The sequence below is a fragment of the Amblyomma americanum genome, chromosome 2 (assembly GCF_052857255.1).
Source record: "Amblyomma americanum isolate KBUSLIRL-KWMA chromosome 2, ASM5285725v1, whole genome shotgun sequence".
Classification (NCBI taxonomy): domain Eukaryota; kingdom Metazoa; phylum Arthropoda; class Arachnida; order Ixodida; family Ixodidae; genus Amblyomma; species Amblyomma americanum.
The window spans coordinates 109,717,703-109,861,881 of NC_135498.1; the positions used below are offsets into that span (position 1 = coordinate 109,717,703).

The window sequence follows — 144,179 nt, forward strand, 5'->3', positions numbered from 1 at the left end:
CCCTCTACGACAGCTTTAACTTTTTTTATTTCTTTAGTGCCTTCCCCCGGTGCGGTGCCGGCTTTCCGCCATAGTGAGGCCCTTATGCAGTGGGTTAAAATAAAACATTATTGAGGCCACATTGAGATCAAACGGCTCGCTAAAATGTAGCATTTGGGGTTAATAATAGTAATCACTAACTTCACGAGTCTGGCGTGAAATATTCCTGTGCGGTTTCTGTTTTAGTTCTGTATTGCTTGCAATCCACCCATAACTGATTGTCTGTCTGTCCGATGCCTGCTTCTAGCATGGGGGCACTTTGGTCACGTGATGTTGTGACGCCATCACTAGCTGCCCACCGTGGCAGTTCAATTTAACGGTTAGTCGCGAGAGATTCCTCAGGAAAAATATAGGTCTCACATACCCCACCGATGGCAGCACCAGCCATCGCAGGGCAGTGGAGCGTAGCTTAACAGCTGCACCTTTGCACCTGGAGCGGAATCAAGACTCCCAGGTATCTGTGAATGTAAAGAATGACCAATTCTACCGCAGTACAAGTCTAAAATGATGCAATAACAGGAAAACTTACATCATAAGTTTTATCAACCAAAGTAAGAATGTTAAGGCCAAGCAACAGCATAGAAAGTCAGAACAAGCAATGCCAAACACTACTAACGATGCTAGCGGACGATAATTCATGGTGAAGCCCAAGCGAAACCTCCCGTGATTTTTTTGCTTGCACGCCTACGCCTTACTCAAACGCTGAGTGTCAATTACCTACTATGCTAGAAATTTGATTCATAAAATCAGGCACACAGTTACACGGTCACGGGTCTTACCAGAGACAGAAATAAACCAAGAGTTGTTGATGAAATTTTACGAGCAGTACAACTTTTTCTCAATCGTACAATGCAAGGCGGAGCGAGGCATGACTCAGACCAAGGTGGTTATGGGGCTGCTTTCTTTTCATGGTAAGGCTATAGCGGTCGCCCTTGCCCACCACATTGCGGCACCGTTTTTCCTATACCGCATATACAGAGAAAATAGAATATAGAACGAAGATATGGCTGTACTGAACAACTCAAAGCATGAATAAAAAAATTCCACACCAACGCCGCCAACAGGCTTTGATTCAACAGTGGAACTTTGAAAGATCATTGTTTGCGCGGACGCCAATTCCGTGAAACCTCACTGAGCGGAAATTTAACTTCGTTCTGGCAAAGAAGGCCTAGAACTTGGGAATTCAGCGGCCTTACTAGGTATAGTTTCTACTTGTTTTACTCTACACTTTGATCATCCGACATACTTGGGGCTGATAATGAAAATGTTCGCTGCACTACCATGGTTACCGTTGCACTGGCAGGCACACGCACGACCCCGCCAGTGGCCCCTTGTTATCGCATGGTACAGGGTGTTTTACCGAATACTTTACATAAATAAAAAAAGGTTTTTAGTTAGAAGAGAGCTGTTTCGGTGGTGTAGTACATCATGACGACGGAGAAGGCGTGCTGCACCCGCATTTAGTCTTCACCTTTGTCATTTTTCGCAAGCATTGAAAGGACACAAAGATAGAACAGACAGGACGAGCGCTACTTTCAACTGTTTATTTCATGAAACCGCAAATGCTTTATACAGTGGTCAAAGGCCACTATGACACGGCAGACGACTGTACGTACGCGATAAAGAGAGCAGGTGCCGAGAATAAGAGAAACCAGAAATCGTGTGCTAGATTACCTTCATACATTGAGAAATGCGAGTTCTTTTTTGAGAATGAAATGAAAGGAACGCTCAAACAAGTGCTTCCCACTGGTGCTATTTTCTGTCCTTCGATAATCTCTCGGGTAAATTGATCACAATTGTGTCCGATAATATGACACTGATTTCACAATGGAGCACACTTCCGGCACTCACTGCAGTGAATCGTTAGGTTGCTTGCGTTTATACAACCCGGCTGTTCGAAGGGAACTCAGAAAACTCTATATATTCTAAAAATTTGGAGAAGGTTATGGGCTTAACCTACCCGTCTTTTACGACCTCAAGACAGTGTTTTTAATTTCTTGAGAGCATTTGCGCATGTTCGTTGCAGAGAATATATTTCTCACGTTTACCAAGCAATTCTCATGTAGCTCGGTCCCTGTGGCGGCTACTCGCGGAATTTCTTGCCAAACAGCCTGAAGTTTATTCCGGCTTTTTTTTTCGCTCATGTCTCAACCAGAAGAGCAAAGCCGTAGTTTGAGGCAGAACCTACGATTAAGAGGCTTGAAGTCGCGTTTTATTTCTGTCTCCATGAAACAAATCTCTTTATCTTATTGGAACAAAAAAATAGCTATATTTTCATCATTTGTGATGTCAGCAAATGCAGCCTGTTTTCTTTTATGTAAAGGAGCAAATTGTCCTCTAAGTACCAGCTGCTGAAGTGGAAGACGGTTTATTTCTCACCGTTCAAATCTCCGAAAAGCATCAGAAAGCTTCCCGTGTCGAAAGTAGACCTACCCTTTTATCGTGATACTGCACTCTAAACAGGAATTGTCACATAAGGAAGTAAAAAGGGAGTGAGCTGTCTTCTCCCTTTTATAAAAGAGAGTGCACTAGAAAACATCTCACGGCCTTTTTACTCCTTTCTGTTTAGAGCGATGGTCCAAAAGCTCCGAGTTGTTATACGCTTACTTCAATTTGAAAACGGTAAAACTGATTTAGATTTGTTATTCATAATTCCGCAATACGTGTTTCTTTATGGAAGACATAATATATCGATATACGCAAAAAAAATATTGATTTCATTTTCTTCCAAAAACTTCACTACAAACTCGAAATGTTTCTACCTCAGGGGCCCAATGTTCTCAGTAATTGGGCACCTGCAGTTTTAGGAACGAGTTCGCTACCGCCTTTCTCCAGCTCTATATTAAAACTTGACGTCACTACTACGAAACTGTTACAAAAAAAAGGGTGAGTTTTTATATTGTGTTATCCGCTATGTTCCCCAAATCACGCTAAAAGAGTTAATAAATAAAATGTCTTTATTAGAAGAAAAGTTCCAATCGACTCTTTATGCGAACACAGCAGTGTTCATTTCCGTGCCCTATTGAAAGGTGCGCCCTACAGACGTGCTTCATTGGAAGTTGTTTTTTCGAGATTGACTAAGCGAAAGTGAGCAAACTCGACTCTCAACACTGCTAACAGAAAAGGTTGCCACAGCAGCAATAAACGCTTTCAAAAGCCAGGAACGTCAAGGGCGTACATTGAATGAGCAGACCCCGCTGAGCGAGAGAGAAAAGCGAGAGACTGAGCGAGAGAAAAAGAGCTCAGCGGAGAGAGAACTCTACAGATTGCTTCGCACTGGGCGCCGACTGAAGAACGTGCCTCACTCGTGCGCTGATTGCTGGTTAGGAAACCTTGCCCAAGTCGAGCGCCGTATGCCGAGAGAAGCAAAATAATGTAGAGGTTGTTGCTTTCGTCCACGTCACGTAGAGTGTGCTTGAACGCTACGACGGACTCTAAACGCGCCTGTCTCCCGGGCGCATGCCTTTTTTGAAGCGTTGCGCTGCTCCCAGCTCCACGTGTCAAGACAAGTAACGAAAGGGCCCGGGAACCGCTGTCTTTAAGTTAACGGTGAGTTAAGCTTGACGATACAACTAACGGTTTTACACAGTACTTCAGACTCCCCTTAGTATTTACACCATCTGGCTAATTTACAGAATGTGCCAGCGCGCTTAGTGCAGTATTAGATCTGAGGGATTAGCTAGGTTGGTCATTGGGCTTCGTCAGATTAAACTAAATAGTTTTTCCCTTTTAAACTGTAGACAACCAACAAACGGCAAACGTAACTTCCGAATTATTTTAATCTCTATGAGTGGGAATTCCTCGGCCTCTCCGGTGAGATAACCTCAATTACATTGACATTTAGAACGATATTTTGAAACCACTCGGAGTTGAATTACTCGGTAGTAGACCTGAAAAAAAAATTGATTGCCATGTTTATTCATATTATGCGCATTGAATGTGAGACCTTACGGTATATGGGGGTTTAATGTCCCAAAGCTACTCACTATGACGGACGCTGTAGTGAAGGGCTCGGGAAATTTTAACCACCGTGAGTTCATTATTGTGCACTGACATCGACCAGTAGGCGGACCTCTAGAATTTCGCCTCTATGGAAATGCGACTGCCGCGGCCGAGCTCGATCCCGCATCTTTCGGGCGAGCAGCTGAGTGTCAACCGCTGAGCCACCACGGCGGCTGAACATCAAAACGGCGGCTGAAAGTTCAGTAGAAGACCAGGGCTCAGGACCAGTTGGTAATGCATTTAAACGAAGAAATAGCGCTATGAAACACAGACACAGGAAGAAATGACACACACGAGCGAGTCAAGCTGTCTATTGAGTTGAAGTTATCACTGATGTTTTGCAAAGAAGGCAACACAGAATGGGCAGAACATCACAGAAACCCTTAAAATATTTAGGTGGTCATATTTTAGCTACTGCAACAGATTTGTAGAGGGGCTCCTTGTGAGTATTCGAGTCAAATTTAAAAGCTCACTGAGCGAATATATTTGTAAACACATTGATTATTTTCATTTGTGAACGTAATCTGTAACCGTAATTTACAGATATATAGTTTTTAAATTGTTGGTCGCAGAGTTAATAGTTAACAACCGATTAGGTCGACACCTTACCACGCTAGTCCCTCGACGACGTCAAGAATGGGGCAATCAGTGTCAGCCTTTTGATTGCGGCCAACTGCCTACGGGCTCTGGGTGGGATGGGGCTAGATGAGGCGTGAAGGGGTAGAGTCCGGAGCGGTTTTCTTTAACTTTTTGTCTTTGGCTTTCATATGTATTGGTTGAGCGGGGCTAAGGGCAGCATCATTTTTAACATATCGATATCTTCGGGGTTTGAACTAGCTTAAATGTTTTCTATGGGGTGGTTACGAGTGATGGAGAACCGACCGTTCGTACGGTTTTCCTAACCCAAATAAATATCATTATATAGTCCCTTTCGCATTCGGAAAACAGAACCTGTGAGCTAGCAGTACAATGCTCCTAAGAATAGCAAACATTTTCTGACACTATAAATATTATATAATATCTCATGTGTGCGGCATTTGTGCCGCAGTTAATTAGCCTTTGCAGAGCCGTATTCCTTTATCTCCGCGCCTAAATATGATATTTGTTTCGCAAATAATATGGAAACAGCTATTCAGGCTTGAAGGCAGGCAGAAATTTTTGTCCCTTGTTTTAGTGAGGACATAATTTGGTATGCGGGCCATCGACGCAAATATTTGAAGGAATTCTGAATAAAAACCTCCAAATGTCCACAAAGCACGAGAGTTTCACTCGTAGGATATGATTGCTCTAGGATAAAGTAATTATCGCGTTTTATTTTCAGCGGCTGACTGTATTTTCGCTGTTCTGAGATCATCTGCCGGTCAGCGCTTAGGGCGTGACTGCCTAAGAGCTGGCAGGCATGCTGTCAAGCCAACGCTATGCAGCGTCGTAGGCAAGCTGGCTTTGCAGTGCGTACGGAGTGCAGGAATTCCCACGCGGTTGTTCCTCTGTAAGGCGCCAGATGGCGCTACTGGTACTATTTCTCCAGAACTTTTCTTTTTACGTTCGCCATCGCGTACGTCGACGGATATTTCAAATTAAATATAACAGAACCGGGCAAATAGTCAACAAAAGTATACAGCCACTAGATGCAGGCAGAGAATCTTGAAGCGTGCCGAACGAAATGGTCTCTACGAAAAAGTAAAAACACGTCAGACGTGTTCAGTTTCATGTGGTCTGTGCTGGTGATGATAGTAGGCTACTACGGGTGAGGTTGACCTGTAAGGTTCACGTCACATGCCGTGCCGCGGGAGGTTTCTCAATTTTCCGCTATGTGTGGTGGTTTAAGAAACATCCATTTAAATAATGAACACATGCTCATTTATGTTTCAAAACAGTGCTGTTTTGGTAATTTTCAATGCCACAGCTATAATGTGGGCCAGAAATCTGCGTGGCAAATTTTTTGTGCATTATACGTCCAGGGAGGACCACACCTGAAATTAAAATCTGCCTGACGGGAGTTCATTCACAGTAGAACTGGACATTTCAGGCATTGTGATATAAGTAAGGTTCTCGTTTCTGCTAGTAGGTTCCCGCATCAGTGTTTTCAGTGTGCGAAGACTTCACCGAAAGGTATATGTGTAATGTTTATTAAGCATCGCGCAGGACCCAAAAAAAAACACGTTTAAAATTTTCGCCTTTCTTTCAGATTTTTCCTTCTCTAATGGCAATATGCTTCGAAGGTATATTTCGCCTTTTGGAGCAGCATTCCTTTGTCACTTAGCCTCCTAGGTTGCGTAATCATTTTTAAATTTCTCTCTATTTATAGATTTTCTTCCAAGGAGTAAAACAACTGTCTCCCCGCTTCAAAAAAAAAAACATGCTCCCATTTCTTGGCGTAAATCCTTTTTGACAAAGGAACTATCCACATTGTTTTGCTTCCCTGCATCGTGAAAATGTAGCTGTAGTTGTAGGGTTCCAAACCGCTACATTGACCTGCACTATGCAACCGCAGAAGCTCTGAAGTACCCCGCCTAGTCCACGAAAAGACGTTTAGAGTGCATAAAGAGGGCGAATATATAGAGAAAGTAAGTATTTGGCTCGATTAGTAGATGTTTTTTAGAATACTTAGTAAATGGCGAAGAGTAAAATCAACAAAAATATACAAATTTCGTTCTCGGGAGCATTGAAACTTTTGTGCTCAGGTCGTTGCTTATCCTGAAAACATCAAAATGCCATTCAAATGCACCCTTACTGGCAGCATTAATATAGAGGGTGCTGTTCCATATCGCCCAGATTTGATCCCCTCAAACCTTCAACGTCCTGCGCCTCGAATGCGGCGATAATGAGCCCGCTATTCTTCAGAGGCCACCTGCTTGCACGAGCTGTCTTGATTGTCGTGAGCTCACGGAGGCGAGCTTCGAGGCCTTCTTAATTTTCTGCATCATTTAATAGTTATCGCCAGTGAACTTCCTCGACTCTTCCGAGCGGGATTAACAGCCGAGTCAAACAAAACTATGGGGACACTTCATTAGATTACGTGTGTGGAATGAGATGCACTAAAACAGCGAATTTTATGACAGACTGCAACGACCATTTTTTTTTCGCCTTAAGAGTGCTGTTTGCATCAACGCAGGTGGATAGATGGGGCGAGGAAGGCTTGGGAGTATTTTTATTTATTTATTTATTGAAGAAATACTGCAGTTCCTAAATGGGCCCTAGCAGGAGGGGCGAAAAAAATACAGCATTTTGAATATCAATTCATCGCGCGAAACATAAGTAAGTACAATACACTAAGACAGGTTCAACTCTTACAAAACACGAAAAACGACTATGAGGTAGCCGACAACAATTTGTCAATGGAATCAATGTACGTGATGACATCAGAAGGAAGCTTGTTCTTTTCCTCGATAGTGCGTGGATAAAAAGAATATTTAAAGGCATTAATTTTAGTTTGATACGGCGTTAAAGAATGTGCATACTGATGTCTTGTGGGACGAGTTGCAAGGGGTGCAAGGTTAACATCGGAACTCAAGGCGAGTTTGTTGTTTTTCAGCAGAAATAGAAATTTTAGTCCCTGGCTTTTTCTACTTATTTGCAGTAGTGGGATTGCATTTTCTTCCATTAAAATGGAAGGAGAGTCAGATGTGCGATATTTAGAAAAGATGAACCGCACGGCTTTCCGCTGTGCAGCCTCCAATCCCTCAATATTCTTTTTGGTATAAGGGTCCCAGAGTGTGCAAGCATACTCCAGTTTGGGTCTTATGAGGCTGTAGTATGCTAACTGCTTTATCCTGGAAGGAACGTTCTTAAGTTTGTGGCGAAGAAGTCCAAGTTTTCTGTAGGAGGATGAGCATTGGCAATGTGACTGTTCCAACTTAGATTACTATGGTAACACCGAGGTATTTATATTCCTTAACTTCTATAAGAGGATGCGATGGTTGGTGGCACATCTTATGACTTAGTGACGTCTTAATTCTGTCGCCCAATAAGAAAAATTTATGGTGGACCAAAGCACGCCGGTTCCACAGCTAATTTTATGATAGACGAAATTTGTCTGCTTCTATGGCAAAAGCTCCTGATAAATTGTTGTCCGATGCTTTCCTGAAATTTAAAATGGAGGTTCCGTAAAAATGATTGCCTCTTTTAAAGGAATGCGCAGAGGTGCTGTCTGAATAATCAAAGCTCCTTAAATCACAATGCGGAGGGATGCCATAAAAATTATGAGCACTCCATAAGATAATTAGGCAACATTCATTTCTTTTAGCTGCAGATGTTTCGTATTTTCTTGTTTTTTATTCCCAGGCTTCTACAGAGGACGATGACGGGCTATGACTCAGACCCGCAGGGTACAATGCATGCATAGAAATAAATTTATCTGTATTCCCCAGACACTGTAACGAACGTACGTTATTCATATGTATTCAACTGTGGTTGCTACCACCTTCAATGTAAAAAAAAATGCTCCGCTTTACACAGAAACCCGCTGGTAATGCGCTGCCGGAGAGTTTTCCGCAACATGAGCTACGGACTAAATGCCAGAAACAGAGACTCCGTATGACCACTGTCACATTCTTGGAAACGGAATGTTACGCTATGCTATGCACGAGAAGGAAATCGTTTTTTCGCAACGAATGCTTCGGCTGTGTTCTTATTAAAGGTTCCGCAATGTGTATGCATACTTTCTCCGTTCACTCGGAAATTATTTCATCTAGATCGGAAATTATCTGTGTAGTAATTATGTGCTTTATGCAGTACATGCACGTGCGTCTTCGTAAAGCGCCTGTCCACAACGTTCACTGCAGATATAGCCGTCCAGGTGGCGAAGAAATAAGTATTATGTACAAGACTTTCCTTTACGCATGTTATGTATTACATACGTACAAAGAATGCAGCTTAGAATGAAAGAGTGGTGTTTGTGTCAATACAAGTGCATACGTTTTATTTTCATGACAAAGTACACACATTGTACCTGTGCGCTTTGCTGTCGGATCCTTTTGAAGAGCATTAAAAAAATCCTGAACTAGTAATCGCACAACACCAAATTTAAATTTCACAAATACATTTGAACCATTCGCTATAGAACAATCGGCTTTCGTAGAAGCTTGCAAAAGAACCAAACCGTTATGGTTCATTGCCCAAAATTTATTTCTCATAAGAGTAAACAGCAAAAACCACAGGTCCAGAAAGGAGCAGGCAAAATGCGCTTGCCCGGGCGGCACTGTGTGGATGAAAATCTTTATGGTTGTCTGTCATTTTGTGCAAATAGAAAGTAGCTCAGGATGGTTGCCAAATACAATTCAATGCAGATGCCTTTCAGTACATAGTATTTAAAGCATAATTTAACGAGCAAGGAACACTGGTAACATCTGAAAAAGGCCGGACACTTGCCCACAAGCATGAGGATGATTGTTAATTTTTATGGCGCATGGGCGTCTGAGGCGAAAGAGCGCCATGGCACAAGGTATTTCCTTCATCTCAACGTGGGGCCAAAGACCCATTTCCCAAACATTTCACCCTAAAGAAGCCGAGAACCAGGCCAGGGGAAAGCTTGTACCCATTTTATCACTGGTGGGTACCTTACACTTGCCCACAAGAAATCAGGAAGCACACGTTCACCAAACCTTATGCTTTCACTCACAGTTTCCATTATCACAGCATGTACAAGAAAATATACTAATATTTGATGTCAGTGAAAATGCAGTCACAGGTACGGGTTGCAGCTCACTAAGTTATTCCAATATCTCTGCAGCGTGCCTCACGATGATCGGATGCTCAAGTTTCCAGAAAGTGCTATTCGCAGAAATTTAACTGAAGGCCGTTGCCATGTGAACCTTTTCAAAAATATGACCCAGAAATAATAAGTGTCCTCATGTCTCTTATGCAAAAGAAGGATGAAGATATTAGCCTTTCTGCTTCTTCATCAGCTTTGATACGTTTTTACTGGTACTGCTTCGCGCAGCTTCATTGTCCTTCTTGGCATTTTGTGAAATATTTCCATATTTCACAAAAGCAAACTGTTGGCACTAATGGAGAAGCAAGAAGACCCAGGTCCAAGGCCTTCCTTTGTGACACTCAAGGAAGGCTCGCTTTTTAGGGTCACGATTACGAAGAGGTCCATGTGGCAACAAGCTTTGAGATAACAAACTTTGTGGCAACAAACATTGAATTCTGCAAGGGCTCCGTGTTCTGAAGCCTAAGAATTTCTCATGAGGTGCCCTGTATATGTATCAGAACACCTCAGTGAGCAGTTACCTGGCCCTGTTAACGCACTGTCACTTGACATCAAGGGTATGTACTTTTTTTCGTCACATGCTGCAATGATGTATATGTCAAGTGAAAGCGTAAAAGGCCATGCGCAGCTGTTACCTTTCCTTCTTGCTCGTTGAGTTCTACAGTGAGTACTACATAATGACAGACGGTGTCTGCATCGACTCGTGTTTAACACACGTCCTGTGCGACCTCAGTATTGCATGACATGACAAGCAACTCCATACCACCCTTCATGCGCCAAGTATCATCAGGGTCAGTGTGTTCTGTCAGCTTCATGGTCCTGTGGTTTGTGCTGTGTTTTCTACTCTTAAATTATTTACTGCTTTCATTCTCCACTCCATGATGCCTGAATATGCTACACTGGGATGCTGTACGCGTCGTGCAGTAACCTGGCCATTTTTTTTTCATACCTCGGAGGCACTCAACTAGCAAGCCATGCTTACTGTATTCAGCAGATAAGTGTACATGTGAGAAACATCATTAATAACCATTTCTCACAGTGGTATCTCGTGCAAGAATATCTAAATGCTACTCAATTTTTTCTTAAGTTTTAAGATACACTCATAGATTAAAATTATAATTTGGCTACATAAGCGGAAGCACAGCAACAAGGTACTCACCAATTATCTCAAGCACTCTGCGCAAGTTCTCTTGCCATCATGCATACAGCCCACTGTCCACGTCTTCATCATGCCGTGGCACTCCAGCATTTCGCTAGTAAAACTTTCATCTAAAAGAATGAATAATTTTGTTTATTTGGTCATCTTTAATTTTACAATACACTATGTACTTCTCATTGTACGGCGCCTGACTAAATGATACCAATTCTCATGACGCTTTGAATTTTGTCATTTACGGTCGCCAAATTTGGTGTAATCATTATGTGCTTGGAAATTCTGATTGAAAAATATCTGACAAATTATTATTTTAAAAAATCTGGTGCAAGGAAGAAGGAAGATAGCCATATAACCTGGACGAATGATTTCAGTTGCATGCAAGCAACAGCTCTCTTGCGCAAAAATATAAAATTTCGCGGGTTTCACCTATCCGAAAGGAATTTAATGCTGCAAAAGTTTAACTCTGTGAAAGAAAATTCAACCTTCTGTTCCGCATAAAGGAAAGAAATTTCCTCTTGTTTTTTTTCCCAAGCCTCTGCAAGTACACAATTCAGTTAATCTACTCAGCAAGTACTTGAATCTATGAGCACGAGACAGGGACGAGAAAGGAGATAAAACAGGCGCTGACTCGCAACTGAAGTTTATTGAAGTGAACAGGAAGTATATAGAAAAGCCAAACAACACCACAAAACGCACAATTACACATAAGCTACATCACATATTAAGTAAAAGTCCGCCCTTAACATTCGTCTCATCTAGAAAGTCCAACTCGATAGGTGTTAACTTATATATATATGGACAGCACACTCACACATTTGTCTCCGGGTCATAGATGTACCTAGCCTCGATAATTTTCCGCTCCGAACGTATCGCCAAAATGCTTGTTACCGAAAGGAATGGCTAGCTGCCTTCACATCCCTTGCAATGTAGAGATAAGTTAGAACACCTACCAATATCGAAGCACCTGTTGTGCTCTCGTAGTCTTACATAGATGCACCTTCCAGTTTCACCAACAAAAACCCGACCACATGATAATGGTATCTGACACACCCCATACACTTTACAAGACACACATACGTTGTCATATTCCACTCAACACACGTGCTTTTTTCGAAAGAAATTTTCAAAATTAACAATTTTACAGATTGTAGACAACTTATTAGAGGCCGAGAACATCATTTTCACGTCATACTTTCTGGCCACATTTTTCATATTTCGCGACAATCTATGTATGTATAGTAACAGAGTCGGTATTTTGGCATATCATTGGCTGTCCCTGGCCTGATCCTGCCGTTCTCTGCGAAGGGGTTTCAGCTTTAACATGCTAAAGGGAAGAATGGCGCGGCATCAAGTAACGAGGACAGCAGGACAACACACTCAAACACAAGTTAGAACCTTGGAGCGCATAGAGGATCCAAGAGCACGTGCTTGACATTCAGCGTTGACAGTGAAGAAAACGAGAAAACACGGATTGGAACATTCAAGATTGAACGAGCGCGATCCTTGCCTGCCAATGCTGAATGTCAAGCACGCGATCTTGGATTTTGTATCAGCTCCAAGGGTTGCACCAGTTCCGAGGTAGCCTACGTGGACGCGCCAGCGTACTCGTCGGGCTACTGCATGGTTTTCGTTGTCGCTAATCTCACGCCCGACTAATCACAGGATCCGTCACCACAGACACATCGGAAATTGCAGAGGAAGCGGCCATTGCACTCGCTCTTGCCTCCACCTCTGCCACCAAAATTGTCTCCGACTCAAAATCCGCCCTATCCAATTTCGCCAAAGGCCTGATATCCCGCACCACGGCTCGGCTTCTACGATTCTGGCACCCCACCCGCCCCATACCCCTTTTCTGGACCCCGGCTAACGCAGGCCTCCCGGGTTACGAGGAGGTCCACTCCCTCGACCAAGGTCTCACTTTCCGGGCCGGAGTTGGACCTTCTCCGCCATCCCGAGAGCGTCTGCTTACGTTCAAAGATATTCTACCCTACTGCCGAGATACCCGGCGCGTTTACGCACCGCCGGCTCCCTCCCTAACCTTAATCGAGGCCTCCCACTGGCGCCGACTCCAGACCCGAACTGCTCCCGACCCTATTCTACTTCATGCCCGCTACCCCGATCAATTCCTTTCTTCTTGTAAGCTCTGCGGGAAACCGGGAGACTTCCTTCATGTCCTCCTCACATGTCCCGCCTTCCCACACCCTCCATCCCCCACCACGGCGGAGTCATACTGGGAGACTCTCCTGGCCAGCTCCGCTGCTGCTGACCAGCGCCGGATAATTACCGACGCACTGAAGCGGATAGCCCTCCTAGGGCTGTCCTTTGTCCTGTAAGGGCAGCCACCTAAGGGTTGCCTCGTGCAATGTTAGGGGTTTGCCCCCTCGGTATTTGGCAATAAATGTTTACACCACCACCACCAAGGCTGGTACGTGTGCGTGGGTGTGCTCTCCTGCGGCCCTCGTTACTTGACGCTGCACCATTCTTACGTTTAGCATGCCTGAACAACTTGCGCAATCTTATATGCTCAGCTTTAACAATTTATCACACGCTCCTGTAGTAGCCTGGTTGGGAAATCATGTTTTCGTTAGCCTTAAAACTGCTCTTGGAAACCAGTTGTCATGCTGGGAAAGGATGCTTCATCAATACCGAGCCTATGCTAGACGACGCAATGCTATCTTTCAAAACCGGAGAATGGTTCGACCAATAGTCAAGTAGCTGCTTAACACTCCTGAGTGAATATTGCCAGCACGCATGGCGTGTGCAGAACATCAAGGTAAGGTTCAGAAACCGCAGCTAGTTTTGTTCGGACGTTTTTTTCCAAGGTAAACTTAAGACAAAGGCCTTTCTCCTTAAACAACTTCGCAATATGCACATAAGCCTTTTTAATAAAGCCAGGGGTGATGATCAGGATTTGGTTTGGCCCTCAGGTACCGATTGAAGATATTCTCCAAAACACAAATTTACCGCAATATTTTAAGTGCAAAGAGATAAAGCTTTTTCTAGCTCATTATTTTAAATGCAAGAGTTTTTTGCACGTCGTCGGTATATCATTTTTTTCTTGCATTGCTGCTTTGTTGTGCACTGAGTCGGGAGTGCTAGAGCCGATTACAGCCATGACCGTCATCAGCACTCACACAAAATTGCGGAGGTGACTGCTTTTATTCGGGCTGACAAAATCAAAATGTTCGAGGATAACTTATTCTGGTGTTGTTCAAATATTTTCAGACTCAGCCGGAAAATGCAGCGCAAGACGCCCAGGTACAAGATTATAGATGGAGTACCAAGGTGCTGGAGCATAAATCCAGATATCCTCAGAGAAAACTTGAAATTCAGAGCTGGAGAGGGTGACGTTGTGCTGTCTGCCTTTCCCAAGAGTGGGACACACTGGGTGCAGTTCATCATTCAGCTTATTCTGCGGGAGGGCGAACCCATCACGACGCAAGAAGAACTTGGCAAAGAATGGCGCTTCTTAGAGTACGTTAATATTAAGGAATGGAAATCGGCTCTGCCCCTGAGAAGCTTTTCGACACACTTGCCATTAAATAAGAGCATAATGACCGAAAAAGGAAAGTACGTCTACATAGCCCGCAATCCCTGGGATGTGTGTGTATCCTTCTACAAGATGGCGAGCAACCTCAGTTTCTACGAGTTCCAGGATGGGACATTCGATGACTTTGTGGATGTGTTCGTGAGCGGAAATTTTGGTTACGGGGATTACTTTGAACACGTGGCCACTGGATACGCACTGCGAGAAGAGCCGGATGTTTTCTTTATAACTTACGAGGAACTGAAGAACTCCACTCGAGAGGTGGTGTTAAGGCTGGCATACTTCTTGGGGGAACGATTTGGAAAGGCCTTAGAAGAGGATAAAAAGCTACTCGAAGATCTGCTGCATCGCTCGAGCCCCGAATACATGCGAAGCGTGGCGGTCGTCGACTTTTCTGATAATAAACTTCGCAAATGGCGAGATTCGCTTTTGCTAGAGCAGCCAAACTGCAAGGAAGGTTACGAGGGGGACCGAAACCGATACGCCCTTGTAAGAACCGCCAAGGTAGGAGGCTGGAAAGACTTCTTCACACCGGGACTTCTGCGACGAATGGAGTCCAGGATTCGCGAATCCGAGAAATCGTCATCTTTCATGAACCTGTGGCAGGACATCAGAGCTGACACCATGCGAATGGCTTTCAGCGGGTGCTAAAAAAAGCACATGAGCAATGCCCGAAGGAAATGCAACACAGAGAAAAGCAGTTCCAATCTTTAGAAGGGTCCAGAAGTTGGCTTCACGGTTTATCTTCCACAATTAAACCGAATTGACTCCCCTTCAAACTTATGTAGCTTGCAAACCTTCCCAGTTTTTAAATAAGGATCAAACATGTCAGGCTGAAATTAGTGTTTTTATTATAAAAATGAAATAAAAACCAACAAGGCCAAGAATTTTGATAATCTTACTAATGAAAACTCTCGACACCGCCATAGCATGCGTATTCCGCCTCCAGTAGACCGTAACGATGCATTTCAGTATAGTTTCTTTCATAGAACCATGAAGGAATGGAACGTGCTTCTCCTGATTCTCTCAGAGGTTTCTTGAATAATTTAGACTGTGTTATATATTCCGGAAGTTCAGTTCAGTAACCAATTTGCTCTTTTCACTTGTTTGTCTGTGTTTAGCATTCTCCTTCAAATATCTATAAGAGCGCTTCAGTTGCGCAATTGTTTTTACTTTTTTGAGTCTGCGTGTGGCATAAAGTTCTGTATGGATTACATAGATTGTTGCTGTTCTGTGTATTCAGTGTTTACTCATACGTGTAGCCGTATGCCTTTTTTATCCAGTGCGACCAGTTCGCATGCTTTGCGCGTTACCCTTATTTGTTTTGTTGTAAATGCTTTTTTTCCGGTTTCCACTGTCCACTGCTGTAATGGCCTTTCAACAGAGCAGACAGTATTAATAACAAAAAAAAATTGGCGGTATTTTACCTCTGGTTAACCTCTGGATAGCTACAGCTGGCCGAGTGTGGCTTGGTCAAGTGGCCAAATACGTGACGAACCACGTGATCAGCCACGGCGCCGCGCTGCCGGCAGCTGCTCCGCACCACGCGACCAAACACGTGACAGCGCCGTGGCGCAGCCACGCTGAAGGCTCGAAATGCTACCGTAATGTAGCTGTCGCTACAAAAGGCGGAGAGGAGGTTTCCTCTTCATGGTCCCGGACAGCGAGCCGCTTGAGATAATCCTGGATGAGTTTTTTACTGTTTGGATCTGCACAAAACACGGGCCAATGGCCCCTCGTGGGTATGTGCCATCGTATTTGAGGCAAACCACAACAACAACAACGACAGTGCATTTGCAGCGCTAGGTGTTGCCATTTAGTAGCTAAACGCGCACATGCAGCATAGTGCGGAGAGTCCTCTAACACCTGAGCGTGGAAGCAGTGTGAAAGTTCACGTCTAATTTTCACGCGGTCAACCGACCACATTCCCGCAGAAGTTGCTGCTAATGTAAATTATGAGCAGTTACGCGGAGCTAACCGATAGATCAGATGCTATTCAACGTTCAGATAACCAACTGTATTTTATTTCTGTTTTTTGGACGTTTACCGCTCCCCCTGTGTAATGCTACTAGCCCTAAGGGGTAATGTAAATAAATAAATAAATAAATAAATTACTCTTGGAGGTAGAGTGAGACACATTTTTCGCTTTGTAGAATGTCCTTAAAAAATTGCCACAATGATGTTTTTTTTGGCACCATGAAGAATAAAATAAAATGGTGCTTATTATTCTAAATTAAACGTTCGCTTTGATAACCATGCTACATCATTACCTCAAATGCGGTTTTCCGGAAGAAGCAAACAAACAGTATAACCTGTCAATCAGCTCTTGTTTGAAGGCGCCGCGTAGCGAATTCATTTCAGAATCTCGAGGTTCCAATGTACAGAGCTGCTCGCACAGAAGAGAAATCAACAGCAGCGTAGCTCATCAAATCACGTGAAAGAATGATTGTCAAAAAGGGCTTCACTGCTTTATTTTCTTTTTTAAAATGAGATCATTTGTGTAGTCTTCCTGTAAGTTTCGCTAAGGTGGACCGTAGAAAACAGAACTCAAGAAGGGAGTGTCAAGTATGGAGAAGCGCATATATCATATTCCCACAAGACACACAAGCCATGAATATGTTTTCGCGGAGCATATCTGGAACCAGTAAACATTGTCGATAGGGATAGCCGTCACTCATGCATGCATATAAATTCCAACTAGCGGAAAACTAGAGGAAATGCCCCTGAAAAGTTTTCAATGGTCATATGAAATGCAACAGATCTGTAGAGATTGTCTTTGCGAGTGCTAGAGTCATAGAAATAAAGCTCTGCGTGAATCTATAGTTTACTAACGGGTTTTAAAAATTGCCGCTCGCAGCCGATTAGGGCAACACCACGTCGCGCGTTTTCAGCCACCCCCTAGCCATTGACGTCCGTGGGGCTCTCTGGTCGAGCCTTTTCATTGGCCACGCCCCAATGACGTCATGTGCCATTTTCGGAACTATTCATCTAAACCTGATCACTAATGTTTCTCGCCATGGAATTTTAATTACTCATTATTGTTTTCGAAAGGGCACATATACGAAGGTAAGAATTCAGCACGTTACTTGAAAACAATGCAACACACTTCCACCGGAGGGAAAAATCCGTCTGCGCACCTTTTCCCGCCAACTACTGCCCCCCGCTTCACTTCCTGCAGTTAGCGCTCCTTTGTTTCTGGTTCGAAATGAACCCTAATTGCTGTGTGGTTGGTTGTAAAGCCAAGGATAGGTGAGGTATCACAACTAGGCATCGTGCGCCAAGAGGACACAACCGAGCAGGTTGGGTACAACACATCGGGCTGTCAACATCAGACAATCGCCGAAATCTAAGGGTTTGCGGCTTCCACTTTTCCCCTGACGCGTACACCTATAATCCCAGCTTTGTGCAGCCATCTGGCGTCGAGATGAAGCAGCTGCGCCTCAAATCCGACGCAGTGCCGACGCGGTTTCTCCCCCGAATGGCAAGTTTCTTAGTTATGGCGATTTGCGCACAGACGTGCAACTATTGTTTCCTCGCGACCGCTTTGCACATGTGTCACATAGAGAGCTCAGAAATTGTACCCAAGCGGGTTTTTTCCAGTCTAGGAATTTTGCATGCAGTCAAGGGTGAATGAGCCGCACCCATTTTTTGCAACCGCGTACCTCGTGCACATTTTCTACATGGAACTGCTCTTAGGATGTATTGGCAGCAGTTAATTACTGAGTTTCACGGCTGATACCACACGAGCACAAAAAATTAGCTGAAAATATATAAAACTTGCTGGCGCCCTGGCGTACGATATCAAAAAAGAACTCAGAGCGCGGATTTTCCTCTTCACTCCAAAGTCGCCGTATCGCTGGCGCGTTCTGAAAGTGCATGGCGCAGAAAAGAAAAACAATTGAATGACGCAATATGAACATGGCAGCACGAACATACAGTGACACAAATAACGCGATCGCAACGAATAGCAGGAATTGGGCAACTTGATGACACAGTGCACTTATAATACAGAGCACCCAACAGAAAATGTCGCTTCAGAATCTGCCTGCGTGCGTTTATTGCAGTCTACTTTTGACGCTTAACCACTACAACATGCTTAGTTCTTTGCCATGTTTTAACCTCTCTATACATGTCATTTGTCAAGTGCACTGTGTCGTCAAGCCTTGGTGTGATTGTTACGATCGCGCTATTTTCGTTTCATTCTTCACTATGCACTTTTATATCGCGAAAATACAGAAAATGAGAAGTGCCATTTTTTTGTGGGTGTGCGTTGATTACACAAAATTTTCTTTCCTGCCAGGGTGAGTCATCTAAACCTGGACAGGTTAGCACTGCGACCAGTTTGCAGGCATTCATGGATTATGTACATCCTCAGCAGTAAGCTGTACTGAACAGCACTGCACTATGTGCAGCATAAGATGACTATTTCTGGAGCATAAGACATGAGACTCAGTAAAGCAACTATTTGTCTTCATGTTGTACTTTCACGCAGCTGTGTGTTGAGACTTCACTTGGATGTGCTAGAAGTGGTCTGTATGCAGTAGCTCTTCATACAGAGTCGAGTGTATTTTTGAAGTTAAAACAACAGTTCTTTAAAGTAGTTTGTTTTGTCCTGTGAATGATGCAAGGAATATAGAGTGCACTGCCACATCAAGAAAATAAAACTTCAGAAAATATGCCAAAAGTAGTAGCTGCATTAACATGCAGCTTTAAAGTGCAATGTAAGTTGATGTGTTGGCAAATAGAACCGAGCAGTCTGTTGTCAATCATTGTTGTTGTCTCTTGTTTGTTCTGCTAATATGCCTTTGAATGCCGACTTGGGAGTTTTATTGCGAATGTCTTAACCTCTAGAGGATACTAGGGGCACGAGAAAAAATATACAGTAGTGCTGTGTGTGCATATTTTTTAGCCAGATTAGAATTTTCTGACTTTTCAGTTCACTCTATAGTGTACTTGACACCAGAAGCATGAGAAATAAATATGTAACGTTCAATATTTTCGTGACAATCCTTATCTTGGAAGCCGCACAGGAATGCCTCGCAGCTGCTGGCTGGTATAGTGTGGCAACGCAGACTTGGGAACACCAGTCAGTTGGTAAGTGGTCTCTGAGAAAGCTAAAGTGTTGAAAAAATGTATTTTGCTTTTAAAATACAACTTACAATTAAAGATAGGATAGAAACTGCTTACAGCGACAAGTTGATTTGTCCGCTGCTAACTATAGGTAATTTTTTCAGCTACGCAGGTGAGCCTTGGGGTGAAATCTCTGGTTTCTGTAAAGGTGCAGACAGAGAAGGCTACCACGAAATAAGCAGGAATACACGCCAACCAAGAGGCTAAAGCGCATATAGATGAGAGAGCACACCCAGCTGCAGCAATATCTGATCCGCTACCACCACTGCCTGAAAGTTTCAAACTCTTCGTGGCTCAACACCCATCCCAATGGAAGTGGATGAGTCCTACTGCACTGAAAACGACCAGGACCAGCTAATGGCAGAAAAAGACGTCAGCTGTGTGCTTTATTCTGACGACCGCTTCTGTAGAAGCAGTCGTCATCGTATTCATACCACTGCTCTGAATGCACCGCCTTGTTTAAAGAGAACCTAAAATGAATTTGACGGCCAGATTTCAATACAAAAAAGAAATTGTAGGGTTGTGTTTGTGAGTGTTTCAGTCAATTTTCATAGCTCTGGAATGAAACTAATTTACAAATGATTTTTGAAAAGCACAGCCATACCTATCACTTTGCTATTTTGATTCGCACAAATATTGGACCAAGCTGTGATTGCCGTTAAGAATATTCAGCTTGGTCATAAAGAAATATTTGCACACCCCTAGTGTGTAGTTACCTTGCAATGGTATCTTATCTTTCCTGTTAAAAGGAGGAAAAAATTGCATGTCAACTCTGTACTTCCACAGCAGCTTTGTTTAGCACACCTTTTTATCGCCACATTATGATGCAAACATTTACTGCTGCCACTTACTGGCACAAAAGTAACAATTGCACGCTATCAATCGCCGATATCAGTGCTCTTTTTATCCTGTGACCATCAAGGAGTGGGTGAGTGTCACTGAGGCTAGCCTCCACGAGGAACTAAAGTTCCTCGTGTTTGATGGCTGCGTGCGGCAGCTACTTGAGACCTGCGCGGTGTGCGGCAGCACAAGAAGTGTTCAGTTTAGCGTGGTGGGGAGCTTTCTCACTCTGAAGGAAAAATGCTCACTGCAGCACTTCTTCATCTAAAAAAGCCAACAACTGGTCGCAGACAAAGCAGCAGGCAACATCCTCCTGGCTGCAGGCATATTGTTTTCTGGCTCCGAGGTAGCCTCAGGGATTCGGTTCCTGCAGTTCATCGGAGTACAAGGCATCACGCAGAGGACATATTACAAATATCAACGTGCATACTTGTTTCCTGATCTAAATGAGGTTTGTAAGTAATGATGTCTCACTATAAGTAAAATTACGTGTGATTCACGTCTACCCCTTGATGTATCCTTCCATAATTAGAACTGGAAAAATGCAGAGCTGTGCCACTAGTGTGGCACATACGTTGCAAATGGCTTTGCATTTAGATTTAACTACATCCTGTAGTATTGAAGTAATCGGCATTTTTGTACTGTACAGATTGCCCAGAAAGTGTGCCGAGAGATAATTCAAGGGTAATGGAGTACCTGAAGAAACACTGCGAGGTGGAACTGTACCTTATGATAATATGCTTTAGTGCAAATGCAGTACTTTGTAGTGTGTAGCATATAAAGTGTACATAATATTTTCAAAAGTTTCAATAAAAGCAGGCAGAGCTTGCCGCTAGCATTGTCGGCATGAAAATAAACCTCGCAGGACATGGGCGTTGCGACTCTCCAGGTTACAGCGCCAAGTATATGACCTGCAGTGTGCTAGCTGTACAGGAAGGAGCAGTACACACTGCACAAGTTCACGTTTGCGAGGTAAGCATAGAATGTGTGGCATAATTATTTTGTCACCAATTTTATAACACTTTCTCTACTGCTTACCTCTACCTGAACAGTTTCTAGAATTACCGAGTAGTGCCTCGATGAAAAAACAAGGCGTGATGAAGTGCTTGGCTGCAGTTGAAGAAATGGGACTCAGCATTAGTTCTCTGATTACATCCAGCATTCAAAATTCTTGCACTCGGTTGGGAGCATGTTACACAACACACAAGACATTGCCACTAAGAAAAATGTGTTTTGCCACACTGTTGCCAACACTTATAAGTGGCACACCGAGTGCTGTCTGTCTTTATTCTAGTAACATATGTATTAGTATCAGATTCCTGATTGCATTTTTCATGAAGTGTTAGTCACAAAGCACTAATATAGCGCATCCAGATTACTGGCTATTGTGATAACACGAATAAAAGCAGTGGAAAGGATGCATTGTGAGAAGCACAGGATGACTCTCGTTTGCTTAACACACTATGAAGTCATTAGCATTTACACCGCTGGCGGCTTCATCGCTGGAGGGTTCCATATGACGAATGTTTCCCGAAAAACAAGAAACATGATTCAGTAGAGCGGAGGTTTCGGCCACTTGGTACATGTTGACAGAAATAAAAATAGCGGAAAGAGCACGTACACAGCAAGGAATATATTTTTCGACTGCTGCTTACTGCGTCTACTTTCTACCGCTGTCTATTCAAATGGCGCTACTTTCCACTCTAATGACATAAATGTTAGCACTGAGGTTGCAATGTCATCATTACAAACTTCTAAGCCACTCAACTCTGCTCTTTTAACGTTTTCAAAGAACCAATGCACAGGAATTCATTTTTTTCTTAGACCGGCACTCTGCTATAAGGCGGTACTGCAGGACAAGCAGGCCATATATCAAGCATTTGTTCGATGTCTGGCATATTGGCAAGGAAGGAACCATATTGCCTCCTCTGCCTGACAGGCTTACAGGTATCTCTTTCTTCCTGCAATGTAGGTCAAAGAAGAAACTAATTGTTGCTGGCTGCGAGCACCCGGCTCAAGGAACATGGATCCAATGCATCACCAGCCATCTCTATTGGCTAGCTGGGGCGGCAAATGGTGGCGAAGACCTTGTGATCAGCATGCGGATGACCTTGCTTAATCACATATGCAACAAGCATACGGGTCACGACAGCCCTTACAAAGAGCGTCTACATGAGCCACTTGGGGACTGGCAATGGCTGAAACCAAGTGTGGGGCAGTTGAAACTGTGTAGGCAATGCTCGTACACCATTTTCAATAGTGATTATATAAGCTATTAGAATAAAATGGCGAACAACCAATTATCAACAATCTAATTCTAGCAACACCAGCATTCTTGGAGTTGAAAAAATTGTGGACAACCTGCTGCTGCGTGACATGCGCCAAATCTCTCCAATGCTTTCGAAGAAGGGATGTAAAAAAGTACATAAATTGAAATTGAAATGGAGATTGAACTTTATTCCGTCGAGGCAGAAAGGGACTCGAACAAAAGTGAAAACATATCACTTGACGTGGTTTGAGCCCCTATTTACAAGGCATACAGCAGTTGCACATTTACATGTATAGCAGCATAGTCACGAGGAGATACAAACATAGAAAGTGAGTCAAGACCTACTTGTCTCAAAAGAAAAAAATTGCATTTTACACAACAATAATATATCCCCATCACATCAAGACCAGCAGAATACACCTGAGAAAAGAAAAACATCATTATACAATTATAGCGAGCATAACCATCACTCTTGTTGTGTAAAAAAATTCTTCAGAGTTTGGGTGCTAACACTTCGGATATTAATATCATGTTTATGGAGATCATTTAACAAAGTTGGAAGTGAATATTCGAACATTTGACGGCTAATGGTTGTGCGTATGAATAAAATTTTCCAAATTTCAGGTGACTGCGATGTTGATCTACCTTCTCTTAAACTTAGATTTGATATGGTTTGAATGAGGTCCTCATTGTTTTGGACATCCTGTTTATATCTTTTGGCTAAAATATAAGAGTAAAGCCGATGCACAGAAAGTACTTTGAATTGCGTAAACAGGCTTCTAGTGTGTGCATAAGGATCTGCCCCTGCGATAAGGCGAACTGCTTTTTTTTGTAGCATGTGAATCTGTTGTAAATTTGTAAATGTGGTGCTTCCCCATACCAGAAAACAATAGTTTACATGTGACTGAAACAATGCATTGAACAAAAGTAACTTAATTGGGGTCGGTAGAAAATATTTGAATTTCGCTAGTAAGCCGACGCTTTTGGCAATTCAGGAAACAATATTGTTAACGTGAGTGTCCCATAACATGTGTTTATGAAAATGTACGCCAAGTATTTTTATTGTATCCACGACTTCTATTGCGGCGTCACCGAAGGTTAAATTAATACGTTGCGCTGATGACTGCCTTGGAGTGAAGATAACGACTTTTGTTTTCTTGCTGTTAATCTGCAGCGAATTTGCGACACTCCAAGAATGTAAATAATTAAGAGAGTTCCTAATATTATTTTCCAGGGAGTCATAACTATTGCCTCGAAACAACAAAGTAGCGTCATCAGCATAGATTACAAATTTTGCTGCTGTAGGGATCCTTGTGATATCATTGATGTAGAAATTAAATAACAAGGGCCCCAGGATGCTCCCATGAGGTACGCCTGCATTAATTGTTTTGTAGGTTGACATGTAGTTTCCGATTGTTACACATTGCTTCCGTTTTTGCATGTATGACGTTATTAGTTGTAGTGCAGTTCCTCGTATGCCATACAATTCTAATTTTTTTAGTAGTGTTGTGTGGTGCAGGCAGTCGAATGCCTTCGAAAAATCAATATACAGGCCAGCAGCTATTTCTCTTTCTTCAAATGCTTTGAGGATTATTTCTTCTTGCGCTAAAAGAGCAGTCTCGGTAGAACGGCCTTTACGAAAGCCAAACTGAGAGGTACTGATAAGATTAAACTTATTGGAGAACTTTGTTATTCGGAGATGTATTATCTTTTCTAAGCCTTTTGAAAAAACCGGCAAAATAGAATTCGGGCGGTAGTTAGATAAAGAATTTTTGTCACCGGATTTAAACACAGCAATAACTTTAGATAACTGCATTCTGTCAGGGAAGACGCCTGTTGAGAGGGCAAGATTATATACGTGATTGAGTTGTGGTAAAATTAGGTCAAGAGCATATTTAACTGGGGTTATTTGAATATTATCTATGTCAATGGCATGGCTGTTACTAAGTGAAACAAACACTGTGTAGATTTCACTTTCAGAAGTTGGATCTAAAAAAAGTGTGTTAGGGTTCCTGACTACAGCATTCGTCGCTAAAGGGCAAGAACTTGAGAGCGAGCAAGAATTCGAAACCACGTTTATGAAAAAATGGTTAAAGGCTTCAGCTAATTCTTTATCACGTAGTACATCATTGTTTATTGTTATTTCGGTGGGGCCTTTGTTTTGGGGAAAACGGTTTAACAGTTCATTTAAATTTTTCCATATTATTTGGGTATTTCTGTTGCTACCAGGTTCGAAAATATTGTACAGGTAATTACGTTTTGCATTTCTTAGCAGTGCGTTTGTTTTGTTCCTGTGTTGCTTAAATTTCTTCCAGTCATTTGGCTCAAGGGTAGTCAGGAACTTTTTATATAGTTTTCCTTTCTTTTTTATCATTGCTAGGCACTCATTTGTAATTCAAGGCTTGCGAGACCTCGTAGCTTTCTTAATGAGAACCACCGGGAAAGACTGATAGTAGGCGAAAGTAAAGAGCCTCAGAAATTCGTTGTAGGCTTCATTTGCCGAGTTTAGTCGTTAAACAGGATTCCAGTTTAGCTCCATTAATTTCCCCCGAAAATTGTCTAACGTTCTTTTGTTAATGTTCTGCTTTTTAAACCGAACATCATGTTTGGTATCAGAGTTCATTACGGGTAGCCTAGTGAACATAAAAATGGGTAGGTGATCGCTTATGGTTTCAGCGCAAACGCCTGCTAAAGTCTCATGGGTTGGAAGATTTGTTATAAAGAGGTCGATCAATGTGCTCGTGCTTATCGTTATGCGGGTTGCCGTGTCTATTAAATTGTAGAACCCATTTGAAGTGAGTATAGTTTGGAAGTGACGTTGCACTGGTGATTGGCTTAACAAATCAATAATAAAGTCCCCTCCCAATACCAGTGTCAGACCATTTTCATTTGTATAACAAAGGAGCCTTTCTAAGCAAGAAAAGAAACTACTTATATTGCCATCAGGAGGGCGGTAAATGACAGCAAAAAAGTGTTTAGAACTAAGAGCAGCTAAGCATTCAATGTGTTCATTGACAAAAGAGAACTCTTCATGCAAGTTGCAATTCAGGCTCTTCTTCACGTTTAGCAGTACACCACCTCCTCTCTTATTGTATCTGTTTAAGAAATAGGTGCTGTAGTTCCTGTCCACCATGACATCACTGTCGCAGCAATACAAAGTTTCTGTCAACATAATTATGTCAAAACTAAATGTGAATTTTTCTAGAAGGACGTGCAACTGATCCTCTTTGTTCAGTGCAGATCTAATATTCAAATGGAAGCATTTCAAGCCGTTTATTGCTTCTGAATGAAAAATGTTATTGATATCCAGCGGCAGTAATGCCATTTTGGACAAAAGAGTCGACACTATACAGTTTTAGGTGTGCATTAGACAATCAACTGAATGTCCCGTTCGCTTCGAACATTAATGACATTCGAGGTTTCATCTCTGTGAGCAAAAATCCTTCCGTCCCTGGTCCACACAAACTTTCATTTACATTCCTCCTTCCTTGCACCAGTGATTCCCAACAGTTTCTTCATTACGGGACATAAGTGCTCATTTACATAAATGGGACTCTCCTCGTTGTTCTCCTCCAGGTTTTTCATTGAAAGCCTTGTTTTCTTTGCTTTGAGAAGCAAGGAATCCCTCTTTGATCTGGTCTTAAATTGTACCACAATGTTATGAGACGACTCGTTGCGAGTCTTCGTCCAGTGGCACACTTCAATGTCATCTGGTGTGACTTGTTCTTCCAAGGCATTTCCAATTAGACTGACGATCTTCATCAAGTCTTCACTATCCTCCTTTTTCACTCCTTTTATTTCAACATTTCGATTTCATGAGTATTGCTCACTCGCTGTTATTCTTATTTCGTGCTCCTCAAGTTGTTTTTTTGCCTTGTTACTCTCATCTAGAAGTGTTTTATTTGCTTCTTTCAGCGCTTCATTTTCTCTTTCGAGCTGCTCATTCTTACTTTTAGCATCTTCGTACTCTTTGTTAACGAAGTCCTAACTATCCTTCATTTCTCTCAATTCATGCCTTAAATCGCGTTCAATCTTGCTCTTAAACTCTTTCATTTCCCTTTTAAGTTCTTCCTTAAACTCTTCCCATGCTTTAGAAGCCATAGCTTGAACAGCAGTTCAGTGACACGAATAGGCGACACAGGAAAAAGTTGGAACAGTTGGCAGCAGCAAGGCAATTGAGAGGGAAGAAAATGTATTAAAAAAGTAAGGCTGAAATGCTAACCTGTAGCAATAAGCAAAGAGCGCTTAGATGTTGTCCCTTGTTGCCCGCTGCTGCCAAGTGATCCGGGTCCAAGCGGCGCTAAGTTTATATAGGCGGCGAGCTGCTCCTGGCGGTAGTCGATTGCAGAGGGGGTGGTGCCGTGGTGAAGGCGCGTTGTAGCTTCTGACTGTGCGTTGCACGTGTAGATGACTCAAGGCACGGCCAGACTGCGTTGTTTCCTCGGGCTATCTGTAGCAATAAGCAAAGAGCGCTTAGATGTTGTCCCTTGTTGCCCGCTGCTGCCAAGTGATCCGGGTCCAAGCGGCGCTCAGTTTATATAGGCGGCGAGCTGCTCCTGGCGGTAGTCGATTGCAGAGGGGGTGGTGCCGTGGTGAAGGCGCGTTGTAGCTTCAGACTGTGCGTTGCACGTGTAGATGACTCAAGGCACGGCCAGACTGCGTTGTTTCCTCGGGTTATCTGTAGCAATAAGCAAAGAGCGCTTAGATGTTGTCCCTTGTTGCCCGCTGCTGCCAGTAAAGAGCAGCCAGTAAATAAATGTCACACTGCCTCTTTCGTCCTTCAGGACATGCCTTGCAGTGCTACACTTCAACGAAAATGCTTCAAGATAACAAGCTTTCATCCAATCTGGCGAGGAAGCCTGGAAAGTGACGACGTAAAAGGAGGGGCGAGGTTACGTCCCTGTGATCCAAGTCAAGGTGGAGCCAAGCTAGGGTACGTAAACCCAACTATGAAAACCGACCTCTAGACAGCGCAAATATGCTGATGCGCAGTGCAGTACTTCCTACTAGTATGCCCTAATGCATCAACAGGCACTATTCAAAAGACAAATGTACCACCAGCAACAAATAAAGTGTAAACAGGACCGCTAAACATGAAGAGTAAAATGAGATCTCAGGTGGGGGAAGAAAAATACTAGCTAGGATAAATTAATTCCCTTCAAAGGAGCCAAGATGGCCGTTTAGAAGCGTTAATCAATTTTGCCTTTATTTCCTCTGCAAGAGCCCATGTTTGCATTTTTGTGCTGGTTCTGTTCTCTTGTTTGCGTTTCATTTTTTTGCCGACAGTACAACTTCTCTGGTAATAAATATTCCAGTATAGGAGCGAATTTTATGTAAAACCATTACTTGCTAAATAATATTATGGCATAGTATATATAGGTGCCGGATTTGTATGTAAGATAGCACTGATTCCTTATTTTTGTGCAGGCTTTCTTGACACACTACTGAAGGACACTCTTGAGCGCCCACATAGCTCATACAAAGAAAGCTTCCTCCAAAAACCATAAGTCACACCTCATCACATGTTGGCTGCGTATGAGAGGCCGGATAAAGCGGATCTGATAGCCCCTAAAAAAAGTCGCTATGCAAAGCCATTCCAAGTGCTTTGAGCAATGGATGTTGCCGCAGCCTGACAACAACAAAGTTGTCAGGATTCTTGGATTGTGTGCATATTGCAGACGCTTTGTAGGGATTTTCTCATGCATCGACAAAGCTATGGCGCACCTCACAAAGGCTGATATACCATTCAATTGGGAGATGGTGCAAATGGGAGCCTTTATAGAACATAAAAGTTGTTTACAGTGTCTCCAGTCCTTGGAAATTGTCACAACAATGCCGAGACAGAAATGCATGCCGATGCAAGCAGCGTGGGCTTAGCCACTGTGCACGTCTATGAAAAGGATGGACTGGAGTAAGTCGCAGGTTACACAAGCCATTCAAGCCGAAGCAAACTTCTCGACATCTGAGAAATGTGATTCGCCATCCTCTGGGCTACATCGGAATTCCCCATACCTGTATGGTTGACGGTTCAAGTTTGACAGCGATAACGATGCACTGCGCTGGCTTGCCAATTTGAGGGGTCCCTCCGGCTGTCTCTCTTGACTGAGACTGCATCTAAGAGTTTAATGTCACCGCAGTGTACATGTCAGTAGAGTGGACGGTGGGGCCAGTTGGTACATATTGGCTAAAATAAAAATAGTGGAATGGGCACGGACATAGCAAGGAACATATTTTTTCACTGTTCCTTAGTGCGTCGGGTTTTTCTGCTGTTTATTCAAATGTGCAACTTTCCACTGTAATGATATGAATGTTAGCACTGAGGTTGCAATGTAAGCACTCCGTTGCTGACTGGCTGTCAAAAGCCCGTCAGAATGCTTTCAAAAGACAGTGACTTCGCAGGACGATTAAGCACAAATGATTTTACATGACAGCAGGGCTCATACCCGGAGATTCAGTGCCTACTCGAGTACCTCTTGAAGTTCTCTTCATACCCCAGAGGATTCAAATGTGGATAGGCCTTCTTTCGTCTTCACAATAGCATCCTCGTGAAGGCGAACTTGGCGCCCAACATGACTGTCTGTCTTCTTGTCGCCCCCGCGAACTTTCGTGAGGAAATTGTACAGACATTGCTAGATTAACCGACAGCTCGCCACCTCGGTATTTCTCGCACCCTCTATTAAATGTAGGACAAATGTTATTGGCCCCGTTTGTTCACTGACGTTGTACACAACGTAAAGAGTTTCCATGACTACCAACGCCGAAAAATGCCACCAACAAGGCCTGCGCGACTTCTACATGCCATTCGATCACTGAGACCTTTCCAGCAGATCGGCAGGGACTTACTTGCCTCTTCTTTATGTTGGTATCTGGCAGCAAGCGGATAACGGTAGAAATCCACTACTTGATTCATTGCACTGAAGTTAAAACCCTGCCCCGTGCGAGCGCCATAGAATATGCTAAATTATTTGTTGAAAACATCCTGCTTCCTCACGGTGCACCTAAAGTTCTCATTATGAACAGAGGAACTGCGTTTACAGCTGAGCTTATAAATTCTGAAATACAACAGAACGAGCGGCCAGTTACTGTGCACCAGTTACAAGTTACTGCGCACCACATAAAACCTACCCATACGTGCAAGGTGCCAAGCTCGCGAGGCTTCTTTTAAAACATTCTAATGAACCACTAAATGATGGCGGCAAAAACTATCTATATGAGAAGAACCACTCCAAGAGCTTTACCCCTTTGCTCCACTCTCTCTGAATTAATCAAAATCAATAAAAGAAGTCTCCTGTCAGCAAGATCAAGACATTTGACAGTCTCTACGGATAGTCAATCAGGCATTTCACAAGCAGCAGTGCCAGCGTAGGATCTGCTTTCCATTACTGAAGAGGTGTTTATAGCACCACAAATGCATCACTTGGTTCCTCTAAAGTCGAAATAAGTATCTCCAAGAAATTAATGGGATGTGCCGAAACAGGTCTGCGATTTATGTCATCTCGCTCGTACTCATCCCTTCAAAATTACATTCAAGGTGGGCGCACACGGACAGCAGTTTTCTTTGATATTAAGGCCTCTTTTAAATCAGTTTTTCACCATGTGATCCTCGCAGGCGTGGCCAGCCTTGGCCTCAGAAGAAAGCTATGAAGTGGACTTGAAACTAAAAAGAGCAGAAAACTTTTTCAAGCAGTGGAAAAGGGCGTAGCTCGGGCAGCTGCACTTGGCCCTCTTCTGTGCAATATTAAGCTGATGCACATAACACAAAACCTGCTGCAGGCAGTACGCATCACGATTTATGCAGACTATATGGGCATCTGGAACTCATCAAGTTCGCACAGTATTACCAAGCAACGGCTTCAGATAAATAGAGAGAGAGAGAGAAAGAGAAGTGGCAGAGGAAAGGCAGAGACGTTAACCACAAAAATGCTACGGTTGGCTGCCCTGCACTGGGGGAGAGGGATGGAGGGCGTAAACGAATAAGGAGAAGCAGAGAAATGCGGTCCATATCAAGCACTATAGGCAATGACACAAGCAGTGTAATACCTCTGTCACACGGGTCTTCTTCACGGCCTTTACCGTAAAGTTTTCTTAATGTACTAAAGGAGGAAAACCGAAAAGGAGCAGCGGCGCTGCTACACGGCAAATACAAAGGAGCTAGAACGCGGCCTCCGTGAATGCCAAAAGTCACCGCTGTGTGTGAAGCGGCGCTAGTAACATTATGAAATTAAAGCAGACTGTAGGACTTCAGCTAAGAGGATAAGAGTGCTTTCGTGTTTGAAAAAGTAGCTATCCCGAAATTAAACGAGCGTTCTGACGGTGAGAAGCAGATATTTGGAAACGAAAGTTTCTTTTTTTTCATCTTTCCTGGTCCGACCACGGTAGGCGCACTTTTCCGTTCGGCTCCTCGTTGTGTGCGAGAAGCGTGCTTCGTTTCTATGTCCTTGTGCGTATTTCAAAGAAATTAGGTTGTGCCTGGTTAGCGTGCTGCCGTAATCATGAGCGACGAACCGCAAGACGTTAGAACGAATTGTGTAATTGCCATGAAGAGCAAACGAAGAAAAACAGCAAAGCGAGAAGCGCAAGCACGTGTGTGTCGATGTGGCTGCTGAAATGCGTTCAAGTCCTTTCTTAGCAGTGTAGATGTCTTAAGTCATCCTCCTCTACAGTTAAGTGCACAGTAACTCAAAATTAACCATTAAGTAAGATAAATTAGATATTTTTTTACATTTTCAAAACTAAATATTGCGTCAATTGTTTATTCTTTGAGCTCGCAAGCTGCCGCTGCCATCTTGGTTGCTCCTTTAAGCATTTTTAAGGCCGCTGACGGCCGCCTTTGAGGCTACGGACCTTTTTCGCAAAGGTCTCGACGCTTTGCCGTGTAGATGCGCGTCAGGCGCCTTTGAAGCAAAGGACCTTAATTCCTAAGGCCTGACACGTGCCCGTGTAACAGGGGCATAAGTCGCAGGGCTGCCGCAGCTGTAGCGTGCACACATTGATGGCTTCCGACTGCTGCGAAATGAGTAGAACAGACCGGGGGCCTTCCATCACAAGGCAGCGCAGACGTTTCAGTGTCCAGAAAGGCTGCTTGCCGTTGTGGCTAGTAATGTTGATGACAACGTAACCATCGGACTTCTCGGAAGGATGAGCCTGAAGGATGCGTTATGGACAGCTGCATTGGAAAGCTATTCTACAGCTGCAAGCACAAAATTCAACAAATCCAGCATCTGCAGTGCATTCTGTGCAGGTGGCATGTGCGTGCTGGAAAGCAGCACACGCATGGCATTCACGATTGGCTTCAGCATTGCAATCACCTGCTCGTCTTCGACCTAATCCGGTTTCTGACCTACTACCCAACTAGCAGTAGCCTCAACACACTGGGCGTGCGGTGACTGTTCTATCAATCAGGATGTGCAGTTCTTCGGGTGCGATGGCCAAGTCACTTGCCTGTCCCGGTCTTGGACCGGAGTTGTGACTTGTGCTTGATCAGCAATAGGCTCGGGACTCTGAGTAAGCAATACATGCTTGGTCACTACGGCTGTGTGTAGCTCAGGCAGGCATGGCCAAGGCGCGTCTGTGGCAACGTCTGTGCCTCGTCAGTTATATTGCTCCCAATCCTTAAGGTAGTACGTGGAGGGGAGATGAAAAGTTGCGGAAATTCTTGGGCGAGCCTTTCCAATGCTCGATACACATTTAGAAAGTCTCTAACAAGGACGACAACGTCATCGCATCTTAGCGGCAGCTTTTCTGTGTCTGGAATTGTCTTTTGTCATTTGTTTGAGTATCGTCCTTTTCCTTTTCAGGTGAGGACAATTTTTTGAGGCAGCGTAATGAGGGCCGCGGCAATTGGCACACGTAAGGACTGTTGCCCGGCAAGAATCGCCGCTGCGTGGCTAAGTACACCGTGGGCAGACGATTTGGAAATTGCACACACTACTCACGGGTCCTATCTTCAAGTATTGCCGGCACTGGAGAGGCTTCGGGACGAATGGCCTAACTCAGAGAGTGTCTTCAGATAGCGTTACTGAACTTGTCCGTGTACCAGGATCCCCAAGGTCTGCTTCGGCTTTCACCAGAAAACAACAGTGTCTCTACGGCTTTTACAAAGAAACCAATGACCACATATATCCTCAACCTAGGCGGACAGCCACTACATGATATTTGTGGTCTAAGCGATTCCAAGAAACTATGCACATCCATCTCTGACATGTTCTCCAAGAGATTCCTATAAGATGTCCACCTAACTCGCAGTAACTCTGGCTTTGGCTTAGATGTGCTGTTACTGCGCTTCCCTACTATTATTCAGCCACAGAAATTAATAGCTCTGACCTTTCCTTACTGGACACCCTTGTCTCTAAATATAAAGCAGTTTGTTTCAGGAGTGAATGCGAAGAGCCGCGCACCACAGGAACACTTTTGAAAGCTACTTTCGCCTGCATAGCCAAGAAAATGTTCTCAGCACACCGACGTCCTCACCGACGGTTCAACTACTCGAGACTTTTTACCTGATCCCTTTACGTGCTCTCAACAAGCCAAGTGAAGTGCTTTCTTGTCGGCTCCAGAGGAAGACAACTGCTATGACAGCACAGCTCTATGTCAATACAGATGCGGATTCCTATATCCTGTGCTGAACCCCCTGCCAATGGGTACATTTACCAACTGAAAAGAACATCTACAAATCACTTCCAGCATTGTGAAAAAAACAGGGATTAGCCCAGTCCTCGAAATATGGTATATACATCACTTGGCTATTGCAGCCGGCCACTGCTTAACATTTCAGTGGATGCCACCTTACCGTGGAATTCTGGGGAATGAAAAAGCAGACGAAGCGGTCTGCAAAGCCCTGCAACACCGGGAAGACATCCGTAAAGAAACTATTCGTATTGTAACGACTAAGGTGTGCCAATGAGGTAGCAACAGTACTATCGCTAAGCGCGCGCTGCTGGCTGGCTTTACGATAACCGCCGACGGCCAGAACACTCTTCAATGCCTGGTTCTCTCAGGGCTTCTAAACCCTTTTTCATGTGGTGGAGGTTGCTCCTGATTCCGCCCTGGAGCTGCGCAGCGGCACTGTAACATCCGAAATGCCAAAAACGCCCCCCTGGCTCCCCAGCCATCGCCTGCTCCGCTTGTCTTCTCCGGCGCGCCTCGACAACGGGACCCGGCCGTCTTCAGTGAGCTCGGTGACACTAAAGTCGAGGACTAGTTAGCTTCGTACGAGCGGGTCAGCACGCAAAACCACTGGGATGACGCCGTGAAACTTAACGTCATCTTTTACCGGACTGATGTCGCAAATCTCTGGTTCCGCAACGACGAAGCGAATATCCCCACATGGTTCACATTCAAGTCTAGTTTCACAGAGGTATTTGGCCGTCCTGACGTACGCAAACTCCGCGCCGAAAAGCGCATACGAGAGCGGGCTCAGCAGCCCGGCGAGACATTTACTACCTATATTGAGGACGTAATGGATCTTTCCAAGAGTGTGAACAGTGACATGTCGGAGGCTGATAAGATAAAATATATTTTAGAGGTATTGATGAAGATGCGTTTGTAGCAGCAGCAGCAGCGGCCTTACGTAGCACGAGCAGCACCATCTGTTGAAGATGATGGCGCCGAAGTGCGGTCGAATTGAGCTCGCTTCTCGTGCCGGCGTTGCGAGCCGTTCGGCTCGCCGCCATCAGACGTTCTAGTACTTCAGCTAGTCAATCCATCATTTCCTTCATAGTGCCAGCCTCATACGAATTGGCGGAACAAACTGGTAACTCCGGACGCGATTCGAACACCCGCCCCCACCATGGCCCACAACGTCTCCGTCATTCCCGGTGAAAGGCCCTCCACTGCAGTCTCTGCGCTGTCCCTTCGCCTTCCTCAGTCCTCGCCGGCCGATCCTCAAGTCTGGCTCGCTCAAGTCAACAACCAGTTCACTAATGTCCGCATCACCATTTCAGGCGCACAAGTTTCATCATGGCGCTGCGTCGCTATCACTTGAGATTGCCGCCGAAGTCAGCGACCTCCTCATAGCTCTGTCAACCTCGGCCCTGTTTGACACGTTCGCTGCTAAGCTCATCAAGCGAACAGCCGTCTCGGAACATCGCCGCCTGCAGCAGCTCATCTCCGAAGAACAGGGGTACCGCAAACCAACACAGTTGCTGCGGTGGCTCCAGCAGCTCTTTGGCGGCAAGGCTGCCACCATCAATCAAGCCTTCCTGCTTGAGTTTTTTCTTCAGCGCTTGCCGGCGTCGGTCCACCTGGTGCTTGTGCCTGCCCAGGGTGTTGTCTTTGGAGAAGCTCGCTGAGCTGGCGAATTCCGTCATGAACGTTGCCTACTCCACAATTTCTCTCGGCGCAGTATCCTAGCCTCCAACCTCTTCGTCATCTCTTCCCTCCCGCTTGGACCTTCAGAGCCTCCGTGACGACTTCCACGCCCAGATCACATGTCTCTCCGACCAAATCGCCGCACTGTCTACCTCTGGCTCTCTTTCGCCTTCCCGTTGCCAGGCCTCACCTTGCCGACGTAGTGCTACCCCACCTCTCCAAACGAGCGAGTGCTGGTATCACCGCACCTTTGGTGAATCAGCGCGTCGGTGTACCCCTCTCTGTCTCTCCTAGGGAAACTTCCCACGACCCCACTAGAAGCGGTAAGTGGTGTCACTACGCAGAACAGCCGTTTATTCTTCATTCGCGACCACATCTCGGGCCTTCGTTTTCTCGTGGACACCGAAGCAGAGGTGAGCGTCCTCGCCTGCAGCATTACATCGTCCCGTTGTCGCCGTACTGGCCTATCGCTACAAGCCGCAAATCTCACTCCCATCGCTATGTACAGAGAACATGCTCTCACAGTCAGTTTTGGCCTCCGACGTATGTTACGATGGATTTTTCTTGTCTCGGATGTACGTTACCCAATCCTCAAAGCTGATTTCCTGCGCCACTACAATCTGCTGCTCAACATGTAGAACAAGTGTGTCGTAGACGGCACGACGAAGCTCTCTGTTCAGGGCCTCCGTCTTCGAGAACCGCTTGCCTGTATACCCAGCCCACACCAGTCGGCCTACGAGATCCTCCTGGATGCATACCTTTCTCTGCTCCGTCCATCGAACTTCTTGCTGCCCGTCAAACACCGGGTCACGCATCACATAGCGAACACTGACCCACCCACGCACGCTCGAGCCCGTCGCTTTGCTCCAGATTGTTTACAGAACTCCCACAACGAGTTCGAACACAAGCTGGAGCTCGGCATTATCCGACCTTCGTCTAGCCTATGGGCGTTCCCTCTACACAGGGTGCGGAAAAAAATCCCCAGGATACTGGCGCCTTTGTGGTGATTACCGCGCCCTCAACAACGCTACCGTTCCGGACCGTCATCTCTTACCTCACATCGTGGATTTTGCCGCCGCTCTGCATGGCGCTACATTTTTCTCTAAAATCAATCCGCTCAAGGTCTACCACCAAGTCTTTGTAGAACCATTCTATGAACCGAAAACTGCAATCATCACACCATTTGGCCTCTTCGAATACCTCCGCATGCCATTTGGCCTCCATAACTCTGGCCAGACATTTCAACACTTCGTGGACACAATTGCAATGGGTCTACCTTTGGGCATGCCCTACAACGATGGTCTCCTCGTATTCATCCGCGATATGGAGCAACACCTCTGGCAGCTTTTACAACGTCTCTGATCATCAACACAGCAAAAAGTGAATTCGGCAAGTCGGAGCTCGACTTCCTTGGCCACCGTGTCAACACCTCTGGCATCAAGCATCTCCCATCAAAATTCCAGCACATTCAAGACTTTTTTCAGAATGCCTCTACCCGCAAGCACCGTGAATTTCTCGGCCTTATCGATTTTTATCGCCGTTCCATCGCTTACCGTGCTGCAGTCATCAAAGCACCGACGGACATGCTTCAAAGCATGAAAACAAACTCCGCACAACTGACATAGTCTTCAGCTGCTCTGGATTCTTTCCAGGCCGCCAAAGCGAAACTATCCGACCTCGCTCTCCTTACACATCCGTGCCCTTATCGACCCCTGCATTTCATGACCGACGCCTCCAACTCCGGCGTTGGAGCCGTGCTCCACCATCTCGTGGATGGTTCTTGGAGCCCTCTATCTTTTTTCTCTCGCAAGTTTTCAGCTGCCGATAGCCGCTACAATAATTTCGGCTGTGAACTCCGCGCCATGCACATGTCCGTGCGGCATTACAAGCACCTCCTTGAAGGTCGGCAATTCCACATCGTCACCGAACACAAAACACTTATTTTTGCCATCAAATACGGGAGAGGTAAATTCTCGCTCCGTGAAATTCGTCACCTTGCGTATGTGGCGGAATTCATGACCGTAATCAGACATGTGCAAGGTCTTGACAATGCCCCGGCGGATGCTCTGTCACATGCTACATATTCCATCGCCTCTGCTGCTCCATCCCTAACATCGCCTTTGCCGCCCTCGCAAAAGCGCAGCAACATGACTCGCAAGTTATGGACCTTTCGAAGAACCCTCGTTCGCTGGTTTTCTGTGAAATTCTTCTCCTTTTGTGCTCCGTCCCTACCATCTGCGACACTTCGGCCGGCACTCCGCGCCCTTTGGTACCCTCGTCATTTCGTCGTCTTTTCTTCGACGCCCTCCACGGCCTGTCCTATCTCAGAATTTGCGCTACGCACCATCTTCTCACAAAACGTTTTGTCTGGCCCGGCATCACCAACGACGTGCGCGCCAGGGCCCGTGCCTGCCTGGCCAGCACTCTAAAACTCAGCGACACTCGACCTCTTCCTTCGGCTCGTTCCCTCCGGCATCTGCCCGTTTTGACAACGTCCACATCGATAACCTGGGCCCCTGGCAACATTCCGCTGGACAATCATATCTTCTTACTTGCATCGATTGGTTCACTAGCAGGCCCGAAGCGTTCCCTCTGCCTGACGCCACCATTGACACCATCGCCAGAGCCTTACTCGTGGCTTGATCTCCCGGTAAGGGGTTCCCTCGACCATGACCACTGATCGTGGCGCCCAGTTTGAATCTTTAATCTTTAATAACCTTATGTCTTTACTTGGAACTTCCAGAATTGGAACTACTTCTTACCATCCCATCGCCAACAGTATGATCGAACGGTTTCATCGTTCGCTAAGAACAGCCCTCAAAGCCCAAATCGACAACACCCACTGGACTGCCTCTCTACCACTGGTTCTGCTCAGCCTCCGTGCTACGCTGAAACAAGGTGTTCGCTGCACTCCGGCAGAACTTTTCTTCGGCTCACCCCTGCGTCTACATGGTGAATATTTCGAATCTAACGATTCGTCTAGAAGTCCCGACCCTACCGATTACGTGACGCAGCTCCGCTAATTTCACCGCAATCTCAGGTCGCCACATCTCCACCGCCAGTTTCGACCATCTTAACATGATGCATCCGAACTAGCGACTTGCGCGCACGTCTTTATTAGCCGAGACTGTCCGCAAGTCGCTTCAGCGCCTCGACGACGGCCCCTTCCGTGAACTGGAAAGAACATCGAAGTTCTCCGTCGTCGACATTCATGGGCGCACTGACACCATTTCTCTGACACCATGTCTCTCCTAATGCTGCCGACTTCTACGGGTGACGGAGCTTATCAAGTGGTCATTGCGAACCGCTTATTTTCGTGACCCACGGTTTTGTGAGACAAAAGGTGAAATAAACATGACGACTTGACTTAGCCACACCCGGCCGGCTGCCCTCCTCTGCCATCTCTCCCTGCCACTCCCCAAAAGCGGAAAGTATTGTTCCAGCTACCAGTTTCACCAGACTCTTTCCTTAACAATGGGGGTAGGGGGGGGGGTGCTAATGTAGCAGCAGCCGCGGCCTTACGCAGCAGGAGCAGCACCAGCCGTCGAAGGTGATGACACGAAGTGCGGCCGAATTGAGCTCGCTTCTCGTGCCGTCACGTGCCGTTCGGCTCCCCGCTATCAGACGTTCTAACACTTCAGCCATTAAATCCATAACTTCTTTCATCGTGCCGGCCTCATACTGATTGGCGCAAGATGTTCCAAATGCATCCGGTCAAGCAGCCGGCCACCATGGCCTCCGTAATCAGCTTGTGCCAGAGCTACGACGAGCTGCGCAAGCAACGCGCCCTCACTCGCTTACCGGACAGCATGCCGAGGTCCTGTCCGCTGATGCCATGATCGCAGGAGGGCTGCAGCTCAGGCACGATATTCATCAGTTCATCAGAGAAGAGACCACACTTTAGCTAGCGTTCATCCCTGAAGTTCGGAACCCCCTACAAGCGCTGACTCCCACCTTTCAGCACACGATCCGAGCACAGATCGCGGAGGCCCTGACACCCCTGCCTCAGCATCCTATGGCCGCCCCTCTGACGTACGCGCCGTTGTGGCCAGACCACCATCCCATCCCTTGGGCCCTTTTGAAGACGGCGCTCAAGCGCCGCTGCCTTCAACGCCCCCCCCCATTCTACCCCCGTTTTCTCGGATCGGGCTCGGGTGGCACCAGCGTCGCCTCCTTTAGCGCTGGCAGTCCCTCCCTGCGGTCGTCTGTGGCGTACTCGCGACAACAGGCCCATTTTCTTCGGCTGCGTTTCTCCGGCCATGTTGCCGGCCACTGCCGCACTCGTCCTGCCGCCATCTGCGTATGCGTATGGGTCTTACGCGTAGCCACATCCCGTACAAGCGGACCCCCCTGCTTCCTGCCTACTACGCCGACCGCCAGACTGCAAGACTGCCACCTCTCGCCGCTCTTCTTCTCCACGGCGCAGTTCCATATACTCTATGCGCCATCGCACCAGCCCTTCCGCTGCGGAAAACTAATGAGCGCAGTTCCCAGGGAAAGAGCTGCGCCTACTGTGAACTCTCCAAGGCCTCTGATCTCACCAACAAATGTTATGTTTTTGTCGAAGGTGTTCCAACTTGTGCTCTCGTGGACACTGGGGCTGCTGCCTGAATTTTGGACGCGAAATGTTGCCGAAAACTGAAGTTATCGCGCCTTTTTCTGGAGTTTCTCTTTGCACTGCTACTGTCGAATATGTTGAGCCTCTCGCAACATGAACAGCACGAGTCGTTATTCAAGACTTCTACATAATTCATTCCTCATCCTCTCATCTCGCTCCCATGACGTAATTCTAGGATGGCACTCTCTTTTCGAGCATTCCACCGTCCTCGATTGCGCCTGCACTGAAGTTACCTTCTCTGCAATGCGCAACGCCTTACCGGCCGAACCATCTCCTGAGTATCCGGCCAAAGTACATCTGTTTCACGATGTCGAGCTCCCTGCAGTCTCCTCCTATACCTGGGGAGGGAAACAAAGGAAGAAAAAAGAAAGAAAGGGGCAACGAAATCAGTGTTTCATGTCTCCATTGACTACTGTGATAGGGAGACAGATGGCGCACACAAAGTTTATAATCGAGAATTCAACTATGAGTTCCTAAGGAACTTCATGAGCGCCTTCCCCGCTTACCTTTGTTGTCGAGGTTTTGTCCTAGACCCCAAAACCCTTGCTTCTGTAAGAGAACCAAGAGGCGAAGTGCAGCAGCCCGTACGGCACGCTCTTCCTTAAAACGAGGGAAGTCACGAAGTAGGTGCCTGATCGTTTCATCACATCCGCTGCTCACAAGTTGGAGAGTCTACTACTGCGATGAAATAGGAAGAGGTGTTCTGAAACACCACTCCGAGCCACAGGTGGCACAACAGCGCAGCGTTAACAGTTAAGATGAACAAATAATAAAAGGAACTCTTATTTCTTCAAGAAGCTAGAGGGAAAATGCCAAAACATGCAAAAGGACCCCAAAACATCAGCCAACTGATCCCTTCGGGATAGGCCTCAGAACAAAAAAAACGGTAAAAACAATGGGTACCGCAGTTGGAAAGCGTATATTTAAATACAAGTAGTGTAATGCCCATGTGCCATTCCCGCCTGTCGGGGGTCGGTCACACAATCTACGGGTCTTGCTAAAGCGAGGACAACTGAGCCAACAAGTCGGTAACCCTGCATAACATTACTGCTCTTTGCCTGAAGGCGAAACTGATGGTCCCATCTCCACTGGCTTTTAGAAGAGCTGCTGTCGGTCCGCGATGTCGAGGCTTTACTCCGCTCGCCTTGCTTCTGCGGGCCGCTGCTGCTTCGGCTCTCCCGTTGTCTGCTTCTCTTCCCGGCCTCTATGCTGGCAGTGCTGTGACGGGTCGAGGCCTCAGAATTCTTGGGCGTCTAAGCTGGCGGTCAGCTTGCTATGGTCCCTGAGGTATGGCTTCGCTGACTGTAGACCAGCGTGATATTGCGTCCATTCGCTTCGCCCGTATCTGCTCGACCTTTTTTTTGTTGTCCCTTTTGCCTCCGCCAAGTCTCACGGGGAATTCTCTCTCTCTCTCGGGTAATCATCGCCCTATAATTTTTAACCGTCGCTGCTCATGCAGCTGACCAAGGGCACCCGCCAAATTCCTAGGAACCCGCGGCCGTTACCAGAGGAAGGCCGAAGGCTTTTTTAGGAATGTGTCAAAAGGGATCAGGTGTCCCTCGGAGGGCAGCGCTTCCCTGGTGTCAGTGTCTCGCCTCCTTTGCCGGCAGCCCGTCTGGTGGGAGCCTCCGGCCTCCCCCTCGACCTCCAGCGGTTACGCAGCCTGTCTTGTAAGCTGCTAGTAAGGCCGCCTGTCGGCCTGCACACAGAAACGCACTTACGCGCCCGTCTGCGCGCACCTGTGGGGGGTGGGGGCAGCGCACAACAGGCTGCAGGGAAGTGTTCGATTGCGCGGTGCACCGCGCGCGGCCTCTCGTCTTAATCTGTCAGGCTGTCTCTGAACGTCTGTTTTCCGTAGCGCCCGCCACATTCGCATTGCACATCACCGTCTTCGTCGACATGTCTAGGTAGAGAACTTTGAATACAGGCAAAATGTATTTGACACTAGTCGGAGGAGTGAGTCCTTTTCAGCAATGCCTGGGCCTCCCGTATGCAGCCCTTTAAAACACCCTATTGTTATAGAAAATTTTTCTAAGAAAACTTGGTGGCCACGTCACTTTCACAACCGGCAGTACGTTGCGAAGATCGAAACTCAATCTTTAAGCAATAGTCACAGTGCGAGTACAGCAAAACCGCTAAACATCGTCCGCGCGCTCAATTGGCACCTGTTGCACGATACGGCACAATGTCGTTGGACCCTCAGTCCACCCCAGGCAGAGGAGTAAATTTCACACGGCGGGCAACTCTTCCTTTCACGTAAATCTGCAGCTAAAGAAAAGTCACGAGAACAAATAAAGAAAACGCTCTTCCTCATTCTCTTTTTTGTCAAGACCTGGCTATTAGCATGCAAAAAATGATCATATCAGCTCGTATGAATATGCTAGATTCCCAAAACGTGTTACAAAGTTTATGGGTGATTATGGAGGGTATATAGGCGTCCCGCAACATTTTAGGGCGTAGTCGTCGGTTGGAAGAGGTATCCTCGAAGCGAGAGTCTCATCTTGATTGGCGAGCTCAAACAATACCTCCGGTGTGACGCTCTGCAAACCATTTTCTGAGACATCGGGTGGCGGAGACCGAGAATTTCCCGTCAGCGTGGTCGGGCCGAACTTCCTAGAACACTGGCGGAGGCTTTGGCACATCTGGCATGACAGAGCCTATTAACATAGACTATCTTCTCATCCCAGAAGTCATGTGGCGGATGCAAGCGGTCATGTTGAATAAGCTCTCCACAATTCAATATGGACCGACCCACTGTAGCGACAGCTTCCTCGCGAGCCATTTTGATGGGACCTGAGCGCTCTGATACTCTATCACCTGCCTTGATATCAACCTCCTTGTCAGCATTTTGTAGAAGCCTTACTCGTGACTCTGCGGCCAACCGTAAGACCCCTCTTGCCGTCTTCCGTCTTGACGACTTCCGTCTTCCGTCTTGATGACTACCGAGCTCAGCCCGGTAGTCGTGTCGGGTGCCATAGTTGCCTTTCGGTTCCTCATATGCGGCCCTGGGAAGCGCTGGTTACCTCCCGCAAAATAGAATGAAGGCGCTTTCCCGTGCTCCATCGTGCACGGCAGAATCGTATGCTGATTTTGCGAACGGCAGTGGAAGATCCCAATCACGCTGATCTCTGCGCATGTAGTGAGAAAGGATCTTAATCAGCTTTTGGTTTAACCTCTCGACGGCCCCGTTGCATTAAGAACAGTTTGCATCAGCTTTCTGGTTAAATTAGTTCCTTGGTCGGTGAGTAGCTGTGACGGAATTCCTTGACGCAATACCACCCCTTCGACAAATGTCCTCGCAACAGTCTTAGTCTTTTGGTTCTCCAGAGCGAACGTTTCGGCATACCGGATCAGGAGATCCACAAATACGAGAATGTAGCGCTTGCCGGAAGTTGTGCCCGGCAAAGGCCCTATGATATCAATGGCAGTCCTCTCGAATGGTCTGTGTACGTCCTGAAAAACCTGCAGTGGAGCGGGTCTTCTTCCTTTCGGGATTTTTGGAAGCATGCAGGATTCGCAGTTTCCACAATACTGAGTAATGTCCTTCCTCATGCCAGACCAGAAATACCCTTTGCTGATCATCTGACAGGTTTTTCAGAAGCCTAGGTGGACCGCGCTGCGTATATCGTGATGCAGCCAGAGGATTTCCCCTCTCGTAGAGGACGGAACAACGCTCCGACCCGTGTCATGTGCCCTCTCCTTGAACTTTAGAATACCTTGCTGATCCAGACGATATCGGCCAGCTTCGTTTCCCTCAGAGTTCTCACACCTGTTTACATTTTACTAATTTACGGGTCCCTCCTGTGCTCATCGTGTAGATGGGACCCCTCCATCGAGGGGAAAAACTCTGTTACGCGAGTTACACCAGAGCGCCTGAGGACGTCAGCGTTATGATTTGTCTTCCCCGGGCAATGAAGGACTTCAAAGCTACCTTTCCAGAGCAGCAGGTTCCAGCGAGGCAGTCTAGAGTTCTGGTCTCGACCATTCATTAGCTAATTCAGCGGTTGTCAGCGATAATTTTGAAAGGGCGTCCGAAGAGGTAGCAACGAAAGTGGCGCACTCCCCACACCACTGCTAGGCATTCTTGTCCGGTTGAACTGTAATTCTGCTCAGCCGCGTTAAGCTGTCTATTTATGTAAGCTACCGGATGTTCCTCGCTGTCATGCATCTGTGACAGGACAGCGCCTAGAGCATGCTTAGATGCATCAGTGGCTAGTACGAACGGCTGGCTGAAATCTGGGAAGCGAAGAACAGGCGCTTCCACAACTTTGTCCTTTAGTTGCCGAAGAGCGCTCTCAGCGTGAGAACGACACAGAAAATGTTTGCTCGTTAGTGCTGTCAGTGGCTTGGCTACTGTAGCGAAATTGAGAATGCGACGTCTATTCTACTTGGCAAGACCAAGGACTGGCGGACTTCGGTTTCGCTCTCTGGTCCCGGAAAACTCACACACTGAACTTCTCTGGATCAGGCCGGACAGCTGTGGCCAAAACAACACGTTCTAGGTGCCTAACCTGTGGTTCCAAGGCCGGAAACTTGGCTGGTTTCATCTTAAGGCCCGCCTCGCTAATAATACTGAACACCTGCACATCGCACAAGTGGCTCTCAAAGAATTTGCTGTAAATAATGTAATCGAGGTGCATATGATAAAGCTTGCCTAGTAGGCCTGCTAGTACGACGTCAGCCGCTCTCTGCCATGCTGCCGCACTATTTACGAGTCCCATCGGCATACGGTTCCGTTCATAGTGCCCGAAAGGAGTGTTGCAAGGTGTTTTTTCTTTGTCATGGGTATCCATCTCTATCTGCCAGTATACATTCGCCATGCCCACAGCAGTGAAATACTTCGCTTTCGCTAGCTGCGACAGGGAAAGCTCACTCATCGCCGGAAGCACCGAAGCCTCGGTCAGCGTGGCGGGTATGCTCCCTTCGGGCTTACCGCACGCGTGTTCCTGTACCGCCGGCCTATCGCGCACCCAGTTATCGATTGGGATATAAGCTCCGCCTACCCGAATCATGCCCTGGCTGAACAGCCTGTTGATCCATTAGTCTCTTAATGTGTCTTGTCTGATGATGCCGGCTACAGGAAGGACGACACTGTCGTCGAACATCAAAAAACTGCTAATGAACACGTGACTGCCAAGTGCCAAAGGTACGCGGTAAGCGCTGAACGTACCTTTGCAATCTCCGGTGATGTCGATAAGGGTCATCTGGCTCTTTCATCTTTAGAACACCTTCTCCTAGTTTGAGTTTATATCTGTCAGTGCGCTGCGCTTTAACAGGCTGACTTTGGAACCTGTGTCCACGAGACACTTCACAGGCTCGGCTGATATTGCCCCTACTGTGGCGACGAACGTTTTGGAGCTTAGCAAGAGCCCCACTCGTAACGCGCTCCACTTGTCACAACCGGAGTTCCGTCGCGAACCAGGAGGGGGACCCTACATTAGTGGTCAGTTTGAGGAATCTGGGGCAAACCGATCCTCAAAAGGAAAAAAACCGCGAACAATTTCATCTAGAGAAGGCGTTCTTTTCCGATCATAGAAAGTGTGTCCCGGCCAAGTGATCGAGCAAGCAGTGGTACCGAAGTGCTTGCACACTGACGTCCTCACTCTGTCGCATGAGAGTGCACTCTCCGACCATCAGGGCATAAGAAAATCTACAGCTAGGGTACTCTGATTTTTATTAGACCGGAGTCCGGGCTGACAGCCAAATATTTGCCAGGTCTTGTAATGCGAGCCAACGCGCCGTGCCAAAGGAAAAGAAGAGCATCGCTCCACTTGGCTGATCACCTCTGACTTCTACACGACTAGAACGAGTGGCAGTAAACATTTTTGGGCGTTCATCCCCATCCTCTTGTTAAAGGATGCGCTACCGGAAGGGAAACAGGAATGGAAGTGGAACAATATTTTTCTCTACGGACAAACCTTCAGGATCTAAACCGATTATCAGTAGCTCAAGTATTAGTCCAGACGAAACATTTAAACAACCTCGTGTTCCAATGGAGCTTCGTGCTCCAGAAGTATTTGTTCCACGCTGAGCATAGTAAATGATTCACAAATGTTGGCGTGGATTATTTGAGCCAGCCATGAAGTTGGAGGCGTTAATTTAGGCACAACACGAGTCTGATATAGTGCATAAGGTTTTGAGCGGTTTTCGCCCGCCTGCTTTGTTGACGGCTTTGTGTACTTCTTTTGTATGTAAACTGCGTGTCAAGCGCATGTGGCGTGAACCGTGGACCAGTGTGACCCAGCTGGTGGTTTGTGCTGTATGTGTGTGTTAGCGTGGTGTGCCTTGTGGGGTGTGCCTTGTGTGGTGAAATGGCTCCAGCACGTCAAAGACCCATCAACCATGAAAAGTGTGCCGCCGTTCTTGTAGTTTTTCTCCTGGAAAAAATTCTTCGCGGGGGGCTTATGTGAGGCACCGGCGCCACAGCGCTGCTGGCGAGGACACTTGTGACGAAAATATGAGGAGGAGAGGTGAGATGCGGCTTAGAGCGCGTGCTGGGGCAGAAAAAGAGGAACGGTTGGCGACGGATGCGAACGAGAGCTGCTGATTCCTCGGGTTCCAAGGCTATGTCCTTAGCCTCAGAAGTCCGGGCTGCCAGACCTAGACAGGCCGCTGTTGACAGCCTGAGCCATGAGACCAGGCGCAGCTGCTTTCTGCTCTTCCCGTGGCCGGCAGCCACTGAACGCGGGCCGCCTCCATCGCCCCGCTACTTCCCCGGGCTACCTGACCTGAGGGCCGCGCCTGCGTTCCACAGGTGAGGCGGATGCTTACGGCAGCGTTGAGGCTTGTTCTGTAGACCACCATCTATGCGACGCTTCTATCATGGCATTGAGTGGAGACCACTGACTGCGCTGACCCCCACCTCACCTCCTCTCCTGGCGCACCATCTACCATGCTCTACTTGGGCCGAACATTGAACGCTAAGTGAACCTTTCCTTTTTTTCCTCAAGTTTTTCGTTGTCTTACGCGAGTGTTTTGATTTGTTTGCTTTCCTGTTCGCGTGTTTGTGAATCCTTTCCTCTCAAGACTAAGAGTTTTTCTGCCTGGTCTATTTCTTCTGCCGTTGAACGGGCGATAATCTTAACGTGCAGTTTTTCCCCTCAAAATCACGAAGACCGTTAATAAATTGAGAGAGAAGCTGTTCATTTAGGATCTTGCGTCGTGCTCTTTTCTTCGACGTGTCCTCGCCATCAACGTCCCTCATGGTCTCCGCCCCGAGTCTCTTCAAACGGCTCTCAAAAGAGCGTGCATCTTCACCAAAGTTCTAGCGCGCGTTCAAGAACTTTTTAATTTTCATGCTCACCTGTTCGTTGTCGGAACACTTCAATGCGAGCGCTTTGAAAGATTTGTATGTGGCAGCGTAGCCACCTCCTCATCCCTCCATGCGAAATCCTGAGCCACCACCACCATTTTGCACGGCGCCATTCCAATCGTATGTCTTTCCTCCCATGTTCACCAGCTTTTCTGAAATTTGCAGAAAGTCCCTGATTTTGGGACGCATGTCATCCCCTGTGAACGTCGCAATCATACCACCCAGCATTAGTGCACTAGCTCCTAACGTTCCGTCGTGAGAATTCTGTGATTGCGGTAGCGACATACTGGCCCTCTTTCCACGGGCGCAAGGTTGAATGTCTCGCACCACTTCTGCAAAATCCCACCGCTGCCACCACTTTTGACGTTCCCGCCTGTCGGGTGTCTGTCACACAATCTACCAAGCCGACCAAGGGCACCCGCGAAATTCATAAGAAACCGCGGCCGTTATGACGGGAAACCCGATGGCCTCGTTAGGGATGTGCCGAAGGGGATCAGGTGCCCCTAGGATGGCACCGCTTCCCTGGAGTCAGTGTCTCACCTCCTCTGCCGGCAGCCCGTCTGGTGCCAGCTGCCGGCCTCCCTCGTCACCTCGGGCCGTTATGCCGTCTGCCGTGTCCGCTGCCAGTAAGGCCGCCTGTCGGCCTGCACACAAGAGCACGAACGTGGCCATCTAGGTCGATAAATTTGAAGACAGGCAAAATATTTGGCACTTGTTGGTGGAGTGAGTTTTTTTTAGCAGCGCGTGGGCCTGCCGTCAACAGCCCTTCACAACCAGCAGATACAGAGAGGCAGTTTACAATAAAAGAAAGGTGGAAGGCTCAGGAGTGACAGCCGCAAGAGGCAGCACATGGGCAGTGGCCGAGACTGCGGCTAAAATAAAGCTGTTTGAGAGGCTGAACTAATGTGCCTACACTTTGAAAACAACTAAGAGGTGCCAGTCAGTGCCACTCTGAAATAAGAATAGCGATACAATGCAAGTGTAGCTGCACTAGGCTGGAAAGTCAAATTCATTTTCCAGCTCACCAAGCAAAAGGACAAGAGTTGCAGTCTGATCAGTGCTACGCCTGCATTACCTTTGCTAGAACGCACGTCTGCTCTGCCGGGTTCTGTTATCCATACACAGCAATTAGTGTCAATAAACAAACCCACACAGACTATTTACGTTGCATCATTATAAGCACTCACATGATAACAATGGTCTATCTACATTATAGTCTTAGTCTTCTCCTGTTTTCTCCTTTTCTGCATGAGCCGCTGCGTATTATTTTGAGCGTCCTCTTTTCAGTAATGTGCTGCATTGTAAGCGAGGTTCAGCAGGCGGATATAACAAATGGTTGTGGAGCTGTAATGAGCACAGGTATTTAATGCATGCACTAAGAATACCAAGTAGAGTCACAAGGAAACTGTTCCGCACAAAGAGAACAAAAATGAGCACTGTAAGCATATGTGAGAGTGGACAAGAGCACGCATGAGGGAGGGAGGCCACTCACATGTGATGAAATGTTTGGGTGGCTTATATGTCCGTGCAACACCAGTCAATTTATCAGGTGAGCAGTCGTCAGTACGTTTAACTCGAATGACGAAAAGCGTGGCCGGGAGCGGCTTGGGCTGACGCCAGCGCCGCGAAGTGTCGCGCGCTGTCGCTAAGATACTATCTCGGTATGCTTGCGTAGGCTGACGATAGCTGGAGCACAGCTCGATTTGACTACTCACCTTGTTCTTTCGTTTGTGTCTAGCCAGCGGGGTGAGTGCGCTCACTTGACTCTTTCGCAACCTTTATCTATTGGCCGCCGCTCACGCGGGCGCCGAAAAAACGTTCCGATTTGCTTATCTCCAAAAAGCGCTGTCCTATAGAATATGAGAAATGAAAACCAACAGTGCCACCGCAATTGAAAATTTATTGTCCAATCTTTACAAACGCCACAAACCCACGTGTGCTATGCTTTTTTGAATCTTCATTTTTTTTATCACCAGCTTTGAGGCCGACCTCTAAAAGCGCTCGAGCGCTCTGAAGCCACGCCACTTCAAAGCTTTTTGGAGATAAGCAAATCGCAACATGTTTTCTGCGCCCGCGTGAGCCACGGCCAGTAGAGAGAAGTGAAACAGTTAAGTAAGCCCACTCACCCAACCGGCTAGATATAATTGAAAGAACAAGGTGAGTTGTGAAATCAAGCTGAGCTCCAGCGGTCGTCAACCACCGCAAGCATACCGAGATATTATCCCAGCAACAGCGCGCAACACTTCGCGGCGCTGGCGTCAGTCCAAGCCGCTCCCCGCCATGCTTTCCGTCATTCGTGTTAAGCGTGCTGACTGCGCAGAATAACACGGACTAGAAGGGCACAGGACGGGCGCAGACTCGAGACTGGGTTTATTCAGAAAAACAACGCATACTTATACCTTCCACACCGCCATCTCAGTCACCAAGAGCAAACCAGAAATTCTGTTTTCTGTCGGATTGATACCTTGATAAGACTTTATCATGCCCGAAATTTAAGTCAGATAAAAGATATGTACGCACATTTGGTTGCGCACTTCCGTAAGTGGAGAGAATGCGTGGCTATTTTGGCTGAGACTAGGAATCTAGGTAAGATTGCAGACAGAACTGCGCGTGTTAGCTTGGAAGCTTACTATTATAAGAGATATGGCTACACTTGCATAAGCACTGCCTCATTAAAACTTCTTGCAGCAGAGGTAGGCTTTTTACAAGCAGCCAATGTTTGATTTTTTGTATGTCTTGAGGCTTACATAGGCTAGCTGCTACCTTTCTAGATTGCTCGCTCTCCTCGTTTTCACCTCTGTTGCTCATGTTATTTAAGGCGTGCCTTCCTTCAATAAAATTCTGTTAGTCAACGCTTGTGTCTTGTCCTTTCTTCTTTTGTGGCTGTATGCTTTTGCGCTACTCCTTTTCCTTGGTACTACGCAGCCTACGGAAAACTCACTTGAATGTGCCGGTGCTGCCTATGTTGTTTCTGCAAAATTCTATGAAATCATTATAACAGAGAAGCATATGCCGATACAAACCTCGCCCCAGAGTGGCATCTTTATTGGTGATATGTTTAGGCTTGCCCCCCCCCCCCCCCATCTAGTGCTTTGTTACGTAGGCTGCTTTTACCTACCTAAACTTCTACTTTTACATAACTAAACTGGTTTTAAGCTAGATTTGAAACTATTTCCTTATGAGTACTATAACGTTCATGGTCAGTTTCCGAACATTGTTCCTGCTCGTCTCCAAGTTCCGCGGCAAACACGAAATATTTTGCAATGCTTTATAGACATCAAATGTATTTCCTTGAACGCTAACACGAAACAGAAGCCTGACGAAGTAAATGGCTTGATTTAGGGCTCGTGGAATACCATTTCATGTTTGGCCACCATAAAAGAAAAGGTCATTGGCACGCATTATATTCGCAGGGTGCGAGACACACGTGGTAAAGCGGTCGGCATACAGCGAAGCAACAGTTACCTCGGATTAAAGCGGTGGGAGCCTGAACCCTGTGAAGCTTGACGAGGGGCAGTGGCAACGAATCCGGGCGACGACGCAGGCGGGCAGCACTACCCTGTTGCCTATTCCCAGCCTGCCCCAAATCCAGTTGGTAAACAGGCGGCACGCGACGAAGCGGTTTTGCCTGAAAATAACAAGTGTTACAGCGAGTCACAATCGGCGCACCTGTCATACGACGCTTCCACACTGCTGTAGTTGACCTAGGTGAAACACTGCCTATTTGTTCACATCATCGTCATGCATTGCGTTGTCTTCGTTTTCCTCCCCCAGAGCTGTGTACACAGCTCGCAGTACTTGCGGCACGCAGCATACGCTCGCGAAGGTGGGGTGGCCGGTGATGCAGCCGTCGCACTGCTCATTCACCACCTGTGGCACGCTGCGGCAACAAAGCTGCTCGTCGATCGTCGGCATGCTCTCACAGCAGCCGCCACTGCACCTGCGAAGGCGCCGAGGCAGACATGAAATGTGATATCATGAAAGAAGTAAACTCATGTGCCTTGCCTCGTAGACTAGAAGTCCGCTCGTCACAGAAAGCACCATGGAACGCTGTCGTCTTCGCTGCCACCGGGGGAATCTGGTGAGCCCGCCGACGAGTCGCTGTTGTCGTCGAACTATGGGTCTCCAAATGGCGCGAACTCGTATGGCCCGAAACCCATCGCGGCGGCAGCTTTACGCAGCCGCTGTTCGAGCTCCGGGTCCTTGGCAAAATGGCAGACTGCGTTGATGTGCTTACCAGAGCGGCCGTGGAAATACTGGCTCACCACCGGAAGTAGGCATGCCGAGCCGACCGACGTGACGATTTCATAGGCGGGCCCAGTGGGGCATAGTCCCGCGATTTTTTTGTTTTTTAGACGTAGTTTCGACGGCCATGAGTTGAGGGGAGTTAAGGGTTGAAAGGAGGAACATCATTTTTAATCGCCAATATCTTCGGTGTTAATGAGGCTGGCGTAAAAATTTGTTGCGGTGCGGTGACGTGTGGTGGAACACCGACAGTTGGTGCGCTTTTCGTAAGGTTGGTATTTATCTTTTCCCGGCCCCTTTAATATTTGATTTAAGATCTAGCGTCCAGCCAGCCATGTGACTGAACGAAACGCGCAGTGGACCCGATAAGGAGAATCAACATGATCTTAGTGCAACCGTAAGTAAACGTTTGTGCATTCGAGATGGTAGTAGCGAGTGAACAATCTGGTTTAAATAATAGAGGAAAAATGAAATAGGTAAAGAATGCCTCTAGGAAAACTTCCCGACGCATGTTTATGACCGCGGTAAATATTGTAACGAAGACAGGACCGGCACAGATCACGGTCTCAGCGAAGTCCAGCGCACAGCAGGGAACTCACAAGATGGCTGTCCGAACCACACACAGACTTCGTCTTTGTCCACCGGCACACGCACACTTCGTCTTCATCGTCGGCGCGCTCCCATGAGCACGCGCCATTACCCCCTCCATCAAGGCGGCGGCCCGACGCCGGAAACGAACACGGACAGCAAAGGTAATGTTCGGTATAGACGGCGGACGGCAGAGAATACAGAGAGCTGTTAAGCTGGTAAAGCAGCGGGTTGCAGCCTGTCATGGTAGGGCTTCATGCGCACCACGTGGACAGTCTCGGTCGGATGGCGCCGACGTGGTGAGGAGGTCGTGTCACGCGGAAAAACTTCGTATGTGACATCACGTATACGACGAACCACCTCGTACGGACCGAAGTAGCGTCGGAGGAGCTTTTAGGAGAGTCCGCGGCGGCGCACAGGTGTCCATACCCATACAGAGTCGCCGGGCTCGTACCGAACGCATCGGTGTCGGAGGTTGTAGCGACCAGCGTCGAGTTCTTGTTGATGTCGAATCCGGCACCTTGCGAGTTGGCGGGCTTCTTCAGCCCGCTGGATGAATGTGTCAACGTCAGCGTAGGGGCCGATGTCTCCGTCGTTGTGAGCAGCGGGTAGCATAGCATCCAGCATGGTAGTGACACACCGTCCGTAGACCAGCTGAAAAGGTGTAAGACGGGTAGTCTCCTGTTCTGCCGTATTGTAGGCGAAGGTTGCATAAGGAAGAACTTCGTCCCACGTACGATGCTCAACGTCGACATACATAGCAAGCATATCTGCAAGCGTCCGGTTGAGGCGTTCAATCAAGCCGTTTGTTTGGGGATGATAGGCTGTTGTCTTCCGGTGACTGGTGTGGGTGAGTTCGAAGAGAGATTGCATCAATGCCGCCGTAAAGGCGGTTCCACGGTCCGTGATGACGACTGATGGCGCACCGTGACGCAAGACGATTGATGACATAAAAACTGAGCCACTTCTGCAGCACTAGCGTGGGGGAGCGCCTGTGTCTCGTCGTACCGCGTTAAGTAGTCCGTCACCACAACAATCTATTTGTTCCCAGAGGAAGACAATGGGAATGGGCCCAGCAAGTCCATGCCCACTTGTTGGAAAGGTGTTGTAGGCGGTGAGATGGGCTGGAGAAGCCCTGCGGGTTTAACTGGTGGTGTCTTTCGTCGCTGGCAGTCACGGCAGGTCCTCACATATTGCTGGACTGATGAGAGCAACTTTGGCCAGTAATACTTCGCACGAATGCGGGCATACGTCCGCGTAACACCCTAATGGCCAGCCGATGGCTCGTCGTGGCAGGCGTGCAAGATTTCTGGACGGAGTTCGGATGGCACAACCAGAAGAAAGGTTTCCGTGTTATGGGCGAAGTTCCTCTTGTAAAGGACGCCATCTCGGAGACTAGGAACCCAAACCTCGAACGAAAAGCCGCGGAACAGCGACGTTAAGGCCCTCCAGATGCTCGATGAGCGGACGCAACTCTGAATCAGCCCGTTGACGCCGGGCCATATCGGACGACGTGACGAGAGCAAAAAACGGGAAGTCGTCCTCCGTTTCGGCCGGAGCAACGTCGGCAGATGCACGTGACAAACAATCGGCGTCATTGTGCTTACGGCCGGACTTGTACACTACCGTGATGTCGTATTCCTGGGGGCGAAGGCTCCATCTCGCAAGCCGTCCCGAAGGGTCTGAGATTGGCTAGCCAGCATAACGAATGATGGTCACTGACAGCTCGAAACGGGCGACCATAGAGATATGGTCGGAACTTGCTAATCGCCCACACTACCGCAAGGCATTCCTTCTCTGTGGTAGAGTAGTTTGCCTCTGCTTTCGAGAGGGAGCGGCTGGCGTACGCTATGACTTTCTCGTTGCCATCCTGCCACTGAACGAGAATATCGCCGAGACCAACATTGCTGGCGTCAGTATGAATTTCAGTGCCAGCTCGTTCATCAAAATGGGCGAGTATTGGGACAGTTTGTAGGCGGCTGCGTAGCTCGTTGAAGGCAGATTCCTGATCATCATGCCACACAAAAGATACATTGTCTCTAGTAAGCATTTTAAGGGGCTCGGCAATTGTGGAAAAGTTTTCAACGAAACGTCTGTAATAGGCATAGAGGCCCAGAAACCTACGAACGGATTTTTTGTCGGTTGGGCGCGGGAACTGTGCCACAGCGGCAGTCTTCTCCGGGTCAGGACGGACTCCGTCAGCGCTTATCACGTGACCAAGAAAACTGAGCTCTTCGAAACCAAAGTGACACTTTTGTGGCTTTATCGTCAACTGTGCCGAACGGAGCGCCTGTAACACCATTCGCAGCCGGTTGAGGTGTTCCTCGAAGCTAGGAGCAAAAATGACAACATCATCAAGGTACACTAGGCATGTCTGCCATTTCAGCCCAGAAAGAACGGTGTCCATCATGCGTTGGAAGGTTGCTGGCGCAGAACAGAGTCCAAAGGGTAGCACTTTGAATTCATAAAGGCCGTCAGGTGTCACGAACGCTGTCTTCTCTCTGTCCCTTTCGTCCACTTCGATCTGCCAGTAGCCATTCTTAAGGTCGAGTGAAGAAAAATATTTAGCGTCACGCAGTCGATCCAAGGCGTCGTCGATACGTGGAAGGGGGTAAACGTCACGTTTCGTGACACAATTCAACTTCTGATAATCGACGCAGAATCGCAAGGTGTTATCTTTTTTCTTCACCAATACCACAGGCGAAGCCCAGGGGCTCGTGGACGGCTGGACTACGTCGTCTGCAAGCATTTCTTGCACTTGGGATCGTATAGCCTCCGGTTCCACCGCCGACACTCTGTACGGGTGTTGGGATATGGGGCTAGTCTCCTCGTTGACGATGATGCGGTGTTTGGCTATCGGGGTGCGCCCTACCTTTGATGTGGCGAAGCACTCAGCGAAATCGTGAAGGAGCTCTAACAAGCGCTGCTTCTGACCCACCGACAAGCCGGGATTAATGTCCACGGTAGACAGAACGGCTGCTGCATCGCGTCCGTCCGGCGACGGTAGCTCCAGAGCACATATTTCTGCGGGCTCAACGAAGTCGGTAACGTATGCGACGGCCGTTCCTTTCACAATAGGCTGGAACTCTGTTCCGAAGTTGGTGATCAAGAGTGTCGCAGAGCGATCCCGTAAGCGAACAAGCCCTCTTGCAGCGCAGATTCCTTTCTCGAGTAGAAGGCTGACGTTTCTCTCTGCCATAACGTCTCGATCACCGGGCGAGTCACTTTTCACGGGGACCATCATGCTGCACTGCGGAGGCACCGTCACGTCATCAGCAGCAATACGCAGGGCGGGTATCCTGGAGTCGTCTGGGTCGGCTATTTCAATTGCTTGCGTCGGCGAAAACGTCACGCGCGGCTCTTGTAAATTGATAACGGCGCCGTTAGCTTGTAAAAAGTCCAGGCCGAGAATGACATCGCGCGAACAGTGAGGTAGGACAACAGTCACACACGTAAACAAATCCGTCGATTGTAACTCTCCCCGTACACCGGCCAACAGGGTGCCCACCAGCTGTGCGAATCTGAGGCCCAGTCCACGCGGTTAAAACTTTCCTCAGTTCTTTTGCTAGCTCGTTGCTCATAACCGAATAGTCCGCTCCCGTATCAACCAATGCCGTAACTGCTAAATCGTCGATATCGACCGGTAAGTCCGAAGCTGCACATCCTTTGTGATCGTCACGTGTCCTCGTTTGATAGCCGTCGTCTGGTCGGGAACGCGATGGAGGATTTTCGGCTGTTCGCTCGTCAGCGGCCTTACCTCCGCAGGCCGCTGGGTCTAGTTTCCCCGGCGAGGACTCGGTGAGCGGCTGAAACGGCTTGTCGAAGGACGGGGACTCGGCGAAAGATAGCGGGTAGAGGTTGGTGGGCGGTAGTCAGGGCGAGGGAAATCAGTGTGTGATCCCGGCGCGTTGACAGGTGCTCCTCAATTTCGCGGTGCCGTTCGCCATTGGGCGGACAGGGGACTCGCGGATGAAATCCGCGAATTCCAGCTCGACAATAAGCGCACCACCGCAAGATATGGCCAGCCTCACCGCAGTGGTAGCAAAGGGGCCGCTGGTCAGGTGCCCGCCACACGTCCGTCTTCCGCAGTCTGGCCTCGGGCAACACAGGGACAGGCGGGGGCCGCGGCTGGAAAGCAGATGCAGATGGGCTTGTGCTCCAAGGGGCGAGGTCGCAGTTCTGTCGGAGTACCGACGCGTACGTCTGGCGCGGGGGCGTCGGTGTAAGGGCAGCAGGGGCAACAGGTTCAGGGACCACCTGCTGCACTTCCTCTCGGATAATTTGTGCTAACGATGGGCACTGCGGCTGCGACTGGGCAGAGAGGCGCATTTTGTGCAGCTCTTCTTTGACGATAGATCGAACCAGCTCCCGAAGGGTGTCAGCGGAGTCGCTGGAGGCTGGCGCAAAGTCGGCAGTTGATACGGTGTTCACGGCGCAATTGTAATAGCGGCCGCGTTGTTGTAGGGTCTTTTCGACGGTAGTGGCCTCCGATAGAAACTCCGAAGTGGTGTTAGGTGGGTTTCGCACAAGCCCAGCAAACAGTTCTTCTTTTATCCCGCGCATCAGGTGGCGCACTTTCTTGTCCTCGGCCATGTTTGGATCCGCCCTTCTGAACAGTCGTGTCATGTCCTCATAATACATTGCGACGCTCTCATTGGGTCGCTGGTTCCTTGACTGCAGCGCCGAGTCAGCTCGTTCCCGACGGTCCGTGTTGACGTAGGTCGCCAGCAACTGGCTACGGAACCGTTCCCAAGAAGGAAACGTTGTCTCGTGGTTCTCGTACCATGTTCGCGCCGACTCGTCAAGAGCGAAGTAAACATTGTGCAGCTTCCGCTCCGCATTCCAGCCGTTGTACCTGGCAACGCGCTCGAACTGGTCAAGCCAGTCCTCCGCGTCCTCAAACACTTCGCCATGGAAGGTCGGCGGCGTTCGCGGCTGGAGGACCAGGAAATGAGCAGCTGAGTTCCCGTTGTCAGCCATAGCTGCCGCGTCTCCGTTGCTAGCCATAGGTGCCGCGTCAGTCCTGCGCGTCGCAGCTGGAGCCCTGGTCCTAGGGGATAACGGACCGTACTCTGGTGACTGACCTTGGATTCGGCGGCTCGTACTGCGATGAATCGGAGTCAAATCCGTGTTCATAGAGAGCCTTCGGGGCACGTAGATGTTGAAAAGTACCCAGCATCTCCACCAAAAATGTAACGAAGACAGGACCGGCACAGATCACGGACTCAGCGAAGTCCAGCGCACAGCAGGGAACTCACAAGATGGCTGTCCGAACCACACACACACTTTGTCTTTGTCCACCGGCACACGCACACTTCGTCTTCATCGTCGGCGCGCTCCCATGAGCACGCGCCAATATTACTCGCTCACAATGCGATGTTTTTTTATTGTTAGCAAATATCTAAATAAACAAAAGTAGAAATTGCTGCGCACGGAAGCTTCAAGAGAAGAGAAAAATACGAATTCAGCAACTATCATAACTGATAACACGTGTCCATGCCTGACACGCAGCTATTGTGGCGTGTTGCCAGCGAGATGTCATAAAAGGCAGCCACCAGTAACTTGAAGCAATCTGAGTGTACCACAATATGCATGCGCATACCGCCAGGCTCACGGTTAACTAGCGAGCTCAGGAAGCGCTGACTTCCAGCATTGTTTGGTTTATGAAGATTAACGTCCAAAAGCTACTCAGTGTATGAGGGACGCATCACAAATATCGGTCCTTTCGCTATACTCTGTTAATTCCTGGGACGCTTAGGTAGTTTCACTCATCCCGAGATTTTTTAGTTGTGCTCCATCTATAGCAAAACAGCTGAAAAATTCAGATTTTTTAAATTCTTCTTTTAATTTTCTCAGTTACGTCATAGATTTTTGATATGTGTCATCTGAAATGGATGTACAGTAACTGCCGTGTGTGCGTCCAGTTTGAACGCCACCAGGGCAGTACTGTAAACACCTTAACCTTTTCGATTGAAGAGACAAAAGTGGGGAATCAAGGGTTCGTTATGGCATTCATATAAAGTAACCGAAACTAAGAAAAGCATAGGGGCCTGTTTCATGTTGCTTCACTTTTTGCGCTGCTTATCAACGTTAAATAAGTAATTTAGACACTGTGAATGAAAGCTGATTAGAAGCTCATAATCATTATCCGCCTGACTGCGCCCACCGCATGGCAAAGGCATCTCATCTCCTATATGTCTCTGCAAATAACCCGGTCCTCTGCCACTTGCGGCTGGTGTAATCAAAAACCACGACCTCCGTATGTCACGCACGGTGCTCTACCAACAGAGCATTGGTACCGACTGCCCTATCTGCTTCTTTAGGAGACATTAAAATGCGTGTAGCCTGTTGAAAATTCCAACAAGATTTATGTTGGAAATCTTGTTGGACTCTTTTGAAACCACGATGGGCGCGTTCGAAGCACATTGGTGACGTTAGAAATAATGCTGAGTTTGATGGAGGGACGCTGGGTAGTACGGTGATGGCGGCTAGAACACATGGTGGCTGTGCTGGAGAGATTGGTGGGCACATGGCAGAGGCGGTGGAGGCAGTGGGAGCTTATGTAGGAGACGACGGTGGGAAAAGTGGGCTCATTGGGCAGATGTTGGTCGTAGAGTGGCTAGATGGAAAGAGAGTTGGGTGGGTATGCTAGCCGGTAGCCTGTGTGCTGAACGATACTGCTCTGTACTTGCGTGTAAATAAATGCAATTGTGCAGCGAAAAATGGTTCGAATGATATTTCAATGACTTAAAGCATAGTCTGTGAAGTTCCCGGTCACTTAAGTATACAGGCATCCAATCAGCGTTCTGACGGCGTGCGTGGTTAAAGTAAGCACCCTGAACGCCTCAGAATCGTGCCCCTTCTAATTATGCACCACAACCCGCAAATGTGACATGAACACTCAAGTGCGTCGCTTGGAATGACATACTATGCTAGCGTCGCTGAGCGCTCGCCTTCGTTGCACGCTGCGGTGGCAGACGATACCGACTGGGCTTCAGCTAGCAGCTTGCAGAGGCAGCACTCAGCAGATGTAACGCCAGTGAGAGCCACGCGCTCGAGCGTACGTGTTAAATTTTGCGGGTGGCGGTATATTTGATTTCATTTGACTTATTTCCGTCAAAGCGGCAGGGGCTCGTACAAAAGTGAAAAAGTAGTTCACTTGATGAGGTTCAAGCCCCTGTCTACAAGGCATACAGCTATTGTACAAAATATTTACATATATAGTGCTTAATTTCTCGGACAAATTTACATCAAAAATAGATGTAAAATACCACTGCATGAACTCAACCTAACTCATACAGGAAGACGAAGACGTTGTTCGATCGCCTGTCGCCTCAGCTCTGTTTATTTACCTAATTTTCCCTAATTTCCCTAGTTTTACTTGAATATTAGAGGACGGCAGCATAATCAAGGCGGTACTGTCCCTACGGGAAGAGTACGGCTGCTCCAGCGCCAGCAAGCCTAAAGGAACCACGCCATTCAAATGAGGCTGGCTCGGAAGAGGCGGCAATGGCTTCCCAGGCTGTGGAGCGACCAGAACATGGACACGACCACCCGTCCAGGAAGACCTCATCGTTAGTGGGGCTGAGTCAACGATCGTGGACGGTGACGAGTCAGTGGCCGATATGGCTGACGTGGACAACGAGGGCTTCAAGTTGTGAATCATCGCAAGCAACGAACGGTAGAGATCCCGGTAGTGGTTGAGCCCACAGAAAAGGGGGTTGATTTAAGAGAGAAGAATCCCATCTTACTTTTCGCGGCCATTCAATCACTGCTAGGATCAGCTCCGATTCGAAGTCGGTTCACCATACACGGGACTCTTCAGCTAGATGTCTCGACGGAAGAGTAGGTTGACAAGCTCCTGCAGAGCTCTCAGATTTTTGACATCAAAGTTATCATGCGGTTGCCCCATTCCTACATGAATAACACCTGTGTTATTAAAGGTGTACCAAAGTGGTATTCAGAACGCGACCTACTTGATTATCTGAAACCACAAGGTGTACTGCACGTGAAACGACTTGTGCGTCGTGTGGTGTCTCCAGAAGAAAGAATGGGCTGCGAAACCTACCATATCTATCGTGTTGACGTTCGCTCCCAACTCAGAGCGCCCCGAAAAAAATGATCTGAGATTCACAAAACACGCATTTGCAGATTTCACTGAAGCTCCTCCGCGGTGTTTTAGATGCCAACAGCTTCGGCACGTGGCCAAAGTTTGCACAAATGATCGACGCAGTAAGCGGTGCGGAGGCGATCACGACTTTAAAACCTGCAAAGCAGATTTGGCTTGCGCCAATTGCGGTGGCGATCATCAGGCGAGTTTCGGAGGCTGCCCCTTCAGTGTGAGCGCTCTGCACCGTCCTTTATCCTTTATTGCTGGTCCAAAAACCCCACCGACTAAGACGCCTGTGCCAGGATTAGACTAGTTCCAAGTGTTGGAGTCTGATGTTGTTGCGTTGCCCAACAATGGCCCTAAGATACCTGAGTCCAGCAAGACGCCAAGACCCAGTGCGCGCGAGTCGGCTGTTCTACCTCCATCGAAAAGTGTCCATGTTACTGAGCGGCCTGATTACAGCCAGACTCCACGGCAATGGGGACCCACATATGCACAAGTTACAAAAAAACCAGCTACTTCGGCCAAGAGTGTGTCCTCGTCGGCATCTTTTGTCGATGTAGTAAGAGAGTGCGTTGCGCAAAATAAGGAGCTCAAAAATCAAGGTATGTCTGACCTTCTTCACGTTTTTTAGGGCCCTGCGTTCACATGTTCCAGCGATGGCGCCTGGTAACCTGAAGAACTTCCTACAGCTGGTGCTTTCTTTTGAGTCCCTAATTACCGCTTTCGCAGCAAACTTACATTGCGAACTAAAATGGATGGGGTTAAACCTCGTGGATCTCATATGCACCGAAAAGTGCCGTTTATATTGCAGTGGAACTGCGCTGGGATATGAAGTCGGTTAGCTGAACTAAAACTATTCTTGAAAGAGACTTGTGTTTCAGTATTGGCCCTGTCAGAAGCTGGCCTGCCAAGCGGGAGATGTTTGACTGGATATGTCGCCCATAAAAACTGCAGCATAAAATCATTTCCTTCTGGAAGTGCTGCGCTTTACAAAAGAAGGGGAATTCCACATGTTTCTCTAAGCGTTGCCGATATTTGCACGGATGACATTGAGGTAGCGGCTGTGAGAATATAGCTCGGCTCTCGAACCCTTTCCATTGCTTCCGTGTACGTGTCTCCGCGGAAGCCGGTAGCGTCTCCTAGAATCATCTGCGGTGATTTCAACGCCCATCATGCCGTTTGCGGTGACAGGAATACGGATTCCCGTGGACGCAAATTCGTAGAGGTTATTGACAGTTTCGACCTGTGTGTTGCCAATGACGGAAGCCCACTTTCTTCCGGCTTCCAGCCTCAGCGACAGCTATAAACCTGACACTGCATTCACCTCACGTCCGCGTAAGTTGGTCAACAGCGCCTGACCGCATGGGAAGTGATCGCTATCCGATTTTTGTGTTTGCTGCCGACTTTCATACGCACGGTCCTAAAATTAGCAATGTGGTCAACTGACACAAGTTCAGAGAGCACCTAGAACGTGTTTATGGTGATGTTGCTGACAAAATGATTTATAGTAAGCTAGCAGCAACTACGGCGGTGAAGTTACCTGATCATTTTCCGGCTCCGGATTTAAAACTCAGGACCTTTGCGCAGCGAGAAAAAGGGCAGAGCGCCAACTCGTGCGGAAGAAGGACGACAGGCAACTGAAGACGACCTTCAATAGGCTTAATTCTGCTATTAGACGGCACACGAACAAGCTGTACAGGTCGCAATGGGCCTCATTCTGTGCTAGTTTGACTGCGTTCTCACCGATGACGAGAATATGGCGAGTTATTGGCAGCCTTGCTGGAGAATCTCGCCCTTCGAAGCCTTTTAAAGCTATTGCAATACGCAAGGAAAAACCTATTGCATGCTTGGCAGAGGAATTTGCAGACGCACTTGTACGCGCTGATTCTGGAATAGACATATATACACCACCTGCTTCCTCCAGGTCAATAATGGACGTCCCGTTCACGCTTCGTGAGCTTCAGACTGCGCTCAGTGGCCTGCGGCGCCCGTGTGCACCAGGTCCCGACGCCATCACCAATCAAATGCTGAATAATCTGCCCTTGCAACTCAGAAAGGACCTCTTCAACTTCATCAATCGAGTTTTGGAGACTGGCGATGTTCCTCCGTCATGGAAGCTGGCCCATGTACTTCCAGTACTGAAGTCTGACAGACATGACAGACCTTGCCTGGTATCGCCCTGTGTTATTGACCTCCTGTGCAGCTAAGTTGATAGAGAAGCTGGTAAATGAACGCTTATCGTGGTGGCTTGAGGACAGCAAGGCATAGCCAACATGTATGACAGGTAGCCAGCATGTATGTCCACAGAAAGGGCCTAAGAAGAGCCATTGGAGTTCCCCAGGCGGCTGCGAATAAGGGAGTACTTCATGAGTCTCTATCGAAACCTCTTAGACTTATCGCTTCTCAGTGACTACTTATGCATCTTGACCGCCTAGGAGAGACGGTAGCTGGGCGATCCCTTCTCCAGCGGCTCTGCAAGAGATATGAATCGAAGGCTTATATGGCACTCAATACTCTTAGTTCTTTAGGCACTTAATGTCCGAAGTCAACGGAAACGATTGAAACCCCTTTGGTCTTTTCCGACCCTCGACTGTAAGGTCACAATTCTCCATGTGAGTGCGAAGCGCAGCTCTCCTTTGGTAGCAACGCGTTCGCTTGTACTGGAACACTTGGAAACAGAGTATGCCTGTCATCTTCAAATTTTCAGGGATGGTTTTGTGGACAAGGTCAAACAAGCTAGCGGCTTTTTACATTCCTTCTTTGGACTGTAAGTGGTCCGTACGCGGTACTGCGGTCGTATCCTCCACAACGGCTTAAAGTGTTGCTATTGAGGCGGCTTTACAGAAGTTAGGGTCTTGTCCGGCTCAACTTGTTGTCATCCTAACTGATTCAAAATCTGCCCTTCAGAGGTTATAGCACGGATTTCCTAATGACGCCTAGTCTATAAGCTATCGGCGCTTGGTGCAGAATCTGCACAGGAGAGGCTTTACTCTACATTTCCAATGGGTGCCCTCTCACATAGGAGTCAACGGTAATGAGGTGGCAGACAATCTCGCCCATAAAGCTCTCTCAAGGATTTCATGAAAAAAAGTACTAAATATGAAAAAAGTCTCTGCAGGAAAACTGTGCTAGATCACTTGAGTACGCTGTGGAGTGCGTCCCACAAGCCATGTGTGACCAAAGGACTGAGAAGATCTCAGGCGACCCTTCTACTTCGAATTCGCACGGCCTCTGCTCGCACTCCTGCATGGGTGCATAAGACCGGCATAGCATTGTCTCCGCTCTGCTCTTTATGTGGTGTGTGCGGGAATATCGAACATTATATTATGTACTGCCCAGAGTACAACGCGGAAAGGCATGTGATGTTCGCTTTCTTCAAGAAGACCGGAACACGTCACAGCACAGTGCAGGACATTGTCTTCCCGAGTGGAAACGAGACATGCAGAAGGGAGGCTGCACGCCTTCTTTTAACATTTCTGCAGGACACAGATCTTGTTTCTGAATGGTGACAGCAGGAACAGACTATGGCCTACTGTGATTTAATGTGTGTGTAGATAGTGTCTTCCGGAGTCGACTACGTTATACAGAATGTGTGTATGGATTGTGGCACTACATTGGCCTATGTTCTAATGTGAATGAATATGTGCATAGATGGTGACTTCTGGAGTAGACTGTGATGTGGACTGTGTGGATTAATTGTGTGCGTAGAAGGTGACTGCGGGAGAGAATGTGTGCTATTTTAAGAGACTGTGCGCATAGCGGGAGAGATGCGACATTGTTAATATAGAAGGGGCGCTGCGGTGGAGCAATTGCCGGCAGATAAAGCAAGGCTAACTCCACCTGTAGCATGCAACACCTCAACTCAACTCAACTCAAACTGAAGCTAACATAATGAAAAAAGAATATTGAATTTTCATCTCGGAAGATTGCATAAACAGAATATATATATATATATATATATATATATATATATATATATATATATATATATATATATATATATATATATATATATATATATATATATATATATATATATATATATATATATATATATATATATATATTAGCAGACAAGTTAAAGGAAATGAGGGGCCCGTTTGACAAATTTATGAAGGGAGCCAACAGTCACCGAAACCAAGGCACATAGGGGAACGTTAATTTTTTTTTTTTTTTAATGTGTTATGCTTACCAGTGGGATAATAATACTTAGATTAATAAATCGCTTAAAGAAAATTACTTATAAAGCAGCAGAAAAAACAACCATGCCGCCGGTGGGATCCGAACCCACGACCTCCGAATATCGCGTCCGGTGCTCTTACCAACTGAGCTACGGCGACGGCTGTCCAATCTGCTGCTCTCGTGGGTATTTATGTTTACTGGGTGTCAGCGAGCCTTGAGAGTGTTCACCAGCGCCACCCTCGACCATAGCGGCGGACGTAGCACGTCCTGCAATACCGCGAGCGTAACGTAGAACGTCATCTGACGGCGAGGGCGGAAACTGTGCGAGAGCCCTCTTATGCTACCTATGGCATCAACACTGCCAGAACCGAGACCCTCGTTAAGCTATTAGCAGACAAGTTAAAGGAAATGAGGGGCCCGTTTGACAAATTTATGAAGGGAGCCAACAGTCACCGAAACCAAGGCACATAAGGGAACGTTAATTTTTTTTTTTTTTTTTTAATGTGTTATGCTTACCAGTGGGATAATAATACTTAGATTAATAAATCGCTTAAAGAAAATTACTTATAAAGCAGCAGAAAAAACAACCATGCCGCCGGTGGGATCCGAACCCACGACCTCCGAATATCGCGTCCGGTGCTCTTACCAACTGAGCTACGGCGACGGCTGTCCAATCTGCTGCTCTCGTGGGTATTTATGTTTACTGGGTGTCAGCGAGCCTTGAGAGTGTTCACCAGCGCCACCCTCGACCATAGCGGCGGACGTAGCACGTCCTGCAATACCGCGAGCGTAACGTAGAACGTCATCTGACGGCGAGGGCGGAAACTGTGCGAGAGCCCTCTTATGCTACCTATGGCATCAACACTGCCAGAACCGAGACCCTCGTTAAGCTATTAGCAGACAAGTTAAAGGAAATGAGGGGCCCGTTTGACAAATTTATGAAGGGAGCCAACAGTCACCGAAACCAAGGCACATAGGGGAACGTTAATTTTTTTTTTTAATGTGTTATGCTTACCAGTGGGATAATAATACTTAGATTAATAAATCGCTTAAAGAAAATTACTTATAAAGCAGCAGAAAAAACAACCATGCCGCCGGTGGGATCCGAACCCACGACCTCCGAATATCGCGTCCGGTGCTCTTACCAACTGAGCTACGGCGACGGCTGTCCAATCTGCTGCTCTCGTGGGTATTTATGTTTACTGGGTGTCAGCGAGCCTTGAGAGTGTTCACCAGCGCCACCCTCGACCATAGCGGCGGACGTAGCACGTCCTGCAATACCGCGAGCGTAACGTAGAACGTCATCTGACGGCGAGGGCGGAAACTGTGCGAGAGCCCTCTTATGCTACCTATGGCATCAACACTGCCAGAACCGAGACCCTCGTTAAGCTATTAGCAGACAAGTTAAAGGAAATGAGGGGCCCGTTTGACAAATTTATGAAGGGAGCCAACAGTCACCGAAACCAAGGCACATAGGGGAACGTTAATTTTTTTTTTTTTTTTAATGTGTTATGCTTACCAGTGGGATAATAATACTTAGATTAATAAATCGCTTAAAGAAAATTACTTATAAAGCAGCAGAAAAAACAACCATGCCGCCGGTGGGATCCGAACCCACGACCTCCGAATATCGCGTCCGGTGCTCTTACCAACTGAGCTACGGCGACGGCTGTCCAATCTGCTGCTCTCGTGGGTATTTATGTTTACTGGGTGTCAGCGAGCCTTGAGAGTGTTCACCAGCGCCACCCTCGACCATAGCGGCGGACGTAGCACGTCCTGCAATACCGCGAGCGTAACGTAGAACGTCATCTGACGGCGAGGGCGGAAACTGTGCGAGAGCCCTCTTATGCTACCTATGGCATCAACACTGCCAGAACCGAGACCCTCGTTAAGCTATTAGCAGACAAGTTAAAGGAAATGAGGGGCCCGTTTCACAAATTTATGAAGGGAGCCAACAGTCACCGAAACCAAGGCACATAAGGGAACGTTAATTTTTTTTTTTTTTTAATGTGTTATGCTTACCAGTGGGATAATAATACTTAGATTAATAAATCGCTTAAAGAAAATTACTTATAAAGCAGCAGAAAAAACAACCATGCCGCCGGTGGGATCCGAACCCACGACCTCCGAATATCGCGTCCGGTGCTCTTACCAACTGAGCTACGGCGACGGCTGTCCAATCTGCTGCTCTCGTGGGTATTTATGTTTACTGGGTGTCAGCGAGCCTTGAGAGTGTTCACCAGCGCCACCCTCGACCATAGCGGCGGACGTAGCACGTCCTGCAATACCGCGAGCGTAACGTAGAACGTCATCTGACGGCGAGGGCGGAAACTGTGCGAGAGCCCTCTTATGCTACCTATGGCATCAACACTGCCAGAACCGAGACCCTCGTTAAGCTATTAGCAGACAAGTTAAAGGAAATGAGGGGCCCGTTTGACAAATTTATGAAGGGAGCCAACAGTCACCGAAACCAAGGCACATAGGGGAACGTTAATTTTTTTTTTTTTTAATGTGTTATGCTTACCAGTGGGATAATAATACTTAGATTAATAAATCGCTTAAAGAAAATTACTTATAAAGCAGCAGAAAAAACAACCATGCCGCCGGTGGGATCCGAACCCACGACCTCCGAATATCGCGTCCGGTGCTCTTACCAACTGAGCTACGGCGACGGCTGTCCAATCTGCTGCTCTCGTGGGTATTTATGTTTACTGGGTGTCAGCGAGCCTTGAGAGTGTTCACCAGCGCCACCCTCGACCATAGCGGCGGACGTAGCACGTCCTGCAATACCGCGAGCGTAACGTAGAACGTCATCTGACGGCGAGGGCGGAAACTGTGCGAGAGCCCTCTTATGCTACCTATGGCATCAACACTGCCAGAACCGAGACCCTCGTTAAGCTATTAGCAGACAAGTTAAAGGAAATGAGGGGCCCGTTTGACAAATTTATGAAGGGAGCCAACAGTCACCGAAACCAAGGCACATAGGGGAACGTTAATTTTTTTTTTTTTTAATGTGTTATGCTTACCAGTGGGATAATATTACTTAGATTAATAAATCGCTTAAAGAAAATTACTTATAAAGCAGCAGAAAAAACAACCATGCCGCCGGTGGGATCCGAACCCACGACCTCCGAATATCGCGTCCGGTGCTCTTACCAACTGAGCTACGGCGACGGCTGTCCAATCTGCTGCTCTCGTGGGTATTTATGTTTACTGGGTGTCAGCGAGCCTTGAGAGTGTTCACCAGCGCCACCCTCGACCATAGCGGCGGACGTAGCACGTCCTGCAATACCGCGAGCGTAACGTAGAACGTCATCTGACGGCGAGGTCGGAAACTGTGCGAGAGCCCTCTTATGCTACCTATGGCATCAACACTGCCAGAACCGAGACCCTCGTTAAGCTATTAGCAGACAAGTTAAAGGAAATGAGGGGCCCGTTTGACAAATTTATGAAGGGAGCCAACAGTCACCGAAACCAAGGCACATAGGGGAACGTTAATTTTTTTTTTTTTAATGTGTTATGCTTACCAGTGGGATAATAATACTTAGATTAATAAATCGCTTAAAGAAAATTACTTATAAAGCAGCAGAAAAAACAACCATGCCGCCGGTGGGATCCGAACCCACGACCTCCGAATATCGCGTCCGGTGCTCTTACCAACTGAGCTACGGCGACGGCTGTCCAATCTGCTGCTCTCGTGGGTTCGTGGGTTCGGGTTCGTGGGTCGTGGGTTCGTGGGTCGTGGGTTCGGATCCCACCGGCGGCATGGTTGTTTTTTCTGCTGCTTTATAAGTAATTTTCTTTAAGCGATTTATTAATCTAAGTATTATTATCCCACTGGTAAGCATAACACATTAAAAAAAAAATTAACGTTCCCCTATGTGCCTTGGTTTCGGTGACTGTTGGCTCCCTTCATAAATTTGTCAAACGGGCCCCTCATTTCCTTTAACTTGTCTGCTAATAGCTTAACGAGGGTCTCGGTTCTGGCAGTGTTGATGCCATAGGTAGCATAAGAGGGCTCTCGCACAGTTTCCGCCCTCGCCGTCAGATGACGTTCTACGTTACGCTCGCGGTATTGCAGGACGTGCTACGTCCGCCGCTATGGTCGAGGGTGGCGCTGGTGAACACTCTCAAGGCTCGCTGACACCCAGTAAACATAAATACCCACGAGAGCAGCAGATTGGACAGCCGTCGCCGTAGCTCAGTTGGTAAGAGCACCGGACGCGATATTCGGAGGTCGTGGGTTCGGATCCCACCGGCGGCATGGTTGTTTTTTCTGCTGCTTTATAAGTAATTTTCTTTAAGCGATTTATTAATCTAAGTATTATTATCCCACTGGTAAGCATAACACATTAAAAAAAAAAATTAACGTTCCCCTATGTGCCTTGGTTTCGGTGACTGTTGGCTCCCTTCATAAATTTGTCAAACGGGCCCCTCATTTCCTTTAACTTGTCTGCTAATAGCTTAACGAGGGTCTCGGTTCTGGCAGTGTTGATGCCATAGGTAGCATAAGAGGGCTCTCGCACAGTTTCCGCCCTCGCCGTCAGATGACGTTCTACGTTACGCTCGCGGTATTGCAGGACGTGCTACGTCCGCCGCTATGGTCGAGGGTGGCGCTGGTGAACACTCTCAAGGCTCGCTGACACCCAGTAAACATAAATACCCACGAGAGCAGCAGATTGGACAGCCGTCGCCGTAGCTCAGTTGGTAAGAGCACCGGACGCGATATTCGGAGGTCGTGGGTTCGGATCCCACCGGCGGCATGGTTGTTTTTTCTGCTGCTTTATAAGTAATTTTCTTTAAGCGATTTATTAATCTAAGTATTATTATCCCACTGGTAAGCATAACACATTAAAAAAAAAAAATTAACGTTCCCCTATGTGCCTTGGTTTCGGTGACTGTTGGCTCCCTTCATAAATTTGTCAAACGGGCCCCTCATTTCCTTTAACTTGTCTGCTAATAGCTTAACGAGGGTCTCGGTTCTGGCAGTGTTGATGCCATAGGTAGCATAAGAGGGCTCTCGCACAGTTTCCGCCCTCGCCGTCAGATGACGTTCTACGTTACGCTCGCGGTATTGCAGGACGTGCTACGTCCGCCGCTATGGTCGAGGGTGGCGCTGGTGAACACTCTCAAGGCTCGCTGACACCCAGTAAACATAAATACCCACGAGAGCAGCAGATTGGACAGCCGTCGCCGTAGCTCAGTTGGTAAGAGCACCGGACGCGATATTCGGAGGTCGTGGGTTCGGATCCCACCGGCGACATGGTTGTTTTTTCTGCTGCTTTGTAAGTAATTTTCTTTAAGCGATTTATTAATCTAAGTATTATTATCCCACTGGTAAGCATAACACATTAAAAAAAAAAAATTAACGTTCCCCTATGTGCCTTGGTTTCGGTGACTGTTGGCTCCCTTCATAAATTTGTCAAACGGGCCCCTCATTTCCTTTAACTTGTCTGCTAATAGCTTAACGAGGGTCTCGGTTCTGGCAGTGTTGATGCCATAGGTAGCATAAGAGGGCTCTCGCACAGTTTCCGCCCTCGCCGTCAGATGACGTTCTACGTTACGCTCGCGGTATTGCAGGACGTGCTACGTCCGCCGCTATGGTCGAGGGTGGCGCTGGTGAACACTCTCAAGGCTCGCTGACACCCAGTAAACATAAATACCCACGAGAGCAGCAGATTGGACAGCCGTCGCCGTAGCTCAGTTGGTAAGAGCACCGGACGCGATATTCGGAGGTCGTGGGTTCGGATCCCACCGGCGGCATGGTTGTTTTTTCTGCTGCTTTATAAGTAATTTTCTTTAAGCGATTTATTAATCTAAGTATTATTATCCCACTGGTAAGCATAACACATTAAAAAAAAAAAAAAAAATTAACGTTCCCCTATGTGCCTTGGTTTCGGTGACTGTTGGCTCCCTTCATAAATTTGTCAAACGGGCCCCTCATTTCCTTTAACTTGTCTGCTAATAGCTTAACGAGGGTCTCGGTTCTGGCAGTGTTGATGCCATAGGTAGCATAAGAGGGCTCTCGCACAGTTTCCGCCCTCGCCGTCAGATGACGTTCTACGTTACGCTCGCGGTATTGCAGGACGTGCTACGTCCGCGCTATGGTCGAGGGTGGCGCTGGTGAACACTCTCAAGGCTCGCTGACACCCAGTAAACATAAATACCCACGAGAGCAGCAGATTGGACAGCCGTCGCCGTAGCTCAGTTGGTAAGAGCACCGGACGCGATATTCGGAGGTCGTGGGTTCGGATCCCACCGGCGGCATGGTTGTTTTTTCTGCTGCTTTATAAGTAATTTTCTTTAAGCGATTTATTAATCTAAGTATTATTATCCCACTGGTAAGCATAACACATTAAAAAAAAAAAAAAAAAATTAACGTTCCCTTATGTGCCTTGGTTTCGGTGACTGTTGGCTCCCTTCATAAATTTGTCAAACGGGCCCCTCATTTCCTTTAACTTGTCTGCTAATAGCTTAACGAGGGTCTCGGTTCTGGCAGTGTTGATGCCATAGGTAGCATAAGAGGGCTCTCGCACAGTTTCCGCCCTCGCCGTCAGATGACGTTCTACGTTACGCTCGCGGTATTGCAGGACGTGCTACGTCCGCCGCTATGGTCGAGGGTGGCGCTGGTGAACACTCTCAAGGCTCGCTGACACCCAGTAAACATAAATACCCACGAGAGCAGCAGATTGGACAGCCGTCGCCGTAGCTCAGTTGGTAAGAGCACCGGACGCGATATTCGGAGGTCGTGGGTTCGGATCCCACCGGCGGCATGGTTGTTTTTTCTGCTGCTTTATAAGTAATTTTCTTTAAGCGATTTATTAATCTAAGTATTATTATCCCACTGGTAAGCATAACACATTAAAAAAAATAAAAAAAAAAATTAACGTTCCCCTATGTGCCTTGGTTTCGGTGACTGTTGGCTCCCTTCATAAATATATATATATATATATATATATATATATATATATATATATATATATATATATATATATATATATATATGAAGTGAGGGGCTCGTTTGACAAACGTATTATGGAAGCCAACAGTCACCGAAATCAAGGTGCATAGGGGAATGTTTCTTTTCTTTCTTTTTTTAATATCTAGTGCCAATCAACTAGTCTTTTTAAAGAAAATGACTTATAAAGCAGCAGAAAAAACAACCATGCCGCCGGTGGGATCCGAACCCACGACATCCGAATATCGCGCATAGGGGAATGTTTCTTTATATATATATATATATATATAAATTAGAAAAAAATTGAAACATCTTAATTATTGAAGTCTTAGTGAAGGTGCCAGCTCTATTATGACGCAAAAAATGTTGTAAACATTGACATGCTAATATTTTCTAAATTGATATTATGACTGTGCAGATGGACAAGTAACCATGGAAGGGAATGCTCTAATATCTTACTGCAAAAATTTGTACATAAAAAAGGAACCTCCAAATTTCTGGCGACCGAGATGTCAGCCTACCTTCTCTTAAACTTAAGTTTGCTAAAGGATAGAATAAGGACCTCATCGCTATGGACATCTTGTTTATATCTTCTGGTCCAGGTGAAATAATAAAGGTTACGTATAGAAACTATTTGAAACTTCGTGAAAAGGTTTCAGGTGTGTGCATTTGGCTCAATACCTGCGGTGAATCAAACGGCTTTCATTAGTACAGTGTGAATTTGATTTAAATTTGCAAATGTAGTGTTACCCACACAAGAAAACAGTAATTCACATTAGACATAAATAACGAATTACTGTCTTTGTTTTTTAGCCATTCATATGTAATGAATTTAACGTGCTCCATAAATATAAATCGCTGAGAGTTCTGTTTATGTCACTCTCCAGGCGATTATAACTATGACTAGGAAACAATAAGATGGTGTCATCTGCATATATTATAGTTTTTAACTGAGGTCATATTTCTGATATCATTACTTGAAAAATTATATAGGAAAATCCCAGGGTGCTTCCTCGCGGTGCTCCTGTCGAAACTCTTTTATAGGTCGATAGATGTTTCCCTATTGCTATAAATTGCATAAGATTTTGCAAGTATGATGTCATTAATGCTAATGGGATTCCCTGTGTGCCGTATAATTCTAATCTATTTAACAGTGTTACGCGAATGAGACTGTCGAATGCTTTAGAAAAGTGAATGTGGAGGCCCACTGTAATTTTCTTACCTTAAAATGCTTTCAGAATTATTTCTTTTTGTGTTAAAAGTGCCAGTTCTGCAGATCTCCCTTTACAATATTCAAAATGGGATGCATTGATAGGATCATATTTATTTGAAAATTTTGTTATTCTCCATAGTACTATTTTTTCCAAACGTTTTGAAAATACCGGAAAAATTGAAATGGGGCGGTAATTATGAAATGATATTTTTCCACCCGATTTAAATATTGCAATTAATTTGGATATTTGCATCTGTCCGGAAAGATGCCTGTTGAGAGGAAAGCATTATGTATATATGTTACCTGCCGTAGAATTTAGTCATAAACATATTTGACAGGAATTATTTGAATGTTGTAAATGACAGTAACATGGCTATTTCTAAGCTTTAAAATGTACAGAGTTCAATCTCACTTGTTGGTACTACGAAAAGTGTGTTTGAATTTCTACTCTCACCAGTTTGCGCTTTAGGATATTAAGAACTTGAAAAAGTTGTTAAAGGCTTCGGCTAGGTCCTTCTCATGGAGTATTTCGTTGTTCCCTTTTATCTCACTGAGTTATATGCTGCAGAACTACGATATAATAATACTTTTATTTCCGCGGTCTTAAAAGATCACACCATTGGGCCGCACAAATGAGGAAATTTCTAGAAACCGACGCGTGGCGCCAAAGGAGGGAGGAAGTGAGAGCGCGATCGGTGACGACGTCCAATCTTTCACGCGAAAGCTACTGAACAACGTCGTTCTGCAACCTATTATCTGCATGTACTGAGACTGCAGCGCAACGAGGATATTTTTCGCACAACGAGCGTTTCAACGCTGCCGCCTCATCCGTACTGCTGCAGATCAGACGTTTTAAGGAACAGCATCGCCATGTTTTTACGACGACCCACTCTCTCCAACTTTTACTTCGAGTACTAACTAAAGGCAACTAATAGGGCTTATGCATGCGGTACCACGTCTGGACCATGAATATTTACGCTGGGACAACCTACACTGATATGCATAAACAAGAAGCAAAACGTGATGAAAGTAGCCTCGCCAGCTACCCATCTGACCGGTTATAACACTTTACCAAACTTCTATACAAGCTACGTCAGATGCGATGCCATCTTTTCGATGCACCTGTCTCATCTTATGGCAGTTATTAGAGAAATCCATCCGTGGTATAAAACCAGGATGCGTGCCGCGGAGAACCGTGTGGGGATGCAAACAATACTGCAAGCCGCGCATAGGTAAGGCGTTGCGCCGGCGGGCTCAGATTTTTCTTCAGCGGGGGCTCGAAGCGAGCGGACATGTTTTTTGGGTCTCCGCTCCTTCGGACGCTGGGCCTAAGGCTTAGCGGCGCTGCGGGGTCTCCCCATGGAGGCCACAGACACCGTGAACGAGCGACGGCCTGTGTTCGGTGGTAACAATGAGCAACGCAGGGCGGGCCGCTCACGCTCACGATCACGGAGACGAACGCCATCCAGAGCAAGGTCGTCCATCACCATTCGGCGAGTGCAGGCCGAGATCGCTGATCTGCGGGAGGCGGTGGTGCCTGACGGCGGCGCTCATCACCAGCTCGGAGAACCTCGAGTCCGTCATCGAGACCTTGGACGTGTCGCCGGCGGACCCACGCGTTCTAGCCTTGAGGGACGCCATGGCGCTCGCTCACCAGACGCAGAACTCCATGGCGGCTCCCTCCCTGCCTCTGGCCACCCCTGCGCTTCCTGCCGCCATTGCTACACCTAGGGAACCGGCTGTGATGCCCTCTCCCCCTGAAGGTGCTGTTGCGGGCTCACCGCGGACACCTGCAGCCGAGGAGAGCATGTGCACCCCTATGGACGAGTCTGTTCTCAGGAAACGGCGACGCTCATAGGGGTCCGAGGAGGAGAGGGACGGGGAAACCAACAGGGACATTGCGGTGGCCAAGCGGGAAGCTCGAAGCTCCCCCCCCCCATACACCGTCACTGTTCCCTCTCCCTCCTCACTCGAAGGAGCAGGGCTTGCCCAGCACGAGCTCCATAAAGCCAACCTCCAGCCTGCTGCTGCTGCTGCTGTTGCTGCTGGGACGACGGCGTCCGGAAGAAAACCGGGAGCGACCTCGCCAAATCGCGCCCCACGAGACCAGGCTGCGGCTGGGGTTTCGTCTGCTGGCAGCGAGCGCGCCCAACTCCGCGGCGTGCCGCAGCAACGCGCAGCACACAGCAGTGACGCTGATGCTGGGGCCAGCCTGGTTCCGTGGCGCACCATCACTACCAAGGCGCAGCAGCGTCGGAGAGCTGCCCTGGAGCGAGCCGCGGCTGCTGTGGAGGTCCCATCAGGCCTGGTGGGGACGGTGTTGTTTCGTCCGGCGAACCGGGGCACCGCCTTCATCAGGGAACAGGGCTGGGAGTTGGCCGAGTAGATTGGATCCCGTCCGGGCATCCTCGCCGTCCGGGTAAACATGCGGCGGAATTTGGTGGCAGTGGACGCTGGGAGCAGCCATGCTCTCCAGGCCCTGCTAGCCACAGCCATCATCCGCGGCTTACCGGTCTGCGCCTAGGAGCCTCCTCCTCGGAACCAAAGCTCCGTCCTGGTGTTCGGTGTGGACGGGCGCAGGACGGCGGAGGAGCTGCTAGCGGCAGCGGAGTCAGCGGTGCCGATGGTATCGGCGTATGTGTCGGGCAGCACACTGGTTCTTCGTTTTGCGGCGCCGACACCATCGGCGTTCATCACCATATTCAAGCGCAAGCTCGCGGTCCGCCCCTGCCGTCTCAGGCCGCTCCAATGTGCCAAGTCCGCCAGCCTGGGGCATGCCACTGAAGTGTGTCGAGCTCCTTCCCGATGCACGCGTTGTGGCGGGCCGCACGATCCCAGTACCTGCGCGAGCAATCCCCGCTGCATTAACTGCGGAGGGCGGCACGTAGCCATTGACCCAGCGTGCCCGCACTGGCAGCGAGAGCGTCATGTGGCCATTTTATTGGCCACATCCATGGCACCGATGTCCAGGCGGGTTATCCGAGCTGTCGTCCAGGCTGTAACAGCGGCCCCAGCCCAGCAACATCAGCAGACGCCGGGCGCGCTTTCTTATGCGCAGACTGTCAGGGGAGAACCTCAGCATCAGCAGCCACCGAAGCAACGGCAGCGTCGGCAGCGGCAGCGGCGATCCGGTTTCCCGGCATCCCGTACAACACGGCCTGAGCGTGCGGCCGCTACTCATGGCCAGCCCCCTGACGCACGAGACGCGAAACTCGCGCACCTAAAGCTGGCGTTGCGCGCCCTCAGCGGACGTTTCTCGGAGGGCACCAATGGACACCGGGCTTGCTTAGAAGCAGCGGGTGCACCCGCACAGATAAACCAGCATGATGGCTAGCCGCCGGACTCGCTGCCGCATACTATCCATCCTGCAGTGGAACGTGCGCTCACTTGCGGCACGGTACGCCGAAATGCGAGTTCGCATCGCACAGGATTCGCCGGTAGTTATCGCGCTGCAGCAGACGTAAGTACGTTCACATGACGGGGAGCCCCAGATGTGGCTACCTGGCTACATTAGCTACCACTCAGCCACAACGTGCGAGGAACCTACCTGTGCCGCATCGCCCAGTTGTGACGCATCTAATTGCCCCGGGAAATCAAGGTGCGCGATATACGTGCGGCAGGACGTCCAGCACACCCCCGTCGGCTCGGCGGCGGCGACATCTGACGCCTAGGAGTGCGTGGTGGTGACAGTGCGCGTCGGTGCTGTTGACACGTCGGTGGCCAGTGTTTATGAGCGTCCAGCTGTCGCGTGTAACGCGCTGTGTTTTCGTGCTGTGTCTTCTTGCTATGCCCTGCTCCAAATCATCTGTGGTGATTTTAACGCCCACCTTAATGCGTGGGGAGCGCGCGCCACTCCGCGCGTGGAGACGACCACGACCAGCACGACGCAGCAACGCAGCTGGGACTCACCCCCTTGAACACCGGTGAGCCCACCTTTCGACGACGCGAAACAACCGGCTCCTGCATCGATGTTGACTTCGAATCCAGAGGCATCGAGGCGACATGGCGCCGATCACGATCTCTCTGGGGCTCGGATCATTACTCCATCCTAATCGAATCCACTGCGTTGGAGGCGCGCCCCAAACATGCATACTCCATTAACAACTGGAGTGCGTTCAGGAGGGCGGTCGACGAGGCGGCAGCCACTGGCGCATATTTATTTTCAAGTCTAGTCCGAAGCGCTATCGCAGCCACCCAATCAGCAGATGCAAAGGCAGGGCAGGCCACACCTGATATGAAGCTGCTCAATCTGCACGAGAAGAGAGATCGCGCAGAGCGACGAGCGCGACGGACTGACAGAGCCGCCGACTGGACTGTCTACAACCGCTTGGATGCGGCAGTGCGCCGCCGCGCCAACAAGCTATACCGCTGGCAGTGGGCTTCACTATGCCAAAGGATGGAGGAAGATGTGAGCTTGTGGTGGCTGTTTGACACCATGCGGCGCATCACAGAACCACAGGCAAACCGTCAACCGCCCAGCCCCGCCAACGCAGCTAACATAGCTGCTCCTGAGAGCCCCAGAAGCGACGTCAGTCCGTCGCCCGTCGCCTCGGAAGGTCCATGTGATGCGCCGTTCACCGCGGCGGAACTGAACAATGCGCTGCAGCGCTAACGCCGCCACTCGGCGCCCGGACCGGACGGGGTGACATACCAGAAGCTGAGAAACCTGAATGCGCAGCAACGACAGATCCTCCTGCAGCAGATCAACTTGGTGTGGGAACGCAGGGAGCTACGGGAGGATTGGCGAACCGCGGTCATTTGTCTCATACGAAAGGCAGGGTGCCCTCCTACGGAGCTGAGCGGATACCGGCCAGTGGCATTAACATCGGCGGCAGGTAAGCTCATGGAGCATATGGCGTTGCAGCGTCTGAACGAGCGGGCTGTGAAGGCTGACTTGTTGGACGTACGCGCGGCAGACGGGTTTCCGTGGGATGCGGTGCACGGCTGAGTTTATATCGGATGTTGTTACAGCGCTGGAGCATGCCAGGGCGGCAGGCGATGTTGCGCTGCTGCTACTACTGGACGTCTCAGGCGCTTTTAACAACGTTGACCGCGCATCAATTCTCGCGGTGCTTGAGGGGCCGGTGTGGTTGATCGCGAGAGTTTGGTCATCCGATGAACGCTGCGGCTTATTGCTGCTGCGGAGCGTGTCTGCCCCAACGTTGTCAGCGCTAATGCATTCAGCCCACATCTCTCTCTCCCCGCCACCACGTACCTCAAAGCGCGATTGAGGCGCCAACTGCCTCAGGGAGCCAGTTATGCACCTCGTTTTCCTCAAAATCATAGTTGTCTACAGCGTTGGCAACGCTAACGGCAATGAACACCAACACTGTTGGTCTATAGCATCAGTGATGCGTTTTTCCTACAGCGTTGTGAATGCCAGCGCATGCAGCCCGCATCTGGCACTACCGCCACGCAGCTTAAAGTTCGACTTAGTAGTCCACCGTCCCAGGGGGCCAGTTAATGCGTAAGGCACACAAATGGACAGAGAAAGCGCTTTGTCTGTCCTTTTGCGTGCCTTACGTCCCGTCTTGTTCACGTAGTTCACACTCGTTCATTACGAACCAGTTACGCGTATTTGCTTCACTTTTAAAGAAAATTGAAGATTGGTTTTTAAGGTTGCTTTTGAAGAAAGTAAATTGCGCAGTCAGTGTCTAACATATATTTGTGAACAACTGAACAGCGCCGTAAGGGGATTGACCTGTGGCTCAATGTGGCGGTCCTCGGAGATGCTAAAGTCTCAAATTAGCCTGGACTTGGAGAAGGAATGAAAGCAAGTAGTGACAACGGGACCCCATCATGGGAGTAGCGGTATGTGATGTCAGGACGGCGCGAGAGAGGCACAAGAACAAATCAGGACTGGCGTCAACTTGCAACTGAGGTTTATTAGCCCAAACCCTTACATTTTATGAAGCACCCGAGCCGTATCGCAGCCGCCTATCACACGAGAGTAAGAAATTGTCAAAAAATAGACTAAATTCAGCCAGCAGGCGCTATTCCTAACAGATCGGAAGATACAACCCTTGTCCGTAAAGTTCAGAGACTGAGTTCGATAAAAAATTGCGTTTAACATCGAAATCATTTGTGCAGAACCCTTTAAAAGGTCTCTCTTGCAGTCTACAGACAGTTCCCAGTGCTGCTTTAGGTATTGTAAACAGTTGGAAAGCGCTTCTTTTAGCAGGGCTGTTAGCTCATTTGTCGTGACGTCTTGAATGGCCTCCACGCTCTCCATTCAGCGACCTTTTAGGGCTCTCTTTACACAAGGAAACATGAATAAATCTCATGGGGAGAGGTCTGGCGAGTATAGCCAATTAGGAAGCACAGTAATGCTGTGCTTGGCGAGAAATTTTTGTCATGCTGAAAGCAGAGTGCTGCCTTGGGTTATTGTGGAGAATGCTCCATTGTTCAGAACCATAATTAAGCGCGATGGCATCGCAGTGCATCACGCATCTGTTGGATCGCGCGGATATAAATCTCCTAATTCACCGTCTTCCCTCGTGGGACGAATTTAGAGTGTATGACACTTGCGGAATCGAAAAAAAACTATCAGAATCTTCTTTGTTTTGGTTTTCTTTCGCCGCACCTGTCTCGACGCCGGAGAGCTTGTGAACCTCATTTGGCGGTCTGCCTCTTTGTTTGAGGATCGTATTGAAAACACCATGTTTCGTCTTCAGCAATGGTGCTGTCGACGAATGCAGTATCCTTCCCTGCCTCGGAGAGCAAATCAGCGCTCACTGATAAGCCCGCGTGTCCTTCTGGTCGTCTGGGAGAAAGTGAGGCGCAAGTCTGGCTTTCAGCTTTTGTTCGCTCAAGTTTTCACGCAGTTCTTGGTGGCGTGTTGTCCTTCTAATGTGAAGAGCATATGATAGCATGTGGACTGTACTGGTTTGGTCCTGCTGTACGATTTGCCTGCTCCGAGCCACGTTGTTTTCATTCTGTGAGGTTGAAGGGCAGCCCTGCCTTTTGTCGTCTTCCACCGACGTTCTCCCGGCAACGAACCGCTTGGGCCACTCAAAATTCGCGCCCGCGAGAATGTCTGGTTGCCGTAAGTGTCACGAAGGAGCTCATATGTCTGTGTGGCTTGTCTTGGCAAGCTTAAAACAGAAATTTATGTTTACACGCTGTTCGAGGTGAATGTCCATCTCTCCACATTGACTCACCGTAGAATGCGCAGACGACTAGTGACAACGTTTTTTCTACATGTAGTGCCATCTAGCTGCTGAAACAGTAAATAACATAACTAACTCAATTTTGCCCGAAAAGATAGCACTATACATACGTACGACCATTTGTTTAGGTGAATCATTTCTAGAGAAGAAAATAAGTCAGTCTACAAACTTTACGGACAAAGGCTGTACATTCAGAACTACACACCTGATAAAAGCAAATTTTTTGGACTAAGTCCCATGGTTATCTGAGCGCAAAACCAACAGGATAGAAATTGATTCTCACAGAAAATATGCACGCTTGGCTAAGGCATACAGAGCGCGAACTCAAAAATCCTGCTTTAACACATTGTTTGATATTAAAGGAATGACCACCCACAAACACAGAAAAATTGGCGGACATGAAAGCTTAGGACCTTCGAGAAATCCTGTCAGCATCAAAGTACTAAATGTATTGGTTCCTGCAGTATTCTTTTTGGCCGTTAAAAAACATCTAGGAACAACAAACTACGCAGATAACCCTTCAAAACATTAAAACCTAAAAACACCCTTCAAGAAACTCTTCTTGCGCCTCTCTCGTTCTTGTTCTTTTCGCACCGTCCTTAATCATATACAGCTATGAACCAACTAGATAAAAACCAAAATGCTTCTTGGGTGTAGTAGTAAGAGGGAAACTGAAGGAATTAAGATCCTCGCTTCAGAGCAGATATCGATCTTTAACCCAGGACGGCAACCTTAAGGTTGAAGTGGTCAACGATAATCTCACAGCTATCGTTACGGAGTGTGCAGGAGAAGTTGGCGGTAAGATAGTTAGACAGGCTACCGGGGAGCCTTGCCATGAGACGAAATATTCGATCATGAAACACCAAAGCATGAAACTTTCAAGCCCCACAAAAAAATAGAACCAGAAGAGCTATCGAACCTATTCAATAAGGTCATGGTAGACCGCCTAAGGAGCTTTCTTATCGAGAAAATCGAACATGCTCAGTAGAATGAGGGTAGCCTAAAAGCGGTGAAGAGGAAACTAGCCTCAAACGAAAATCAAATGTATGAATTAAGCGACAAAAATAGCAATGTCATCATCAATATGAATAAGACAGCTAAAGTAGCCAAAGAGTTCGGCACAAATTTATACAGTCGCCAATGTAAACAGGACGTTGATAGGGGGAAGCAACGAAATAAATGGCACATCCAGTCATCAAAGAAAGGCGAAATTAAAAAGCTCTTGTCCTGCAAACATCGGCTGCTGAGGTGGAGGACTTTTATGTTCCCGGAGTAGGCATCGCCCAATCGGATCAGAAACCCGCTAATATCGAAACTACATATTTCCATTTATTGTGCCGCTCGTGCAATCATTTGGAAATGATTACACCTTCACTATAATTTCGAAAAGAAAAAAGTATAACTTAAATTTGTGGTTATGCTATCATGACTCTTGTTCTTTTATGTTGTACAATACATTGTCGATTTACGCAAAAAAAATGATGGTCGGTATGTATAGCTAGCCTGAACTTGAATTTGATGCGCTAACAGTTCGGTTTCTCCTTCGGTTCCAGTGTTCAGAACTAGTGCTCAAGGTTCGCAGTTTTCGTATAGCGACAATGGGTAAATGCTCATATATACAGAATTTGTCATTCCTTCCATTTATAGATCCGTAGATTCGTGGGAGTCTTCCTACTACTTCTGGCGCAGTGTTGGAGGGGTCAAGAGATGCTCCATTGCCATTCTAAGCCAGGTTTTGGCGCATGTTAGACCTGGGTGGCGAGCCAGGTTTGCCTACCTGAGCAGCATGCTATGAATAATTGGCTGCCTGTCACAAAACGAACTAGAGACAGACAGACAAACAGACAAACACACAATGATTAATGCGAGGAGTGGCCAATAGAAAGGTATTTAATTTTGTCTACAAAATAATAGCGAGTTTTGAAAATGTTCCTCCCGTAGTGGCCCTAAGTTCAAGCTCACTTTTGCATCTCCCATTACCAGTGCTATTGCTGACCGCCTTTATATGAACTCCTTATTACCAGTTAAGAGAAAAACTAAAATGATAGGAAAATAATTATAAGTGACACGACGGTTACCACCGGCTAACGCCAGATTCAGCGACAACTGCTAGGGTATTTATACTTTATGATAAGCTGTGATAGAGTGCATAAGAGCGACCTCACATCTGTAGATTTATAGTGCGTTCTTTTTAGTTTGCGTCACATAGCCGTTGTTTTTAAGTTCTTCTCTCCAGCCGGCAGATCTGGAAGCGCAGCGCCGCCGGTAATCCTCTCCTCAGGGGGCGCGTTTCGAAGCAGCTGCCGCAGGTCGACGGCAACACATTCGTCCTCTATCGACACACCCTCCCTTGAACTTTTATGGTAACCATGTTCCGGATGGTTACCGTGGTAAGCGTTCGTACAATTTCGCCATACACTCCTCTTCGCGCCGTACTCTCTTCACTCTAAGGCAACTACCCTCTGGTTGGTTCCCGTGGCATCCAAGTACTTGTTGCCCCTTTTCACGCTCTTCACGTACTCACCTCCTTGCACAGCAATCATCCTCCGCTGGAGGATATCTCCGCTCTCTCCACACCCTCCTCCTCCTTAAGTAACCGCCCTCCGGATGGTTGATGTTGCAGCCACCCTCTTGTTAGACCTTCTCATGTTCTTTTGATAACTGCCTCTGTTCACTACACACACCTTAGGGTCGGTTTACGGCTTTCTACTCAGTCGCCATAAGCCGATATCTTTAGTAACTCTCCTGGTTCTTCTAGGGTAACTACCGTCTGTGGGATTTCCGTGGCAGCAACTGACCGTTTGCTTCTTCTTCCGCTCTCGCCAGGTCCCCCGGTTTCCACAGCAACCTACCTCCGGATTGCTCGTGTGGTAACAACCCACCGGTTATGAATTTCTCCGCTCACGTCATACCTTCCTTCTTGAACGGTAAGCACCGGCTGTGTGGCTACCATGGCACCGCACCCACCGGTTAAGCCGACGGCTACTACATGCCTATGGAAGACTACTAAGAATGCTTCTCGTGCTATACTACTACTGCTACTACGACGCGAGGCCCAACTACGCGCGCTTAATAGCTATCGCTGTAAAACCCTGCCTTATCAAATAAGGTAAGGCTAAAGGTTTAACGAATCAGGCTAAAAAAGGGAATAATCGGACTACCTTCAGAAATAAAAAGTAGAAATTAGTTTTTGAAACAAACAAAGCAGTACGCACAATATATTGATATGCGCCGTTGTCGTCCTCAATTTCACGTCGGCTCACTGAAGGTAACTGGGCGAAGGATTCGGAAACTCGACTTCCGCCAGTACTACTAGAAAAGGGCGAAACAATAGTGCTAAACGATTTCTAAAGCCAGGAATGCCAGCAGCCTCAGATAAATGAGTGGTCCGTGTTTAACGATGGAGAGAAGCGAGAGAGAAAGAAACAGGAGAGTGGAGAGAGGTCTCTCTGCATCTGGCGCCGACCGAAAAACGCCGCTACCTCCTGCGGGTAGGTGAATACGTTGCTAACTCCCACGCGTAGACATTTGTCAAAGCCTTTCGCAAGCCGTACGCCATGTGTCGATAAAAGCAACTAACTACAGGTGGTTGCTTTCGCTGATGTAACGCAGATATTGCGCACCCACGCGCTACGTTTGTCTATAAACGCACATGTCACCCGCGCGCAGTCCTTTGTACTGCCGTTCGAAAACCTAACGCCACGTGTCAAGACAAGGCACGAAAAGGCATAGGCATCATTGCCTGTGTGTTAACGATGAGTTCAGCCTAGCTGATCAACAAAGCGTTTGCAAATATTTCCAGACAAGTAAAATAACTGCATTTTCTAGCTGAGATCGTGAATGTACCAGTACTAGCAATTGAGTAATTTATCAGAGTGATTAGCTCTGCTATTGGACTGTAGAAATCATATTTAGCTTATTGATATTTGCCATTTTAAGTGCTACACATTCGACTAAAGGGAAACAAAATTTAGGTTCAAAACCTTCGTCAGCAACGGGTGAGATGACTTCAATTTTTGTTACATTTTAAATGAAATGCAGAAGACACTTGCAGCTCATTTCCATAAGCTATGATGTGTTAGAGAAACATTTCTTTAACATGCTTATTCATGCTGCGTGCATTAGGTTTTAAAGAGGTTGAGTTTGTTTCAGTTTCAGCAAATCCTAGCTCTATAGTTTTGTTGTCTAGACATTTTTGAATTTTTGTACCTAAAGGCGAGTTTGGAATTTTTACAAATTATTAATGATGTTTGCTATCGAAGAGGCACAATGAAGGGAAGCTTTATTCCCGTATGGGGAGCGAACTCGGAGGCAGAACACTGAGATCATGTCGGCATTAAATACGTTATACGAGGCTGCACTTCACCTAGTGCATACCTCGGAATCCCGCCTATACGCAGCAGGGCTTTTTCTTTCACTTCTAGGAGCGCTCCGGCAGCTCTGTAACGGAAAGAGTTCTCGCCTTTTGGCGTTACCGAGGAGTCGCGGGCTCCGCTAGCAAGCTGGCATTTTTCCGGTCGATCTTCCTGCTATCGTACGCAGCTTCCTTTCTCCAACCTAATTTCGCACCCGTATCGAGAAATATGAGTAGACACCTAACTACAGTCCGGCATCAATACCGCACTATCATCCACCGCTGATATGCACAAAGTGAGTTGCTTAAATTGACTTCCTCAATCTCACATCCTCAATCATGCCTTGCATATCATCATGGCGCAATTAGCCCAATCTCTTCACCACTGTAAGCAGCATACGTCTTGCATGTGATCGTTTTCCAGCCAGCCCCATCTCTTCGTCAATCCAAGCAGCGCATGCGTGGCATATGGCCACGTTCCAACCAGCCCAATTTCAAGAACACTTTAAGGAACCACTCGAACACCCCGCGACCATAAACACAGCTGCAGCGCACATCGAGATTGGCGTGGCAGCTGTCTTGACTGCTGCCTCTTAGCGTTCCCAAAACCAGACGGTCATCCTCCGACCGCACATTTCGGCCCCCTCAACTCTCACATTGGAGGTCTTAGTCACAGTAACTACCAACAAGGATCTTGAGTCAGTATAACCTACCCTTAGCACATGCGCATTTTAGAACACACCTAGCTTGCTATTCGAACCCTTTATCTCCGCTACATGCTATCCATAATCGCGACCAACAAGCAAGTGCACTAGCTTATATCTTCCTCGCCTCTCGCTAGATACAACGTGTTCCTGGCCTTGCCAGATTGGAGGCAACGAGCTTATTAATAAGCAAGCATGCCCATGCTTTTTTAAACCAGGTAGCTACAGTTCGCAGGCCATATTTGCATTCCAGGATGGAGGCAATTCAATATATTCAAGATAAGCAAGAACAGGCAGTCCGTTCCAACACCCCGCCCTTCTTTGTCTAATTCATCCATTCAGCTCCACTCAAATTCCACTCAATATCCTATTCATATCTGTGCAGGATTTCTTTCTAAAGCATACAATGAACGTCCTTTGCATGCTGCAACTTCCCTGAAGCATACAACCTTTTGGCCCATTGCGTAACAATCTACAGCATATCAGTACTCTCCTTAGAAGGTATTTTGCGGAGTACCCGGCTCTGCCTAGCTGCAGCATCAGCTGATCTTTGTCCTTAAGACATGCTTTCCTTTGCACGCTAGACGGGGAGCGGCCAAATAGCGTGGTTCTACTTACTACTGCTCTATTGCCACTGCTTCTGAAGAACGACTTGTGACTGAGCAGAACAAACCTTAGCCGCAAAGGCGAAAACCGCTCTTTAAAATGTCTACATAACAGATACCCATCAGCCGCACGTGTGGCTTGCTGAAACAATTTTACCGCAAGCTCACAAGAAATGAGCCCACTTAAACTTCCATGATATAATGCTAAAGACTTATTTTTATCCATTAAAGGCTGACGCACTTCGGTTGAGCTATGCATTGCTTAAAGGCATGCCTTCGCAAAATGCGGATCTTTCTTAATTTTTCTCCCTACCGAGGCCCATTTCGAAACTTTTCGCTTTGGAGGAACGAATGTTTTGAGCCTTAAGTTCAGTTGCAGGGCACTAGTCCGGCAGCATTTCAGGTTAATATCTTAGCATTGTGAACGCTCGCCTGAATTTAGGGCGAAAGTACGTCAGTAACTATATGTCCCTTATCCGCCCCAATCTTGTCTCACTGTGCGAAATCGACAGCAGCAGGGAAAATAACTTCGTAATTCTATCGCCGCCAGAGGTGTAGAAAAGCTTTTGTTAGGGCGCACTGTCTTCCAGTGCACAAAACATTTTCTAGAAAAAGATAACTTGCCATCAAAGGGTAAGTGCCGGCAGAAAATGTTCTTGCCAACTCATTATCTCTAAAATACGAGTCGTAGGACACCGCAGTTAGCACATTGTCTTTTTGCTCCAGATCTAAGTGCGTGTTTCCGCTGTTGAGATCTTGAATATGAAAAACTCAGAGCCCACAAATGCTTCAGGACAACTTACTCGTGTAATAAAGGAGTAACTCCCCAACAGCGTGGTTTTTTGATCTTCTTGGCGCATATTGTTAGCAAGACTGTAGCGCAGAAGGAAACGAGGACACTCGGGGTCACCGCTCAACAGCTCTAGCAGCTGAGCTAGCCGGGTCGGCTATCTGAATAGGGCTTGGCATTTGGTATAAAGCGGATGCTGCGGTAAACTGGTGGTCGCAGGTTCGAAACAAGAACAAGGAGGAATTTTTCCTTAAATGCGAAGCTTGTGAGAAAGCTGTATAGATTTGCTTTGCGCTTTTTGGCTGCGCTTGCGTGGATGCGTTTAAGTAATTACTTCATTATTATAGATCTAATCCTCCTTAGGAGGCTCCCCTAAAATATTCGAACAAATTACTAGGGAATTGTTATTCTATTTTCAGAGACAACCGAACATAATGCACCGTCGGACGCCCAAGTACAGGATTATCGACCGAGTACCAATGTCCATTATCATAACACCCAACATCCTGAAAGAAAACATTAGGAGAAAAATTTAGAGCGGGAGAGGGCGACGTCTTGCACTCTACATTTCCCAAGAGTGGTAGCCACTGGATGCATTTCATTATTCGGCTTACCCTCCGGGAGGGTGAAACCATCACGACACACGACGAACTTACGAAAGTGTGGCGCTTTCTAGAGAACACAGATATTAATGGGTTGAAATCCACTCTGCCACTGAAAATCTTTTCCACACACTTGCCTTTAACTAAAATCATGTTGACCAGAAAAAGGACGTACGTCTACGTTGCCCGGAATCCCTGGGATGTGTCACGTCTCCTTCAACAAGATGGCTAGCAATCTCAGCTTCTATGAGTTCCAGGACGGCACGTTCGAAGGGTTTGTGCATGCATTCGTGAACGTACATTTTGGTTACGGTGATTACTTGGAACATCTAGCCTCTGCATGCGCACTGCGAGACCAACCTAATATGTTTTATCACTTACGAGGAACTAAAGGAGCACACTAGCAACGTAATATTAAACCTGGCGCACTTCTTTCGAGAACGATTTGGCAAGGCCTTTGAACAGGATAAAAAGCTGCTAGAACAATTGCTGTATCGCTCGAGCCGCGAATACATGCGAAGCGTGGTGATCACCGAGTTTTCTGAAACTGCAGATCCCCAATGGCAAGATATGCTTTCCAGACAGATGGCAACCTGCAAAGAACGTTACGAGGGGGACAAATACCGACATGCAGTTGTAAGAAACGCCAAAGGTGGAGACTGGAAACAGTTCTTCACACTGGAACTTTGCGACGAATGGAGAGCAGGACTCGTGAGCTTGAGAAATATTCATCGTTCATGAACCTTTGGAAGGACATAAGAACTGAGACCAAGCGAATTGCATTCTATGGTCATTGAAGGCTGCAGATGCGGAGCATCTCAACAGAACACAATAAAATATAAATTTTCTTCGATGTGTCCCACCCATTATCCTTGCTGCAATAACTGTTTGTTTTTGGTGGGTAAAACAGATTCATGGCGGGCCTTCAGAGTGTTACAAACTAACAAACTGAAGCAAAACGAAAGAGCAAAGCTAATTTTTACGTAACCAACAATCACTCTTCAAAGTCGAACGCGATTCAGATTTTCAGATTAATAAATTCTTTCTTCTAAAAGTGGCCTGATGATGATTTGGTCAGATATCAAAAACAAAATAAAAATTGGCTTTTTATTCTAATGTGAACGCTTGTTTTCATAATCTGGCTACATGTAAATCTGAAATATGCTCTTCCGGAGTGTAAGAAGTATATTAACCAACCGGTTTTTCGCAACTGATTTGAATGCACCGTGGAAGAGAATATGTTTCTACTAATGGAGTTGCAAGTGCCTCACCAAATACTATGACGGAACGCTTGCCATACAGAATTTCATTGCTTTATTGCTCCTCCTTTTCCCATGCTCACGCGTTTAGCCAGTATATAGGTCCAGCACACGAGGGCAGTAGAAGCCGGATACAAGAACAAAATGTTACATATGAAAAGCATCGGGTTCTTACTCCTGCAACATTCCTAAGCCATGAACACGTCGTCGCAAAACATCTCTGGAACAAAAAAAATCATAGGCATAGCCATTGCGCTAATTCCAACGAGCAAAAAATTTTGTTTACAGAGCGTCGGTAAATATCTAGCTACTTGCCAACCGATCTAGTCAAGGCGATGCGCAGTGCACCAGGTAGTGAAAATCCATAACCCCCTAACGAATGCCGTAAAGAAACGTTAGTACAATATGTGATGATAGTACGCTGTGGACATGCTGGTTCAAAGATGAAACGAGCAAAATAAAACACATTAACAGTAACTCTAGCCTAAACATGAACTCTACCCTCCAGCACATTTATGACGACTGTAAATATCGTGTGTTAATCTATCCTATATTTTTTAGCATCAAACAGCCTATGTATACACAGAACAGGAATTTGCAGCCCATGCAAACTTCAAGAAGGGAGTAAAACACAAGCGACAAGCCATAATTGAGAGCAAGTCCCCATGCAGACAGGCAGCCACTGCGGTGCAAGAAGCAAGAAGCTTATAAGGAACGCCACCAGTAGCTAGTCATACCCAACAGTTCTGAACCTATATATGTTTCAACGGGAAAGAGTTTAAGGACGCAATTTTTACATATATTGTATAATTTCACTCTCTAACAATCAATATATCCGCAGATCACCCGTAAGCAAGCTTGCATTTCTTTTCTACCCGTGTTTTTGCTGCCCTAAAAGCGGCTCCCGATTGGTTTTCTATGGCAATTATAACTGTTAGATGCGAGCGATGCATAAATTGAAAAACTGATTTTGCTACGCATTGACCGAATGAAACATCGCCTTCAATATTTCTATATTGCGCTTACAATATTCCAATATTGAAAATTTTTGTTCACGGATCCTGGGCATCAGTACTCTTGATAGACGAAAAATGCGCGTGCAATCCGCAAGGGCTGCGGATGGCTAGAAGGCTTGCGCAAAACAGAGCTCCAATGCAAATGCCTTCGCAATACTCAATCCGTGTGTCGAAGCGATAGCTTGACTACGCCATGTAAAACTGATTTCGTATGAATGGCACAGCCGTCTACTGCACATGCGCCGCGCAACAGACGCAAGAAAAAACAAGCGTCCAAGCCGGAAACCGAACATGGGTCTTAGGCGATCGAGACTAGGACGCTTCCACTCCGCCACGAAGGATCTTTTCTTTCTTTATTGCATGGAAATAGCGCCGCAAAAAATCTAAGCATGCTTATGCCACAAAACGCCAGGGCACCACACCCCGACAAGGCTCGACGTTTTAACATGAATAAAGGTGCGTCTAGTGAATACACGGGTTTCTTACAAACATAATCTCGAGGTCAATACTGAGACACACTTGAGTTATTATGAGCATGTAAATTACAGACGTCCGATTTTGCCCCGCCGCGGTGGCTCAGTGGTTAGGGCGCTCGGCTACTGATTCGGAATTGCCGGGTTCGAACCCGACCGCGGCGGCTGCGTTTTTATGGAGGAAAAACGCTAAGGCGCCCGTGTGCTGTGCGATGTCAGTGCACGTTAAAGATCCCCAGGTGGTCGAAATTGTTCCGGAGCCCTCCACTACGGCACCTCTCTCTTCCTTCCTTCTTTCATTCCCTCCTTTACCCTTCCCTTACGGCGCGGTTCAGGTGTCCAACGATATATGAGACAGATACTGCGCCATTTCCTTTCCCCCTAAAACCAATTATTATTATTATTATTTAAGCGAGCAACATTCCTTTTGCAGTAAAGTTCTTCCGTGCTTGGCGTCCAGTCGTAGCTCAAGCCTGCATCATCTACTGAAACCTCCGTTCGCCTTGCACGGCGCTGGCCCGGCAGAAATCAAGCGTATCCTCTGAGTCAGTGCTTTCCCTGAATGCTGATGTGCCATCAAAATCAGCGCGTGCGCGACCACGAGAGAGCGCTATCACGTTTCCCCTTAAGGCAGAGCTTAAGAGTCAACCAAGTTCTTCTTAGGATACTTAGTTGAACCTTGCTCGGGAATTGGTGGTTGCCTTTAAACCGTGAAGAGTACCTGAAGAACTCGAAACTTTCTTTATGCCGTTCTTTTTTTCAGAAGAACGAAGAAAATCTTTCAAGTGAGCGATTTGCAGAGTCGTGAGTAATTAGGGCCTTCCTCCGAGGTGAAATTCCGCATGGTTAAAAACTACAGATGCTTTGATCTTATCAAAGGTATGATGATGCTTTGAGAGTGGAGTATAGTATAAGGGGTGCCCCGGTTTAAGGTTTTTAGCTTTTAAAAAAGACGAAGTGCCCTAGCCCTGTCAAACCAAGCGAGGGCTTTTTAGAGTTGCGTGCCCTGTAGTCGGATGCAACTCTAGAACCAAGAAGCACATGCACCCAAAGGCGCCAACCGACTTCCACGACCTCGCGGTTAATCCCATTAAGCTCTCGTTATCCCCTTCAATCTAAACCCACTGTGACATCTCACTAGCGGGCTTAAGGAGATAACCCTGCGTCATGAGAAGCGGTCAACGCCATTGGTCGGAGGACTTCCCTTGGATGGTATCTGAAGCTTCGTTCTTGAGTTGCATCCGACTATAGATGGTGGTGGCGTTCGAATATTTGTTTTTCGGGAAGGGGGAGGGGGTGGAGCGTACAGGAAGCGGATTATGTTGCCCGATGCGTGGCATCATTCTTGGCGTCCTTGGGTAAGGGATGAGGGAAGAGAAGGGGGAACGGGAAAGCTAGTGGTCTAGAGCTTATCTGGCACCAGGCAGACCGCATACAGTGAAGATCGGTAGGTATAGGCTGGCATAGTAGGGTTTGTAGAAGGTGACGCATGAAGTTTCGGGAACACTAGGCAGCTGGTACGCGGCACCAAATCCATGAAGGGAAATCGAGCCGACGCATGCTGGAAGTGTCATACACGCATCCGGGGGCTCGCAAGCGGCAAGCTGCTGGCCGCCGACCAGCCATGTAGCCGAGCAGGGGCGCTGTGATGACTGCAGGCAGGTGTGGCTATCCTCAGGAAGCTGCTGCGTGGGAGACATCGAGAGACCGCGGGGCAGCTACACGAGACAGCACTAGCACTGCGGGACACACTGGGCAAAGCCGTTTCAGGCGGCGAGTATAGATCCCGTGCCCTCTATTGCGCGCGGGAAGGACGTCTGGAAGATGATACCACGAGGTCCAACACGTGCTTAGCAATTGCGCGCGAACGGTCCGGGATTGGCGTCAGAAGCGCAGCATGGGAGTCGAGGAGGACCGCTCAAAGCTACAACAGAGCAGCTACATTGCGCGCTTACCTTAGACCGCCACGGCTGGTGGCGCGGAGACCCGTGTACACGAGTGCGCACACGACTGCGGGAGAAGAGTTCACGGGAGAAGAGTTCATGGGAGGCGAGGCCGCCGGGTGGCGTGGGCGGACGGGCTGTGTTGTACTGTTAATCCTAGGGTCACGGAGCGCGAGTGACTTGGCGCGGCAAAGGCAGGATCCCGACCACGACGTCGGAGGCGCGAGAAATTTGCGGAAGGAACGTACAGTGGCACATTTCTGCTCTCTTTGGAGGTCAAAACTTGAATTCCACGACTGACTGGACCGGAGTTTAAGCCAACGCTGAGCAGAGCCTGTCTCCGGACGCGGCAAGAGACTGAAGCTCGCCCGGCGTTCTCTAACTCACCAGGTCCAGTGGTAACTGGCTTAGCCGGGCATCACTCCCATTCCCGTCTCCCCCAATACCTTTCCCAACCGCTCCCCAGCTCAAAACCTTCGCTTCCTCTCCTTCCTGTTCAATATGTCCCCCGTCATCGATGCTGGTCATGGACACGCGGCTGCACCGGATCATTCCGTATTCTTCGCTGCACAGAGAGTGGCCTACAGGCATACCTCTTTTGGAGCTCTGCGAGGATACTGTGGCTACGTTCTGTGCCGTGTCATCTCCGCGCACCTGAAACCCACACCAGCGGCCCGTTACTGGACTCACCGGATGCTTTGTCCTTCATGACCTTCGCCATTGTACATGTTCTCCACTCTTTTGCCCACTTCCCTCTTTTCCTAAGTACAGGATCTACTTCTCCAACGCTCCGACGTTATGCCCACTCTCCGCCAGATACAGATGTGCACTTCACCAGCTTCTCTTCAACAGGTGGTCGAACGAGCGATCTCTGCACCACAGCCGTCCGCTGTTTTCCTCCTTTAGCTTTCCTAGTCATTCACGTATTGGCTAACCAACTCTACCCCGATACTCTTCACCGTATACCGTTGATCCCCTGGCCCTAGGTTTTGGAGGAAGAAGTTTGACTCTCCCTGCCCTGCACCATCAAAGAAGTATACCCCCTCTCCTTCTTCCACACTCTCCAGCTGGAGGCTGGCCGTCTTCGGCACGTCCAAATGGATGCACTCTACACACACGCCATTCCGTTCCACGTCTTTCTCCCTATCACTATCTATCCCACTGCTCATGTCTCAACTGCCACTCCACTTATGCAGGCCAATTGAATTGTCTCTTTCACAGCACGGCTGCTTAGCTGTCGGATCCGATCCCCCACCTAGTTTCTTTCGATAAGCGCCTGGCTAGATTGGATTGGCGCTGAAAAGTAGGAAGAACAGCGTCGACTTTCTGGCGACATATGCAGTGGCACGAACCCATGCAACCGCATTATCTTCCTATCGGATCATCGATAGTCTGTGCACTTTTTTCTGCAATCAATGCACTCAATGACAATACGATCTTGGTCAGGTGTCTACGGTGCAACTTTACATTAAAATCATATTGAAAAGATATGTTTGTCCAATTAATAATGATCGCACATTTCAATAACTAAGATGCTGCATTCACCTTAAAATGAGATTTTATGAGAAAGAAAACATCAAAAAGTAGAACGAAAGCATCGCAGCCGCACGACGCATCCATAAGTTGTTTTAGGCCAACGCTTCCTTTCGAATGCCGACGTTTCACACATGACCATAGCACCATTCAATTCAGTTGTTGAGGAAGAAGTCACTTTGTCATTCACGCGACTGGTTTGATAAGACTGGCAGGATAAAAGTGAACCATTTCGCAAAATTTTCACAATATTACACCGTTTTTTGCTAAAACAAGCATTTAGATAGTCCCAAATGGCAAATGAATGTATTCTTAAGAACAGCAAAAATTGAGTAGAATTTTCTAAAGTTTTCTGTGTCAGTTTAGCCTAAAGTTTCATTATGCATATTAGTAAGAAATCAAAGCATATATGATTACATCTACATAATGCTAGCCAATCTGCCCACTTTCAAAGTCAATAAAAAAATTAGCCCAGCTAACTTTTCAGGAATCGGCATGTCACAATTAGCAAAAATTACCATTCCCACTGCTTTGTGTAACTAGTCGGAGTAATAAAAGAATAAATAGAAGGCCTCAATCCAGTTAGAAGGCCTCGTGACAGAAAATAAAAGGTTATCCAGCCAATGAATTCCTTTTGTCTCCGCCACATCTCAGAAAATGGTAAACGGAACTGTGAGACGCTAACTGTAGGTTAAACATCAGCGCGCTCATTTCCTTCACACAGATTGCTCACATTGAGCGGAAAGTGCTCATATATGAGGAAATATAGACGTTAAACTTTGCGGCAAGACTCATGCATATTTGAAGGGATGACGTAAAAACGATGTGCCAAGTATGCATGACACCGGTCAGCTGGGGTTGAAATGTGTGAAACTGTGGTAGAATTGCTTTTTATTTACAGTTGTCGATTGCTCTGTATTTGCCTAAATTTACTAGTTTAAAATGCATATTTGAATGGATGACGTAAAAACGATGTGCCAAGTATGCATGACACCGGTCAGCTGTGGTGGAAATGTGTGAAACTGTGGTAGAATTGCTTTTTAATTACAGTTGTCGATTGCTCTGTATTTGCCTAAATTTACTAGCTTAAAGCAAATAACTGAACTAGGACGAAGTGAGGTTTTCATATGCACAGGAAAAGTGCAAAATACAAAAAAATTAAAGAAAACATGCTGTGCTGCAAAGTGCAAGCAGCTGAATATCGTTAGGCATATGCGAAGGAAGCGTGTAGGAGAAAACGTCCCCGGAAGATACAGCCCAGGAAAAAAACGTCCCCGGATTAATGGCTCCCTGAAAAAGCGCCCTCGAGGAAATTATGTTCCCAAGTGAAAAATTACCTAAAGAATGAATTCTTGACAAAAAATTGCCCTCTTCATTGGACTCTTCCATCAATAGGAGAATATATGTAAGCATGAATATCGCACCACGATCACGCAGTTCAAGTTATGCAAGGCAAATAACTTTAATAACTTCAAGAGACACACCTGCTCTAGGCCAATTCCTTTCGCCGCCATGATTTCTTTATGGACGCCCCGAATATATCAGTTCTTTAGTGGCTTCTATGCCTACGGGTGTATTCGCTGTAGAGCTTCCAGTGTTTCAGCTTACGAATAAGAAATGCAGTCTAAACCTTGGTAACACAGTGAAGAAATGCAGCGGGAAGCAAATAAAAACACGAAACAACAAGACATGAAAACTAAAATGGTAAAAGATGATGCGAGCTGAAATCAGTAAAGTGTCACAAGAGTAAGAGTATATGAGTGTCTAAGTCAAAGAAGTGCTAGAGCCAAAATAAAAATCTCAAGATAAAGAAAATGACCGTGCAATACAAAACAAAAACACGGATGAAAGATGAACTAATGTGAATAAACTGAAGTAAAAAAGATATTAAGAGAATGATGTTAAAACCGTATCGTTCGCCCTACAGCACGCAAGAAATTTTCAATTCTGGTCGTCTGGGCACTGCAGTTTGCACCCAAGTTCTGAATACGCGGTCGCATGGCCAAGAGCACGGAATTGTTTCTCTTCTTTGTGGGCGCAGCGACTTTACAATGGGATATGTTCATTATCGCAGTGCCTTCTTCTGACCGCACGGCGCCAATCTGAGTTCCATAGGGTTGGGCGGCGGTGGCCCGGGAATTCCTGGCAGCCTCCTATTCCAAGCTTCGCCGTGATTCCAAGCTTGCGTCAAGAGTTGCCGTGTCGACAGTGCACATTGCAGGAAGATAAGTGGGGCACGTTTGCCTCAAGGTTACGATATTGCTAGCTCTGGTTATCCGCCTGTATAGGCACCGAAACGTACGCAGTATTGAAGTATTTACTATTTCTTAGGCAGCTTCTGCCATTAGGCCTTTTAATATTGTCATTGCATCTTCTACGCCATCAAGCGGCAGGAAAGTAAGAACGTTCAGCATTCTCATGAAAGAAGGAAATTCCTCGTCTTGCCTGTAAAGGTTCACCAAACCGAGCTCCTCAATTTTTCTTCAGGCGCTTTGGCGGATATGAAAGATGCCGGCCTTTGTCGTAGAGCTTTGTCTAAATACTGCCTTTACAGCAATAATGGTTGCCTTTTCCAACTCGCACATAATGAAATCCGGGTGCAACACCAATCCAACAAGCTCGCACTGGTCACAAAGTGCGCCCAACAACCCTTCGTAGGCCTCTTGAGTTTTCCTTCTCTTGAAGGCGTAAGAAACTGATGCAACGCCCTCGCAAAGTGTTTCAAGAATGAGGTATAGCTGCAGGAATCCCTAAGTTGCGAGATTGAAGTTCTAGCCCATAAACGAAGTGCCGCTCTCGGCTAGAAACTTCAAAATATTAATGCTGACAAATACAAGTAGTCGGGTTTTCCTTCTCTCGATCATTATCCTAGCAGATGAAGTATTCTGGCTAGCTGTCGGCAGTCATAGTTCACGGTGGCTGAACAACAACGTCCGTGAGGCTGACGAGATTCGTCGGGTAGATTTTGCGTCGGTGTTGATGAATGCAGCGTTTCAGGCTCTGCTAGCTGCTCATGCGACGTTTTCCTTCTGCGCTAAGGTCTCTGACTGCCCCTGCAGCAATGGCGGCAGGCTTTTCTTTCGAGCCAAGAGCGGTCTTTTTCATTTTTTGCCTTGTTTTATTAATACTTCCAGCATCATCATCCGCGTTACATTACATTTGCTAACCCGTATACTTAACTTGCAAGCGCTTACGCAAACGCCAAGCTGCTGTCTCCAGGTACAAATAAGACAGGCGCTGAACTACCACCCGCTTTATATTTCATTAGGCTCATGTGATAGCTCGATGATAGTGTACAGTACAAGCGCAGTACTTGTGCCACGCATGCTAACAATAGACTGTGTGTCTGCTGCGATTCCGAGCCTTGAGCGATAAACCACTGCCACACTTGCGTTGCTCTGACCATCCCAGTGAGTTCATGGCACAGTGATTCAATCAACCAACAAACACCTTAAATTCGCGCCATCCGAGGTGGCCGGAAGCTTATCATGGCGGGTTACGATACGTTCTACGGAACCTGTTTTGGGATATATTTTTCGTTTTTTCCGAGGTCGTATCCGAGGCCGTATTCAGCTTACGTCGAGGGCGTAAGCTGAATGGGCAGGCCCCTCTGAGCGAGGGAGAAAAGCGAGAGACTGAGCGAGAGAAGAAGAGCGCAGCGGAGAGAGAGCTTTACAGATTGCTTCGCACTGGGCGCCGACTGAAGAACGTTCCTCACTCGTGCGCTGACTGCTCGTTAGGAAACCTAGCACAAGGCGAGCGCCACATGCCAAGAGAAGCAACAGATTCTAGAGGTCGCTTTCGTCAACGTGACGTGGAGTGTGCTTGAACGCCACGACGGTCTATAAACGCGTCTCTCCTTGGCGCATACCTTTTATTGAAGCGTTGCGCTGAGCCGAACCACACGTGTCAAGACAAGCGACGAGAGGGCCCAGGAACCGTTGTCTGTAAGTTAACGGTGAGTTAAGCTTGACGATACAACTAAAGGTTTTACACAGTACTTCAGATTCCTCTAGGTATTTACACCATCTGGCTAATTTACAGAATGTGCCAGCGCGCTTAGTGCAGTATTAGATCTGAGAGATCAGCTAGGTTGGGGGGGGGGGGGGGTTGTCATTGCGCTTCGTCAGATATAACTAAATACTTTTTACCTTCTTAACTGTACACAACTATCAAACGGCCAACTTAACTTCCAATTTATTGTAATATCTATGAGTGGGAATTCCTCTGCCTTTCCGGTGAGATAACATCAATTGATTTGACATTTAAAAGATCTTTGGAAACCACTCGGAGTTGAATTGCTCGTTATTACAACTGAAAAGAAACATTTGATTACCATGCCTATTCATATTTCGCGCATTGAATCTGAGACCTTATGGTTTATGGGGGTTTAACGTCCAAGGCGACTCACTATGACGGACGCTGTAGTGAAGGGCTCCGGAAATTTTAACCACCATGAGTACATTAAAGTGCACTGACATCGAACAGTAGACGGATCTCTAGAATTTCGCCTCTATGAAAATGCGGCCGCCACGACCGAGCTCGAACCCGCGTCTTTCGGGTCAGCAGCCAAGTGCTATAACCGCTGAGCCGCCATGGCGGCTGATCTTAACAGTGGTTCACTTTGTTTCCGTTTGATGAATGAATGACTAAAATATTATATTTAGATATATTTTTTAATCCTCTAGTTTAAAAGAAGACCAAGGCTCAGGGCTAGTTGGTAATGCATTTAAACGAAGAAACAGCGCGATGAAACACAGATACATGAAGAAACGACACACACGAGCGAGTTCAAGCTGTCTATTGAGTTGTGGTTATCACTGATGTTTTGTAAAGAAGGCAACACAGAATGGGTAGAACATCACAGAAACCCTTAAAATATTTAAGTGGTCTTATTCTAGCTACTGCACAGATCCGTAGAGGGGCTCCTTGTGAGTACTCGAGTAAAATTTAAAAGCTCACTGAGCGAATATGCTTGTAATCATATTGGTTATTTTCATTTGGGAATGTAATCTGTAAACGTAATTTAAAGATATGTAGTTTTGAATTGTTAGTCGCTGTAGTTTGTAACCGATTAGGCCGGCACCTCACCGTGCGTTCGTAGCCTCTAGTGCCTCGACGACGTCAAAAAAAGGGCAATCAGTTTCAGCCTTCTCATTTGCGCTAGAACTGCCTATTAGCTGTGGTTGGGATGGTGCTAGATGAGGCTCGAAGGGGTAGAGACCGTACCGGTTTTCTTTAATTTTTGTCTGGGGCTTTCATACATATTGGTTGAGCGGGCCGAGGGGCAGCATCATTTTTAACATGTCGATATCTTCGGGGTTTGAGCTAGCTTAAATTTTTCTATGGGGTGGTGACGAGTGATGGAGAACCGACCGTTCGTACGGTTTTCCGAACCCAAGTAAATATCATTATATGGTCCCTTTAGCGACCGGAAAACAGAAGCTGTGAATTATAGCAGTACCATGCTCCTCAGAATAACAACCATTTTTTGACACTCGAGCTGTTATATGATATCTCATGTGTGCGGCATTCGTGTCGCAGTTAATTAGCCTTCGAACAGCTGTATTACTTGTTCTCCGCGCTTAAATATGACATTAGTTTTGCAAATATTATGGAAACAGCTATTTAGGCTTCAAGGCAGGCAGAGATACTTTTTTCTCGTTTTAGCGAGGACACATTTTGGTATGCTGGCCATAGACGCAAATATTTCAAGGGATACTAAATAAAAATCTTGAAATGTCCATAAAGCACAAGATTTCCACTCGTAGGATATGATTGCGCTAGGATAAAGTAACCACTGCGGTTATTTTTGAGCGGCTGACTGTATTTTCGATGTTCTGAGACCAGCTGCCGGGCAGCGCTCAGCGCGTGCCTGCCTACGAGCTGGCTTGCATGCCGTCAAGCCAACGCTAAGCAGCGTCGTAGGCAGGCTGGCTTTGCAGTGCGAGCGGAGTTCAGGAATCCCTACGCGCTTGTTCCTATGTGATTCGCCAGATGGCGCTACCGGTACGATTTCTCAAAAAACAATTGCGTTTTACGTTCGCCATCGCTCACGGCGACGAATATTTCCGATTAAATATAACAGAACCGGGCAAATAGTCAACAAAAGTATACAACCACAAGATGCCGGCAGAGAATCTTGAAGCGTGCAGAACGAAATGGGCTCTATGACAAAAGTAAAAACACGTCAAACGTGTTCTGTTTCATGTGGTCGGTGCTGGTGATGATAGGCTACTACGGGTGAGGTTGACCTGAGACAGATAAGGTTAACGTCACATGCCGTGCCACGGGAGGTTTCTCAATTTTCCGCTATGTGTGGTGGTTTAAGAAATATCCATTTAAATAATTAACCCGTGCTCATTTATGTTTAAAAACAGTACTGTTTTGGTCATTTTCAATGCCACAGCTATAATATTGGCCAGAAATCTGCGTGGCAAATTTTTTCTGCACTATACGTCCAGGGAGGACCACACCTGAAAGCAAAATCTGCCTTAAGGGGGTTCATTCAGAGTAGAACTGGACACTGCAGGCATTGTGATATAAGTGAGGTTCTCGTTTCTGCTAGTAGGTTCCCGCATCAGTGTTTTCAATGTGCGAAGACTGCACCGAAACGCATGTGTGTAATGTTTATTAAGGATCGCGCAGGGCCAAAAACAAAAGAAAACGCGTTTAAAATTTTTGCCTTTCATTCAGATTTGTTCTTCTCTGATGGCAATATGCTTCGAGGGTATATCGCGCCATTTCGAGCAGCTGTTGTCACTTGGCCTCCTAGGTTGCGTACTCATTTTTAAATATGTCTCTTCTGTCAGTTCTTCTGCGTCACCAGCGTTTACAACGTTTACCATCTACGTATCTCGATCGATATTCGTTCGACCATAAACAGACCTTCTTTGCTTATTTCTAGATTTTCGTCCAAGGAATAAGACAACAGTCTCCCCGCTTCAAAGAAAACATGCTCTCATTTCTTGACGTCAATCCTTTTTTGTCAAAGGAACCACCCAGATCGTTTTGCTTCCCTCCATCGCGAAAATGCACCTGTACTTGTAGGGTTCTAAACTACGACATTGGCCGCACTACTCAACAGCAGAGCTTTTAATTACCCCGCCTAGTCTACGAAGAGACTTTTAGTGTGCATAGAGATTGTGAAGATATACCGAAAGTAAGCATTCGGCTCGATTAGTCGATGTTTTCTCGTATGCTAAGTAAATGGCGAAGAGTAACGGCAATAAAAAAACATACAGAGTGAGTTCTCAGGAGCGTTGACACTTTTGTGCTCAGGTCGTTGCTTACCTTGCAAACGTCAAAATGCTATTCAAATGCACCGTTACGGGCAGCATGAATGTAGAGGGGGCTGCTCCATATCGCCCAGATTTGATCTCGTCAAACCTTCAAAGTCCTTAGACTTCATTGCGGCGATAATGAGCCCGCTATTGGTTAGAGGCCACCTGCTTGCACGAGCTGTCCTGAGTGTCGTGCGCTCATGGAGACGAGCTGCGAGGTCTTCTTTGATTTTCTGCATCACCTAATGTTCATCGCCAGTGAACTTCCTCGACTCTCCCAGGCGGGATTAACAGCCGAGTCAAACAGAACTATGGGGACACAATTAGATTACGTGTGTGGAATGAGATGCACTAGAACAGAGAATTTCATGACAGACCGCAAAGGCGAATTGTTTTTCCGCCATGAGGGTTCTGTTTGCAGCAATGCAGGTGGATAGAAGGGGCGAGGAAGACGTGAGAGTTGTGGCCGGTTTCACGTTTTATTACTTAATGACGTCTTAATTCTGTCGACCAATCAGAAAAATTTATGCAGGACCAAAGCACGCCTGTTTTACAGCGAATTTTATGACAGACGAAATTTGACCGCTTTTATGGCAAAAGCTTCTGGTATATTGTTGTCCGATGCTTACCGTAAATTTAAAATGTAGCTTCCGTAATAATTATTCAGACTCCGTAAAAGGAATACGCAGAAGTGCTGTCCGAATAATCTAAGCTACGTAAATTGCATTACGGAGGAATGCCAGAAAAATGATGTGCACTCCTTAAGATAATTCGGCAACATTCATCTCTTTCAGCTGCAGCTGTTACGTATTTTCTTGTTTTTTATTGGCAGGCTTCTGCAGAGGACGATCACGTGCTACGACGCCGACACGCAGGGCACAATGCACGCAAAGAAATAACTTTCTCAGTATCCCCCAAATACTATGATGAATGTACACTACTCATATGTATTCAGATGTGGTTGCTACCACTTGTATACTCTACTTATCGGCCTCTCATGCTGGTGTCGGGGGGGGGGGGGGGGGGCTTTCCCATTGATCCCAGTTATTTAATTTAATTTTGACTCCAGTGATAGCGCAAACGCTGAATGCTATCTCGTAGGTTAAGCTACTTATAGCTCTTATTATAGAAATCATATTAGTTCTGAATTGTTTGCCCATGATCAATATGTTTACACAGATATAAGGCCATTTGGCTCACCAGTTAGCAAAGACTGATCTAACACCGTTGTCATACCCTTGTAAGACGAACACGCTTAACCGCAGTTACAATAACCGTAGTATTTGTTAACCATGGTTACTGCTGTTCACAAGGCGGAACCGACCATGGTTGTCGCTATAGCGGCAACATCGGCGCCGGCCATGCGGTGGAAAATGAGACGAGTTGCCGACCCCGTTTGCGGCAAGTGCACGCTTTGACCCAAATAGATAACTGAAGCTTTCAGTCGAGGTCGATCTTGGCGACCTCAGTTTGCGGCGTCAACCGATAATATGGTGGTGCATGGGGCTGAAGGGTGCCCGTTGGCGGCCGAATGCGAAAGGCGCTGCGCTGGCCTCCTTGAACACCGCTCATCGTTCGCACGGAATCAGGTTTCGAGAGCAGCGTCTTAAAATATTAAGTTAGGGTGAGCCAGGCCGCACCGACAGCAGAGGCTATGCTACTCTGAGGAGAGACTTGCTTGTGCAGTAGTTATTCCTCCTACCAGCCACTCAGTACAGGTCAGCGCAGTTGTTTTCAATAAAGATTCATTTTTGACACTCTTTATCTCAGGGCTCATTACGTTCGAGACCAAAAAATCTTAGCATACTTTCAGACGCTGGCGCCAAGGATCCGCCGCAGAAAAGATGTTGGCTTGGCGCGAACGGCTGGAGGCACGGTGGTGGAGACAGCGCTCTTATGCCGCACCGTCGGAAGGATACTCTAGATAGCGACACTGCGTTATAAATAGCTGATATCTGCGAATGCAGGATTGCTCTGTCGAAAACCGTGTTAGTTGGTTTCTTGCACGCGAGGAGCCATTGGTTGCCGTAACCAAGGGGAGTGGCGAGCTGTATGTCAACGCGTATGTCACAGTTGGGGATCCGAGTTTAGACATAACTCCTATAAAGCGCCCACAGGGACCACACAGCGAATGCACCACGTGCACCAGCATTGCCAGGCTACTGAATGCAAGACAAGGAGAACATACGGACAGGATACGGACGGACGACATGTGCTTTCCCAGCTTCAGGGTACATGTCGTAATCTAAATATGAATTATTCTGCAATAAATTTCCGGAATTGTTTTCGGTCATTACGCCGAATATTTTTTTTGTGGTGAGGCTTCTAATCCAATCATATCAATATAATATATCACCGAACAAATGAAATATAAATAAATTGAACTTCGCATGTATTGCGTTCTTAAACCCGCCGGCAATATACGTTTAATTAAATTTGGCTAGTTGTGCACAGGGTACCCTACAGGCATATATTTTAACCGCCGCACCCCACACGCTAGGCGCACGGATCGAGAAAAGTATACAACTGCAGTATGTAACCTGAACTAGCCTATGCGGAAAAAAACGTGGAGGCGAACGAAAAGGGCTCTTTTTAGGTACGGACAACGCAACGAGCTATGGAAAGAAAAATAATAGGTGCAACGTTAAGAGAATGGAAGCGGGTAGAGTGGGTGAGGGAACAAACGCAGGTTAACGGCATCTTATTCGAAATCAAGAGGAGGAAATGGGCTTGGGCAGGGCATGTACTGCGAAGGCAACATCATCGTTTTTCCTTAAGGTTATGGGAGTGGATTTCGAGAGAAGGCAAGCGTAGCAAGGGAATCAGAAAGTTCGGTTGGCGGATGAGAATAAAACGATTGAGAGCACACTGTGGCCGGAAATGGCGGAGCGCAGGGTTAATGGAGAGACATGGGAGAGGCCTTCGCTCTGCAGTGGGTGTAGTCACGCTGATCAGGATGTTGATAGATAGGCACGGAATACAGAAGATATCTGAACTGTGTCACAGGCGCTATCGGTAATTGAAAGTATATTGACAACAACACCACGGAAACCTAAACTTTCATGCAGTGCTGCGTGCCTTATGCCAATCAAAATATTAATCTTGGTTCCACCTTTCTCTAAAATGCCATCTAGCTTTTTTGGGAAGCAGTCCTTTAGTGATATCAAAAGTTCCTCTAGTGTTTATCTGCAAACGTCGTCCTTTTTGGTTCGCTTTGCTTTTTTCGCTACTGTTTATCCTTTGGGCAGCATTCGAATTGGCCCTGAGCGCCAGCATTAATATGACAACCCAGGATAGAAGACCGATCGGGGAAGTTGACAGGCAGGTTGCCATATGCGTAATATGGCTTACTATTGCTCCCTTTGCCTTTTCACACATACCCCGGCACAGTCAGTGTTCATGTAAGGCGGGTAACCACTATATTTTTTTTTTGCTTTGACCGACTCGGTATCATTATGACGTATGACGCGTTCTGAGCACTGTGTTTTCACGCGCACTAACTTAAGGAAAAAACTGTGGCGGCCCTAACGTTTGCTGCAAAGCGTGAATTTGCAATCAGGGAGCGCGGTATGTTAAGCTACGTGAGCACCGTCCATCACAGCTGTGCTTCCAAGAGCCGTAAATCGCCATTTTTTTAATAACAATCCATTTCATACAGCATGGGCCACGCTGTCAAAACTAGCGCTCTGCATCCTTTTTCAATATTACCTTATTCCTTCCCATACGACTGAGTCGGTGGTTGTCTATGATTTCACCGTAAGTTAGTGGAGACGAAGGTTCGGAGGTGGACGGCGAGACGGCTCGGAATGTATGTCCTCGAGCTATCCTGTCAGCCGGCTCGTTGCCCTCTAATGACCTACCGGGCATGCGGAGAGATTTCGGACATCTTCTAAATAGTTTGGAACTGCTCCGAGCTACGTAAAGTGTACTGTTCACAGGAACTTAGCCATGAGCATTGGGAGGCGAAGCTGGCTCACACAGAGCTTCCCCTTCGGCGCCAGCTGATCGGTCAGGCCAGAATGGCCTTATTCGACAATGGTTTCCTGGACGTGTGTGATCCACCCACGTAATTAACTCATATTATTAATTTTATTCTCCCTCTCTTCTCTTTCGGACTGCATTCTTATAACGGAGAGTGATACCGTTATATGTAACCATACGCTCCCTAGCAAACCGGAGGTATCGCTCGGCCATGGCTCGCGATCTAAAGAAACCTCGATCAAAGTTGTGGACGGCCTTATTACCCGCGTGCACCGACTGCGCGGGAGCCAATATTTATTTATTTATTTATTTATTTATTATTTATTTATTCATTATGGTACTACAAATCACCCGTAGGCATTGTTGCAGGTGTGGATGTCACAGAAAGGAAAAACGCGAACAGTGGTTAAATGAGCAAAGGGTCATGCCAACTGAAGCACCAAAACCCAACGAGAACGAGATTTATAGAATAAAAAACAGTAGAGATTGTCGTCATTATTTGAGTGGGGATTGAGAGTAAAAGGGCGAAGAAGGGAGTTCGCGACGGCGTGGTTCACCCCATCGAGAAAAATCTCATGGTACTTTTAGCATCGCTACGGATGTGGGAGGCTGAGGCGGAGGGGATGGCTAATACAATGCCGGCTTTTTCATGCTCAGCTTGGCTACACGTGCGAATAATGACGACCGTGAGGGGGAGACAGGCGTGATCGATCGCCGCTATTGAAAACTTTCATGGCCTATTGAGAGCGCCACTGATAATCCATTATGGCTGCCACGAGATGATCCTGCGGCCGCGCTAGCCTTGTGATGTGCTGCGCTGCCTTAGCCGGCATTAAAATGTTTGTGTGATAGTGCTGCTAATTGGATAAAATCTCATTGGAGGTCCTGTTTTGCGATGTGGTTCGAAGATGTGCACGGCATTGTCAGTCAGCGAACAAGTCTGCTTTGTGCAGGCACCATGGCTGTGATGGAAACCACCCGACAAAGGTGTGGCCGGTAAGGAAAGCAAAACGATCGGCTGCTGACAGAGCCGAGGTTACAGCGGGACATAAACCGCGGTGACTGTAATCGCCGGAAGAAAGACGGTGGGTTACGCGCGCTGAGAGCAAACACGGACACCGAGAAAATTTGTGATTCTTGTCTTGTTCATGGTACCCGCGGACGCCAGAGTTTCGAGCTGACGCGCTGATTCGCGTATAACTGCGGACGATAGTTTCCGGGACTCGAGTTTTAGGAGAAACGTTTAATGTAGCTCTACCTCGCTGTATACCCTGTCGCCCGATATTGCATGAAGGCACTGAGGGCCTAAATGCTCCTTCCTCTCTTCTCATTATCAGGCGACTGCGGACTTCTTCCGGCGCCCTGCAAAGTTTAATCCAGTACTCTTCAGCTGTCAGCAGAGCACTCAAAGTGTATTAGCCTACTTGAACCTATACAACCGTATTAGGAAAAGCTGTACAGTCTTAGCTGCCCAAGAAAAGAGCCAAGAGCGCTTCTGCGCAGCCATAGTTGACCATTTACTCGATAATATAAGCAAGCATTAGCACATTTAATAAAGCCAAGTGTTATGATCAGCATATGCATTGGCACTCAGGTACCGATTGAAACTGTTCTACAAAACATGAATTTGCCGTTATAGTTTTAGTGCACAGAGGTGAAGCTTTTTCTAGCTCATTATTTGAAATACAAGAGTTTTTGCACGCCTTAGGTATGTCATTTTTTTTGCTTTGCTGCTTCGTTGTGCCCTGAATCGGGAGTGCTAGAGCAAGTTACAGGCACGACCGCCATCAGCACTCGCACACCATCGCGGAGGTGGCTGCTTTTATTCATGCTCACAACCTGCAAATGTTCGACGATAACTTATCCTGGTGTTGTTCATATATTTTCAGACTCGACTCGAAAATGCAGTGCAAGACGCCCAGGTACAAGATTATAGACGGAGTACCAAGGTGCTTGAGCATAGTTCCAAACATCTTCAGAGAAAACTTGAAGTTCAGAGCTGGAGAGGGTGACGTCGTGCAGTCTGCATTTCCCAAGAGTGGAACACACTGGGTGCAGTTCATCATTCAGCTTATTCTGAGAGAGGGAGAAACCATCACGACGCACGAAGAACTTGGCAAAGAATGGCGCTTCTTAGAGTACGCTGATATTAAGGGGTGGAAATCCACTTTGCCACTGAGAAGCTTTTCGACACACTTGCCTTTAAATAAAGGCATATTGACTAAAAAAGGCAAGTACGTCTACGTTGCCCGCAATCCCTGGGATGTGTGCGTCTCCTTCTACAAGATGGCTAGCAACCTCAGCTTCTATGAGTTCCAAGACGGTACATTCGAAGAGTTTGTGGATGTATTCGTGAACGGAAATTTTGGTTACGGTGATTACTTTGAACACGTGGCCTCTGCATACGCACTACGAGACCAACCTAATGTGTTCTTTATCACTTACGAGGAACTAAAAGAGCACACTAGCAACGTAATATTAAAGCTGGCGCACTTCTTGGGAGAACGATTTGGCAAGGCCTTAGAAGAGGATAAAAAGCAGCTAGAACAACTGCTGTATCGTTCTAGCCCCGAATACATGCGAGGCGTGGTGGTCGTCGACTTTTCTGACAACACACTGCCCCAATGGCAAGATTCGTTTTCGCCAGAGCAGCCAACCTGCAAGGAAGGCTACGAGGGGGACAGAAACCGATACTCCCTTGTAAGAACCGCCAAGTTTGGAGGCTGGAAAGACTACTTCACACCGGAACTTCTGCGACGAATGGAGTCCAGGATTCGCGAATGCGAGAAATCGTCATCTTTCATGAACCTTTGGAAGGACATCAGAGCTGAGACCATGCGAATGGCTTTCAGCGCGTGCTAAAGAATGCATATGTGGAAAGTCCGAAGAGAATGCAACAGAGATGTGAAGTTTCCTCTTCATTTTCAGGACAGTGCATTTGCTGCGCTATAGGTGTTGCCCTTTACTAGCTAAAAGCGTACATGCGGCATAGTGCTGAGTGTTCTCTTTGGCACCTGAACGTTGAAGCAATATGAAAGGCCACGTCTAATTGTCACGCAACCAACCAACCACCTTCCCGCAGAAGTTGTTGGCAATGCAAATTATGAGCAGTTGCGCGTAGCACTAGCTAACATACATTAGATGCTACTTAACAATCAGGTAACCAACTGTATTTTCGCTACGTTTTTTGGATATTACCCACTCCCCCTTGTAATGCCACTGGCCTTGAGGGGTAATGTAAATAAATAAAAAAAATTACTTTGGAAGTCGAGTGACATTTACTTTTTTCGCTTGGTAGGATGTCCTTGAAAAATTCATTCTTGTTGACAGCGCGTTAAAGCACACGGACAGAAGAAACACAGAGGACGACGTCACAGGCGCTGAACTTCAACTTTATTCAAGAATCATCGAAACACTGCATATATACCCATGACAGAGACGCCACCAAGCGGCGAAAGTTTTATGCGCTCGTGGAAACAGAGATGATAAGGCAGATGGGGCAAAATGACAAAGGCTAAAAAAAAACAAAAATTTTTTAACAGAGCAGGAAAAAGCAGAGCAAGAAGATGCAAAAAAACTTTACCAAGTCATTTGAAAGAAACACTCCGACACGTGAAAATAGTGGCGCAGATGACAGACAGAATTTTGAAGACGGTTCCCGAAAACATTGAACCAAAATATACGCGTAAAACAAAAATCAAACGTGGCGAAAAAAGAAAAGCATAGTGGCAAGGAAAAACCAACAATGAAAAAGCACAGTGGTGATTGGATAGGCAAACGAAAATTTAACGATATAGGTGAAGCCTACAATTAACGCGGCTAAACACAGAAGATAAATTGCACTGGATAGATAAAACGATAAAACACTGGGAGGATCATGAAAGATGAAGCCAACAAAAAACATGGCTAAAGCTAAAAGATGAGGTGCATAAAAACAATAAGAGCGAAAAGGAGAGAATAGTGGGAAAAGAAATTTTTGTTTAACTCCTTTGTAAAACCATTACTACTTCAAACAGGCCCCGATAGAAAGATTAACTCTTTTTTCGACAATGAAACCGAGGGTGCACTTACACATTCACCCTCGTGCCTATCAATCTCGGTTGCTTCCACTATTTCACGTGTCAACTTGTTCCTGTGCTTTTTTATCACAGTGGCTTTTTCGAACAAAGGATGGCATGGATTTTGTGGGTACAGTTTCGGCAGTGGACGGGCAGATTCCTGAGTGAAGTACCAGATAAATCGTTCTTGTGTTCCCTCAGCCTATCATTGATACATCGGCCTGTTTGGCCGATGTATACCTTGCGACAGGACAAAGGAATTGAGTAAACGACGCCTTCCGCGCATGCCGTAGAGGGATCTCTGTGCCGAATGGTGCAACCTCTTTTTCTTTTCTCTTTTTCATTTTACAATCCTACAGAGCTGCGAAAGGCGCTGAGGGGCGGAAAAAACGACGTCCACTCCTGCTTTGCTTCCAATTTTTTAAGGATGTGTGAAATTTGGTGCATGTAGGGGATAACAGCAACCTTTTTATATTGCCTGCGCGCTTCAGCCGGAGCCCTCCTATTCTCGCGCTTGATAATTTTCAGAACTTTTTCTGCAACGGAACTAAGCAATTGTGGCGGGTACCCTGAGTGCGTGAGCCTGCTTATCTGGTTTGTGAAGCTTTCCTGAAGTTTTTGCTCACATGACTTGTTCAAGGAATTAAGAAAGGAAGACTGGATAATACCTCTTTTCACCAGCTTCGAGTGAGCGGAGTCATAAGGTAGGATGGCCTTTTTGCCTCTCGATTCAAATGCCCAGCACACGTGATTGGGCGTGAAGAAAATCCTTAGCTCCAGGAAGCGCAAGGAATCATTGTCCGGCAGTTCATGTGTTAGTTCGAGTGGAGGTAAAGTACCCTTAAAAACACTAAACATTTGAGGCACTTCCTGAATAAAAGCTTCGTTGTCGCAGTCTAAAAGGACTAAAAAATCATCGACGAAGCGGAAAATTTTTTGAACGCTTGAATGCTCAAATTGGTTCCTGAGAGCTCTGTCATGCATGGCAAGAAAAAGATCGCTAAGCACGGGGGCAATGCATGATCCTATACAGATTCCTTGCTTTTGAATGAAACGTGACCCATTCCATTCAGTAACAGTTGATTTTAGGTATACAAAGAGCAATTCCAAGAACCCATCCACCGAAACACCACACTCATTCTGGAAGGTTATGGCGCCGTGATTGTCGATAGCTTCGCGAACGCATTTCATGAGGTCATTTTGAGGGATAGAATAAAACAAATCCTTGACGTCTATAGAAAATCCGCGAAAGGCTTTACATCTATTCGCATTCAAAAACCCAATGACTTGTTCCGTGTTCTTCACCAGAAAGGGATCATAAATAGAAAGCAATTTCAGGTTATCTTGCAAGTACTTAGCTACATCTTTCTGCCAGGTATTTTTCTCTGAAACAATAACACGCAGAGGGCACCCTACCTTGTGTGTTTTGGTGGTGAAGAACATTCGCAAGCAAGTGTTATTGTTACCTTCTATTGAACGAGCCAGCTTTTCGAGATTCAATCTTTGGTAAAGTTTTTTAGCGACATTTCTTTGCTTGGTTGCTAAAGTGACCGGGCTATTTTTAAACGCTGACTGAATTGCTTCGGCGGCCTTGGACAGGTACAATTGTTCAGGTCGAATCACAAACCCCCCCTCCTTGTCAGCAGTTAGCAGAGATAAATGGTTATCACTTAAATGCGAAATTGTTTTTTTTTATATTGGAAACTTCTTTCCTTCAGACTTGCTTCGCATCAACACGTCAACGCCGTCCGCGATACATCTATCTGCTTCCCCCGAGGGGGCAAGCCTGCAGACTTGCCTGACAAAGGTGAGCAGTTCTGGCGCTGTCCTCTTAGGTTGCACAGCGAACTTTGGCCCGTGGCCAAGGAATCGCTGAACATCCTCCGGGATTGACGTGACACCTTCAGCGAGGTGAACCTGGTTCACGGCGTGAAACTTCTATCATTGCCGACCGGACCACTGAATTCTTGTGGCAACAAGTCCTACCGAGTCTGCGTGCACTAGTGCCTTCTAGGAAGAACTGCGCCGTGAACCAGGTGCACCTCGCTGAAGGTGTCACGTCAATCCCGGAGGATGTTCAGCGATTCCTTGTTCATGTGCCAAAGTTCGCTGTGCAACCTAAGAGGACAGCGCCAGAACTGCTCACAGTGGTCAGGCAAGTCTCCAGGCTTGCCCCCTCGGGGGAAGCAGATAGATGTATCGCGGACGGGGTGGACGTGTTGATGCGAAGCAAGTCTGAAGGAAAGAAGTTTCCAATAAAAACAACAATTTCGCATTTAAGTGATAACCATTTATCTCTGCTAACTGCTGACAAGGAGGGGGGGTTTGTGATTCTACCTGAACAATTGTACCTGTCCAAGGCCGCCGAAGCAATTCAGTCAGCGTTTAAAAATAGCCCGGTCACTTTAGCAACCAAGCAAAGAAATGTCGCTAAAAAACTTTGCCAAAGATTGAATCTCGAAAAGCTGGCTCGTTCAATAGAAGGTAACAATAACACTTGCTTGCGAATGTTCTTCAACGCCAAAACACACGAGGTAGGGTGCCCTCTTCGTGTTACTGTTTCGGAGAAAAATACCTGGCAGAAAGATGTAGCTAAGTACTTGCAAGATAACCTGAAATTGCTTTCTATTTATGATCCCTTTCTGGTGAAGAACACGGAACAAGTCATTGGGTTTTTGAATGCGAATAGAGGTAAAGTCTTTCGCGGATTTTCTATAGACGTCAAGGATTTGTTTTACTCTATCCCTCAAAATGACCTCATGAAATGCGTTCGCGAAGCTATCGACAATCACGGCGCCATAACCTTCCAGAATGAGTGTGGTGTTTCGGTGGATGGGTTCTTGGAATTGCTCTTTGTATACCTAAAATCAACTGTTACTGAATGGAATGGGTCACGTTTCATTCAAAAGCAAGGAATCTGTATAGGATCATGCATTGCCCCCGTGCTTAGCGATATTTTTCTTGCCATGCATGACAGAGCTCTCAGGAACCAATTTGAGCATTCAAGCGTTCAAAAAATTTTCCGCTTCGTCGATGATTTTTTAGTCCTTTTAGACTGCGACAACGAAGCTTTTATTCAGGAAGTGCCTCAAATTTTTAGTGTTTTTAAGTGTACTTTAGCTCCACTCGAACTAACACACGAACTACCGGACAATGATTCCTTGCGCTTCCTGGAGCTAAGGATTTTCTTCATGCCCAATCACGTGTGCTGGGCATTTGAACCGAGGGGCAAAAAGGCCATCCTACCTAATGACTCCGCTCACTCGAAGCTGGTGAAAAGAGGTATTATCCAGTCTTCCTTTCTTAATTCAATGAACAAGTCATGTGAGCACAAACATCAGGAAAGCTTCACAAACCAGATAAGCAGGCTCACGCACTCAGGGTACCCGCCACAATTGCTTAGTTCCGTTGCAGAAAAAGTTCTGAAAATTATCAAGCGCGAGAATAGGAGGGCTCCGGCTGAAGCGCGCAGGCAATATAAAAAGGTTGCTGTTATCCCCTACATGCACCAAATTTCACACAACCTTAAAAAAATTGAAAGCAAAGCAGGAGTGGACGTCGCTTTTTCCGCCCCTCAGCGCCTTTCGCAGCTCTGTAGGATTGTAAATGAAAAAGAGAAAAGAAAAAGAGGTTGCACCATTCGGCACAGAGATCCCTCTACGGCATGCGCGGAAGGCGTCGTTTACTCAATTCCTTTGTCCTGTCGCAAGGTATACATCGGCCAAACAGGCCGATGTATCAATGATAGGCTGAGGGAACACAAGAACGATTTATCTGGTACTTCACTCAGGAATCTGCCCGTCCACTGCCGAAACTGTGACCCACAAAATCCCTGCCATCCTTTGTTCGAAAAAGCCACTGTGATAAAAAAGCACAGGAACAAGTTGACACGTGAAATATTGGAAGCAACCGAGATTGCTAGGCACGAGGGTGAATGTGTAAGTGCACCCTCGGTTTCATTGTCGAAAAAAGAGTTAATCTTTCTATCGGGGCCTGTTTGAAGTAGTAATGGTTTTACAAAGGAGTTAAACAAAAATTTCTTTTCCCACTATTCTCTCCTTTTCGCTCTTATTGTTTTTATGCACCTCATCTTTTAGCTTTAGCCGGGTTTTTGTTGGCTTCATCTTTCATGATCCTCCCAGTTTTTTACCGTTTTATCTATCCAGTGCATTTTATCTTCTGTGTTTAGCCGCGTTAATTGTAGGCTTCACCTATATCGTTAAATTTTCGTTTGCCTATCCAATCACCACTGTGCTTTTTCATTGTTGGTTTTTCCTTGCCACTATGCTTTTCTTTTTTCGCCACGTTTGATTTTTGTTTTACGCGTATATTTTGGTTCAATGTTTTCGGGAACCGTCTTCAAAATTCTGTCTGTCATCTGCGCCACTGTTTTCACGTGTCGGAGTAATTCTTTCAAATGACTTGGTAAAGTTTTTTGCATCTTCTTGCTCTGCTTTTTCCTGCTCTGTTCAAAATTTTTTGTTTTTTTTTAGTCTGTCATTTTGCCCCATCTGCCTTATCATCTCTGTTTCCACGAGCGCATAAAACTTTCGCCGCTTGGTGGCATCTCTGTCATGGGTATATATGCAGTGTTTCGATGATTCTTGAATAAAGTTGAAGTTCAGCGCCTGTGACGTCGTCCTCTGTGTTTCTTCTGTCCCTGTGCTTTAACGCGCTGTCAACAAGAATGGATCATTACCAACTAGCCCGGCAACTTGTCCTTGAAAAATTGCCTTAATGATGGTTTTTTCTAGTACCATGAGGAATAAAATATGTTGCTTTTTATTCTAAACTAAGCGTTCGGTTTGATAATCCCGCTATATCATTATCTCAAATGCGGTTCTCCAGAAGAAAGAGACAAACAAGATAACCTGTCGTTAACCTTTTTTTTGTTTGAAGGAACCGCGGAGTGAATTCATTTCAGCTTGTGGAGGTTTCAGAGTAGAGAGATTCTCGCACAGAATTGAAATCAACTACAGCGTGGCTCATCAAACCGCGTGACAGTATGATTGCCAAAGGAGACCTCATTGCTTTATATTCTTTTTGAAATGAGATTATTTATGTAGTCGGTCTGTATGTTTCGCTAAGGGGAAACGTAGAAAACAAGATTCAAGAAGAGTGTCAAATATTGAGAAGCGCATATATCATATTTCCCGCAAGATACACATGCATGAATAAGTTCTCGCGACGCATATCTGGAACCCGTAAAAAATTTCGATAGGCCTAGCTGTCACTCATGCATGCATATAAATTCGAACTAGCGCGAAGCTTTTCCTATTTAATATTTGAGTAAACATCTATCGCCCGGCCACCGGAGGAACTGAATGAAACGCGCAGTGGACCCGATAAAGAGAACCAACATCACCTTAGTGCCACCGTAAGTAAACGTTTCTGCTTTCGAGATTGTAGTAGCCAGTGAACAATCTGGCTGAAATATTAAAAAGGAAAACTGAAACAGGTAAACAATGTCTCTACGAAAAACCTAGTCTTACCCACGCACGTTTATGACATTAGGTAAAAATTATTCGCTAAGAAAGTAAGTTTTTTTATTGTTAACAAGTATGTATATGAAAAAAAGTTTAAATTGTTGCACACGGAAGCTTCAAGACGAGGGCAAAGTATGAAATCACAAACTATAATAACTGATAACACGTGTTCATGCCTCACACGCAGCTATTGCGGCGTGTTGCCAGCGAGATTTCATAAAAGACAACAGCCAGTAACTTGAAGCAATCTGAATGTGCCAAAATATGCGTGTGCATACCGCCTGGCGTACGGTTAATTAGCGAGCTCAGGAATAGCTGACCTCCAGCATTGTTTGGTTTATGAAGTTGAACGCCCCAAAATCACTCAGTGTATAAGAGACGCACCACAAGTATCGGTTCTTTCGCTATGCTCCATCTGTTCATTCCTATGAAAATTAGCTAGTTTCACTGATCCCGAGATTATTTAGTTGTGCTACGTATATCGCAAAGCGGCTGAAAAATTTAGATTTTTTTTTTCGTTCTTCTTTCATCTTTCTCAGGTACGCGATAAATATTTCATATGTGTCATCTGAAAGCGATTTATAGTGACTGTTGTGTGTGTGTCCAGTTTGAAGGCCACGAGAGCAGTACTATAGACATCTTAACCTTATCGATTGAGGAGACAAGGGTGGGCGATCAAAGGCTCGTTATGACATACATATATAGTATATTAAGCAAAGGAAAGCATAGGGGCCTGTTTTTTGTTTTTTAACTTTTGCGGTTTTTATGAATGTAAATTATGTAATTTATTCACTTTGTGGCTGAAAGTTGATTAGAAACTCATCATCATCATCATCGGCCTGACTACGCCCACAGCAGGGCAAAGATAGCTGGGTGGGTATGCTAGCCGGTAGCCTGTGCGCTGAACGATACTGCTCTGTAATTGCGTGTACATAATTGCAACTGTGCAGCTCTAAAACGGTTCGATGAATATTTGAATGCGTTAAGGCATAGTCTGTGAAGTTCTCGGTCACCTAAGTATGCAGGTATCCTATCAGCGTTCTGACGGCGGACGTGGCTAAAGTACGTACCCTGAACGCCTCAGAATCGTGCCCCTTCAAATTGTGCACCACCGCCCGCATACGTAACATGAACCCTCAAGCGTGCCACTTGGAATGACACACTATATTAGCGTCGCGTAGCGCTTGCCTTCGCTGCACGGTGCGGTGGATGACGATACCGACTGGGCTTCAGCTAGCCTACCGCAGGCAACGCTCAGCAGATGTAATGCCAGTCAAATCCACGCACGCGAGAGTTCGGGTTAAATTTGCGGGCGCCGGTATATGCGCGGTATTAAATGGTTACAGCATTCGGGCAGGCAAATAAGGAAATGGCTAGAAACCGACGCGTGGCGCCAAAGGAGGGAGGAAGTGAGAGCGCGATCGGTGACGACGTCCAATCTTTCACGCGAAAGCTGCTGAACAACGTCGTTCTGCAACCTATTATCTGCATGTACTGAGACTGCAGCGCAACGAAGATATTTTTCGCACAACGAGCGTTTCAACGCTGCCGCCTCACCCGTCCTGCTGCCGATCAGACGTTTTAAAGAACAGCATCGCCATGTTTTTACGACCACCTGCGCTCTCCAACTTTTACTTCGAGTACTAACTAAAGGCAACTAATAGGGCTTATGCATGTAGCACCACGTCTGGACCATGAATATTTACGCTGGGCCAACTTACACTGATCTGCCAGGACAAGAAGCAAACCGTGATGAAAGGAGCCTCGCCAGCTACCCATCTGACAGGTTCTAACACTGTACCAAACTTCTATACAAGCTACGTCAGATGCGATGCCATCTTTCGATGCACCCGTCTCATCTTATGGCGATTGATAGAGGAAGACATCCATCGTATAAATCCAAAATGCGTGCAGCGGAGAACCGTGTGGCGATGCAAACAACACTGATAGCCGCACATTGATAAGACGTTGCGCCGGCGCGCTCACCGGCCGCAGTACTGTAACTCCCAGGGGGCACCGTGGGCGTGGCGGCGCAGCGTAACTGCTTGCGAATTCGCTGTGTTGCAGGGCATTGTCCAGATCTTACAGGTGGCATAGAACGACTGGATGCGTTGACCTAGAAAAACATGGATAAGAGAATTGAGCAATGCGGCAGAACGAAATAGCCAGAAGACAAAAAAGAAAAAGAAGAAAAAGTCGGAAGTGGGGGAAAGCACGGGAAAGCCGAGAAACAGCAAAAATTAAGGCGGTGTGGGGTGGAGTGTAGTAGCCAGGGGTTCCAGAGAAATGATGAGCAGCAGGTGGAGAGCATAAAGTGTAGAAAGAAAGAGAATTTAAACATAAAGGGCGGGGCAAACTTCGTATCACGTGGAATGGGGGGGGGGGGGGGTGGGGGGGTTAAAGAGATACGGAGGTAATATCACATACTGTGACCGTCATAGGCTTGTTTTTTGTGGTATCATTCTTCCTCTGAACATGTGAAGCACCTTTTTTAAAGAATTGCGTCAATACCGGAATAAAGCTCATAGAATTTCAGTCGCCTTTGGAGTTGTTGATCCAAACTCGTTTAAGGATAAATTTGTGGGTTAGGATTGCCTCTCTTTATTTTCTATTCCTTGCAGACTTTAACGCTGATTGGGGAATCAATAATTTAAGGCTGTAGAAGCAGTGGCCCTGCCGACTAAAATCTTCCGACCTTGGCTTTTGGACGCTCCTTCCTTAAGCCGGCGCGTTGCCCAATGGCAATGGTGCTCGGCTGCGGACCCGAAAGACGCGGGTTCGATTCCGGCCGCGGCGGTCGCATTTCGATGGACGTGAGATGGTAGAAGCTCGTGTACTGTGAGATATCAGTGCACATTAAAGAACGATAGATATGCTCGAAATTTTCGGAGCACTTCACGACGCCGTCCCTCATAGCCCGAGCCGTTTTGGGACGTTGAACTCCCATGAGCCAAATAAACCCATTCATTCCTGCGCAAGCTCAGTAATTATTTAGTTTCGTGCTCATTGATTGTCCAGTTTCTACTGTGTGTTAATTTTGATAACAGGAGGACAGAAACATGCAGATAGCATTAGACGACGCGCAGTTACGGTTAGGCTAGCGTGTATCGGAGATGAAGTCTCTTGCCGTGTTTCTAACAGCAGTGTCGCTTTATAATTGCTTCGATGTCTTGCATCTAGTCGAAAGCATGAGCCTATTGCTGTCGGGGGTTTCTTATCGAGAGTAGCGTGTACTAGGTTATTCCGAAGGATCGTGCTGCGTCTGTGTCGCTCTTAATGCATCAGAGAATAATTTCTTGAGACGGTCGTTGTGGGTTAAATTAAGGCATTATTTGGAAGTATGTTTTTCATGAAAGGAAATGGCGCAGAATCACCTTAAAAAACGGATCTTGAATTTTTTATATCATTATGACATAATTGTGGTGAGCCATCACAAATTAATCAAAAAGGTCGCCTATGCTGTCTATTCGCATCAACACAACACTGTAGATTCTTAATGAGCTTTTGAAGTAAATTTTTTCTACCAGATTGACATCAAAAATTCTTTATGAATTTCGCATTATTATTTAGGGAGCCCTCTGGCAAGATAAACTCTAGGTGCGTTTTGCATGAACTTTCCTGATGTAAAAAAACTTTTTCTGATGCGTGATAACATGTGAGAAGCATTTTTCGCAAGCACCGTCTCAGACACTTTTTAAATCTCTCGTGAAGGAAAGATGCAGCGAAACACTAGAACACCTGGTCCTTCACTGTGCCGCATTCGCCGATGCTCGTCGCGATATGCTTGCGGCCTATAAGGCGCAGGGCATACTACCACACTCCATTAAGACGCTATTGTGGCCGCAGTGCAGTGCGCGCACTCGTGAGCGAACTTTGGTAAGCCTGTGTGCATTGCTCGAACACAAGGGCTTAACGTCCAGTCTGTTTTCCGTCAGGTAGTTACACGCAGTGACCGAACGCTCCGCGAATTGTACCTTGAACGATTAATAACTGGACGCCACACTCCGGTTGTAGCCTACACAGTGCTGTGCGCGTTTGTTTGAATTCCTCGAAAATGGACTAATCACGCGCACAACCTGGACACATTTCTTATTGTTTAAATAGTTTGTATATATTACTTCTCCCCTATCCTCTCTTTCTGTCCCCTTACCTCTTCCAATTAATTTCTCCATTCTGCCTGCTATCCTTTATTTCCGCTGCCCCAGCTCAGATGCTTAAGTATCGATGGCAGATGCCGGGGCTAGCAAAAACTGTTCCTTCCTTTTTACTATTATTTTAATAAAAACCACTACCACCAGAGTTCCTTTAGAGGCCGAAACCCCTGAATCATTGGGCTGTTAAGTTCGTGGTGCTGTTGGAATAAATACTAGACTTGACGTGTTGTTGTTCGATAAATACTTGGTGGCGTTTGCACCGCGAACAATGACCCCGGCCAAGCGTAACTACGCGCAGGTGAAAAAGAAGCTCTAGCAGTTGTCTTAGGAGTTAAAAAAATCATAAATATCGCTACGCGCGCAGTTTGATTGTGATCACTGATCACCAGTCACTCGCCATCATTTTTGAGGCAAAGCACCACATAAATGCGGTAGCTGCCGCTCGTGTGCAACGCTGAGGAATTTTTCTTGCAATCTACAACTTTCACATTGTGCACAGAGAAGAAACAAAGATAGGCAATGCAGATGGATTGTCACGGCTTACACTGGCAGACCCCGGTGATGGAGCAGAATATTTTGTTTTTATTTTTCGCCTCTGCATAACCTCCCCTTGAAAGCGAAAGATATCGAGCTTGAAACTGGCAAAGATTCAGTTCTGAGTGCTGTTCGCGAAATGGTATGGCACGGATGGCCACGTGCTGCAGACCAGCCTATCTTTGTGAGGCGATTTGAACATTCAGTACACTGCGGTTGTTTGGTGGGGAACAACAGTGTTGTGATACCACAGTCGCTTCAAAGGGAACTAATGTGTTTGCTGCGTGAGCAACACATTGGCATTACGAAGATGAAGGCATTAGCAAGGTCAATGATTTGTTGGCCACAGAAAGACAACTGCATGAAACAAACTGTGAAGCACTGTGAAGTTTGTCAAAGCACAAAAGCTGTGGGGCCATTAGCATCATTTTCATCTAGGAAATGGTGCACAAACAGTTGGGAGACGGTACATTAGGCTTTGCAGAAAAATAAAATAAGATGTTTATTTTAGCTGTCAATTCCTATTCCAAATGTTTGGAAATAAGAGTTCTGACGTCAACTACCGCGCAATGCACGATCGAAACAGTGCGCTCGTTGTTCGCAAGTCACGGTCTACCGACAAGGGTAGTCACAGATAGCCGGCCGCAATTTCGAGCGAAAGAGTTTTAGGAATTTCTGTTGGCAAACGGGGATACGCACACGCTTACTTCGCCATATCATCCTCAGTCGAACGGGTCGGCAGAACGTGCTGTCCAAACAGTGAAACAGTCGCTGTTAAACGAATTGCTCGAAGATCAGCGGAATAAAAGTTCCAGATCACTGCTGCACAGAATCTATAATTTTCTGTTCGCTTATAGAACAAAGCCGCATGCATTAAACCGGCCAAACTTCAGCTGAACTCTTTTTGAGGAGGAAGTTGCGCACAACGTTATCGTTAATGAAAGCAAATCTGTAAGATGCAATAAATGCCAAATCGGGGAGGATTGTCCGCAATGCAAACAAGCAGAGGAGTTCACCTAGAGTATTTTGTGTTGGTGATGCAGTGTTTGTGCGTTCGGTGCGTGGGGAACAGGTGAAGTGGCGTCCAGGCAAGGTCGTAGATGGGAAATCGGCCATGACGTTCCTTATGGCTGTGGATGGACAGACGGGGTTAGTGCATGCTTATCACTGGCGACATTCTAGTGTGAAGAATACTGTTGTAAAAGAAAATGGTGTCCCTTTACCACTTGCAAGGGACCTGCTCGAAAGTGAACGTTTCCTTGCGCCCACCTCAAGCCGGCCAGTGTTGGATCGAAGTGATGGTTCTCCACTCGCAATCGCAGCCCAAAGTGCATCAACGTCGAAAGAGTGATGCCGGTTCACCTGTGCTACCCAGGCGCAGCGCTCGTGATAAGCAGAAGCGAGACCGTCTGGCATATGGCAGATTCTGATCTATTTGGAGGGGAAGTGTTGCATCTTGCCAAAGATTATCACGTGTGTTATCACATTGTTACAGTGCGCCGCGTATCTGATGTACGCGGTTAGTTTGCACGTGTGCTATTGTATCGCTAACCAATGGAATGCCTCGGTTGCACCCAGGCTTCCTTTATAAGGCGAAGCCCCTGAATCACTTGGCTGTAATGTTCGTGTTGCTGTTCGGCGTCTCTGGTGAGCAGGTACAGCATACGATTTTTGGCTAAGTACGATGGCCTGTATGCCAGCCGCAGGAGACTCTGCTTTTTCATGCCCTGTCTCCTGTTGGCAATCCTCTGTATGAGGCGCACCATTTGTTGTGCCTAGTTATCCATGTTTGTTAATACATCACCGTTATTCCCGTTGCTTTGTATAACCATGTCCAGAATTTTGATTTTTTCCACATGAGAGATCTCCGCCCCTTGCGCTAGTAATATGTTGTTAGGGACGGCTCTAGTTTTTGTCAAATGCAGCGGTCGATTAAAAAGAAGCTTCGACTTCAGCGGCGAGCATTGGAAGACCCTATGGCCGACATATTTTGCCGCCTCATTTATGGCCCTCTGTAGCGTACTTTCTATGCGCGCTTCGTTTCCACGGGTCATCCACATTGTGATTCTGTCGGCATACATACAGAAGTTCAAGCCATATATCCAATCCAGTCTCATCGGTAGCCGTACCATGGCCACGTTGAAGAGAAGAGGGTTTGTTGATTGGTTTCTAGAGAAAGGAAATAGTGCAGTATCTCTCTCACACATCAGCGGACACCTCAACCGCGCAGTAAGAGAAGGGATAAAGTCAGGGGTGAAAGAAGAAAGGAAGGAAGAGGTGTCGTAGTGGAGGGCTCCGGAATAATTTCGACTACCCGGAGATCTTTAACGTGCACTGACATCGCACAGCACACCGGCGCCTTTGCTTGTCGCCTCCATCGAAACGCAGCCGCAGCGGTCGGGTTCAAACCCGGGCTGAGAAGTAGTGAATGGGGGAAAGAACCGAACCCAAACGGGTGTCTATGCTGCCCAAGTGTATGTCTTGAGGCTGACTTTCGGTAATGTGGATGCGTGCTATCCAGCCCGAAAAGAAATTGACAGTGTAGTTGTATGTGCGTTCCCCGATGTTTAAAAGAGCCAGGTTTTCTATTGTCTCCTCGTGTTTTACATTATCAAAAGCTTTCGTGAGGTCAAGCCGCACTAATACTTTCGCATCGAGCGTCTTAGTGTCTAATATGTCATGTTTGAGTTGTATCATGACATCTTGCACGGACAAATGTGATGTAGGAGAAATGCGAAAGCATTTACAGGACTGAAGTTAATGCGGTCTAATAAGAGGCGCAATTTTACTTCTTGGGAATAAAATGCCTTATTTCCGACTACATACTGCTTGTAGATCATCTAAAAAACTTATTTTCATCCGAAATTTGTCCCTGCGGACTATGAACAAGGTGCGGACTATAACCCAGATATTACGGTACCTTCGCCAGGCCGCGTCCCGGCGGTCAGAATAGTGCCATCCGTGCTGCAACCCCGGCGCTCTGCTGCTGCAGCGGGCTGCGAGGGTAGATATTTCGAGAGCCCACGTTACTATTCCTCTATTGGTCTGCTTGATAATAAAATCAACTAAGAGCAGGAGGGTCACCTGTCTTGACAGCTTGCGGCTTTGCTCAAAGAAAAAAAAGGTTTCTCTGTGTCAGCGAGTTAATGATACACTACAGAAGACCTAGGCCGTTCCTCTTAATAAATTAAAAAAAAAATTGACGGGCGATCAGTTTAATGCAACGAACTTGCGTAATATTGGTGATTTTGTGTGCTTGCTTTTACGGTTAATTTTTCAAAATTGTTTTTTTTTCGTATTGGTAGTTTCACAAATTTGCCGCAGTAGAGGTATGAACTTTAGAGAATTCAATTCGTATTTCGCTTTCCTGGTTTACTTGACCATCCCGCAGTAATGTACTAGCCTCTCATTGGTTGGATCGCATGCGTTTGCCGGATTGTTCCTTGCGGTGGATCAGTTTCACGCATGCTTCCCGCTATTGTTTCTGCGAGATCATGGCCCCCAGCGGTCACTTGTCTCAGCTTATGCGATCGCATACATCCCTCTATCACTCAGTTAACGTTTTCACTTCATGGACATTATGCAGCTAGATTTGGGCACATACCGCAGTCTCTCTCATAGTGTTGCTCCGTGGCTCTCGATATACATCACTGCAGACCTGCCCAGTTGTTTTCCCACGTTATCTCCCTCACCACATCAACGCCGCGCCCTCCTCGCATTATTGTTTCCTCCTTTCGTGCTACTAGCTATGCGTCTAGCGGCCTCAGCATCAGCCAACATTGGCCTCAGCGCTCCCGCCATGACGGATGCCGCAGAAGGAGATCCTCGCTAGCAAAGTTCCGTGCTGGAGGTAATGGCTGGACGTACTATTTTTTTTTCATGAAGACATGAAAGGAGTATCAAGACTGTGTACATAGGGAAAAGTATTGACCAAAAGCTGATACAGTTATCCTCGCTTGAGTCTTTCACCTTTTATATCATTAGGTATTTGTTATTGCCATGAACAGTTTATCTATCTCTCCTGATCAAGAAAGTTTTGAGCAGAATACCTCCTTATGAAACAAGTTGATGGCTCCATAGCTTCTCATGCACTAGAAGGAGAGCGGTGTTATCATAAAAAGTATCAAACTGTACCTTAAGGACATCGTCTTCGCTCGTTATTCGCAGACAAAAGATTCAGGTGCTCGCTGAAGAAATGGATGGCATGATACTTGTCCTCTGACGGTAACGCGCCCAGCACTCCGTGCAGAAAATCTTCATTCGAACACTTTAAACTAGAACCAATGCGTGCACGTTAAGAACCACAGGTGGTCGAAATTTTCGGAGCCCTTCATTACGGCGTCTCTCATTGCCTGAGTCGCTTTGGGACGTTAAACCCCCATAAACCGAACCAAACCATGTCGACAGGGCCGCGTCCGCAAAACGTGTCCGCAGCAGCGGCGAGGAACTTGGAAGAGGTAGCGTCAAACGAATGATTGTAATCGAAAGAGCGTGATGTGAGGCTTCTGCGCGAAAAAAATGTCCAGAAAGTGGGCGGGGCCAGGGCAACGAGTGCCGCCAAATGTGAAAAATCGGAAGTGTGGGCGGAGCCAACGCGTGGCGGAAAATTCGAAAATGATGCGTGCGCCAAGTTTGAAAACTCACTAAGCTAAAACACACAGTAGAAGCGACGGCGCGATGAATCCGCCGTATCGCTAATCGAAGACAAGGGGTGAGGAAAAGAGATTTTTCCGACCAGTGCAGGTTTTCGAGCTAAGCAGGATACTCTATGCCACCCATTATTTCAAATTTACGAAAGCAGGAAAAGCCAAATTGGACAACATGATAGGACAGGGCAACAAAGATTCCTTAGGAATCCCACTAAAAGGCTCCACCGAAATGCTTATGAGGTTAGGAATACACGACATCTACAAAGAACTGAAAGAAGCACTTTTAATGGCTCAAACAGCGAGATAAGCCAATTTCAGAACTGGCAGGAGTATTCTTACCAGGCTTGGAATTACCTTTCAACATACGAATAAAGACGCTAAAGTAGACTTGCCTCGAGTCTATAGGACGGCCCTACTAATCAAATCACCTCCCAACAACATGCACCCCATACACCATGAGGAAGGAAGACAAGCCTTTCATAATAAATATGGACAGTGTGCTGGAACAATTTATCTAGATACAGCAGAATATAAACATACGAATGTCTTTGGAATTGTGACTGTGGGCGAGAATGGTGGCCACATCATCTCGGCAATAATCAAAACGAATTCCTCTAAAACGACAGAAGAGGCGGCTATAGCCCTCGCCCTAGCGCGTGCCCAAGAGATTACCATTCTCAGCGAGTCCAAAATGACTGTCAATAATTTAGCATAGGGAGAATTACAAACACCTCCCTTAGAATCCTTCACGCCACCAAATTCTCAAAAAAAATTCCGAATTGATATGGATCGCAGATCATTCGGGGAATCCGGGGAACTGAGCAGCCCACAATAAAGCCCGAGGTTTTGTCGACCGGGCAGTATATAAGTATGTCTCCCTGAATTTCACGAAGGACTCCATGATCACATATAATGATCCCACCAATCATTTTAAACTATCGTAGAGAACTTTCCCCCCTCCGGACAAAAGCCGGACTAAAGGACAAGAGGTTATGAAGCGTCGTCTACAGACGAGATCGATACACACCCAATCACTCGTCGCACACATTTATCAGTATCTATACAACCCGGACTGTAAACACTGTGGCCAACGAGGCAACTACGACCACATCCTGCGGGATTGTTAAATAGAGCCACTTCCGGTTGATTTAGTTAGCGCTCTTTCTCTGGAGCGGTGGGAGGCCGTTCTGGCTAGCTCCAACCCCAGAATAAAGTCGTCGAGGGCTATGTACGCACGACCACCTAACACGACCTCATACCAACCTCTTTCCGGCGAATAAAATGCTCTAGAATCAATGGATAGACAACTTAAAATGGGCAATTGATGAAACTTGATTACGTAAGACAATTAATTGTGGTAATTTGGAAATTGGATGAATTAACATCAGTGCTTAATCAAGTAAATGTGAGTAGAAGGGGCAAGTGATGCAAAGAGATTCAAAGAGGGGAAAAGAGAAACGAGAAGGCGTCAGTGCATTCGCATTCCTCCAATGCGGGTTACCGCAGGGACCTCAAATTTTTGCTTTTCTCTGCAGTAAAAACGATTATTTTCAATCTAAGGCTTGTCCCCGCAGTCTTTATAAGTTGCACAAGGCGATAAATGAATCAACTTTCACATATTAACTTAGAATTTTAACACACTGTACCGTCTTCAACAATGTGCTACGATATGAGGCGTCCAGTGCCTACAGTTGTATGCGAAAACGCAATTTGACTGGCTCGCATGTGTTTAGCCAAGACGCTTTAAGCTCCATACTGTATCTTTCTGCATCTTTTCTTTCACGGGATCAAATTGTTTTGATCCCGTCTGCAAAGGCGCTTTATGTTGCAGTAGCATCCAGACAAAGTTTCCTGGTGTCTAGGTTCTATCTTGTGGTTAAATCTAAACAAATGCTTGGGCAGTTCGGTAACGACTATATACCACAGCGTCCGGTTGGAGGCGCATTCGAAGCATTGATGCACTTCTACGACCGGTAGCGCCGTCCACACGGCGATCTTCCCAAATAATCACACTTTCCGTGACCTGTTAACGGACAACGGCGAAGTGGGTGAGTGAAAGCTTTTGCACGAACTCATTAAAACCGCACCACTAAGCACTTCCACTGGCGACTTCACTGAAGCGCCGAACGATCAAGAGACGCAACTGCTATTCCCCACTCCGTTTCCACAACCATAACGTAATTATTATGGACGCTCCGCTTTTGTTCAATGTTTGCCACTTCCAAGCTTATGGGTGGAACTGCTACAGCATCCGGAATTGTTGGTCCCGGAATTGAGCGTCGAGTGGACGCTCCGCATCGCAAGGAGGTAAGTGGGAGGGGTAAGCCGGGTAAGCTCTGTTTAGCCCATTTAGGTGCCGAAAGCATATCAAGTATCAAAACAGTGTACCGTATCTCAGACAGCTTCTGTCATTCGGCTGTTGAGGAATTTTCCGCTATTAAAGCGCCTCTGCAGCTGTTACATTTAGTAGAGCACCAGCGGGCGCCACAGACAATATTCTCTTGTCTTCTGCATTTAAGTACAGCGCGCCATCAACTTATAGATAAAAATATCTTTTTGTCTCGTGCACTTATAACAGCCTAAACAAGCTTTACGCCTCCTTTGTTCAACTCGGTGGTCCTTATTGTGAAAATAAATAGCGCATCGTATAAATCAATACCGGCACAAGTATTCAGTTTAGACCGAATGCTTTACGCTACAGCACGTAAGGTAAGATACGCCGAGCACAAGCACAGGATAATTTGGAGGTTACGGATAGTGGGTGGCACCCGTCTGGAGACAATTTTTATCTGCTACGAAAATGGGGAAGTTTTTTTCGAGGACTAATTTGCCGGGGCATTTTTTCGCGGCGCAGTTTGTTCAGGGAATTTTTTTCCGTAAGCAGATGTGTTTAGCCCGCTACTATATTCCTAGGTATCGGCAAGCTTACTCGGCAATTACAAAATTTTTCTTGTACGAAACGTTTTATGCGTGCCTACAGATGACACAAACAGAATTTCAAACAAAGGATGACAATTTTCTGCCATTCAGATAAAACATGTATCCGCGTTTAGTTGTCCTCGCTGTCGCTACGGCCCCACTGGATTGTTCCTACGATGGTGTCTAAGATGGCAGATTTACTTAGCTACAAGCTTTCAACCTTTTCTGAGTTGCTATCGCACCTTCTAGCAGAGTTGGAATCTCGTTCCTATCTCCCCCTTTAAACAACCAGAATCCTGCCCTACTCTCTAAGGGCAGAATCCTGAAACTACGTCAATCTCAAAACAATGTCAAAACTACAACACTACTTAAAAGGGAAAGAAGCGATGTCCTCTGCCTAATCCCTGAGGTTTCTGGTTAAAATCGTCACTGAGAAAGAAGCATGCCCTGTAACCTTACCTGTCTACTTGACGCGCTCACCAAATTCAATTTTGTGCTCTAAACCCGAAGAATATTGATCGAGCACTGATTCATTCTCGTCGCCAGTGACCTTTTCGCGCACATGTAAAGCGGTACAAGACTTGAGGGCGTCACTTCAGGTGTTGAAGCCGAGTGAACGCGTGCGCTGTTTCCGCACACTGTGAGATTCAGTGCTGCATTTGTGTGCGGAATCATGGCGCTTTCATCACGTTGATGAAAGTAGACCACATTCTGTCCGCAGCCAACAAGAAAATACCATAAATTACCACTAGCAAACAAGACCAGGGCATCCACAATCACCTCATGCCGTGGCAGTGGCTGACCAACAGGGACTCAGAAGGAAAAGCAGAAGGAAACGATAGGAAAGGCGGTGTTCTTTAAGGAGAAAACAGCAGATACGCTCCCAAGTACGACAAACGGAAGGAGTCAGAAGTGAATGCAAGAGGAATCCAAAGGTATTTTATGGTGTTCTGAGCACTTGAATACATTTCCGTGGCTGAGTGGTTATGGCGCTCGGCTGCTGGCCCGAAAGACGCGGGTTCGATCTTGTCGGCGGCGGTCGAATTTCGATGGAGGCGAAATTCTAGAGGCCCGTGTACTGTGCGATGTCAGTGCACGTTAAATAACCCCAGGTGGTCGAAATTTCCGGAGCCCTTCACTACGGCGTCTCTCATAGCCTGAGTCGCTTTGGGACGTTAAGCCCCCATAAACTAAACTAAACGTTTCCGTACTTCGTACAGTCTATAACTTTGCGTAGGGACCGCAGCATCTGGCTTATACCATTACAGAAATTTTCGGTGATTGAAAGTTCAGAAAGTTATTTAAAGAGAGGTATGTTTGATTATAAGAACGGCAATGAGGTGGGGCGGAAAACGGATATATGGCCAGCTACTCTGCAAAAGGGAAGAGGGGAAGAAAGAGGGTCATGAAGGGCGACGATCGTGTGAGAAGAGACATTACAATACGTGCACCCACATTTTATGGCAGCCGAAAGCAATTTCAAATAGAAAAGAATGGCAACCAGAAAACTGAAATATCACACGAATGTGTAGCAGGTACTCGGTTTCTTCACCATAATTCACTGCGGGCGAGTTGCAGCTTGCCTTTCAGAGCACTCCTTTAGTCAGCCGTCGGGTCGCTGACCTTCGACCGCGAATGTAAGAGGGGAGAAGGGCTTCAAGGGAGCGGTCAACAATTCCCCGCGTCTGCTGAATATCCCATGACTCAAATACGAGCCTTCTGCGCGGTTGCGGCTCTGTGTTCAGCACAATGGTGTCACATATATTAAGGAGCCTAAATTAAATTTTAAAAGAAAGAGGTGTGAAGAAGACGACGATAAGGCTTACGTGGTCTAACACTGAGGCAATAAAAGGGCGAGTGAGAGCGAGACACGATGGGGAAACAGCAGAGAAGCGGAGGCTCCGGCGGGTCAGGGTCACATCGTTTGGAAGAGAGCGACGCCGGCTACTGCTCCGGTGAGCTCGCGTTCTACGACTTCGCATCGTGGACTTCTTGCCGTGCCTGAGCCCATTGCGGGGAGTGAACTGACGACGCTACCACCTGCTACGGCCAGGGGTGTCTCCAGCGCTGTTGCCACCCATCCGGGTGGTGCCCCAACGCCAACAACACCGGCATCACCTCCAAAGGCGCTTGGACCGGGAGATTATACGACGCAGCCAGCGACGCCCGCCCAAGCACGTCGAACGTCGCCTCGACGCCGGCTACTGGACCCATACAACGCCGCAGCCGCACCAAACCAACCGTGAGCACGAACGCCGACCACTAACAGTAGAACGCTAGTAGTAGACGCTGGTAGCAGTGCTCCCGGATCGTGTGTATTTATAGTCTTTGTGTTAGCTTTGTTAGTTTTGTGTGCTAGTGGGTGTGTCACGTAGGGTATATTAAATGTGCGTCTGTGGGGTACACCTGTCGCGTAGTCCATTCTTTCGGTCCGAGTGTTCTTCGGGGAGATCCGTGACAAATGACCCTCTTGAAGTCAGTCTTCTGGTCGCATACCTTGCAGTGTTCCGCCGCCACGCTTCGATCTCTGTCCCAGTCAGACAGAACTGTGTCGAATGCTTTCTATTGAATTCAGAAAGATTTTATTCAACTAATATCAACTCCAGCCTTTTCGGGCAAAACTTTTGAAAACTATAAAATTGTAAGACACTGTTATTGACACATTGAAGGTAATGAATGGTTCATGATTATGATTAGCGGCGAAATCTTTTAAAGTGGTTTCAGCGATGGCATCGAGCTGTTAAGACTGCCTTAGAAAACCAATGGGGAACGCCATTGAAGATTGCAAAAACGTGAATAGAAAAAATACAAGACTGCCATCGGGTTGATTGTTAAGCGGCACCTTACGTTATAAGAAAAAAACTGCGTTCATGAATGGTTTCCCGCTCAACAAAGCTTTTGTCCAGAAATTACGGGAATGTGTGAACACACGTGGTTAATTTCTCCAGCAACACCTGGTGTGTGGCGCCAGTATTTTAGAATCAATTAAACAGTAGCCTTTACGAAGCTGTTGTGCAGCTCGCAGATTAGATTTGTTCTCGGGCTTTCGTTACTTTGAAATGAGGTCTCTGTGTGCGCAGGTACATGCGATGCTGGTCAGCTGTCGCCAAGTTCTCTGTAAATGTTCCAGTTCGGACGCTGTCATTGAGCGTATAGTATGTTACATTTAATGACCGCGTTTCCTGCTGTAGGGCACTAGAAATAGATAAAGCGAAAGATATCAGATACTTTATCACAAACAAAACACTAATTTTAACTGAAAGTTTCTCGCTGACGCAACATTGTTGTTCACACCCAAAGACTGCTATGCTGTTCAAATTTTATTCGAGGTAATTTCAGCAGGCTGGTTTTGACTGCACTCGCGTAATTGTCCATGGCTCTCTCTACCACTGTTATTTTAAAATCACTTTGATTCAGGACGCAACACGTAGTTTCTTTCCGCGATATAAAGAAGCTTGGGGCGATGAAAGTTATCATGCACATAGGTAGTAACTTTTTCGAGCTTGCAATCCTGTGTAGCTGGGTCTACGGATTTGATGCGCTTAAATTCTCTCCCACAGTTGTGCCCTTATGGGAGATGCTTGCTAGATATTCAGGCTTTGCGGGTGCAAATTAACCTCAGTGAGAATTACTTAAATCTTTCTATCAGATACCATACTTGCAATGCGGTGACGTTAAGACGTTAATATCTGCAATATAGTCCCACTCTTGTAACCCCGAGGTATTCATTGGCATTTGATGATAAAGTCTTTGACAACACGTTGTGCTAAAGTTGTGTTCATTACACAGCAAGCGAGAGACGCGAAAAGGGACCTGGATCTTATTGTTCACCCATGCCTTTTGACCGATGAACGCCAGGCTTCCAAGCGTTGCAAGCGCAGCCGCAACTGCGGAAGAAGCCGTACCCTAGGAATTTTGGACGTGTGGTGTGGGTTCCAATTCACTGCGGCTGGCGCTGAAGAAGGGTGTCGCTACGAGTGTAATGAAAGATGAGCAGCGCATCGCCCTGGCAAAACTGACCAGCCCCTGAACTGCAACTGGCGCTTGGCCGACATCTTCGATTTGCCGTCGGTCGCCCCTATTCATGACCTTTCCTTCCTGGAGAGCTGAAAGCCGGGCACGACATTTCTAAATTGTGTGCCTCTAGACAACATGCGACTGCAGCTAGCTTATTTTTGAAGTACGTGTTCTGTGACAAACGTCAAAAGAGAGAGGCTGTTACCAGTTTTATAGTAGCCAGCATTTTTTCATATTGGGACTTGTTTGTAATTACACTTAAAAAAACAGAGAGAATATTTACTACATTGCAATTAGTGCGAAAGCAATGATTTATGCTTTGTTGAAGACCGCAATGAGCTTGCAGTGCCGCGGGACGAACTGCTCACGCTTGGCTACTAGGCTTATTTAACCAGGACGCAGTTCGCAAGCCCGCGATGCATAGTCACACCTGCATCCTGCTTTCTCTTTGCCCATGCATCGAACATACAACGGACGATTATGCAAGGGGTTGGTGCCAATTGTATTATTGGCTACACACTATTACAGCGTACGCACTTATCGTTTAGCTCAATTTACAGTTAATTCTGCTTCACCAGTGGTGTCAGTCGATAATTTCATTTCAACATGCTAGTATTAAAGCGACAGCTTTATGGACCTCGTCTCGCAAAAACGGTGGTATTGGTGGTGTTCAACGATGATGTCCCTGATTGGCTGATGGAGTCATGACGTAACAACCACATGACCTCGCGCGGGAGTTGCACACCCACAACGCTTATGTTAAACCTGACGTCAGCATGCAATGAAAGTGATTAAAGAACCACATGTAGCGTAATTTAAAGGCCGCCGTATGTCGAAATTATTTAACGTTATAATGCAACTGAATTCGCTCTAAAAAATAAAAATAACTTCACCGGGATTCGAACTCCTGAGACTTCGATTTAGAGTCGGGCCTGATTCCGACTAGGGCACGCATGGCACTTGGTTTCTCTTTATTCTATATAGTACAACACCTCTGATAGGCTTCTAGGCTTATTTAACCAGGACGCAATTCACGATCCCGCGATGCATAGTCACACTTGCATCCTGCTCTCTCTTTGCCCCCGCATCAAATTTTCGGCAGATACACACACGCAACGAGTAAAGGCGGCCAGACAGGAAGACGATCCAAGCTGCGCAGCCTGCGGAGAGGCCCATAACACGGGGTCCCAGGAGTGCCAAAGACGCCTTAAGCCCGACTCTCGGCGCAGCCAAAAGAATCCCTTCGACCCCAATAAAACGCGGAACTTGCAAGGTAGCCAGCAGAATCCACAAGGGAAGACCAAACCATCTCAACATCTAAGCAGAGCTGACAATCCACCCAGCCTACGAGTCATGTGGTTCAGCTCGGATCAAGAAACCTCATCGTGCTCCCAATCAAAATCACATTCCCTCTCGATATCAAAGGCAGACCTACACCATCCGGACCGGTACTCCATCCCGTGAGGGTCTATAAGGAAGAAGAACCAAATTAACCAAAGAAAAAGACACCACCCAACATCAATGATCAGGTGAACTGACCAGCTTTAAGCGTCTCTCACCCCTCAAAGACCTGTTCTAAATGTTCCAAACTAGAAAAGGACCACACACACCATACAGAACAAGTCAGTGACCTAAATAGACGCCTTCAGCGCCTAGAAGCACAACGACAACGACCCGCGCAGTCCGCACAACACCAGTGGCCCAAACTAGTGAAGTAAGTAAGACCCAATGCACAAGTAGTGGCATCCCCGAAAGAACCCTTTCGTCTTGCAAGCTTGCAAACTGCAATTCAAACGCTCATCACCGAGAAACAGCAGTTCGTCACCGAGATGCAAGCTCAGACGCAGAACAGTACAGATATAAGGTAGGCTGTAGCTGAGCTCCAACGGACCGTCCGCGTCCTGGAACACGGCCCACGCAAGAGACTGGATGACATAAACAACCCAAGGGCCAAGATATACAGGCGCATTAACAACATAAATGACGTCAGTGATGCAGAAAGCAACCTCGATGGCAGCACCTACTAATACTTCTGGAGATCTCCCAAATCAATTGGAAATATGGAAGTGGAACTGTGGCTCGTTCCATAAAAAAGGACCCTCGTCACAATTTTTCATATTCTACCCAACATCATCTGGCCTCAAGAAATAGAAACGCAATCCGCCGCCCTCAGAGTCTACTACAGAAGCTTTAATCCGGAGTCAGCACGCGTCGCTGTCTATGAATCAAAATCCATAGCCTCTGTGGCCCACTCCACCTCAGTTACCGGGATTAACCACATATAGCTGGAAGTCGTCAGAGCTATCTAAATTATTCTATTACTTTTGGGGTATGACATAACAATCTCATTTTTCGTCTCTTAAACTTGTTCAGAACAAATCTGTCAGAATTCTAACATTGAATAACCGGAATTTTCCTACATCCACTTTGTATAAAGAGCTTAACGTACTCAATATTAATATTCTAAAAAAATTCAATGTTGGTGTATTTGGTCTTAGAGTAGTTTGATCCTAATTTTCTGTTATCAATAGTCTTGAAGGACATTAAGAATTCACGTGTTACACGCTTCTCACATGGGCATAATTTTTTGCTTCCGAAAGTTCACACTAACTTCGGAATTCATAGAGTTGAATTTTCATTCATGTAACTTTGGAATTCATTGCCTTATGATATTAAAACAGCTACATCTTTGTCGTCCTCTAAACGCGAACGAAACATGCTTCTTTCCTAATTCTAGTCTAATTGTTTTTTTATCTGTTTTGTGTTTCCTCCACTGTGTTTCATTATGTACATTTATCTAATAAGCCATCATATTTACCTGATATCTAACTCATTACTGTTCGCGGTTGCTACTGATAAAAATTCTGATACGTTTATTCAGTTTATTTTAAGAGGTTTCGTTATAGCACATTGCCCAGGGACCTCTTCTGTATGATAAATCAGTCTATGTATGCATTTATCATGTATGCTAAGAAATAAACTAAACCTCAAGCAAAAGCGGAGGAAACACAGCATCTTTGTATTTAACTTATTAGCCCACCTCGTGAGCAACAAGAACAGTTAGGAACATACTCCAGGAATGTGCTCGAATAACAGGCAAAAACCAGCTTGTAGTATTAGGTGTCCTGAACGCGCCCCATATGTCCTAGGGGTATACAAAGAACACCAGGAAAGGCACCTGCCTGTTCAAAGCAGCAGACAGAGAACGCCTCAGGCTAGCCACGGACTTTATGACACCTACCAGAATCGGAAACGGCGTATGCAGAGACACCTTTCCTGATCTATCTTTTACAAAGAACGCTACTAACGTCACATGGACCAACTTCGATGAGAGCCTAGGGAGTAATCATTACATTCTGAGTGCAGCAGTCTCCGTTCCCAAGCTCAGACGTTTCATTGGGAATTCGGAAATTCCTGATTGGGAAACGTTTCGTGAATCCCCGCCCCCCCCCCCCCCCCTCCCCCGGAAGGAAAGATCACGAGAATAACAGTGTAGACACGGCACATACGAGATACTTAGGCTTCCGCTACTCAAACTCTAAAACGTGCCGCCGCCACTCCGGAAGTCAATCGACATCTTCTGTAGTTGTGGGGACGAGAGACTCATAAGACGGCGGAAACAGCAGAGACTCCATCAAAAATGCCAGCACATTGCCTCCATCCCGGAGGAAGCTCAGCAATATTCCACCCAACTTGCGCAACAAAATTGGGCACAGATTTGTGCCGCCATGAAAGGAACCCTCAGTACTGCTCACACATGGTCCAACCTCCGCAGTCTCATTAAAGCCGACAATGCCAAATCGGCTTTAAATCATGCACTATAAGCAATAGCTCAACTATTCTATTTGACCGACAAAGAACTTACGGACGATTTGAGGGCGCGTTACATTGGCGACACTTCACTACCACCTTGTCCACCCACCTACAACGGCCTTCCAAACCCCACACTTGATGCCCTAAAAACAACAGCCTAGGTGCAAGCCGCAGCCTGTGCATCGTAGCGCATCACCGTTCCTGGAGCGGATAAAATCGAAAAAGCTAATCTTTGTAACTTCATTCATGCGCATATCAGAGCCATGACTGACCACTTCACTAATAAACTCTTGGAGAAGGGCATTGTACCTTACAATTGGCGTCATACCGATATTATCACCATTCCTAAGCTGGGAAAGCGGCCGTCACTTGATTCCCTCCGGCCCATCCCCCTAACATCATGTTTAGGAAAACTCTAAGAACGGGTCATCCACAAACGCCTCCAGAATTAAATTGAAGAGAATGATATCTTCCCACCTACCATGGTATGCTTCAGGCCAAGGCTTTCGGCCCAAGAAGCCTTCCCGCTCCAGCGAGAAAAAGTGCTTACCAATATCCCCAGAGGTCAAGAACATCTCATCCTGGCCTTAGATGTAAAGGGCGCGTTCGACAACATATCCCACGAGGCGATCCTTCAAGCCATAAATGACTTTAATGGCGAAGAAAAGGTCTTTGCTTACGAGCGTGCATTCCTCGCGGGCCGCACGGCCACGATAAGAATCGGTCAAATTCGCTACAAAGTCAGATATTCCATAGAAGGGCACACCTTTGGGAGCTATTATTAATCCCCCGCTTTTCAAGATTGCTATGCACAGGCTGTTGCGTGCACTACAAGCACTTCCAAATGTAGGCTTTAGCATGTATGCGGATGATTTAACTATATGGGCCACAAAGGGTTGCCGGGGCCAAAAAAAAAAAACACCCTACAATCAGCAGCCAATGTCGTCGAGGTTTTCGCCTCTCAAAGCGGCCTCCACTGCGCCCTGGAGAAATCGGAGGTCATGCGAGTACATGGCCCGAAATACGTGAATCCAGGTCCCATCAACCTCAAGATCGAGGATCAAGCTTCATAGAAGTTCTCCTGATCCGCCTTCTTGCCCTATGGATATAGAGCAACCTCCAGGCAGCCGCGGTGGCTTAGTGGTTTATGGCGCTCGTTGCTGGCCCGAAAGACGCGTGTACAATTCCGGCCGAGGCGGTCGAATTTCTATGGAGGGGAAATTTTAGAGGCCCGTGTACTTTGCGATGTCAGTGTACATTATATTACGCCAACTGGCCAAACTTCCCGGAGTCCTTCACTACGGCGTCTGTCATAGCCTGAGTCGCTTTGGGACGTTAAGCACCCTTAAACGAAACCTAGGGAGTAATCATTAAGGAATGCTGGAAGAATACACCCTTCGGTGGGTGCAAGAACTGGTACTTAGCCGAACCACATACGGACTGCCCTTTCACAAGCTAAGAAAGAGAGAGGAGCGGCAAATTGACTACATCATGAGGAGGTATACAAGACGGCCCTTAACCTTCCTAAAGACACCTAGACGGAGCGTCTGACCGCACTAGGAGTCCTCGACACCTTTAATGAACTAACAGAAGCCATCCATGCATCTGAAACACTAAGACTTTAGACCACCCAAGCTGGACGAGCAATCCTACGCCGAGTAAGCACAGTTGCGGACATCCGAGCACTAGATGCTCAATCATCTCTAGAAATGCAACGCAGAAAATACATCAGCGTGGCCCCGATACCAAAAAAATATGCTTAAAGACGTTCACATTGGCAGACGACAATCGCGAGTATCCTATATACGCCGACGCCTAACCAGTTCCCCGAACGTTGTTTATGTTGGCGTCGCAGCATACCCAGACCATGACAAGTACGCAGTGGCGGAAGAGGATCACCGCTTCTCCACTCTATTTACTGCTTCTGTAAGAGCCGAAACACCAGTGGCCGCGGAGACCGCCGCCGTGGCCATTGCCATTAGGCACCACGACTACAAGGGCAAAACGCTCATGTGATAACAGACTCGCAACACGTGTGCCGAAACTTCCTTAGAAACCGAGTTTCCAAGCACGTCAGTTGGCTCATGGGCACTTCTCCCCTCAACACACACCACCAAATCACCTGGACTCCACACCACGAGGGAATGGGGGGAAATTAGAGGGTACATGCTCTAGCTTGAGGCATCTTAAACCGAGCGGGGTCACAAATCGGGCCGTCTTTTACCCCTCTACCTTCTTGGTATAAGGAAACCTAGAGTTTCAGCTTCTTCAAAGGAGACATTTCCCTACACCTCGTAAGAAATTAGACTCCTAAGATGCCGTCTCTTGGCGGCAGATACAGACGAACACATTTCCGAGCCCCCATAGACTACATCTCATACACCAAACATTATACTCCGACACCTGTCCTTGGTGCCAGGCCAAACACTCTACAGACGGAAAACACGTCTTTTGAGCGGTGGTGCGCGCTGCTCACAAACGATAACCTGGAGGACCAACGGGTCCTCATACAGCAGGTCCACTGGGAAGCTCTCGCCATAAGCACCCATAAGCTCGCCCAACTCCCCTTCACTATAATAAAGCTTTTTCTTCTGCTTTTATTCCTTTCGCCGCATATAAAGCACACAGCGCTCAGAACAGGGACTTCGATGAACGTGGTAGCTCTGCGTGGTGATTTTTCATGCGGCTGTTCTACAGATTAAATGGTCCCTTGAGAGCAAAAAGATCACTTGGAACTTTATAACCGTCTAGTGTAGACAAAAATATCAAAATAAAGGGCTTAATGTGAAAGTCCTTTTGGAGGGTCAGTTGGGAAATGTCCCAAAAAGGCATGGCATAACGATAAAACGCCGTCTCTGGCTGCCGGCAGAGTCAGCAGTTCTCGTCGAAACGCTGCCGCTACGGTCGGGTATGAACCAGAGTCTAGTGTGCCGGAGTACCTGGGCGGCCGTGTGCAGTGCACGTTAAATGTCCCCAGGTGGTCGAAATTATTAAGGAGACCTCCAGTACGCAACCTCTTCTTTCCATTCTTCCCTCACTGTCTTCCCTTAGGGAGTGGTGCGGGTGTCCACCGAGATATGCGATACAGCTACTGCGCAGTTCCTTTTTTCAAAGACCTGTCCATGAAACAGACGTGCCCTTAGCACGAATTCACGTCCTGAAAGGTAAGATTAACGTGTTACGGTTAACAAAGGTCTTTGCGACCGTTCCAAAACACATTCGCGGCACTTGCTCTAGTTTACTGTTGCCTAGAAAAGGAAGAAAAGGCTGTCAACAGATCGTCGCAGAAAGTAACGTCACATTCAGAAGCTTTGTGATCTGTTTTCTAAAGAAAATGTTTAGGTACTAAGGAAAAAAGAGACAATGAGGAAATGGGATGTGTCGGCAAGTTTATTTAAGAAAACCCCACAAAGCTTCTCACGTCTATGAACCCTAGGCGCAAAAAAAAGAAAATGGGCACCTAATTGTGTGTTACGCAAAGCTTGAAAGTTTGGATGGTATACGGTGTTAAAAAAGAAAACGCCTAAACAAGTTGATGAAAAAACAAGTGCTGAAGACCAGCTACACCAGATGCCAGAAGAAAAAGCAAATTGTCTCGACGCAGGGGGCCCATTTGAGAACTTTTCAGACAAATCTCAGGAATATTATGCATCGCCTGAACTTTCTCCTTACACAATTAAACACTTGCATTACGTAGATGAGTTTTGAAAGCAAGAACATGTTGCATACTTGTGTTCATGCTAACACAGAGAGCTCCGTTCTCATCCAAGCTTGGGTTCCTTGCCTGATGTAGGAGTTTGAAAAATCGCAATGAAGCCCACGATTGCGGTACGGATGCGGGAGATACTCCAGTACGCTTGCACGACTTGGTAGCAAGCGGCAGTTTATATGTACGTCGCATGACTTTTTATGTAAAGTCGTCATACGACTGTTTGCTATTGAGTATATATGTAATAAGAGAGCACCACAGGCAGCTATCGCGTCATGCCCTTAAGGCAATGCTCAAATGTAAGCCTAATATTGGTATAGAGTCTCATGCGCAACGGGACAAAGCAGGGCCAGTACACCTAATGTTTATGCGAAGAGTGCCATTTCGAAACTCTTTGAACCATCTTGTGCTTAATTCCAAAGCACAGTACCTCTAATTCTGTGCCATTCCGTTCATCGGAGGCCTACTGCCTATTTTCCTTGTAGAGACATCTTTCGAACTCAATTATTTAAGAGCAACGATTGAAGCTCACACCAGATGTGATTAGTCCACAATGTGATGTTCTGTTTGTGCGAGTCTCTGACAATTAAAATTCATGTTTCAAGCAAGTCTAGTGACTTTTCCGTCTCAACTGTTTGCAACACAATAAAATATATGTTGGATGATCTTAAGTGACAGTGCCCCAGAAGCCCGCGGATAATACTAAGCGAGAGAAGTGCTTTCAAGGCGTGTATTTTATTGCAGCGGCCTCGGCAGCACGTTTCGGACTTTCAAGCTCTTCTCAGCTCTCCCGCTGTTGTGCAGAAATAAAATGGTGGAAAATTTAATTTATTTCACAGTGGCAAAGGAATGTACCGCTACGCTTTTCATGACAGCCGCACTGCATCTTCCTCGCCTCCCTCAAAATCCATCCTCATTTCACAACAGGGCAGGTTCGCTTTCCTTTTTATTTTCATTATGTAGAGCTCCGAGCGAACAGCTAGTGCCCTTGTGGGTGCTTGTAAAACCCATGCCTATTTAGATACCCATTTTATTATAGATACCTCAAGGGCCCTTGAGAGCTTTACATTAGGGGTGGGCTAGCAACCTGGTGTTAATAGAACATAGTTTCGATGGCTTTCTTGAAATGGTCCGGGTTTGTAAGAAGGGTAGTACTGGTGGGAAGATTGTTCCAGTCGCGCGCTGTTTGGATGAAGAAGGAATGAAGATGGGTCACGGTGCGAGCAGGAGGTGGGTAAACGGCCTTGTGGTGGCTTTTGTGGGCTGAAGAACGATGAGCAGGTTGGATAGGACAGTTGTGAGTAAAGTTATGATGTATTTTGTGATACAAGCATAGGATTGCAACAATATGGCGTTGCTTGAGGTTAGGTAGGCATGCATTATTTTTCAGGGGGTAACACTGGTGGAGTATAAGTAGTTTGAGTAGATGAAACTAACGGCGTGATTTTGAGCAAGTTCAACACAGTGGGTTAGGTTAAGTTGAGCGGGGTCCTAGATGGCTGATGCGTACTCTAATTTTGGCCGAATTAATGTTTTATAAGCTAGCAATTTAACTGCTGGTGAAGCTAGACGTAAATTACGACGTAGGTAGCCGAGAGTTTTCTTAACATTGTTAATTATCCGCGTTATATCGGTAGACCAGTTAAGGGTACCCGAGATGTCAACACCAAGATACTTAATGCAGCTGCGGGGTAAAACACTAGAACCGTTCAGAAGGTAATTTGGGGTAGGTTAATTTTGTCGTCAGTGAAAGGAAAGAAGAGCAGTTTTGTTAGTGTTTAAGACCATCAGCCATCTACGACACAACTCCTCCAGCCTTAATAGATCACATTGAAGAACATTATTATCTGCTGTACTATTAATAGAACGTTAAATAACACAATCGTCGGCGAATAAGCGGATGTTTGATGAGATACTATTAGGCAAGTCAGTGATGTAAATTAAGAAAAGGAGAAAGCCAAGAACTGTACCTTGCGGCACACCAGAGAGTACGTCAGAGAGTGAAGAAGATTTGTTGTTGTCTTCAACAAACTGCTGACGATTAGTGAGGAAAGCATGTATCCAGTTGAAGACGAGCGGGTCAAGATTTAGTTGTGAAAGCTTTAGTTGTAGGCCTTTGTGAGAGACTGTCGAAAGCCTTCTCGAAGTCGATGAAGAGAGCGTCAAAAGGTATGTTAAGGTCTACATTAGTACTTATGTCGTGAAGGAATAAGGCAAGCTGAGTGTCACATGAAAGTCCTTTTTGAAATCCGTGCTGGTTAGGGTGAAAGAACTTAACAGATGTAAGGAAACTTGAGATTTGCGAGTAAATAACGTGCTCCATAATTTTGGAACAGACGCTGGTTAGAGATATGGGCCGGTAGTTAGTAGAACCTGGCGTTGGAACTGGAACAATCTTACCCACCTTCCAATCATGAGGGACGATGCTGGATGACAGTTACTGCTGAAAAATGTGGGACAAAATAACACTGGTGATTTCCTTGGTGCTTTTGAGGACTTTGGCATTGATGCCGTCGACGCCAGCTGATGAATTCAACTTAAAGTTTCGATTAGTTTCAAGATTCCTTGGGGTGAAAATGTGATATCTGTCATGATGGGATGGTTATACAAGGAAACATACGGGAGTTTATCATCTGGTTCTCTTGTAAAAATTGAAGAAAAGGTTAAATTGAGTATTTCCGCTGCCTCGTCACTGGGTACAGGCTGTCCTGCTTGGTCCATTAATGAAACTGATTTGCCTTTATCTTTTGGATTAATTGCTTTCCAAAATTGTTTTGGGTTAGTTCTAAGTAAGTTAGGCAGGGTGGTTTCATAAAAGGAAGGTTTAGATTTAGTAATTTCCGAATTATATAATTTGGACATGTTGCGGTATTTCTGCCACGCCTCTGGATTCTTGGTAAATTTGGCTCTACGGAATTGGCGATTGTTGTTGTTTTTAAGACGCTGGAGTGCCGGATTAAACCAACAGGAGGAACTACGCTCGCTAATGCATATGGTTGGAATATAGGTAATGATTAGTTCCTGCATTTTAGACTTCAACATTAACCAGTTTTTCTGGACAGATCCCGTCCAGAAATTAACAGATAGGAATTCCCAAAATCTGGTAAGTTCTTTATTGAAATCTCGATAATTACCCTTTTCATACAAAGTCAGTTTTTTGTTGTTTTTTTCAGCTCCTTCTCAGTTGTCTTCGTAGGATGGGGGCAGAAAGTTAGGTGCGCAGGTGAGAGTAGGGAGTGTGCGGTTATAAGGTGGCTGCAGTTGGTACAGGAAATGTTGGAGGGATATATGAAAGGGTTATTTCTGCATTTTAACGCAGTTACAATGCTGTTGATGATCCTAACCAATTTTTTTTAATAAGCTTGGGTTCTCAGGTGCCCGCTAAAATACAGACCAGCTGAGGAAGTGAGGTCATAAGAGTTTGTTTTTTTGACGAAAAAGGGGACGCTGTGCCGGTAGTACCGAAAACATGTGAAGAATTTCAGCGTACATAGAGCGGCGTAAAATACGAAGTTCCGTCTGGCTGGACGAGAAACTGGCCACAGAACGTGTGCGCGACATACGTACAGAGAAAACGTCACTCAAACATCAGGTAAGGAACATCGGCACGAAGGCTGCGTTATTGGCCAAATAAATGAGTTCTACCTGTTATAAAGTGAAATTCAATATCACAAAGCTGCAGGGTACGACCGAAGCGCCTTACTATGAAAATGTTTTATTATGTGGAGTGAACATTGCAGTAATGTGAACTTCAAAATTACTTCTCAGCGACGGAAGGGCGCCCATGACAACATGAAAGCCTACGTAAATCTTAACAGTAACTACTACTGGCACCTGACAAAAATATCGCTCCTGCTTTTCGACGCTTTCAAATTGGTAAGCATGAAGCCTCTGAATTTTCACCGCCAGAATATTCATCAAATCTTCGTCCCAGAGCGAGCTTGTAGAGCGCACATGGTACTTTGTCACAACCTTTCTCAGCATGAGACAATGCCACGACATGAAAAAGCAGAATAGCCGTCTTTATAGCAGCTGTTAAGCAGCCGCTTACACACCGCGAGTTGGCTGAGCAGGATCCGGTTACATATCGAGGTCTCCGCGCAGGTTGTCTCAAATTGCCGTGCTTGTATCTCGCAGGCTTCTGACAGGTTCGCTTCGCAGGGCGGCGCTCAGGCTAAGCGGAAGGTTGGAGCAATCCGAGCGCGTAAACGGGAACGAGTAGAAGGAGCTGCCACTGCCACCTCGTTCGGCACGCAAGGCCGCGGACGCCAGCGCCGAGTCGAGAGACTGCTGGGATGCACGAAAAAAACGGGGCAAACGGTTCGTGCCGAGCACGTGCGGCGCGCTGCGGCAGGCGCGAGCGCAGAGTGAGTTCTCCTGCCAGGCCGGACCACGATAGCCACTGCGCATGCCGCGGCTGGCGGATGCTTCAACGTGCTTAGGGTGCACTGGGGAGAGAGTCCGGGCTCTGCGTGATGCTGCGAAACTGTTCGATCCTGCCCGCAGGTGACGCGTCACATCCTTAGGCCGCCAACCCAAGCGAAGTTTTGACAGCCATGACTTTGCATGCACCACTGCTACATCGACGTGCTCTTCTATCGGCGTATTTGCGTTGTTTGGGCAGCTTCCGTCAGAGTGATTGACCGCGGCACTCATCGTGGTGATGGGGTTGTTCTCTTTCCAGGCAATGCGCTCGCCGGGACAGGTTGGTTGTGTAAAGCAGGGCCAAGTGTTTGTACTCCCTGCATCTTGGCGTTTGTTCTCGCAAAGTTCGTCGAGCAAATCGCGCGAGGTTTCCAACTGGCACTGGGATCCCTGCGATGATGTTGCTGAAAACTCGTCGCTAGTGGAAACATTCTCGGCGACGGCCGGCGAATAATCGTGGCCGCAGGAGAATATGCGTCGCAAACGCTCGGGGCTTCGAATTCGCATTTCCTGTGACTTGCACTTTCTACAAGGTCTGCAGCGAAGCTCAGTTTCTGTGAAACGAAGCTGCTTCAACTGAAACTGTCCAGCTTTTTCCTCTTGGATTGTTCCATGAAGCTTGCTAAGCACATCGGCAGAGTCACTAGCTAATTTCGTCATGGCGAAGTTAGTGCCTGTTGAGAAGACCGAAGTGGAATTAAGATTGAATCGGCGGCATTCGTCACCGCATGGCTCCGGTTCGATGGCTATGTGAATAGATAGGTTTTTTCGCGGCTTAGGAATCGGTTTTGTTTTTATATCTGCTTTCTCTGCTATGTTGCCAGCTTCGCCTTGAGGCGATAGCACTGGCGGCAGATCTATCTGCTTTCTCTCTACCGCACTGCCAACTGATTGTGGTTGCGTAGACATTGTTTGAAGGCTAGAAATTATTTTTTGGCGAGGTGCATAGCTCGAATGTAACCTGGGAGGCTGTGTAAGGCTGCTCTTTGTCCTCTGAGAAGATATTCTTGATTCAAGCAGGCCAGTACTCGAATCGAATAATTCTACGGGTGTAATCGACGCAGCGCTGCAGATATTCGGTTTGAGTCTGCTGGAGGTTGACCCTTTTCTGGCAGTGCTTAAGGTCTCACATTCTTGTGGCCCCGTGCTATTTGGCGGCGACGTCCTGATGTACGACTCCGGTCTTGTAGAACCCGCGTGAGAAGACACGATGCTGGTTCCTTCATTCCTTTCGCCCGTTTGAATAAGCTTGATACGGCGAGAGAAGCGTCTGATTCTGCCCACCTCAAAAGCGAAGCCATCGGACTCGCAATGGCTGTTCGAGACGACGGCGTCATCCTGCAGCATTCCTGGAACCACAGTGTCGCGACCGAAGCCAGCGCACGGTGCCCCGATGTACCAACGGTCACTGCTAAAGGAGAATGTGGTGCTAGCACGAGATATTGTCCGACATGATCTCCCTTCGAAGCATTTTCGGAAGCGTTCGTAGCGAAGGTCACTGCTGTCATCGTGACTTCGGAAGTCAGACGGCGTTCGCTCCCTTCTGCGGTACGAGTGGCTATGCAGACTGCGGTAGTAGCCAAGCGCGGTGAACAAGAAGACGGCCGCCGGGACGAGGAGCAGTAGCGCCGCTGGCAATACAGCCGCCCGCACGGGGCGCCACGCTACGGACTCGGGCAGGCAGAGTTGGCTGGCTCGAGTGGCGTAGAAGTGCGGCGGGCAGCGGCACACGGAGTGCAGGCAGCGGGCGTGTTCGTTGCCGTGGCTGCACTCGGCGTTGCTCAGGCAGCGCTCGTTTAAGCGGCGTGGTGCGGTACAGGCGAAGCTGCCCTCACGTCGCGTCAGCACTGGAAAGGGTTCCGGGCAACCGCAGCGAGCAGAGGTCAAGCAGATCAAGAAGTTCGCGCAGTCGGAGCGCAGCCGGCACGCCGATCCCGGTCCCGCCGTGCGATTGCTGTGCCTGGTTTTCGGCTCTGTGACGTCGTATTCTTGTGCCTCCATTGGGTCACTGGGGGTCCATTTGCTTCGCTGAGGCCCTCCGTCTGCTCTGGCTTCTGCCGGTGCCGGTGCAGCTGACTTTTGAAAGACAACGCCCATCATTACCAGGAAGGAAGGGAATGGCGGGACCTAACTCTTTCTTCTTCCTTTTCTACTGCATGTGCACGCATAGTCTAGATAGAAAGAAAAACATTCCGAAAGTGAACAGAGGTGCTGGCTATGTGAGCAGTTAAAAAAGAGGTTATCACTATCTGCAATGTATGATTTAGCAGCAGCTCTTTGCGGTGGGCATATATTATTGATTATATAGCATCAAAGCTCATCTCTTTGTTTTAAACACTGTAGATGAATAAGTTCTTTTGTGCTGAAATGCGTTTAACGGAACTGTGATCGGAGCACTAAACGTCACGAATTGCTTTGGCGCGCTGACGTAAGTGTGGCGCTAGAGGATGCTGCTAATTTCGGGTGGCA

At 46.9% G+C, this 144,179-nt stretch overlaps 2 protein-coding genes and 1 non-coding gene across 6 annotated transcripts; all 3 read left to right on the forward strand.

The window, feature by feature from the left end:
* Nucleotides 1-3,322: 3,322 nt before the first annotated feature.
* Nucleotides 3,323-20,067, forward strand: LOC144121746 (3-alpha-hydroxysteroid sulfotransferase-like). Of its 2 annotated transcripts, XR_013312679.1 has the most exons (3): nucleotides 3,323-3,588; nucleotides 14,136-19,551; nucleotides 19,692-20,067. XR_013312679.1 is itself a non-coding variant. In XM_077655118.1 (2 exons), the coding sequence occupies exon 2, from the start codon at nucleotides 14,149-14,151 to the stop codon at nucleotides 15,106-15,108; it is 960 nt and encodes a 319-aa protein (XP_077511244.1). In that variant the 5' UTR covers nucleotides 3,323-3,588; nucleotides 14,136-14,148; the 3' UTR covers nucleotides 15,109-20,067. The 2 variants fall into 2 exon arrangements, 1 of the variants encoding a protein (XP_077511244.1); XM_077655118.1 differs by having other exon boundaries at nucleotides 14,136-20,067.
* Nucleotides 20,068-21,343: 1,276 nt separating this feature from the next.
* On the forward strand, nucleotides 21,344-107,449 carry LOC144121744 (sulfotransferase 1B1-like). Of its 3 annotated transcripts, XM_077655114.1 has the most exons (3): nucleotides 21,344-21,399; nucleotides 27,481-27,629; nucleotides 105,836-107,449. In XM_077655114.1, exons 2-3 carry the CDS (start codon nucleotides 27,484-27,486, stop codon nucleotides 106,806-106,808), a joined length of 1,119 nt encoding a protein of 372 aa, XP_077511240.1. In that variant the 5' UTR covers nucleotides 21,344-21,399; nucleotides 27,481-27,483; the 3' UTR covers nucleotides 106,809-107,449. The 3 variants fall into 3 exon arrangements, with proteins under 3 accessions (XP_077511240.1, XP_077511242.1, XP_077511241.1); XM_077655116.1 differs by lacking the exons at nucleotides 21,344-21,399; nucleotides 27,481-27,629 and adding an exon at nucleotides 96,383-96,629 and having other exon boundaries at nucleotides 105,836-107,447; XM_077655115.1 differs by lacking the exons at nucleotides 21,344-21,399; nucleotides 27,481-27,629 and adding an exon at nucleotides 96,383-96,640 and having other exon boundaries at nucleotides 105,836-107,445.
* Nucleotides 69,253-69,326, forward strand: TRNAS-CGA (transfer RNA serine (anticodon CGA)). Its single transcript has one exon. It is a non-coding gene; the product is annotated as a tRNA-Ser (tRNA).
* Nucleotides 107,450-144,179: the final 36,730 nt, after the last annotated feature.

Excerpts from the sequence above, each read along its gene's own strand:
- LOC144121746 (XM_077655118.1), top strand. The coding sequence starts at position 14,149 with ATGCAGCGCAAGACGCCCAGGTACAAGATTATAGATGGAGTACCAAGG.
- LOC144121744 (XM_077655114.1), top strand. The coding sequence starts at position 27,484 with ATGCCTTGCAGTGCTACACTTCAACGAAAATGCTTCAAGATAACAAGC. Across the intron at positions 27,630-105,835 it reads CAAGGTGGAGCCAAGCTAGG|ACTCGACTCGAAAATGCAGT; the intron begins GTACGTAAACCC and ends ATATATTTTCAG.